This window comes from Cygnus olor, chromosome Z (genome assembly GCF_009769625.2).
Source record: "Cygnus olor isolate bCygOlo1 chromosome Z, bCygOlo1.pri.v2, whole genome shotgun sequence".
NCBI lineage: Eukaryota > Metazoa > Chordata > Aves > Anseriformes > Anatidae > Cygnus > Cygnus olor.
The window spans coordinates 38,555,842-38,700,020 of record NC_049198.1 but is presented as its reverse complement, the minus strand read 5'-3'; the positions used below and the strand labels follow the sequence as shown (position 1 = coordinate 38,700,020).

Below are 144,179 nucleotides of genomic sequence, written 5' to 3'. Positions count from 1 at the left end.
AGTGCTAACAATCACTGCAAGCAAGTGGGCTGCTGTGCCCACAATACAGGGAATGATCCATCTGGAAGTGATTCAGGAAGGCATGCACCCATTTAAATTCCATGAATGGAAAGTGTTGTGATGTCTAATTCACACATGTTTTTGGCCTGACTGCACTGAAAACATGCTCCTGGAGGTACCATGCTGGGTACTTTCCTGAAGCAGGCCCTCCAACGCCTCATGCAATCTGATGAGCCTGGAACAAGAATGTGGGTGGAGGGAACCAAAGGGACCAGACTCTAAGAGACAAAAGTTCTTCATTCGGGCAGAGGAAATTTATTTCAGATACAAAAGATGCTGAAAGCCCTACATTTTCTTGTTCTTCGGAGGTAATCTGAGCAAGCTTTTATGAAAACTGCCCTGGGAAACTTACTCCCCCTAGCCAACCTCCACTCTTCAGATTCTTGGAGAAGAGATATCATACAACAACAGGAGTCTTTAAAATTCATTCTCAACAACTAAGAATACAGTTACAATACCATCAAGAGGACTTTTTCCAAAATGTACACTTCAAACAACAATATTAGTAGTTTTCAGTAAGTTTTAGTGTGTATGGATGAAGACCAGGCTGCTATTGTTCAGACTAATGTTGTACTTTATGGTTCTTCAAAAATACAGCAGTACAGGTAGTGACTACATCTTGTCTTTCTACAGTAAAGAAATTTCATATGGGGAGCATGTCATTATACAACTGAACTGTTACTTTTAATGTCTAGTAGCAAAACATGCAATCCTTTAATTTTCATCTTTGTTATAAATGAAATATTCTAAATTAAATTTCTAGCACTTTTGAAATGTACCAAGGCTTTTCTGAAAGAAACCTCACCCTTTAGAGGAATTCCTAGTAACGGACAACATTGTTTTTTAATTTTCTCCTCCTTTTTTAATATTATTTTGTTCTCATGTGAACTTATGTTTATTGTTCTGGTGGTACCCTCCTGTCGATTACTGTGCACTTCACCATTTGTGACATAACAGTATTGTTATGGAGAACAATTTGCTACTGAGATCACCAGAAATAGGACATTAAAAATCACCACATACCTTGGTTTTGCACATTTCTTTGAATTAAAAATACATAAAACATATCAGAAGATCTCTACAAAACAATTTTATGAAGAACCAGCAACTTTTGAAAGGTAATTTTATGTTTATAATTTCTTGAAAGGAGTGGGCTTAGAAAAATAACTCTTTAATCATTGGATTATAAAAAGTAAGATCCATAAAATAAGTTTTATATATAATATTTAGGCTACAGTAGAGATTTCTTTTGGATTCAGAGACTGTGGGCCATTTCAAAGTCTTATAGCAGGATAGCAAACAATGTAACTAACATATGTTTTTAAGAACCTTTCAGAAGCAGCAGTTAAGGTCTCAGAGCAATTAAGAATTACTATACTTTTCTCTCACTAGGGAAATACTCCTGAAAGTCTTCAGCTCCCCTGATATGCTTTACAATGTGACAGCATCTACACCTCTGCCTTTGATGCCATACTGAAACAAGACAGACTTTGTACTACCTCTGCTTGCATCCCAAAATATTAGGGTTTAAAATCTGAGATAAATTTGAAAAGACGCGGATAATACATTTTACATTTCATCTCCAAAATAATAATTTTATCATTTTAAATCATTGATAGATGACTTAAATAGGTAAGTAGACATATTTTATCAGTGTCAATAAAACAACTTGAATGGTTTCATCAAGCCACAAATCTAGAATTGAGGTCCTCACTCTGCTGCACCAGACAACTGTCACAACATTTTCATAACATAACACTTTCTTGTCCAGCCCCTACTCTGTCCTAATACAGCTCCTTTTGCCCCCACCCATAACTGTCAGGCAGTATCTTTCAGCACTTACCTCACTTAGCAGTGCCTCTAAACAAAAAATGCTGATAAAGTCATAGTATGGAAAGCAAGGGAAATCACGGTGCAATTTATCTTTTAAAGAGTAGTATGATCACTTACCGTAATCCTTTCCAAATTAGCCTTAAGTGGCAAAATTCTTTTTATTTGTATGGTTTTAGTCATACCTGAATATGTTCCATTTAAAATAAATTTCACAGTGCAAGAAAAGCGTTATGATTTTATTACCTAGATTGCATCAATGTAAATATTGCACATAAAGCAAAATGGCCATTATAGACTATTAAATGTTAAGGTACAAAGCAATAACAAAACAAAATTCCAGATAAAACATCATGGTCATATCCAACAATGACATCTTTTTTCAAAGTTCTCAACAGAGTAATCAAAGCATCAACTTTCCAAAGGCAGTCACATATCACTTACAGAATAGGATGCGGAGCAAGATGTCATTTTATCCAGCAGATATTTCCTATCCCATGCAAAAAAATGTTATTGAAGAAGTAGAAACACTCTGCACATGGAACAAAACCCAACAAGGCATGCACTCTGTGTATATTATCTGTTCACACAAAATTTTCAACAAACAAAATACAGAAGGCAAGACACTAAATAATACTGCTTCATAGCTTCAGGAATATAGCTTTTGCTTATTTATTTATTATTTTTTTTTTAAGAATTAGGAACTAATTAACTAAGTTATATTACTTGAAGCTCTGTGGTAGTTTTGAATCTTGTCTGTTCAATTCTACAGACAATATCAATTCTCTTTAGAGATTTGAATCCTGTCTGTATTGATTATTTTGCTTGCCTTTCCCTGGAACAACAAATCTCAAAACAGCTTATCACACTACAGTACAGCTCCAGTGCCCTGACATTGCATCAGCCAGAAAGATTGATATTTTCAGGCATCTGTGGCTTCATATTCATTCTACTCTACAGTGCACCTGAACTATAGAAGGGAACTATAGAAAGAAATTTTATTTTCAGAATTCCCTAGCTATGACTGTCTCTAGAGACTTACAAAGGAGCAATCCTAATATCTGAAATTAACTTAATAAATGAATAAATAAATAACAACCATAAAACTCTTACTTCTTTTCAATACAATTAAGTAAAAGGGGAAACTCACCAGATTCACTTGTTTATTCTTCATTTGGGCAGCCAAATCTCAGCAGAACTGCTATGAACCCAGCTGCCTTTCCCTCATTCTGGGAGATGTAGGAGGTGAGACAGGTTCAACTCTATCAGCAGAGTGCAACACTGGTGCATTTCTACAGCTGGGAGGCGGAAAAAGCAGGGGTGGAGGGAGAATAGTCAACCTTCACAGCAGTTTAAGAGTTCTTGGATGTTGTTATTGCTGTAGGTTTCCGTGATTGGCTTTAGCTGATCTTCTCTCCTCTGACATTGCTGCCTGTTGAGCTGGAGACCACAAAGGAAGACTAATCACTGTATGTCTTCAGCTGTCTCGTGCAGTAAGCCCTGCTGTTTTATCAACTGTGGAGACAATCGATACCTGGGGAGGGAGAAGTTTTGCCACCTGTCACCTGAGATAAAATGATCCATTTCCTAATTCTAGTACTAACACCAGCTTCAAAGCCAAGCGATAATTATCCCAGCTGGTTTTTAAAAGGATCTATGAATGACACTGATCATGATTATTAAAACTGGTGTGAAAGGCATTGTGGCACATGAGTTCATTTGGTCTATTTATAGATTAATTTTTCTCTGTTTATTGAGTCATGTTGAATTCAGGAGGGGATAAGAGTTTTCCCTTGTGAGAAGAGCTTCCCCTTTTCCTAGTAGGTATCATTACTTGCTGGATGCATAAATTGGCAAACCTTTCACACTAATGGCAAACTACAATAAAACAGTTGGTGGTTACTTAACAATTCACTTTATTTATTTATGGCTGAATAAACAGAGACTGTAGTGAATCAGCTTTGTCAGAGTCACATGGGGGCTGAGAAGATGCTGTTTTCTAACATCCTGAGGGTCACAGGCTACCAGACAAAGCACCCCTACAGACTGAGCTCTGCTTTCAAGAATTGCTTATTGCTCTCAAAAGCAACATGCTCATCAGATCGTTTCACTTCTTTGTAAGCAGAGCAAGGGGCTTTAAGAAAATTTAAGTCACCTTTAGCAGAAGGAAAAGAAAATCACATTGTGTTACTGAAGCTTGACTCAATGCAACTTCGCACAAGCCTCAGACATTTGAACAACTTATTAGAGAAGTAAAAAACAATACCATGACCAGAAACAAACATAAGGAGGAGATATTTTTACCTTAATCATATGTGATTTGATTTAATTTTAGTTTATCAAATATGGAAAAGTTTATTTGGCCTGAAAGTCTTCTAGACAGTGGGAAGCTACAAGAACCTCAGGTTTTGTTCATAGGCCTGACTGTGATATTCAACTAGAAGCTCTTCTGTTTCAGTTTCCTTAGCAGTTGCCTCTGTTACAAAAATTATATGGCAGATGATATATAGACACATTTTTGCAAGATCTTTGTCTGTTCAGAACATGCTGGTGAATGCTGTTTTCTTTTCTAACAGTAGTTGAGATCTAGCAAGGAGAAGGATAACGCTATCAGTTATCAGGGTCACCTGCTACATGACAAAGCCAAATTCAGGTGCTTTCTCTGTTCCAGAGGACCTAAAATTTCTCTCCCATCTTAAAGCAGAGCTTCCTAGCAGCTTGAGTCAGGAGTCATGTTGGACTTCTGAAAGAGAAAGGCAACCCATTACTGCAGGGAGCCTGGGTGTCCTAGAGAGCATCCACATATTAAGGGTTGTTATATATATATATGTATTTGTTGTCCAGTGACTACTTAAGCACCAAAGACATTAGAAATCCCAGAACCATGGATCTTGGACAAAGGACCAGAATTCTCTCTTTGCAGGAGAAAGCCCCATTGCCCACTCACAGGGTAAGACTTGTTCTTGCAAACTTCCCTGGTCCCATTGGACCTGAGACATTTTCTGAGGCCAGTCCAAGTAGAGATGTAAGGCTCTCAGCAACTTTCAGACATCCTTTGCAGGTAGGTGCGCACACACACCTACCACTGATCTGCACCAGAATGGACATTGGCGGTGTCCATTCATAGACGTGGATTTCCAAGTGCAGATCTCCACAGCAAATAAAGGATTTAAACCAGTCCTTTCAATTTCCAAGGAAATTCTAGCCACTATTACACAAAGTGAGACCCAAGTACAACTTTCTGCACCTGTAAGTTAACCTTAGTTGTTGTTGGTGGTGGTGGTGCTGTTTTGTTTTGTTTTTCCTTTCATAAACCATGATATCCACACTAGGTCCATTCAAGAGTTTCTTCCAGAGCATGTGCACCTCGCTGCAGCCTTGGTTACAATATTTGAACATTTGGAGGCTGTAATGCCTGTTTCTTTTAATGTTTAAGAAAGTTGAATTCATTATTTGTTTATTTGCAGAAACTTCTTACAGTAAAAAGTATAAAATTCTAAATCATATTGGACAGGAAAAGGAAAAAAGGAAAGAAAGACGTTATCTTTCTTTCTATAAGTCTTGATTCTCCTCATCTCCCTCATCTTATTTGCTTCCAATGAAGGTTTTGACAGCTAAGATAACATGTGGATAAAACAGCAGGTGTGAGTCAGACCTTTCTCCAGATTTCATCCTGGAGAGAACAACTGCTATCTAGTTTATTTTAAAACAAAAGACAGGAGGATTGGTAAGAAAAACTGAATAATTTTTCATTAAAATGTAAAGCTACAGTACAAACTTAAAAGCTTAGAATACCCCTACCACTTTAAATATATTTAAAATCAATGAATAGTAAGAATTTAATTCTTTGGTCAAAACGTATGTTCTTTATAACTTATAGTCTTCTACATTTTGGCAATAAAAGATAAATAATTTTATTATTTCTTCCTGTTATACAGAAATATCTGATGTTTCAACATTTTGGGAACATTCTACTATTTATAGTAATAGTTTTCACTTGTGTGCAATATGTACTACAGCGAAAATATTGAAAGCATTTCAAGGTTTTTAAATGGTTGGGACTGCCCTTCATTTTTACTATTATTATTATTATTACCACTATTATTGTGGGATGACTTTTAAATTGCTTGTTTTGTACCATAAAGGATGTTTTGTACCAGAAAGGATGTAATAATAATGAGCAGCCAAACTGCATTTGAAATTTAATGTGAAAGAAAGTGACATGGTACCTCCAGAAACAAAGAAGCATAGATCTCTATTAGCTGCTCTCTGTATCTAAATTACAACATCATAATGGAATAAATACTTACTCTTGTGTAGAATTCAAAATGATTTTTGTTTTCTGAGTGGGTGGCTCCTTCCTTGCAAGCAACAGGACAACCCCACCAGAACTTCAGAAACCATGCTAAAATCTTTTGCTGATGCTGTCTTAATAGTGACATGCAATGGCAGAATAACATAACAGAGGTAACACATAATGATATGTAAAATGTCTCCCTCCATACTTTTTTTTTTTTTTTAATAACAGTAAAATTCATGATACTTTTCTCTGTGAAGACTTTGCTATTATTTTCATGCTTGCTGAGATGAGCACAGACAGCTTGGACTGAGCAAGACAAGAGACATACAGAAATATATTACAAGCTTCTTTGCACTATCGTCTTTATAAACCTATGTTGTACTTGTGTTGTACAATATAGTTCTCTTAAAACTCTGTTTGATATGTAAATGGCACACATGCATTCAAGTCTACTACACTTTCTCTTGAGAACTTCACCAGCTAAAAACCTTTAAGTCACCACTGTAAAGAGTGCAAAAGCTTGAAACAATCTTATTAGATACTCAACTACAGTCAGAAGCTTTTGATTGACTGAGAAACAGCCACAGACAGGTTGAGAGCTTATGATGTAAAAATAAGGACTAGACCAATTAAGGAAAACTTATGAAGGGTTCTGCTACAGGACTACTAATCAGGAGGCCTGTTGATGAGGCCTTCCTCCTTCAGTTACAAGAAACATCACACTCGCATGTTCTTATCCTGATGGGGGATTTCAACCACCTCCCAGATGTCTGCTGGAAAAGCTACACAGCAGGCTGTAAGCAATACAGGAGACTTTTGGACTGCATCAAGGATAAGCTCCTGGTCTGGGTATTAGACAAATCAACCCGAGGTGTAACAGTACTGTACCTGGTTTTCACCAATGCAGATGAACTCATTAAAGAGGTGAAGGTTGGAGGGAGTCTTAGCTGGCAACTCTTTAAGGACACTTATCTCAGAACGCAAGAGCTCTCTATCCCCATGTACAAGAAAGCAAGCAGGGCTGGCTGGAAACTGGGATGGCTGAGCAAAGACTTGTTCGTCAAACTGAGGTACCAGAAGGAAATGCACAGGCAGTGGAAGCAGGGACGTGTGGCCTGGGAAGAGTACAGGGATGCTGTTCAGATGTGCAGGGATGGCATCAGGAACACCAAGGCACAGATGGAACTGAGCTTGGCAAGGGATTCAAAGAAAAACAAGAAGGGATTATATAGGTACATTGGCCAGAAAAGACAGGCCAGAGAGAGAGTACCCCCTCTGATAAACAAGAAGGGAGAACTAGTAACAACAGACATGGAGAAGGCTGAGGTACTCTGTAACATCTTTGGCTCAGTCTTCACTGTCAGTCAGGCTTCCCGTGTCTCTCATTTGCCTGAACCTGTAGTTGAGGGCTGGGGGAGCAAAGTCCCTCGCACTGTAAGTAAAGAGAAGGTTCATTACCACCTGATGAAACTGAACAGACACACATCTATGGGCCCTGATGACATGCATCCCAGGGTCCTGAGGGAATTGTCTGGTTTAGTTTCCCAGACAGTCTCCATCATATTTGAAAAGTCCTGGCAGTCAGGTGACATCCCTTGTGACTAGAAAGAGGGAAATAACACTCCCATTTTTAAAAAGGGTAGAAAGCAGGACCCAGGGAACTACAGACCAGTGAGCCTCGACTCCGTGCCTGGAAAGATCATGGAAAAGATCTTCCTGGAAGCAATGTCAAGGCACATGCAAGACAAGGAGGTGATCCAAGACAGTGAGCACAGTTTCATCAAGGACAAATCATGCCAGACCAATCTGGTGACCTTCTATGATGGAGTGACTGCATCACTTGACAAGGGAAGACCAACTGATGTCATCTATCTGGACTTCTGTAAGGCCTTTGATATGGTCCCACATGATATCCTGGTCTTTAAGTTGGAGAGGTATAGATTTGAAAAGCGGACCATTCAGTGGATAAGGAATTGGCTTGAAGGTTACACCCCGACAGGGGTGGTCAATGGCTGTATGTCCAGGTGGAGGCCAGTGATGAGTGGTATCCCTCAAGGGTCTGTACAAGGGACCCGTACTGTTTAATGTTTTTATCAGTGGCATAAACAGTGGAATTGAGTGCACCCTCAGCAAGGTTGCAGATGACACCAAGATAATTGGTACCATTGATACAACAGAAGGAAGGGACACCATCCAAAGGGACCTGGACAAGCCTAAAAAGTGGGACATATGAACCTAATACAGCTCAGCAAGTCCAAGTGCAAGGTGCTGCACCTGGGACAGGGAAATCCCAGACAGGAGTACAGACTGGGAGAAGAACTCATTAAGAGCAGCACTGCAGAGAAGGACTTGGACATAAAAAGCGGTGGACAAAAAGCTTGACACGAGCCAGCAGGACATGCTTGCAGTCCAGAAAGTCAACTGCATTCAGGGCTGCATCAACAAAAGAGTGGCCAGCAGGTCAAGGGAGGAGATTGTCCCCCTCTGTTCTGTCCCTGTGATGCCCCAGCTGGAGTGCTGCGTCCAGTTCTGGGGCCCCCAGCACAGGAAGGATGTGGGGCTGTTAGAGCAGGTCCAGAGGAGAGCCACAAAGATGATCAGAGGGCCAAAGCACCTCTCCTATGAAGAAAGGCTGAGAGAGCTGGGGCTGTTCAGCCTGGAGAAAAGAAGGCTCCGAGGAGACCTCATTGTGGCCTTTCAGTACTTAAAGGGGACTTATAAAAAAGATGGAGAGCAACTTGAGCAGATATTATTTGAGTAGATAATGATACAACAAGGGGGAATGGTTTTAAGATATTAGGTGGAAATCCTTTACTATGAGGGTGGTGTGGCACTGGAACATGTTATCCAGAGAGGATGGGGATACAGCATCCCTAGACATGTTCAAGGCCAGGTTGGATAGGTTTTTGAGCAATGTGATCTAGTGGTAGGTGTCCTGTCCATAGCAGGGGGGTTGGAACTAGATGATCTTTAAGGTTCCTTCCAACCCAAACCGTTCTATGACTCTATGATTTAAAGTAAACACTTTTAGACTTGTTCAGTTTTACATTTCCAAAATCACATATTAGTCTTGGATCTACAAACATATGTTTTTGCTTAATCCCCATGTTCTCAAAGAATTCTAATTACATAACTAATATATGTGAGACTAGGATGAGTAACTGACTTTCATAGACTCCAAAAGAACAAGTTTGTCTTCCTTGTCATAGCTTGTACAATTACTGTCAATAACAAGTAGCTTTGAAGATGGTTTGCTAGATTTTTTAAATTTTTTTGATTTTTAACATTGTGGAAATTGAAATGGATCATCTCACCTGAAGTAAGAGTTTGAAAGTAAAATACTAATTATTTTTGTTGTTTAGTTACCAGCCACCCAGTGACTTTTATTGATTCCATAATAGTGATTTATTTTTTTTTTTCCACAGAAGCAAAAGAAAGCAGTAAGGTCAAACAGAAAAGTTTAGTGCGACCAGCTGAAAGTCTTTTACATTACATGAAATCCTTTTCTTAAAACAATAGATTTAAGAGACATCTGAGACCAGTTGCTATAGTAATATAGTTTGAGAAAGCCCTGTGTTGATGTTGTGCATACGGGGTAGAAATGCAGAGAGGAAATGAGCCTGTTTGTTTTTCCATGCGCAGCAGGGCCAGCCTGCACAACTGTAATAAATGAGCAAAAAATGTCACAGATTGGTAGCCAGTTGGATGTGGGTGGAGGGGGAGGTGAGTACAGAAGAAACAGGTCAGATCTGCACAACAAAGTTGGGGGAGGGTGTAAATAATGTCTATATATATTGTAATTATCTCATCACCTAACAGGGAAAATATCAGTAAGATAAGTGGTGGTTCACATCTGTAATTGGGCCAAGCCTCTTGCTTTCTCCTCTCACCTCCTCAGCCCAGCTGACAGTAACCTGACAATCCAATTCAAAGCCTCCACAGCCAAACTTCACTAGCTGCAGAGAGTGTTTTGGTTTGTTGGTTTGTTTGAGACAAGAAGCTGGCAAGCAGGAAAATTTTTTCTTAGTTCCTGTGAATATATATATTTTTTTTCCTTCTGTCCATTTCCCCCACTCAGAGTTTTAATACCTTCAAAGGTATTTGTTGCCCTTACTGGCCAACAAATATTGCCACTGGCAGCTTTCTTACTATGAGGGAAAGAAAAAAAAAAAGTGAAAAGTATGCAATGACATTAAAGGTCTCTTCCTGTACTGCTAAGGACTTCTGTTTGATGCAGTAGGTCCTCAAATTTGCTTTGGTCAGACTGTAAACTTCTCACCTTTAACTGCTCCCACACAATATCATTCATGCAAGCTGTGACTATGCAGACTCACACTTTTTAAAAGCTCCTACTGAAGTGAAGCTCAGGAAAACAGGACAGGTGGAGCTGCAAGAAAAATTGGTGCTCAAAACAATGAATTCTTTTAAATGATATTAGATATTAGTATTGGTCTTATAACCTAAGAAGACATAATAAATTGAGGAAGAAAAATAGTTTCCTAATACAATCTCTTGTTTAATTGCAAGGCTGTTTGTAAAAGAAAACTCATTGAAAAGTGCAGGGGGAAAAAAGGAGAGAAACTAAGACTCTGCACCATGGAGAAGAAATCGCATGTAGGAATGGGGAGCATAGACTCCATAGAGAATTCAGACCCATGTTCAAGTGTGTTGGAGAAACTCAGATAAGCAAAATATTTGTAGGAGCCTATATGGTTTTCCAAAATATTTGAATCTATTTTAAGTTAATAAGTGCATTTGATGTTTGTGTTTCAGCCTGAAGATGCATACCCCATGCATCTTCATGTGCCTGAAGAATTAACTTTAAACCAACAACATTAGCAAGATTTGGGTTTACAAAAGGAGTTCTAATATATGGAGTTCCTATGGTATCAGTATTGGCCCTATGGATTGAACTCTTGGGAAATTACTCCTGATCTGCTGTAGTTCATGGTATGGTAGATAAAAGCAGTCAACTTGGGCTGAGAGGTGTACTAGAAGTAAAACCCTGGACGGGGAAGAAGACGATAGTTTTTGCTGTTCTAGTTTCTAGCCATGGATGGGAGATCACTACTTAGTTTTATTCATCTAGTTAGCTCCATTGAAGACTCAGCTGCCTGCTGGCTAAGACTATTTTCCTCTCTCTCTTTCCTTCTCTTGTTCCACACTTTTTAGCAATAGTTGGCTGCCTAAATGATGTTAGTCTGGGCTCTTGTGTCATGGAGACACTTTCATGTTCACCCATTAGAAAAGAGGCTGACAGGAAGACCACATATCTGTGACCTTGCTTCATCAGTTCAGAGGCACCACTGTGGATTGTCATAAGAGGCAGCTCTGAAGTGGGCTGCAACATTCAGCATGTAAAAGGAAAAAAGATCAAATAGGTAAAACAGCTTTATGGATTAGCTTTTAAAAAGCTTAAAAGCAATAGTTTGTTTGGTTTTAGGTCTGGTTTTGAATCACTGTTTCAAGTTACATCACAGTTTAACAAAAGTGCCTTGATTGAGCTTCCTGCTACAAACTGCACAGATAAACAAGTCAGTAAGAAGAGGGAAATCAATTATGTATATCCTTGTTCAAGGCTGAAGCTGCTACATATAATGTCTTTAGCTGCTTGTCTGTGTGTGTAACATTGTTTTAGTAATACAAATAACTGTAACTGAGAATTATTTTAATCCAATTTTATTGTCTGTTCCTTAGACCAGTGCTACTAAACTCAAGTCTGTTTCCATCAGATAATGCCAATGATAAGAAACACATAGAGCATGAAGAATTAATTGCCAGGGCTTCTCAGAGTCAGTTATGTAAAGATTACCAAATGATAATGAAATGGAGATAATCTTTTTATGCAAAATTATGGACACTCATTTTTTTGGCAAAGAATCATTCAAGAGAGAATGAGATACAGGCCAAACTTACACAGGCTACAGGGGAACAGATCTAGCACTAGACCCAGGCTTCCCATATTGAAGATGCTACACAAATGAGTCTAGATGTGTTTGGTATCTAGCAGTCACCAAGCTGATTCTAAACTTATTTGTATTTCTGCACACCCCAGCTTTAGGATAATTTAAAGAAGTAACATCATTTTAGAGGAATTTGTGAGCTCAGTATATAGAAAATAAGGAAAGTTGTGAGTGGATTTATCTAAACAATTTTTGGACTGTTCATTTTTTGTCCAGTACCAACTCCTGAGGCACAAATAGGGTGAGATTTGAAAGCAGCACTTTCTGTAAAGTAACCCATACATCCCAATAGCTCTAAATAGATACAAAAATATGTAGTCACCACTTCACTCACATAATGTATCTAAATTAGCAATCAGTTATAATAATGGAGAAAATAGTTTAGCATCTCACATCCCACCAGAAGTTCATCTAATTCAGCATTTTAACTCTCTGAGGGAAAAGATGTATTAAAAAAAAAAAAAAAAAAAAAAAAAAAAAAAAAAAAAAAAAAGGACCAATGAAATAACTAGGAAGTTCTTACCAGCAAGACTTCTCCCCAACCCCCCCCCTCCCCACCCCCCCAGTGAATACAAATGAATGCTACTTAAGTGTTATAAGTAGGCCGGAAACAATCTTCCTGCCTGTTGTGAACTTTCAAGACTTTCAGAAAATTCTGTCCTGCATTCATACAAGATGTTGGTTTCTGGTTGTTATCAGAATGGTTAAACAATTGCCCTGAATGTTTTGTCTAGATTTCAGGTAATTTTATATAATTAGTTGATATATTCAAGATGAAATATTTTCTTAGTTCTTGTCAATAGGGTTGTACCAGCCTCAGAACTCTTTATTTGAAGGATTCTCTCAATGCCAAGGAATTTCTTTAAGCCAACATATTCAGAAATATTTCAGCTTTGACCACTAATATTTCCTAACAAACTGTTGATAAACTCTCATACATCTCCAAATCACAGCCTGAAGAGCACAAGCTGTGAATTTTATTTGTAAGTATTCCAAGAATATAAGGGTATGAAATAAACATTGAAAAACAGATCAAGAAAACCTTTGAGTATTTCACAGCATTAGTGATTCACTAGGACAATGTAGGAGGTCTGGATCATCATCACGTCTTTAAGGGGTATCAGCACTGTTAACCAATCTGATTTCTCTGCCTACAGATAATGAAGTAAGCAGTGCAAGTAGATCTGTAGTAACAATGAAATGTTTCAGTTGGCAACTGTTTCTGTAGTACTTTCTTTTACTTTCTTTCATTGGTCTAGTTGTCTTGATTAGGAAGAAAAAAAAAGAGAGAGAGAAAAAAAAAAAACACCACCACCAACAAAAAAACCTTCCTTTAGGTTTCTTTGCAGATCCCTGATCTCCTTCCTTCTTTATTTACCCAAAATAAACCCAGTAACTTTTTTATGATGTTGGAAGGATTCCTGGTCCCTGTAACTCCCAGCTTCACTTGTTGTTTGCCAGGTATCTTTTTGTTCAACTTAGTCTGGGGTTTGTGCCTTTGGATATGGACTGGAAATCTCCTTCTGATGGTAGAGAACTTTAATTCTGTGCCATACGTCTTGTTTCTAATGCACTTTGCAGTCTGTCTGTCTCATTTCACGTGCCCACACACAAGCACAGAGCCTCAGCCATCTCTGGTGGGAGGGTGACAGCCACACAAGCCAACTGGTAGCTTGCCAATGTGCTGCACAGCAGAGGGAAAACAGAATATTGGCCAAGGACGCCACATCAAACCTTCCTCTTCCACAGTGTGCTGTGGGATTTTCAATATCCACAAGAAGCAGATGTCTTTAGTTTTTGATTATTAAAGACTAGGACCATGCCAAGAATATGAGTTAGCTGAGAGAGGGGCAATGTCAGCTCATCAAGGGTCTGGACTAGCTGTCTTCTGAAAGAGCAACAAGGCAAATACATGGAGCATAAAAACCTTCACTTTTGGCCTTGAATCTCAATCTAAGAGGAACAAAGATACAATGAAGCCACCACCAAAATGTACAGTGGGAGACAGGCAGCTTTACAGTCTATCTGAGGGTGCTTAAGCTGCAGGTTCCACATGCCCCACAATTCAAAATCTGCCTCAAAAACCTAACTTTGAATCAACCACAGAAAGGACCAATATATGCAACCAACACTAACGTGCCTCAGGACTGGATTTCATGCTTCTGCACAGCTGACATTAAGCAGCTGGCCTATACTGTATGCTAGCATGCTGTGAGTGTTCCCAGCAGAGGGTCTGGTCCTCCATGGTAACACTCCTCAGGGAGCTCTGGAAATGTTTTAATTATTAAAATGAATAATTCCTACCAACACATTTAATTGGAAAATATTACATGTTTAAATGTGCACTAATGGAAGAGCTCTGAAAATCTAACAATATAATTGAGTATGCTGTTTGAAGTGAATTCTAGCAATATTTTTTCAGCCAATAACACCATGCATTATTTATCCTATCTCCTTTTAAACCTATCTGATAGTTTGTATGAAGAAGGAATCACTGGAACCTCAGAGATAAAATGCAAATATGTGAATCACCCCCTGCAAGCTTTAACTGCCACCCTTACCTCATCTGCCTTCCTTGCTTCCTGATCCCTAGTTTCCAAGGAAATGGCTCAATGAATTTATTGTTGTGGTATAAACTAATCCCCTTGTTTCTTTCTCAGCACCAGGAAGACTGCAGGCTGACCAATTACAGGAACACTTGTTACCCAGATGTGTTACCACAGTCGGACAGAGTCTGGACACATCTGGAGGCAAGAAAAGGCCAGTGAGGGAGCCACAGGCTAGTGGCAGTCACAGAGTGAGAGAGCAGAAAATAAGGCTTCGTGACACAAACATAACCCAGCCAGAGAAAGCAAGTATAGGTGTGAACAGAGATACCCAAAGGGGTCAGAAAACCCACCAGGGAGGAAGCATAGGTGCTCACCACACACTGAAGTAGTGTTATAGAAAATCCTATTTTAAGCTGACATGTTTATTTTAGATTAAGTGGCAAATAAAGAGTTTTGCAATTGGAGGTGTCTAAACTAGTGAAGTTACGTACAGTCTTGGGGAAGGGGAGCAGGTGAAGGATTTATGCCTCCAGATTAAGTTCTGCCAAGGTTAAAGCACACAGTGAGCATTTTCAATGGGAGAGAATAACTGGACAAGTAACAGCCTTGTGAAGTGATTGTGCTGGCAGGGTTTTATTTAATCTAGTCTAAACAGATTATACTAATACCATGCTTTCTATTGCTTTGTACATTTTCTTCATCCCCAGAGGAAAAATGTGTTACCTTCTGGATATCTGGGCAGTGGAAAAATCAAGAAACCGCCTTCTTCTGAAAACTATAACCTTTCCCACAAAGTCTAGTAGAAACATGAAGAGAAGTAGGAAAGGAGCATTCAAGAGAGTTTTTGTAAGAAACAAGGTCAACAGAAGAGGAAAAGTCAAAGGATATTTTGAAAAATAATATTTTTGCATTGAAAATGACATTTATTATTTTAACTAATGCTGAGCAGGACATGTAGTTAACAGTGTAAACCCATTTTTTTCTGACTGCTTTCTGAAATAAGTGACCACAATCCTTTTTGAGCACTTTCTCCTCATCTCAAAATGGACCATTAGTTTGTTACATAGTTCTGCATTAATGCAACCATGTTGTCGAGATTTTCTTATTTACACCAAACATAATGCTTGTCAGCTCTGACTTTTCTGTCACTTTTTTTCTCTCCATACATATTTATTTGCTGCAGGAACAACTTGAGAGTAACAAGTTTTCCCATAAAAATTTCACACTTCTGGATTTTAAAAAGAGAATTTTTGTAGCTTTCTTCTCTGCCCAAAAGATCAGAGTATAGTGTAGCAAGCCTGGGATGGGAGCCAGCAAACCTTTATGTGCCCCAGACATGTTGTGCCTATTTGGGAGTTTAATATTCCTTGGTATCACACTGTTCACAATGATTACCCCACTATACTACACAGATGAAATTCAAGTATGCCCAGAGCTCTGGTATTAGCACAAGCACATATGTTCCCACAAAACTCATTCTGCTGTTAGTAGAGTATCTTGTCCGCAACAATAATTCCTATTAAGAGTTTGCTTTGATTATGTATTTTCTGCCTAACTTCTTTATATAACATTTAGCATGTTGCATTTATTTCAGTAAATTGCTTGTGTTTCAGAACCTCTGGTGACCATTTGTGTTTAGTCAAACATCAAAATTCATCTCTCTGTAAGCAGTCTATGATATTTACACAAGAATGTATTTAACATTTCTGACCCATAGGTGTGATTTACAGCTCTGAGTAATTTAAAAATTATAACCAATTATAAGCCTACTCTCAACACTTTAAAAAAATAAAAAGGGAAGAAGAAGAAGAAGAAGAAGAAGAAGAAGAAGAAGAAGAAGAAGAAGAAGGAGAAAAGGAAAAGGAAAAGGAAAAGGAAAAGAGAAAGAAAGAGAAAGAGAAAGAGAAAGAGAAAGAGAAAGAGAAAGAGAAAGAGAAAGAGAAAGAGAAAGAGAAAGAGAAAGAGAAAGAGAAAGAGAAAGAGAAAGAGAAAGAGAAAGAGAAAGAGAAAGAAAGAGAAAGAGAAAGAGAAAGAGAAAGAGAAAGAAAGAGAAAAAGAAAAAGAAAAAGAAAAAGAAAAAGAAAAAGAAAAAGAAAAAGAAAAAGAAAAAGAAAAAGAAAAAGAAAAAGAAAAAGAAAAAGAAAAAGAAAAAGAAAAAAAGGAAAAGGAAAAGAAAAAGAAAAAGAAAAAGAAAAAGAAAAAGAAAAAGAAAAAGAAAAAGAAAAAGAAAAAGAAAAAGAAAAAGAAAAAGAAAAAGAAAAAGAAAAAGAAAAAGAAAAAGAAAAGAAAAAGAGAAAAAAAAGAACTAAAGCAAGGATATTTGCCAGCTAAGGAATATAAACAGCATTTTAAAAAATTGGCTCCTGTTTGAAAAGAGCAAATTGTCTACAGATAGTTCATGTTTGCAGGCTCCTGCACAGAACAGAAGCTCGAGACACAGTCAAAAACCACAATGACTTCAGGACCCTTTTGCTTGCTGGAAGACAGCACATAGGTTAAGAGAAGTAACTAAAAGAAGTTTGTTGCTTGTTCACATCATAGTTTCCTGTCCACATGGTGAACTGTCTTGATTATTCTGGAAAATCAGATTTTCCTTCAGACATACAGAAATATAACAGACAAGGGTTTGGGGCTATGCTTGTTAGTCTTGGAATTCTTTAAGACATGTTTCACTTATTCCAGCATACTGAAGGGTCCTGAGGTTCATCTGATGTAGCATAAGACTGAGAGTCATGCATTGCAGCCCTGTCACAACTGAATTAGGTCAAACTTTCTTTAGGAAGCTTGAAATCCAGAAATACTTTTCACATGAATGTGACTGGTCTAGGAACACTCACAAGTCACATTCATGGTCACTTTTAAAAGAGAAAAAAGAAATGTAAGATTAGACTAATGCAGTCATTTGATGCTGCATAAAGTGTTATTTTACATACAAAGTGTTTCTTACAAGTTAAATGTTAAAGAAATGTTTGATAATTTCAACTATTACTGAAAATAATGAAGACCAGTTTTAATGTTATAGGTTAAACAAATAACTACCTTTCATTTAAGACAGTTTTCAGATGTGGACTAGGCCCTTTTATGGAGCCAGAAAGCTGAAACATATCTGATTTCTACCGAGAAGTACCTGCTTTAATATTAAATCTCTGTTTCTAACGGACAAACATAGCTAAAACTTTAAAACTGGTATGTTGCTCATATATATAATAAAAAACAAATAGCAAAACCACTGTCACATGAGACAACAACAAATAAATTATCCATCTACAAAGCAGAAATTAATTTAGTTGTGATGAACACCTTCCTCTCTTATCTTTGTTCTGAAAGCCATTAAGTCTTGCAGGAGAGGCCTGGCTGGACTCTGAGATGAAAGGTACCATCTGTTGACATCAACAGCCTGATGGAAAAGGTAACTGTCAAATAATCAAGTTGAAATCCATTTTATTTCCAAATATAAAATTATAACATTAATTCCAGCTGTGCAGCCGAGGTAACCACAGTAACAAATGGAGCTCAGTGTCCACAGGAGAAGCTCAGTTGCACACTGTACATATCGGGGGGAAAATAAATAAATAAATAAAAGGCTTCCCCAGACTCTTAAAAGAGGAAAAAGAGGGAAGTGACAGCAGAACAAGCTTTTACAGGGAAAAAAAAAAAAAAAAAGCTGAGCAGAGCCCTGAGTTGTAACTGAGTTTTGGAGAGGTTCAAAATCAAACATGAGTTATCCTCGCTTTTAATATTGCATGAATACAGGCAGCAGATTGGTTGGTTTTTTTTTCTTTCTTTGTTTGCTCAAATTTTATTTATTTAAAGTAACAGAGTTTCATAAAAAGTATAACCCACTAGTTTTCCTGGTTGCAATGGTGTTGGTGATGTTGACAGAAGTGTGAGAAGAATTTATGAGTTTTTTTCTTACACTAAGTTTGCATTCCAGCTTAGTGGTTTAATTTCTCAAGCTCAAAGGAAATCATATCACTATTCACATCTGCATTTCCCCTTCCCTGAATCTTTGGCTTCAAGTTGCCAGGCCACTTCAGCATGCCATCTCACAATCTCTGCCTAGGATTCACTCTTCACTGGGAGGGAAATGTCTCTCTATCTTACCCTGAACACCTTGAGATGAGAAGAAGAGAAACTCAGAGAATCATAGTGTATAACAGATATTCTGAAATATCAGGGCTTTATTACAGTTTTAAAAACCAGCATCATTTTCTCGACATTTAGCTGTTTTGCCTGCCCTGCTAGCGGAAATCTGGGGAATGCTGGTAATTTTGAGTCAGCTTTAAACTTTGCCAATTTTCTTATCTACCCGACAAAATCTTAGCATTTGCATTAAACTGCAAGTTCTCCTTGTGAATAAATAAATAAATAAATAAACAATGTATACAGGCATAAGGCAAAAAGAAAAACATTTTTTGTGCTTTTTTTTTTTTTTCTGTCGTCCACAGGAGAAACCGATAAATTGCATAAATGTAGAGTGCTTCTTTCACACACAGCCTTACACTTACTTTTCCTCAACACTGGCTTGCACCTGTGTTAGATTCAGTGAAAACTCCAGGCTGCTACCCTGCCCCTCCCTTTCCTTAAGGCTAGTGAAAATATTCCAGCTGAGATTTACTTTAAAGGTGTGTCCTTTTTCATAAAAAGTTGCAGAAATCTTAGGCAAACAGAAGAACAGCAGGCAGGAGGAATTCTTCAGCTAGCCAATGTTCCATATTCTATTTTCCAACAGAGTATCTTAACAATCACCCATTGCGTTGGAAAGCCACATGATGATAATATAAATTCACTGATGCAAGCCAAAGAACTACAAACCTTTCTAAATCAACATAAACATATCCCCAAATCTGTGTATAGACCCGCCAACATGCATTTCCTCTGTTTTCCTAGGAGCCCTGCCCAAGGCTGGTTGTGCTCAGATCCACGGGGGAGTGTGAAAGATCACGGAAGAGCTGGGTTTCATGGCTGCACAGCACTAACCACCCTCTGCAGCCAGAGTCTTCTTATCTAATGTCAACCGAACCATTTCTCCAAAGGTACTTTCATACTGGCATATGGAAAGGGAACGTCATCTGTACGTGTTGTGTGGATACACAACACAGAGTTTATGGTGGATTCCTCAGAACTGCTAATCCTGTTCTCAGAGTTATTCCGGTCTGTGAATTTCTATTATTGCAGAAGGACTTGTCTGGAGACACAAGACAGTGTGTGCTGCTGACAAGCACCCCAGGGTTTGGGATTCAGAAGTCCAGCCTTGGGTCTGTGATAAACCTAAATTCATGCTGTACTGAGAAAGTCATTGTATGCTTCTCTGCTTCCACATCTTGATCAGTTAAGTGGAGGGGTTAACAAAAGTGGATTAATAATTAGTTATTCAGGCACAGAAGATTAAATATGGGATGCGATTTGTACATCCTCAAGATTGTTCTGTTTGGTATATTTGTAAACATGCAGCACAGAGTACCCATATTATAGAAACTAAACCACTCAATGCAGTTCAACTTCATTTCATGTGCTTAAGTATTTTTATGAAAGTGCTCTTACAACACATCCTGTTCCCTATGGAAATAAGAGAGCTAAACCAATTATCTATATAACATGCATAGCCATCATTTGCATTCTGTATCCCACTTTCTTCTTTAAACTCTACTTGCCTATCACAAGAGGTTGTCTGAACAATAGCTGGTCTGATATTATCAGAGAAAGTAAACAAATAAGCAATCAAATTAGGTCATTAAAAGGATCAACACGGTAGTTTTGTGGATGACCCATAACACAACATATTTTTCAGAAAGAAGAGACTGAAAATATTTGGTGTCTTGAGCTGGACTCATAAAAAAATGGTTGATTCGTTTTATATTGGGTATTACATCTTGTATGAAGGGAATCAGGGAATGATAATTTTAATTCATTTTTAAAAATGCAGGATTTTCTTGAGGCAGGTCTGAATTTCACTAAAGCTAATACTTTTCTAAAGACAGAACTTTCTTAAATTCTCTGTGCTTTCAGATGGAGATGTACAAAACCTAGATTACACTAAGAACTCTATTGCTGTCGCCTTGTGTTACTACAGGAGCATTTTTTTTTTTTTCCAGAGCTAACATGGGAGTACCGTTTCTTCATAAAATCATTTTGAATCCTCCAAACAAAATGTGCATATTAAAAGATTAAAAACAAAATTTCTAGTGTCAGCCAAGAAAACCTATCTGGGTTGCTCTCTCATTTGACCCTGGAGAGTTAAATTCTGTCATCACTTGTGAACCGAGCCAGACCTTTGAATCAAACACTTTTTTTTTTTCCCATAACCAGAATGAAATTCAGTACCTTAGATAGGCAGCATGAGCCACCCTCAATATTTCATTTTTATTCCTTAATTTTAAAATCAGAAATTAATTTACAAGACACTTCTCATCTCATTTGGATAACACATACAAAATTTATCCTTCATGTAACTCAGCTGACCACAATGGAATGAAAGCAGAGAGAAGCCTGGACGAAGATTTAAGATAGATAAGCAATGTCAGGTGAAATATTGTGTTTTATTGGCACTCACTTAGAGACTTCAGTATCCAGACCTCCATGAAGTAGCACTTTCTACACATTGTTGTTCAGTAGCAAGAGAAAGCTGCTGTACATGGCTGAGACAAGCAGGGACACTGTCCCAACCCACCACCACCATGCAGAATGGCTGACACTAGGCAGGGGGCATCCCTCAGGAAATGCCAGAATGAAGATACCTTATTGCTTCTCTCTTCTCAAGACAAGGGTCTGAGAGGACGTTTTACAGCCATAATATTAATGGATTTTTTTTTCATTTACACTTCAAATTAATATGTGGTGACAGAACACCCTAATGCAATAATTAACAAATTAAGCTGCTGCTCAATCTAAGCAAGCATTTAATAAGAGAATGAGTCCTATATTTATTAACATCTGAAAAATAATTCTGTATACTAACTACGGGTACTTACTTGTTCCTGTATAAAGTAAACTGCTTTTGTATGTTTTTAAGAACCTTCCCTTACATTGCAGAAATATTTTGTGGCCATGGATGACACGGAAAAGACAAGTTTGTGATCGAGCAAAAGGCATCTGATTCACTCTGCATATGTGGTAATAAAGGTTATTGAGATTGTTTTTATGTACTTAATAGTGTGTCAGAATTTGTGGCCTCAATGAGTTCCATGTTATATTTCTGTTTCATCTTTAATAATCAAAATCTTAGAGTAAAATATCATTATGAGAGAGCAACTGTGTAATGTCCATGTTAGGCATAGAAATATTTACACCATTTCTTTTACATTTGTGGATTCTTCTGATTAAATGATTAAAGAGGAATGAGGTATAATTACAGTTTGAAAATGGTTTAGTCTTCAGCTTCAGCGGAGCCTAGTCACAGCCTTGAGGATGCTTTTGGCACTGTAGTTAATGTTGAATGAAACCCCAAAAGAGAAAAATAGATGGTGCTGATGAAAATACAGGTGTTCTGCATCAAAAATCATTTGACAGAAGAGGACAAACAGCTGTATTGGCAACAGGGATCCACCACAGAATATTCTGTGTAAAAATACTGTAAATCTGGAAGTGTTTTATTGCACAAAGAAATACATCCAATATTTCTCCTAAGATGTTTCTATTTTGTCCACAATTTATTTTCAAACTGCCCCCTCCCCCCATTTTTTTTCCACAGCAATCCTAGATCCTTTCCCATGCCATTCCTAAAATGACTTAGGATGGCTAATGAAACATCAAAAGAGAGCTAAAAATGTTGGATTAACGAAAGTTGCTAGGTGTACCAGATGGAAAGGCCAGACCAGTAAGCTCAAATAAACATCTCAAGCCACGCAGAAAACTAGCCGTCACTAGAAGGTGTGAGCAAAGTGACAGGAGGCAAGTGGTGCAATGTGAAGAGAAGGATTTTGTGTGAGCAGACTGTGCCAGGGGGGTCTCCACTTCTCCAGAGCAGACATACTGTAGACATGGAGGGTCTTGGGTTTTGTCCTCATGCACGGGCAGGGCAGGACAGGAGCAGGGTCCAGCTCAGCTGGGACACAGACCAGGAGTGATGGCCAGGGAGACCACTGAGGGTTCCTCCTCTAGCTAGGAGAAAGACTGCAGGAGCTGAGCCAAATGGAGCAATAAGAAAATGAAGTATCAGGTGGGGACAGAGAGGTGAGCAGATAGAAAAGTCCCCCATGAAGGTGCCAAATAGGTAAGATTACCTGCTTCAGACCTAAAATGAGCTACCTCATAGCTTGAGACAAAGGAAGAGTATACTGGCTAACAATAAAAGTAAAATCAAATTACAGTAAAATAATAATAATAATAATAATAATAATAATAATAATAATAATAATAATAATAATAATAACAAACACAATGAAATTAAAAACAAACAAACAAACAAACAAACAAAATGAAACAAAACACAGACTTAGACGTACGCTCTATTTAAAACTATTGTAGCCTGGACAGAATTTACCACATAGCAAAACACAGGGGACGCTGTTTGTCAAAGTACAAATGAAACTACATGCTTTCTTGTTAAAAGAGCACCTCTGGAAGAAGGGACCTTTCATTCCATGGGTAATCAGAGGTTTTCTAGAGGAGGGCAAGCATCTTTTCACTCTCACATTGTCTCAGATAGGGTTGTGCTCTACCTCCTCCCAAAAGTATACATCAATATCTACAAGATTTGCCTTACTCATTGACTTAGACTACCATGGCTACACCATTTTTGCTGTTTACTTTCTTTGATATTTTCAGGAAACATAAATTTTTTGTGCATGAGGAAGCTATTACCAGTGCATTACACTGAAATAAAAATAAGAGAGTGGATGCTAATTGTGAAATAATGCATGCAGCTTTCTGAATTTAATGAAATTTCTTCCAGGGATAGAAAAATGAGCCAAACTACATGAATAAAATTTATTGATTGAGGAACAGACTGCTAATACAACACTGATTTCATGTTTAAACTTCAACTCTATACTATGCACTTAAGGTTTGGGTCCACTTAAGAGTTAGTTATACCTACAAACTCCACTTTATGATTTTCATTCAGAGAAATGTTCTAAAAGTCTTGTGAGAGGTAGCAATTCTTGCTATTTACAACCTGTTTAAAAATAATTTGTAAAATTTTGAATTCCATCCTTGCATATGTGTTCATACTCTTTATGCTGAGGCAAAGTTTTAAGCCCAGTTTAATGTTAGGCCAATGGGGACTCTACCATGAATATGCTGCATTACTGTCTTCACACATCCCAAATTATATTATGAAATCTTTTTAAATTAGTATGAGACTGAGCCAGAAGACTGAGTTAAGCTGTATAGTTTAAGTGTTCTGTAATATAAACATGTTCATATTATCCACAATAAAAGCTCAATAATTTCAGTAGAAGGAGCCAAGTTCTCAAAGGGTTTCTATAGCTGCACCTGCAATACTTTAAGACATATGTTTGTACTTCGGGGAAAAAGCCTGAATAGTCAGACATATATGTGTCTGTGTGTGTATGTGAGTATATTTTCATTTACATAAAAACAGCAGGTTGTTATACTCCCACAAAGAAAATTAACATGAACATTTCAAAATTCAAACCAGAATTATTCCTTTTGTTATTAAATAGCAGAGGGTTTTACTAGTACGAATAAGAGCAGTGTAGAGTTTGCGTACTGACATCTGTGTGGTACTGGGACATCCATAATTACAGAAACTGGGAGGCTGGGGGCTGGGGGTGGGGGGAGGTCGGGGGGGGACGGGAGCAGAGAGGTCTCTGGTCCAACCCTCTACTCAGCCAGACCTGTTCCCTGCAGCTTCGCAGGTGGAGATACCATAAACTGCCTACGCAGCTTGTCCCCAGACCACCATCATGGAAAGAAGGATTTCCGTAACATATGACAATAATTTCTCCAACTGGGCCATTAAGTGATTGTGGACAGCTGTAACATTTCTCCTTATCCTTTGCTTCTTAAAGCTGAGAAGACTTCAGTGGGATCTAGCAGCATAAAAAAAGGACTGGAGATCTGTCTTATTCTAATTTTTTCTGTCTTTCTAACATGGTAATATGACCTTGGAAAAAGCTAAAAGCCCCAAAGTCAGGTATGAACTTCTCCCGTGGAAACCTTCTGTATCAGTTGCCATCTGCATGGCAAATGTGGTAGGTGATATATCACAACCACACATGCAACTTTTTAGTGGGCATATGTGAGCATGACCTTTATCAACCAAAAGATAATTTATTTTTTCATAACTAAGATGGTGATGAAAGACACACATCTCTACTAATATTTTTGCACTTAATATCAATTTTTTTTTCTTAGAAGAGTCTGGCATGCACCATTACAGAACATCTTGAAGTCCATTAGCTTGTGGTTTTTTTTTGTTTGTTTGTTTGTTTGTTTTTAAGTCTGATTTACAAATGTGTGATATGCCAACTTACAGGAAAAAGATAATGCCAAAACAGACTTCAGAATGGAGGAAAAGGTTTACAGAGAGTACAGTTTTCTTTATTGAATGTAATGAGGAGACAGAAGAGCAGAATATGATCAGAGAAAACCATAGTGAAAGGCAGAAAGAAAAATCTCTATTTTTTTCACTTAGTGAAAAGTCATATAATCTCCTTGCTCCTTCATCACTAAAGCACTATAAGAGGTAGACAGGAGCACAAAGAAGGGAATAAGATAGCTGTACTTGTGGTCCCTGGTGGGACAGAGAGCAGAAGCATTACTATAAGACTGACCTGTTAAATCTAGCCATGGGTAGCAACAGTCCAGAATGTCAGAATGTTTAATTAGATAACATATGAATCTGACAGCCTTCTGATAGGTGCGGTTTCCTTTGTCTTAAAAACCTTGATTCTTTTCCCAGGTTCAGGACTGCTAAGCATGTTGCACAAATACAGAACGTATGTTAATTCTTACTAATTTTAAGTGAACCTTCTCACAATAACACTCCTCACAGCAATTCTCAGCAGTGGGAGAAATCTGCTGTGCAAAAGGTGTTGAGACATATTCACATCTATGAAGATGTGCTGGCAGGGTCTGTAGCTGATGGCATGCATCAGCTGTAATGGCCAGAGCTTCTTACAGGCAAAAACTAAACAAAAATGCACAGACAAACATAAACAAAAATGATGGGGGTGTCCTCAGAATAACGTCCCCCAGGGTACAGTTGTCCTCTCCGATGCAGCAGATGATCCCCCTCAAAGCACATGCCTATATTAACACCACAGTTTTCCATCAGGACCTGTGTGAAGTCCCTGTGAGTTGTGTCACCCTAGGCCGCTGTTACTGGTGACAGAAGCACACACTGCTGGGGCCAGGTACTGCACACCTGGCCAGCTGTGCAGCTCTGTGCGGGCACAGTACTGAGTCTCCAAACGAACATCAGATCTGCGACCGCAGGGCTGGCAAAGGGCGGGGGGGGGGAGGGTGGAAGGGCGAATCTCATGTCAGCAGCAGTCACTTCCCATGAGAACCTGCCTTGACAACAGCACAGGGGTGGGCACATGCAAAGCCATGCGATCAGCAGCACAGGCACAGCAGTGTGGGAACAAGAAAGGAAAAATACCCTGGCAGAGGCCCTGGGAAACACTGTCCCACAGCCTGGGTGAAAGGGGCTGGAGCTGTGAGGGGAAAGCAGCCATGAGCTGGCAGGTAAGCAGCCCTTAGCATTACAAAGCCCATGGCAGTGTGCAGCAAAGCAGCACCAGTGTCAGAGGGGAGAGGAGATGGTTATGCCATAAAAACTCACATCTGCCTCTCTCCGGCACACAGGGAATTCCGTGAGGAGCGAAGGGTCCTGAGCCTATAAACTGCTTCTGGCTTGAGCCTTATCATTTCTCTGCTTTAATTCAAATATCATAGCAGTGGTTTCCATTGTTCCATCCGATTAGATTAGCTGATTAGCAGAATGTCAGTACATGGGGACTACTGATACCACCCCACAGCAATGGTAAGCTATCACAAATACTTGCACAGCCTGCGATCCCAGACTCTTGTTTGTAGGCTGTCTTTTAGGCATATAATGCACCTTGCTGTACAAGTCTGTTCTGGGTCTAGGTCATTTCTGGAAAAAAAAAGGAGAAAGGAACAACAACAAAACAAAAGATAAATACTGTGGACACAACAATCAAAACAAAGGAGAAAAGAAGGAAAAATGAACCATGAAAAGAAAAATTCAATTAATTCCATAATCTAACATAAACAGGGGAAGCTGAATAGTGACATGCATGGCTAACCTGAATAGCCGGAAGCTTTTTGATGAGAAAATAAATCTTACTTCAAAACATTTTCCCCCTGAATCTCCCCTGTATTTACTTGAAGCCAATGTATGTGTGACAGAAAAAGAAAAAATCAAGAAAGGCAGTTAATCAATATAAATGATACATGACGAATGAGAGTTGAACTGAACAGAGAGAAGTTTCCTGCACCAACAAAGAGATTAAATCAGGGATGCCAAAGGTTTCGTGTTTGGCAGATAGTTTCATGAATCTGATGATACTCCAATCTGAGCAAATGAGTCCCCAAAAGAGCAGGTGTAGTTCGTGCTGCATGCAAGCACTGAGAGCCAAAGTTACTTCCAGTATCCTGCAGCCTTGAAAGGAAAGCAGAGAGACTGAGATAAAGATAAGGGGTGCTAGATCCTGCCAGGAGTGGGTCTGGTCAGTACTTATCAGACTAAAGGGGATGAGGTTAAAAAAAAAGGTAGTCCCAAAAGTAAAAAAGTTAAAATGTACTGGGGGCTTTCAGGGATCAGATTTATGACTGCTAAGCAAAGGTGTAGGAGGGCCAAAAGTATTCTTAGAATAGAATTTGTATCACAAGACACACAGGCATATGACGGACTAAGTATTTGTGTCTTTGGAAATCTACCAAACTGCATCAATTTTTGCTCTGTCTTGTGGGCAGTATGTTAGTATTTGAATAGTACCTCTTGTCTGCAGAAAAGAACACATTTTAAAATGTTTATATGGTAATGACTACGTGTCTGACAGTTCTCTCCTAGTTAAAGCAACCATCAAAATTGCTGCTGCAACAAATAGAAAACCAGTAATTGAAAAGCAAAAATGTATAATTTACAAATTGAGAAGTTACAAGGCAACACATGCCAAAAAAATGTCCTTCTCATAGGAACCATCACTTGATCAGGTCCTGGTAGCACTAAACATGTGAATTTGCCTGGAGATCTCCAGGCCACCAGCATTGCAGGGCAGCAAAGCTAGGTCTTGAGGTAAACACGGTCTGCTGCTCTTGGCTCTGGACTGTGTTTGAGAGCATTTATAATACAGTGTTGCCTGCTGGGTTAAACATGTGCTTAGATTGTGAAGTAATGGGTTTGAAGGACGTACTTTTGTAAGCAGCTGCTGTCAGGCTGATTCAAGATTTTTCTCTCCTTACTGTGCCACTCTTTTCAGGTCAAACTTTCCAGGCCTCAGCACGGAGAAGTCTCTTCTTTTTAAACAGAATCCATGTTCAACAAATTTTCATATAGCTTTGACTGTCTTGTGTCCTACTAAGAGAGGCAAGCCTCTGCTCAGAGCACTGTCACAATAAATTGCAATGTCCAGGGTCTGTAAATATTTGCTAGTGCCTCAGCATTAAGAAAACAGGTATGCAATCTTCAGCTGTCTCCTTTTATATTACACAATGCGATGTATGTGTTGTCATCCAGAGGTTTTCTTATAGCCAGACTCAGTGTGTACACACAGCAGCAGATGCTACAATAATCTGTTATGGAAAATACCGCTGAGTGGGCTAACCAAAAATCTGCAAATCTGTATTAAAGACAGGGGGAAGGAGAAGAGAGATATGAGAAAGAAATCAGCAAGAATTGGTAGATTTGTTCACAGATTACAAAGAGGAACTGCAGGCAGTGTAAGTGCTGGGGGAATCACTTTCACAGCTATCAAACCTGAATTATGCACAAGTGATTACAAAATAAATAATCACAACAACCCAACAACATCCTTGTGCCATTTTTTAAAGCAACATCCAGCCACGATCTCAGAGTGTGCAATCTTTGCAAAGGGAAGCTCATCAAGCCCCGAAGGACTCACTTAACAAGGACTGACGGCTTAAATGAATTAGCGTATCCAGAGGCAGCCAAGTAATTAGCGCAATTGATAGGGACACTGCTGCTGCGGGAGGAGCAGCCCAGCGGCCAGGTGTGAAGGCTGGTTTTGGAAAGACCTTAGTGCCCATGAGCCCAGGGCAGTAGGAAGTCTCCCTCCGGGGAAGGTGCCCAGATGTTGAGCCGCCCCGTTGTGAGCCGCCTGCTGCCACCGCCAGCCCTCCTTGCCTCCGTGGGGGCCCCCTGGGACCCCGACACCACCTCCTGGACCCCGACACTGCCCCCAGGACCCTGGCACTTCCCCCAGGACCCCGCCACTTCCCCCAGGACCCCGACACCACCTCGCCCTTGGCTCCGCTCCCACAGCTGTGATTTGTGACTCGCCCGCAAAAGTGCAAGGCGATGATCTTTTACATGGCCAAAATGCTGTCTGCACTGGCAGAATGAAATGCCAAGCTGTTTAAATCTTTCTTAAGAAGTTAAACATCTAACCTTATTTTGCACGCTTCCCTTTTTATAAAGACATGCGGGTGGCAAATAAGCCAGAATCCAATAGGTATGATTTCTTTGCATTTTTTCACAGGGCAAAAGCAATTAAAAGACTAAGTGTGAGCTATACTGAATATGTTGATTGTACAGAGTTGAGACTTAGGAACCAGCACAGATCACAGACTCACAACAGGACATGGAAGAGGCTTTCAAGTGTCACTGAGAGCCAAGAAGCAATGCTGGGATCGAGATGGTTATGAATTTGATTTTGCCATCCTGGCCCTGCTGACCACAGAAGTTATTGGTGGGGGCAAGGGAGGGCTCTGCCAGGCCAGTGAAGCCACATGGTAAAACCTGTCAATCTTCTGAAAGCAACAAGGATGAAAGCAAAAACAGAATTGAAAAAAGATGATGTTCTCATGCCATCACAGAGCATCCATCCCTGTTTGCATCAGCTGTTGTGTTCATCAAAATCAAAGGCATAGAAAAGGTCAGGGAAACAGAACTATTGCAACTCTTCCTGTGGGTATGGTGGGTGGCACAGTAACAATAATTATCTAGAGGTCACTGCTGTGTGGCTCATGGTTTTTATGTGCAGGTAGGCCTGCTATTTAAGGCATCATGAAAAAAATACTTGCCTGTTTAGAGGGATCCTATTGACAGCAGCTAGTAGGACAGCCTGTCAGCCAGGTGGTGGGTAATCTTGCCATAAATTTTTGACTATAAACAGTACATAGCTATTGTTATTGTTAGGTATTTTACATGCCCATGGGGCTGGAAATAACTCTTGTATTAGCTGTTTCCAGCACTGGCATCAGATGTCTGTAAACCACACCAAGCCTCACACTCCCAGAAGCCTTTTGGTGTAAGCATCACAACCAACATCAGCTGGTTAAATATATGGAACAGGTCTCAGGTACTGCAAATTGCAAATAATAGGCATAGAGCATTATAGCACCCCTTGGTACCCATGTTTATGGTCCTGTGGCCTAATGCACACATAACTGGTGCCCGTGTTGCTGCTTTGTAACAACAGGGTATTTAATCCCAGAGAGGAAGGGAAAGGAGAGGGTCATTCTTGGAAGACAAACTGGTTTTCTTCAGAGATACCTGCAGCTATCAAAAACAAAAGGAGATATCTTAAATAAGCTTTCCTAACTGCGGAGCTCCAAGTAACCATTTTACTGGCTTCTGAGATACGCATGATCCATGAGGAATACAAATACCTCATGATCCATGAGGAATACAAATACCTCCTTTGGATAAAGTGGCAGCTGAGAGGTTTGAAAGTAATCCACTCAGTGCAGAAAAAAGGGTGGCATTAGTAGCCTACATTATTATATTTTCTGTATCCTTACCTCATATTTTTTCATTATTAATAGCTACCTCTACACACAGACACACCTGGGAGAATGAACAATTTATCCTTTAGGGAATAATGCCAGCAATTTAAGCTGCTTCACATGCAATGTCTCTTTCTACCCTTTGACTGTCACGTTCCAAGTAGCAGCCAAATGAGTGGAATTAACACAGGCAGCTAGCGGCAGCAGCTCTGCTTCCCACTGTGGCAGGAGGTGCTCATCTCACATCAGCTGGCAGAGGGGCCTGGCCTGGCCACTGGCCCCACAATGCCAAACATGTGCTGGTTGGTGTACCTTCAGGGCTAGGGACACTTCCACCAGCTGTCCTGCCAGCACTATAGATGCCCCCTTTTCTCAAATGGAAGCCAAAAGGAAGCCGAGCCTGGCTGAGGCTCACTGCATGGGCTTGGCTCCTGGTGGACAGTGAGGATGGGACACCTGTCTGTCCGGGCCTTCCTCAGGTTTAATTGCAGTAGAAATGGGTTCGATGCTTTTGCCCTGTGTGGGTGTCAAGGTACAGAGCAGCAGGTTGTGTTTTCAGTGGTTTGCATGCATTGCTGAGGTCTGGGAGTTTTGAAGAGGGTTTTGTGTTATCTTCTGACAGAACAGCTGCTGTAAAGTCTTTGTTAAAATGCCTGCACCAGGGATTGTACTGCAGAAAATTACATTACCCACAGAAAAAGAGCCTGAGCCTCTATTTAGCTAATTTTCCCCTATTAAAAAAGGAAGGAGATGTTACTTTTTGTATATATATATTTTTTTTTTAGAATTATTAATTCTATGAAGTGTTTTTTCTCACTGGCATCCAGCCACTTAGCCATGATGATGAGGTAGTGATTAAAATGGAGAATAAGTAATTCCTGTATATATAAACCTGTGGCTTATGGACAGATGCTCAGGGAAATTGCTATACTTTTTTTCCATCCTCAAATGGCCCAATTAGCAAATAGAGTTCTCAGTAAGGTCACAGTGCCCTCTACTGAAATATAAAGTCCCAAGTGAAAAAAAGAAAAAACTTCAGAAGAAAAAAAAAAAGTGTAACAATAATATTTAATATATATATATATGTATGTATATATATATATTGTTAAATGTCATTTGGGGTCTTAGGCCTTCCCTTTACAGTAATTTAGTTGGGAACCATTTTGATGCCAACCTTGTTGCTCTGCTATGTAAATTGTGCATCATTGCTCTCAATAAAAACCTCAGAAAGCTTTGCTCACATTACTGATGCAGAAATAAATGGTGGAAATGAGGAAATGTGGTTTTCTTTTACAGATAGAGCAAAGAAACTGTAAAGTGGTGGCAGTCTTTCAAAATAGGCAATAGAATTTATGAACACTTGATTTTTATCTGTTTTCTGTATATCTGTGGTGAGTTAAGGTTTAATTTTGTCTGCATTGGCAGAAGAATGGTTAATAATAAGAATCATTTTGCTGACTGCCTTTTTTCTTAATGGGTGTGGGAAACCACAATGACTAAGAAGAGGAGAGAGAAGAACATCTAATGGATGTTTAAGGCTGAACTACTGTTGACTAATGAACTTTAGATATTTGACATCTGGAGAAAAACTGGTCTGGGAGGAAGAACTCGAGCAGGCGAGGAAGAAAGAGCTCACGTGACAAAGATGGGAACACTTCCTTCTGATGTGCCGTGCCAGGAAATGAATGGGGCCTTAGCCCCTGTGCAGAATTTAGAGACATTACATAGGCATTGGTTTAGGAATAAACCACCCTGCAGGCAGAGGCCAAGGGTCAGCTACAGCTCAATTACTATTGCAATTATCATCTGGCACAAAATATCCCAGTGCAGTTACTGTCCTCTGTTTCTATCTGTACTTTTCAGGCTGGCACTGAGAGACTGAAACTGTCTCCATTACCACGCAGATATGTTGTTTAGAGTCCACAGACTAATAGCTGCTGCTATGGTGGAAGCATAACTTAAATATATATATACATAATAATAATAAAAAAAATGGAGTTCTGCCTGCTAACCAAGTTCAGTCTCTCCTAGTCTCCAATGCATTGTTGCCATAGCTTATCTAAGAGGCAGCAGCTTCTGAGGTTTTGCTGCTGTGTTTTTAATTACTGTGTAAAATGGCAGGAGGGAGATGGCAGAGCTATCTGAAAATGCCTTTGCTGGTTGATTAAATGACAGTTCTCAGTAGTTCTGAGAAACACTATGGCTTAGCCTCAGATTTTACTCCATAGCTAAGCTCCAGGTTTTTGTTTGAAGATGGACATCTGTTGGAGATTTTCAGGGGGGAACATCTGGAACAATACTCAAGACAGAGTAGGAGCTAAGAGACAAGTAAAATCTCTTCTTCTTAAATTCCAGTTTTGTCTTTTAATCCTTCCTTCATTTCTCCAGTGCTTCCACACAAGATACTCTTTTCATCTGTGCTCACAACAACCCACGCTTTACATTTCTTCATGCGAAGCTTGGCAGATAGCTCCAACTAAGTTCACCCAGAGGTTATTCTAATTCCCTCCAACAGGATTTCAATTTAGAGGCTCATATTAACCCATTAATTAAAGTGACCCCCTTTTTATTATAGCAGCTTCACCTTAATCAGTTATAGTGATGGCAAAATGTTCTTTGTTGCCTTGCCTGGCAGGGAGACCTTTTCAAGAGGCTGCAGTATCTGCTGGAGAGGTGCCAAGCAGTAAAGCAATACGAGATCCCTGCCTCTCTGGGTCCCAGCACACCTGAGTTGCAAACACCCTGTCAGTGCCAGCTCCTCCCAGGCTGGATTCTTTCACTCTCTGCTGCAGGCTCTACCCCAGACTCACAAAAAACACCTTTTGCAAATGAGCACAAACCTAACATACCATGTGGAAATTAATGTTCCAAAAGGGCTCAAGAAAAGTTATGCTTCAGGAAGCTGAACTCCAAAATGTTCCACTTCAAAAAGATTTGGCTACAGACTCTCTTATTTCTGAGCTGTTCAGCCACATCCTTTCTATCACTGACTCCTGGCTTGCAGGTGTGACACCTCTGCTTTGCCTGTGGGTGCTAGTGAATGTTCCGCCTCCGTGTGATATGAGCTTGCAGGCTTTTTCTACATCTGTTGACAGGGCTTGCAAAATCAGTAGGGGTAGGTTTTGGTTTTGCACATCATAGTACTTCTTGCTTCATGAACATTAGCTAACTGGAGGCACAAAAATGTAACTTCCTTCAATTGAAACACTCTATAGCCGCATGCTAATCTTTTCTTGAACAATTTCCTTAATAAGATAACTTCCCTTTTCTGATAATATCTGAGGGAAATTTATTTTGATAACAAATATATTCAGCTGCGTGCATTTGTTTTTCCATAGCTGGTACCTTTTGATCTGAGTATCTGTTAGGATGAGAACGTGCATTGCTCTCTCTTTGAATCAGAGGTGACAACCATATTGAAAGCTGGAGTAATTGCTTCTCTCCAGCTCTGCAATAAATTATGCTGTGGCACGACAGAGGAAGGAAATCAGTAGCCTCTGTACTCATTTTGTTTGCTCTGCCACTGCCTTGGCCTAATACACTCTGTTCCCTGTCTCCTTTTACGGAAGAGCTGTTTCCTGCATGGGAACCCACTCTTGTTTGTGACATACATTGTCTGAAAAAGAAAAATCACACCAGCACTTATAGACATTTCTTTCTTAAATCTGTCCTCTTTCATGATGAGTCAGCTCTCTTTCTGCACGGTCTGTGATTCCTGCACGTACTTTGGTACAGCCTCTATATATCATAGGATCTGGGTACCTCATTCCTAATACGTGATGTATGCACATGTGGACTACATTTTCATGGTACCAGAAAAGGCTTTTCTCCTGAAAAAAAAAAAAAAAAAAAAAAAAAAAAAATGCTGTACAATTTCATCCATACCAGTTTATCCAGCAAATGAATAAGCCATACTACTGCAAATATATAAAAGATAGGAAAGATAAAACCCACACTCCTCATTATCCCCTGTTACACTGGGAGAGAGAGGGTGTTTTTTTTGTTTGGTTTGTTGGTTTTTTTCGGTTTTTTTTTTTTTGTCTGGAAAATCTTGATGGTTCTTTTGCATGTAGTTTGGTTCATTACTTTTACAAAGGGAATGACGAACTACAATAATTTGGTTTGCCAGAAGTAGAAGTTAAAGCCAAAGTTAACAGACCACAAAGAGAAAAGCAGAATTAAACACTCACTGTAGGTACATATTGCTAAATTAATTCTGCAAGAAGTCTCAAGAAAAACAAAACGAAAAAAAAACACCTAGTACACATATTCAAACACTACTTAAATTCATGTAGGTGATTAAGGTTAAATATTTATGGAATTATAAGTCTAAAAAAATGTGGATATGTCAATCTTGTAGTGACTTTCTTCAGAGCCCAAGGATTTGCCTGTACCTATGTTATTGTGTCTCTGAATAATGAGAAATATCATCTCATTTCATATTTTTAGTTTGCAGGTATATTCTAGCAAACAGCAGGCCACCGATCTGACCAAATTCAGCGTTTCTTGACAGCATTTCTGAGCTTTCTTAATGTTTATAATCAACACTCAAAATGTTTGAGTGTCTTTTAGGTGTCTGGTTGGAATTTGGTTAACGATAGATGCAGATTCACCTCTTGTTTTTAGTGATTATAGGTTCCACCTGTGAGAGGGAATACATGATTTTGACTCAAGTTTACAGGACACTGCAGTCTATAACAGAGCATCTGCTTCCCTATTAAGCTCTGTGCTGAGACTTCTGTCCTGGGACCCTCCAACAACAACATTCCTTAACAACTTCGGTATAGATTCCTGACAATTTGCGATGTCATTTACTTTTTCATAGATCCTGAACATCAGGCATTCACAGGCAAACAAAGGAACCATTTGCACACACACACACACAAAATATTTTTGCAGTTCTAAGATCTATTTTTGGAAATGTATTTAATAGTTATTTACACACCCACATGTTATGCTAATATAGAAACTTTGCATTTGACTTAAGACCCTATTTTCCTCCTTGCATAAGCAGTAACTGCTAGGTATATGCTTATTAGTGTGAACCTAATTTAACTTCATTTTAGAAACTGGCTTGTATGCCACTATTAACAATGATGTCATGGAGTCTGTGTAGAACTGTCCTAGGGGAAAAAATAAGAGTACACAATGACTTAAGTGTGAAAGTAATGAAACTGAAGTATAATTAAAATTTAAAAATATACACCAAAAAACCAGATCATTATTCCTATAAAGAGTGGACATGAACATTTCTAAGTTTCGTATTGGTACTTGTTGTAATTGTACATGCTGAACCACAAAGCATTTAATCAGGCTTATTCTATAGAAGAACCTAAGCCCACCCTGACTTCCATTTCTGTTTGATACTAAGCAAGCAGCACCATACACAAAAATAGCAGTGGAGATCAACATTTTTACAGAAGGCTATGCCTTTAATTCCTTCAGTTTGACATGAGGAGTGTCCCCACACCTGAATCTTGTTTGCAAAAGCAATTTCCATGCATCTGTCCAATGTCAAACATGTTGCTAAACAGCAACATTTAAAGAAAAGTTTATTTTGGATAATGGTTTTGTTAAAAGAATAAGATTTCACTTTGAAACTCAAGTGAGGCTGGATAGACTAAAAGGGTGGGAAAACAGGGCAGGTATGAACTGCTGCCCAAGATGCTTTGGAAACAGAACTATTGGAGAAAAATAATGGATGATTACTTAGAAAAATCCACAGATGGAAAAATATTGGGAATATAAAAAATGGAATTTTTTAAAGGAATAAGATAATTAACCAGAGCAGCATCCCAAGCATAATGGCCTGAAAGGAAAGGAATAAGGAGAACCCTGTAGAAGATTTACAGTAGACTATTAAAAAGGACATTAAAAACAGAAATTTGCAGTGTGTACTACTCAGTGATGCTCCTCATAGAATAATTTCTCAGAAATAGAAATAATGAGACCACAGTTAAGCGTGGTGTTGTCTGCTATTACCGAAAACATGTGCCACAGTCATCATTTGCATCAGAGATGGAAGAACACTATTAGGTCATAGTTCACACCCTGCAGATGGAGTACAACTATCTTCTGCTGAAGGACCTCATAGATACTAAAAAGATGACATCACTGTCTGAGACCCATCTCTGAAAACTACTGATATCATAAAACATACCCTGAGCTGATCCTAGCGTATCCATTGAAAATGTTACTGGAAATATGGCACAAGAGAGAGTTATATTTCTGTTTCTGGCTCAGCATTATTACTTGTAAACTTCCACACACAAAAATAATCCTGAAATATCACTACAGTTTTACGTTCCGTTTAGAATAAATCATATATGAAGACAGGCCATTGTGTATTCTAAGAACAGTTCATCAGGAAAAAAAACAGAAAAAAAAAAAAAAGGATATTCAGCTGCCCCCGCCCCCCCCGCCCATTCAACTTGGACAAAGATGAAACGAAGAATTCATCTCCCAGGCTTGACAGTTCAGCCTGCTTTATATTTTTAAATACAATAGAACTCAGAAAAGTGAAAGAGTCAGCCTTTAAGGACAAAGATTAAACAGAACAGTTACCTTGAGATTTCTCCATGATCTGACTAAGCTAACTTCTCACTAGTACGCCACACATGACAACCATGAACATTTCAAGAAAAGTGCAAGCCTCTCTCTGAATCTTTTGAGCGTGGGCTGAGTGAAGGACACAAGAGCAGACAAGATATCATATCAAAAAAGGCTAGGCAGATCTTGGGAGATTCCCAGATTATCTTTATTGTATTCGAAGAGTGACTTTTTCAGAATTTCTTCAGAAAATCTTCACAATAGAAAAAAAAATAATAATATTAAATACACAGGAGAGGGACTTCTATGACTTTTCAGTCTCACCATTCCCAGTCACGTAAGTCAACTTCCAGACAACCTTTTTTTTTTTTCTTTTTTTTTTTTTCATGAAGTTATAATTACTATAGAAAATTGTAGTACTCCCAGGCCAGATAATTAAAACCCTTTTAATTTTTCTCAAACCTAAGGTAGCCTTATATACTTCAACACTGTGTACTATTTTATAAGTTTAACCAACAAAAGACACGAGAGAGAAAAACAAAACAAAACAAAAAAACACCAGACAACAGAAAAGAAAAATACTCTTGTGAACTGTAAGAAGCACCAGAACCTTCCCAATGCGTATGACCAGAGGAGGTGAAAAAGTAATTACCAGAAAATGCTCATATGTATGCAATTTTGAAGTTAGGCAATTACTGCTTTTCTTTGTGCTTGGTACATGTTTGGACACTGGGATACATATGTTAAAGCTTCACATCAAACAAATATAGCCATGACACACGTTTTATCACCGTCACTGACCAATGTGATATGATACAGTCATCATCAAACTTGGTGGACTGGGTTCTTCAGCCAGAGCTGTATGACTGTCCTCAGATGTACACCTATCCTACATAATGTGAAAAGTTGAGTGGAAGTGGAAGAAATCACCTCATAAGGTTTGCTCCAAACAGGAAAACTTATTTCTATGTCCTGACTCAGAAGTTATTTGGAGCCACAGCTGCCACTGCACTCCTACAACATGCAGAACTAAGTTGACCTTTTCCTAAAGCATGTCCTTGACATCATCCCAATGCTTTAGGATCTACAGCCCCTCATGCGGTGGCCAGTGGGAGTGTTTTACTGATAGCATACTTACTCTGATCCCTGCTCCAAGTTTATTTTTATTGTTGATGGTGTTTTCTGTTTGTTTTCAAAACCTTAGAAGAATTACAAGATAAAATGCAGAAACTAGCCTGCAGAGCAAGAACATAGATGTGTTCTTATCTAGATGTGCCTTAAGATTTAACACATTATGTTTGAGCTTTAAACTACCCTTTCTTTCCTAGACTGGTGAATTTTGATTTTTTTTTTTTAATTTTTTATCTTTTTTTTATTTTACTGCAAAAAGACACCATTTTAGTAAGGAATAGCAACATTGTCCATTCCTCGAAGAATTCAATTCCTATACAAATCCTTATCCTGGAGAAGCAATTCCAATGCCTTTAGACCAAGTCTGAGGCACAGGTGCCGCATTGTTAAGATCTCTACGACTTTCAGGCATGGGGTGAAAATGGTGCAGCTCAGTCCTTGCAGGTTGTGGTAACTGGTACATTGGGAAAATAGAAGACAGGTGCATTGGTAATTTTGACTGTATAAAGCTTCAGCACTGCCCAGCCAGCCACTTCTGGAGCCATGGCTCAAAGTAAGGTCAGCCACAGCTGTTCTTCTACAGATGAAGACTCCGCAGCATCTCTGGCAATTCATATCAGTGGTTGACCATCCTTCAAAATACATGTTTTTTCTTCTGTTTATATGGAATTTCCTGTACATCTGTATTTGCCCATTGCCTCTTCTTGTCACTGGGCATCATGAGAAGAACCTGAGCCTGGCTCCATCTTTTCTCCCCTACCAGCTATTTATACACATGGTGAAGATGCCCCTCAGCCTTCCCACCTGTAGGCTAGCATGGGTAACAACACTGTAGTGTATTATTGAGTTCAAAACATCCACGCTGAAAAGACTAAGCAAAGCAGATAAGACAGACTTCAAGCCCACAAACTTTGGAGACAGGCAAATAGCTTCAGTCACCACTAGCAGCTCCTTTTTGAGTATTTCCAACTCCTCGCTAAATGAAGGGTAGAACAGACACAAACCACACAGGTCCGTCAGTGTTTGCCATAAAACAGTTCACAGTGCTCAGACAATGCACATTATATAAAGTTACTTGATACAAGAACAGAAGAGACCCAAGATTTTAAAGTCTTGTCAGATGTAAAAATTTATTTATGCTACTTATCAAATGTTTTAAATTACACAAAAGCTGACACTTCAACTTCAGGTCCAATTGTCCATCAGTATGCTTTACATTGGAATAGCCTTGACATTTCCAAGTATAATTTTTACAAGATGGTTTAGAACAGCAGAATCTCATAAATAATGGCCAACTTCACAAGCCTGAAGGTCACTGTCTGATCAGTATTTCTTTGCCGAGCATTATCCACAGATCAGAAGAGTGGAAGTCTTAAGACTATTGTAATCCCCAAACACTACCGCTACTGCACTCAGAGCACATAAAACACGTTGTCCTGCATTAGTAATACCAAACATTATAGCTAGTCTTAAAAATTTACCACATATATCCCTAACATTTTTTTTAAAACTTTTTTTTAAAAAAAACATTATGACAGAACCGTGCATCAAAACAACTGTGAAATACATAATCATCCATTTGGCTTGGTTTTACAATAAAAAAATCAGTCATCTGTTTGTTAACTTCATCTCTTGTGTTGTGCTCCTTTCCCCTCCACTCTTACTTAGAAAAAAAAAAAAATGATTAGACCAGGCAGTTTAATTGTACTGAGGTAGCATATTTTAATTGAACAGAATAATAGGTGTGTTACTGTGCCTCCTCTCCATTAAAGCACACAACGCACACACACAAAAAGAAAATCCCCAGTTTTTCAATGTCTTTGGAGAAGACAAGTGAAGGGTTCATTTCCAACATCCACTCCATTTTAAATTCAAAGCACAAAGCATCTCTGGATGGTACATACATTATACCAGCTAGAATGAATGAGAACACATATGATGAGAAAGAATTATGTCAGTTTTATTAGAACTATAGTAACATTTCAGCTCCATGGCACACATTATTCCCTATTACGAAATGCATCTTTTTGAAATTAAATTTCAAAGACTAGGATCCTGAAAATGGTCATCTGTGTCTCAGTTCTTCTAAATGATTTTCACACTCTCTGCAGAAAGGGTCCGATAATTGCAACAAAACCAAAAGAGATCAAACAGACCTAATACAAAATCAATAGAATTTATCAAAATGATTATATTAAAAAAATCAAAGTTAAGGCAAAACATATTGCATGACTGAATGAACTGAGAACACTTTCCACTCACTCAAAATTTAGAGCTGGGATAGCCTTAGAAATCATGTCAGGAGTAGAAGCTTAGCTTCATAACAAACCACGAGTAACAAATTTCTCAGCTTTGTCATTCTGGTTAAAAGCTTTAAAAGAAAAATCTGAAATCATGCTGTACCCAGCCTTAATAGACAGATGAACTGATGAAGTAACTCTTAACAGACTCCTGTACATGTCATGTTGGGGTGAATAGTTAGCAGTGATCCCAAAGAATGGCGGTCATTTTCTGCTCTCTGTCATGCTGCTACATACACACAGCCTTGTTAAACTCTGTTGCACAGTACACAATCCCCAACCAGCCCCAGGCTGGATCTCCGAATCCCCCCTCTCCACCGTTTGGACAGCAAATCAAAAATTTTTACTGCAGTTAAGACTCCTCGAGTCCAGCTGCATGAATAAGAGGAATTGCTGTTGTTTTTTTTTTTTTTAAACATCTTGGAACGCTATTTGAGAATGTAGCTGAGCTTACTGCTAAATAAACTCTCACGAAAACATGTATACAGCAGAGGGAAAATGCAAATAAACTAAGTTATAATGATCAATTCAAGCTGCTTAGGGAGACAAACATTAATCTTTCAAGTAATCCAAGATGCACTACCAACACCTGCTATCAAAAGTTTAAGGCTTTTATGAACACCCTCTTAAATACAAAAGGAGTATTAAACATAAGAAACCTGTTTACAGTAAATACAAACATCTGAAAAATCTCTGAAACCTGTTTATACAAATACTAATAAATTCTTTCATATTTTGTACAACTAGAAGGTGCACAGACTGGCATTCAAGCGGTCAATGCTGGCAAATGTCTGACAGACAATAACATGATTTACTTGGATAACAATATAGTTTAAAATGCCATAAATTAAAAATAAGTTAGTTCACATTTTCTTCCTCAGTTTTTATGTACATCTTAGTCTTTAATGAGCTCTTGTAGCCTTCTTCAGCAGCTCGAGGTCTTTCCGTCGGCTCTTGATTGCTCTGGCACAGCCGTACTCTTCCAGTTGCAAAGGGATATACTTTTCTATCTGAACTAGCCCATGCCCAGCAGGACCAGTAAACAGCTTAATCCAGGATGGCTTAAAGGTGCCTCTGAAACCCAGAAAGGCCAAGATTCCTGTGACAAAAACAGCTCAGTGTTACAAAAACAGCTCAACTGCAATACACATCTGGGCAGGAGGGGAGCAGCACGCTCCTCCAAAATCCTCCCCCTGCCAATTACTCAGTATATTAAACCTGCCTCAGCATCACATGCACCTAACAGGGAAATAATAAAACTTTTTTAATTGTTATTCAGTATTAAAGACTCTCACATTTATAAAACCTGCTCTCTCACAGAGGACTTGTCACAGCTCTGAAGGGATGAGAGCTGCCCCATGGCATCCGTAGAAAGTATCATCCCTCAAAATACCAACAGCTTCTCATCTTTACCTTCACATTTTGTTACAACAGAAAATACTAGACTAGCACAAGGGATTGTTTAAAAATAGAATGCAATTTCCCCAGATTTGCTGTGTGAGACAAAATAAAGGCTTTGGAAAAAAAACCCTGCAGCTTTCTCTGTAATCCAGGTACACAGAACTGCTAGTCACTTCCCTGCTTGCAATAAACTTTGCACAGTGCCCTCTGGGCAACGGGAAGTGACTTCTGCCCACATGAGAAACCCATCATGCAAACAAACATAGACCAAGGAGGTGCTAGGTAGCGTCAAAGAAACATGCAAAAAATTTCACCAACCGTTGCTCTGAAGATAAGGTGGTTTGGCTGTCCCCAGGGACATTAAGATTTCTGATAAGTTATTAGGAATTTCTACGTCGCCTCTTGTGCTCAGTAGAACTATAGATCTGCATCAGAAACAGTACAGAGACAGCAGTGGTTATAACCGTGAAGTTTTTCCACATACTTTACAGCTAGCTGGCCTTACAGTCCACTTGCTTGAGAGTTCTCATGGTAAGGTTGTACATAGAGATAGACAAAATTCTCTGGAAAGTAGTACCTAGAAAAGCATCCACTAGAATATATTTATATATATATATATATATATATATATATATATATATATATATAAAAAAAACTTGTATATTTAACTCAAAATCCTTTAAATAACATTTCCAATTATTTTTGTATGAAAAAAGTCAAGTGAAACTATTAAACTATTGACCCAAAACTGAAATATTAGAAACTAGACTCTCTTTCCTAACACTATCTTTCTATAATTTTTTAAAATGCCAAATAATTTTCACCTGGATAGGGAGAAAAGTCATTCCCAACTAGTTTGATATCTTGTCATACAGTTCATGTCAGTAGTGCTAAGCAACCTTATTAAAACAGAAGTTCTTCCTGTTTTAAGTGAAGAGGTGTTACAACATGATGTTTTGTTTCTTTTTGAACTGGAAGACAGGCAGTGTTGGGAAATCTAAAGAGCTTCTTTGTTTTCTCAAATGAATTTGTCTCTTAAATTGCTCCTATATTTCTCCTTTTTCCTTACCTTTGATACATGTTTTGTTCACTTTCAGCGTTACTATATAACTATCATTAGTTAAATCCTTGCTAGAGAGGAGAACTACATCTTGCAGAACATATCAGAAATAAATGCTCATCACACGTACCTTTGTGGAATTCCAGATTTTAAATATCCACCTACACGCTTAATGTCCTCTCCAGAAAATAATTTATTTCCTGACACTGTGCCAACACAAGCATCAACTACAACAATAAGTATACCATTATCCTTGAAGGAAAACGTAGTGTCATTAACCTGAATGGGAGGAGAGACAGGAGAGAAAAAACGTTTTTCTTAAATTTACTATGAATTCATCAGCTGTTATACTGCAGTGTTAACCTACATCAGGTTTAGCCACAACAGTGTTCTAAATAGAAATGCTCTCCTCTCACTAGCAGTTCTCCACTTTTCCCCCCACAAGCGGAAACTTTCAGTGGGACTTCTGAAATTGTATGGAAACCAGCTTTTACACGGAGACCAGTCAAATTTCAAGTGATTTACTACCTGCTTCAGAAAGCTACCATTCAAATACCAAATCCACACTTGTTGGCAGTAGTGCAGTTAACTAGTCTCTGTGGCTGCATGGTTTTAGTGCTCTGTCCTCCTATGCTGCATTCTTACTGCTCTGGATACAGCGAACACATTCCTGTACAAGTCTGCAGCTGATAAGATTATACTAGTCATGACATTCAGCTGTCTAAAGAATTCAAGAGTTTCACTGTTTCGACCAAGCTAGTGCACTGATGTTGCAGAACTTAAGTCACAAATGAACTTAAAGCTTTGTGGTGTAAGCCTATCTACAAATACTATCTTCAATCACATGCAAGTCTCCTTCAGCATATGAACAGAAAAATCAAAGCGGATATTTTATACAATTCTACATTACTAGATTTACCAGGACTATATCAGAACAAATACCAAAATCTTCAAAATGTCAATTACTAAAGAATTCATAGAAGTTTAGCAAAACTACTTAGGGACTTGAATGTCTCATCCTATTAAACCACTAATCTGTTAAGAATAAATTTGACAATGTGGATTTAACTAACAAGTGTTTTTGTGTTTGTTTGTTTTTTTCCTAAAACTGCCAACAATAAATGCATAGCCATCCAGGTTTCTACATGAATCTGAGCATTTAAAGTTTTTTCCTACCAGTACAATTTCTCTCCAGCTGCAAAGGATTTGAATACACAAAGGAGGACTTTGTAGCTTCCTTTTCTGAGGTTAAAACACAAGTTTTCTGATTGTTTTCCAGACCATGAACCAACACTTTTTATTCAGGTGAAGAAAAGTGAGCTCAGCATTATGCAAGGCTGAACAACTGTTGTAATAAAAGCTGCTACAGAGAAAGAAAGAAAGAAAGAAAAAAAGAATACTTACAAAAATAAATGCTTGCTGACCTCTGCTTAAGTCTTTTTTACCAGATGAATTAATCTGCACAAGGAGGTAGTTTTTGTGAGGATCACTGGTGAATACCATCTAGATATCAAACAAAACACTTTAATTACTCATATGCATATGTCATCAACACTTTACCATGACATAAATTTTGCAAGACAGCTTATGCTCCAAAACAGTGTGACAGTATTTGTGTTACTGGTAATGCTAACAAATACAGTGTTATACAAATAGTGTAATTTATTTTATTCTTTACTTTCAGTATTTTTCTCAGCTTGCATAGAGAAAATATAATTTCAGGTTTTTGCTAATAAGCAAAATCCCCCGCAAAAGAGAAGGCTGGCCAATAGTATGCCTTGAACTACAGGTCTCCACAGCAAAGCTTTCCTACATGGGAGCACAGATGATACAGAAGCTCAAGACGTCAGATCTGCCCATGCCATGGAGACCCATGGAGACCCTTCTCCAAAGCACACAGAGCAAAACACAAATAAGTAGCAGCATTTTTCAAAGAGCAAAAATTGAAAACTCCATGCTACAGAGCCTCCCTGCCTTCTAGTGTACAGGACATAAAAAATGTGACCCTTGCAAATTCTGTGCTGAAAAACTGAAACTCTGCCTTAACATGAGTAGAACGTAACACCAACTATATAGATGATGCAAGTTTTTGCCTATTTTATTTTACCTGAGTTGTGCCACACTTTGTACACGGTACAGTAGTTTTTACTGGCATCTGCTTTATGACAGTTGGTCCTTGGTAGTACTTTGGGTAAGCTTTTGCCATGCAGTTACTGACCCCTTTTGCTGGATCTTTGGTCACAATCTTGATCCTTTCACATCCCTGAGATGAGCAATAACTGTGACCATCCCTATTGTATTTGGCTTGAAGAAATAAAAACAGTAATCTACACAAAAAAGGTAGGGGGGAGGGAAGAATATAGAAAAATTACTAGAAAGATACGTATTTATGTTAAACCTCAGCAGCTATATTTCATGATTTTGAGAAGCAGAAAAACTACAGTATTTACTTCTGAACCATTGTTCAAACTTCTTCAAAATATTTACAGCTTACTAGAGTTAAGAAGTCCCCACAGACATATCTGAAATCCCCAGCAATTAAAAGAGATATCACTATGGATGCATATGTTCAGAAAAGAACAGCCATTCCTCAAAATAGAGGCTTTCAGGAAAAAAAAGACAAACAAACAAACTATAGAGCATAAATGTTTTCCTTGATCATAGATATTTACAGATACCACTGGTAATTGTTTGGATATTCATCTTTATCTACCAGCAATGGATAATATAATTAGACTGTTGCATGCTAAGTGAATGCCTGGAAATGCAATTTAGTGTAGTGGTCATAAATGCTACCACTGCAAAGAAACTGATAGTAATTCTTTTATATATTTAATTGTTATCACTGTAGCTGTTTCCAGCTACAGGTTTCCATACATGTCTTTCAAAAAGCTACATTCATCTGCCCATTTACCACAGATAACGGAACAAAGTATTTTATTAATCATTTCTTATACATTAAGAATCAAAAATTTCAAACACACAACTGATGTATGTAGGACTTATTTTGGAAAACGTTGACCATATTGTTAAACCTGTCAAAAGGATCTCAGTAGGTTCCCGACAGAAATAATTTTGAAAGAGACTAGGAATTTTAAATACTATTCACATGGCTGAAAAAAGATTTCCAGAAATACATATTTTTCAAAACATTCTTGTAACAGAAAACTTCTCAGAAGTTGAACAAGAACGTATGAATTTTCTTTAAAGACTTAGAAGGTACTTCCTGCAAGATACTTTTCTGCAGCCCCATTGATACCATGTTTTCTCCTGATGTGGGATAGGAAATATCTGTGGAACTGTGGTGCGCTTGGGAAAGTACTCCAGTGACAGCCATCTCTATTTTGAAGATTCAAAGTCACAAAGTATTCTTTCAAAGCAGCTTTGGGCTCCTTTCTAACAGCTTTCCTCTAATACAGGTGTCTTAACTAGTTGCTATTACTGATGTCAAACTGACCACTTTTAACATTAAACATCTTCCATTAGGGTCAAGTTATAAGGTGTTACCCAGTACTGTTGTCAAAATAAAACTTCTTGTCTGATCGATTCTTTTCGAGCTCCAGAATTGAAGATACAGGCACATAGCGCTCAATCTTGCTTGACAAAGCAGATGACTTCCTTTGAAAGGTTTCCAATACTATAACAAAATCTGTATTTGGTTGATAACAAAGACCAACACGAATCCAGTCATTCCTGAAACAAAATAAATGTATAATTCACCACAGGAGCAGTTCACATGACGATGTGCAGCATGCAGATCACTCAAAAAAACAAGTAACAAGAACACAAAAAGCTCCTACACCCCCAACCAGAACATCTTTCTTCCCTCCTCTACTTAAAATGTTTCATTAAAATATTATAGTAACTTGGACACCCATAGGAAATATTTGATTTTATTCTTTAGATATTTAATTACTTTCTCTGACATCAAGACCAAGTATCCCTAACTATTCAACTTCAGTTCTGCTGAACTTCACCATTTGATGTATTTTCTCCTCCAAAGCATTTTCCTTAAAGACACCACATTGGATGTATTTTTAACTTTAGGTACAGGTCTTTTGCTTAATCTTCTGCTTTTCATACTTTAATATTTGCAATTAAAAAAAATAATAATTTCAAGATCCAGTCTGACTGATAATTACAAACTCTCAACATGCTAATTCTACAGGACATTACTTAATTATTGCCGTATGGTTCAATGATATTAAAGAATGGAAACATACTTGTTGAAGTTGATGAGATACAGGTAAGTGACATTTGGAGCTTTTCCATTCCAATGTATTGTGTAGCCCTTTTGGAGCATCACTACCGGCTGGTATTGCTGAAAGACAGCTCTTTGATTAATACCTCTAAGAACCATGGGATTGGATGGGTACTCATCTCGTACAATAGTCATGGAAAGATTCTGTCCATTCCACGTTTGGACATAGACCTATGTAATATTAAAGAGGAGGAAAAGAAAGAGGGAAGGTTTGGATGCAGTGTTTTAATCAGTACAAGAAGAAATTAAAGGAAATAGCGAAATCCGTATATTATTGCAGCAGAACTCCTGCACTGTGAGGTTTTGAGCTATGCAATATGCAAATATTTCTCAGAAGAAATATTTCTTTTCCCCCAGAAGAGCCCTATTTGAAAAAAATAATGGGTATTTTTACAGACTTTAAAAAAAAAAAAAAGGAGGGAACAACAACAGCAGCAACAAAAATAAATTGTGTTTTTGTAATACTACAGTACTTGGTCAAACTCATATAGAACAGGAACCAGAACTATATGAGATTTATATTCAAGAGGTGGTGTTTAACATCTTCATTAAAAAAGAAATAATAAAAAAGAAACACCTCAAAAAACAGTCCACCAACAAAACACAGAAATCTCCAGCAGAAGAAAACACCTCCAATACAAAAATATTTTAATAGATAGGACTTCAACAAGGAACTCTTGGCATGCATACTCACAACATATGCATTTATTTTTACCCTGCAGCATCTAATATTGTACTCCCAGTTTGCATGCCGAAGGGAAGGTGGTATACAAAACTAGCCAAAAATTGTACTGTGCATTTTTTTTTTTTAACTTAAAAGAATGTTAAAGATTTTTCTTTTCTTTAAATCCAAAGATGAAGAATTTGCACTTCTTTCACCTCACTTCTCCCTGACAACTTGTGCATAGTGTAGATTTGTCTCAAACAGAAGCCAGAGTAATACTAGCCTGTGCATAGGTCCCGCTGCAAATCACTCCATTCCATTCTGTATTATTAATGCACTTGGGGTGTTGAATCAGGTAGTTATCCATTCTGCCCACATAGGTATCCTTGTAACCAGTCACTGAACCATCTACATCATGGAATATTGAGTTCTTGTCACCATCCAAATCTCCTTCTTCAAACCAGGGACCAGGTTTTCCAAAGAAGGCTTTTAGAGAAACCTGGTAACAAGAATTAAGATATATTTTTCCTTTTTCCCAGGTGAAGCACAGATTAACACCTACATACTTGCAGAAACACAGGAATTTGACAAAGTTGATTAAAAGTCTTCAGGCAAGAGCAATGCAATTTTAGTAGGCTCAGGCCATCTCTTACTTCTGAACTGTGTTAGTAGTTACAACTGAAAATTCATTACTAAGCATACACTAGACCTTACAAAACTTATTTTCAGCTTCATCATTAGCTACAAAAGAGATCATTAATGCAACCCATCCTACATATTCCTTGGTATTAGTTTTTTTGTCTGGGAGACAAAGGACACCTCGGGTGACCTCCAGTCAAGAGATACTCTGGAGTAGGGATATAAGGAAGAGTTGGACATTTTTTCCACAGGGCCTTAGATGATTATTTTAAACACAGCAAGAAGAAAATCTAAGCCACCTAAAAAAGTAAAAGAAAATTTGTAATAAACTTACATTTGGACCAAACTTCACATGAGATATGTTGTTTTTTGGTGTCATCTGCCAAGGGTTTTTCATCAAGAAACCAACTGCACTGGTAAATCTGTCTGGAGTTGGCACAAAGTTTTTGAATGTGCACTTGGTAAGGTGAATAGGTCCATCATAAATTTGAAATCCTCTAATTGGAAATGTCCTGTTAATAAAAATAAATATTTACAGCATCCTCTAACAAAAACCGTGACAAGCCTAAGTCAGTATCAGAAATACATTTTCACTCATTCACAAGAATCAAGAATGCAACATTAATACAATGACCTGCAGGTTATATCCTGGTAAAGGAAATCTTCTTTCTGCATTTATCTAATGAGCCTAGAATTCCCATGCCCTTTTGAATTTTTCTGTTAGATGAGAACAGCTATTGTTGTCCATTTGCAAATGCGCTCCTTCTCCAGTGTGGGAAACAAAGCAGAATAATATCATTCTCTCTTTGATCAGTCATGGTAATTGGAAGTGCCTGAATACTGGAGGAAAGAAAATATCGCTCCTGTCTTTAAGCAGGGCAAAGAAGAAGATCCAGGGAACTACAAACTGGTCAGCCTCACCTCCATCCCTGGGAAAGTGATGGAGGAATTAATCCTAGATACCATTTCCAGGCATATGAAGAACAAAGTGACCATGAGTGGTCACAATGCATTAACCAAGGGAAAGGCATGTTTGACCAACTTGAAAGCCTTCTACAATGAAGTGACAGGTTTGGTAGATGGGGGGGTGTGGTGGGGTGGAAGGCAGTTGGGTAGTGGATACTGTCTACCCACATTTCAGAAAGGCTGTTAACACTTCCATAAAATCACCACGGAGAAGGTGATGAAGTATTGGCTGGATGTGCAGACAGTAAGGAGAACTGAAAACCACCTGAACAGCTGGACCCAGAGGGTGGCGGTAAGTGGAACCGAGTCTAGCTGGAGACCAGTAACCAGTGGTGTACCCCAGGGATCAATATTGGGTCCAGTCCTGTTTTACATTTTCATTAATGATCTAGATGACAGGGGTAGAGTGCCTCAGCTAGTCTGCAGGCTGGGAGACTGTTGCTCATACTCTGGAGGATTATGTTGCCATTCAAAGAGACCTCAGCAGGCTGAAGAAATGGCTTGACAGGAACCTCATGAAGTTCAACAATAGGAAGCGTGAAGTACTGGACCTGGAGAGGAACAACCCATGCACCACTGTACTCTGCTTTGATGAAGAGGCCCAGTGGGTTCTAATGGACACCAGGTTGAACACGAGCCACAAATGTGCCATTGCAGCAAAGGTTAATGGTGCGTTACGCAAAATGTTGCCAGAACACTGAGGCAGGCAATTCTTCCCTTCTATTCAGCATTGGTAAGGCCACACCTGGAATACTGGGTCCAGGTCTGGGCTCTCCAGTACCAGGAAGACATCTCAGAGGTACTGGACAAGGAAGGAAGGGCCAAAAAGATGACGAAGGGACTGGAGCACCTCCCCTGTAAGGAAAGACTGAGAGGGCTCTGATTGTTCAGTTTAGAGAAGAATCATGGCAGGACCTCACTCATGTCTATAAATAACTGAAAGGAGGGTAAAAGAAGATGGAGCTAGGTTCTTTTCATTGGTGCCTAGTGACAAGACAAGAGACAGTGGGAACAAACTGAAACACAGGAGATTCCTTCTGAACATCAGGAAGCATTCCTTTACTGTGTGGGTGACTGAGCACTGGCACAGGTTGTCCAGAGAGGCTGTAGAGTCTGCCTTTCTGGAGATCTTCAAAAGCTGCCTAGACATTGTCCTGGACAACCTGCTGTAGGTGGCATTACTTGAGCAGGGTGGTTGAACCAGATGACCTCCAAATCTCCATCATTCTGTAAGCCTGCCCAGCTCAACTATCTCTAGTATCACTACCTTTATCTCAAATTATCTCAAGTATCACTACCACATTCAGTTGTTTGCTCTAAATGGCTAAGTGACACAAAACCAGGATGGCTGAGATCTAGTTCTCATGTCTTTCATGTTCTGCAGTAAGGGCAGGGCCTGGCACCATTTTTAACAAGCATTCCAGCAATCCACAGGGAGAAGGAAAGGATCACTGTCACACATTTGTATTTGTTACAGATAGACTGCAGTCGGTAGTTCCAAATTGACCCTAGAATTCCCTTTACCTGAAAACTTTTTCTTTCTCTCTTCCAGGCCCAAATATTTACACATTAATGATAATAAACTAAGGTTTCATTAAAGCAGGATAACTTAAATTGCTAAGGAAAATTAACCTGCAGCAGCAGAAAATGAAAACTGCCTCAGAAAAAAAGGTAAGACAACTGTCATGCAAAGTATTCAAAACAAAAGGGGAGTATCGCCTTCAATAGTATCTTCATGCCCCCTGCATTTCAAGTAAGAAAGGTGTTTATAACTGATACAAACAACACTTCTGACATATTAGTTCCTTCACTCGTGACATACTTACCGATTTCGAGGCAGAGTGCGTCCCTTATTGTCTATTCCTCCTGACCCTGTATATTTATTTTGACCACCATGAAACCCATAGTTCTTGCTCTCCCCTATGAACAGAGACTCAGATACCTCTTGGCTGGCACCTTCATCATTTGGGAAGCTCCCATCACTATCAAAGCAACATCAGAGATAAGAGATAGTCTTTTAGCCAAGACTTTACAGCAGATGAAAACACAAAGGCATGGTCCTACTCCTACTTTTGTAGTAGTCTTCATAAAGCAAAGCAGTCTATACCTTATTTGTAATACATAGAGCAATACATTTAACCGTTAACAGTATTACAGTCTACTACAGTTTGAAAGGCTAAGAACACCTGCACAGAGCTGAGCATTACATTTTCTGTCTCTCCCTGTAGTGCAGCACTCTTTCTGTTACAGCCCATTCCCACAACTCTAGAAACAGCTTGTCACAACCTAAATGGCAGCAGTTTCGGCTTTCTACCCAAGGTACTTGATTCCCTTTCATTAAAATGAGACTCTGCTCACTCTAACACTCATTGCTTCTTTTCCTTTACTCACCTTGAATTGTTTAGGAGGAAAAAAATCAAAACTGTCTAGGGCATCATACCATACCAAAAAGACCTGAATAAACATAACCCTCTTGATAAAGAGTGGTGTAAAGCACACAGGTTGAATGAAGTGCAAGATTTGGCAGCTATGTCAATTAACAGCTTTAATAACATCTTCCGTACCACTGGAAACGGGCAGCAAACTGAAACTGTATCCTTATGAAAGTATACCCATTACCTTTAATTGACTTATCTATGCTACTTTTCTCAACTTTTAAGCAAGAAAACACAGAAGAGATGAAGCTTAAGTACTCACCTAGCAAATGTCAAACCAATTCCATTGTCCGCAAACCTAAAAGAAAGTTCATCAAATCAAGCTTCAGTTACATCTTCTGGACTATCCTAAAACAAAATGCTGTAAGAACACATCCTGCTATGTGCTGAAGAAAGCCTGAGTTTTTGCATTAATGGAATTTAGAGAACACCAATACTTACAACTAATTCTTATAACAATGCTGATTAAAAACAAAACAAAACAAATTTCTACATATTTTAAGTAGAAACCTGAAAGCCTCAAAGAAACCACAGACATCTCAGTATAAATGTATGGTTTCAACTGACTTTTAGACTTCTGTTATAGATATAGTTTAATTTTTCCATTAAGACAGGTTCTCATCTAATCACGTAAAACCTTGCTTCTTTTAAAGCAGTGGATTGTTGTGAAAGCACTGGAAGATATCAAGCAGTTCCCAGATAAAAGCTTCAATCTTCTATCATAACCCTGTAAGACGATTTCATAAAAACAGCTTCAGGGGAAACTTCTTAACAACATGCAGCTGTTTGCTTCTGGATACCTACCCAGAGTTTTGAATAAGGATATCTCCTCCCCTGACCCAGGCCCCATGATCATTGTTTTTGAAAGAGATTAATCTGTCAATCAGGGCAGCAACTCGGGGTTTTTCAGGGTCTGCATCTTGATGAGGTCGAAACCTGTGACAGATAAAAACCCAAACATTTAATATAAAAATACTGTTTGTTTTATATGGGTCAAATATGTTGAGCTGAGAAACCTTGAAAGACAAACACCCACTTTTATCTGACAGGTAAAATCAACTCTGCTTCATGCTAGGACTGACAGAAGCCAAAACCATGTGCACCTGTAGCTATCCATTCCCAGAAAAGCCTCTTTGGTGTGCCATGAAGAGGGAACATAAAACTTTTTTTAGATCCAGTCTGAATGTCCCCTGGTGCAGCTTTCTACCATTCCCAGGCATCCTGTCATCAGTGGCCAGGAGCAAAGACCATCACCTTTCTCTCCGCTTCCCCTCCTCAGAAGCTGCAGAGAGCAATGAGGTCACCTCTTGATCTCTTCTCCAGACTGGACAGCTCAAGTGTCCTCACAAGACATACCTTCCAGCCCTCTTACCAGCTGTGTTGCCCTCCTCTGACTCTTTCAAGGACCTTAACATCCTTTTTATACTGTGGAGCCCAGAAGAGCACGCAATACTCAAGGTAAGGCTGCACCGATACTAAATATAGTGGGAGAATCATCCTTTTTGGATGATGGCTATGCTGTGTTTAACACACCCCCCACTGCAGTTTGCCCTTCTGACTGCCAGGGCACACTGCTGACTCATGTTGAGTCCACTGTCAAGCAGCACTCCAGATGTTCTGCTGAGCTGCTCTCCTGCCACTCATGTCCTTATCTAGTTTGAGCACACATGAGATAATTTTTCTATTTTAACCCGGATACTCTGTATTGCAGTCAAGATGGCCTCATATGGTAATTTATAGCTAGTATCAATTTTAGCTAATAGAAAGTAACAGCCTGATTAAAGACTGGTGGAAGTTGTCAGAAAATAAGCCCAGAATCCCACATAAGATGTAACACGTTAAAATATATATATATATATATATAAGAATGCAGTTTGAGCAAATATATGCCCTTTACCATAGTCACCTTCTACCCTAGTTTGGATCTGTGGTATCACAATCTAGGCTTCTGGAAGTTTTGGTGTAGGGGTTTTTTTTGGTGTTTTTCTTTTTGGAGGGCAAGGGAGAAAGGGAGAAGGGGTGAATTTTTTGTTTGTTTGTTTGTTTGTTTTCTGACAGCATAAGGCTGCTAAATTAACATTTTAACTATTCCAGTTTGTTTACATGATTAGTGGTCAAATGTAGCTACAGGGAGCCTCAAATTCTTTGGCTATTGTGAATGATGAACCACATCTCAAACTCAATTTTTTGCATCCCCTCTTGATGACCTGTCAACACACTACAGGCTCTGACATGGCTTGTTGCTTCCCTTAAATGCTTCTTGACTACCTGTTAAGACCAATGGTAATCCAAAGGAATTATATGGGATTTCACTTAAAATTTAACGATTAAACCTAACCATCTCTTAGTTTCCAAGGCATGAAGCATAAAGTATCACCAAACTGTGGAACTTTCCTCTTTGAAACTGCAATTATCACTTAACTATCCCCGTCCTAAACAAAGCTCCGTCAGAAATACAGATAATCTTATGAACTACATTTTCAGTCTTAATGCTTGTTTATCATAATAAAATGTTGATGGGTACAGTTATCCAATATTTTCCTTGTCATTTGATATATGACCACTAACCCAGGCTATTTCATTTGAAGCACAGGACAAGACCAAACATAGGATAACCTAAATTTTTCCTAGACTCTCCACTATTTTCTCTTATTTAGTACAATCAACCACATAATCTTTAGTTTACAATCTCAACAAATAGCCTTCAGTAAAACTATACCACTGAACGACAATCTCTAAGTCTAGAAGGCATGGCAGGAAGCATTCAGCAGTAGGAAAGACAAACGGATGTATTACACTTACTGCTAGTATGTCTTTTCCTAAAAATTATTTAGAACTGAGCCATAAATCTGAAGCAGATTTTAAAATAAGGTTTTACTTTTAATAGCAATTCCAGAACATACGTTAAGCACGACAGCAGAGCGTGGTTAAACCTACGAGTTCTAAGGGGCTAAAAACTACCTTGGCCAAGGTCTTAGAAGGAAAAGCCAACTCTTTAAGGTACAACATGCTTTGTTGCTCCCAAACAGACACACAGATGAGGAAAAAAAAATATATGAACTTATTGCTCATTTATTATTTATAGTGTGTTAAAAATGCTTTTCCTCATATGAATGTACAAACAACTCAGAACTTTACCATTTTTCACTCAGTTGTAAGACAGCATCCTTTACCTTGCATTGTTGTCCAAACAAAGATATTCTCTGGGATCATCAGCGCTAGCATTAGTTGTTTTAACACCCTTATCAATGAACAAACCAGCCTTAAAAAAAAAAAAAAAAGGGGGGGAAATTTCATACTGGACAACACTAAAGAGACAGTAAACATTAGAGTTCTAAAATTTAAAAGTTACATTTCATTCAGTACACTTTACTACAGACTCTTAGATCTTTCAGCTTGGACTTAACTGGCATATTGTCTAAGGAAAAAAGCACTATCTATCTATGCAAATTTTGAAAAGTAATAGAAAAATCCCAGGAAAAGAACTGCCTGGGGTTTAAAAAAAAAAAAAAAGATGGAAAATCGTTAAAGTTCATTTCAGATTTTTTTCACATCTGACTATTTGAAGTTTTACACTTACTTCCAGATGCTGTTCTGGAAAATTTGGAAGCCAATCTTGTGGTGAATACAAAATATCCTCAAAAATGCTACTAATGAAAAAAAAATGCTGCTGTGCAAAAATGCTTTGTATTTTAGTTTAAAACTCAACTATCTTCACCACTAAAGCTGTTTTTTGCCCAGGCATCATCAACTTGAAACTCAATAATCCAGTATGAAATAATGTACTTGAGAAAGTAAAAAAGCAAAAGGAAACATTTGTGTTGTTTAACCTGAATTACATATACAAGTAGCAGCAGCCACCTTGATCTGTGATCCAAATTATCATTAGAATTAAGTTCTACATGAGTAGATTTGATCTACACGAGTAGATCCTCAGATCTGCTCCTAGAGTCAGCTCTGTTGACATGTAATTTCAGCACACAAACTGCTATCCATGTTTAAAGATAATGAACTATATAGCTGAAACACTTTACTTTACAATGCATTTTTGTACTCAGTATTTTTCAATTCCAATCTGAACAAGAGCCCTAAAGTTCCAGACACACTCTTAACATAACTGCTATGAAGCAATGCATCACTTCTTACTATTCCAGATATACACTTATCAAGCAAAATCAGTTTCATTAGGTTAAATCAATCAATCAAACAAATTAACCTATATTGATACTTCTTCCCCAGCCCTTACCCTCAGGTAAACTCCAGGCTTACAAACACAGATATGTAGAGAGCTTAGAAAACATCATGTATATTTTTATACGGACAGCAACTAGATTCCAAACAAAAGTATCAGTTTAAGGATTTCAGTTAACTTCACTTAACAGAATGTAGAAGAGACAACCAAGTCCCATTAGTAAATAAATACTGAATGACTGTATCTGGACTGAGAACTCTATAACAAAGGGCTGCTGCTGGGCTCCTGGTGGCAACAGGAAGCTTAACCTCTGTTCAGAGACTGCAGACATCTGACTTACTGTTCATTAGAGACTCAGGAAAGCAAGTCACAGCCTTTCTACGAATTGATGAGATGAATCACAGCTGTAATAAGCCTCAGTACTTCAAGGATCAGCTTTCTCCACAGCAAGGCCATCAATAACAGAGTAGCATATGAAATGCTACTTTTGAGAAAAAAATATATATTTCTCTCACACTATTAATTGATTTTAGCTGTATGTACCTCAAGAGGATATTAAACACAGTAAATATTTCAGACAAGTCAAGAAACTATGGATATGCTGGTTACACACTCTTCTGCAATACCTACATAGAACCATGTGGTTCAAACACAGCATGAATCCATCACCACTTAGCCACCTCAAAATTTAAGCAAACAACTCCCGGTATAAAATATGTACAAATTAAGAACTGTTTTTGGTTTGTTTTTTGTGAGACAGTACATTACCTTAAAATTAGAATGAACCCTGTTGTTATAGAAGATTCCTAGTGGTGTGAGCTCTGACTTGGTTTCAATGGCTAAACTATGAGAGTCTCCTGTAGCAATCCTGTGGAACAAATACCATATTCCAGCATCCTGCAAATAAGGAGAGAATGGCATAAGTTATAAGAGTCTGATACTACTAAATGCAAACAAATCAGAACTTACAAATCACAAAATAAGTGAATGTTAAGAAGAACTTGGATTTTTAATGAAGCAAATAAGAACATACTCCGAACTGCGCACAGGGTAACATACTTATCAAAATAAAGTCTCCAAACTACTGTCCAGTGAAAAAGTAGAAGTTTGCAAATAAGGGTATATTCTAGTGAATAACACGCATTAAAAGTGTTTGCTTCACAGTGAAATCATTTAATACCACACCTTTAAGGTTCTGTAATATTTCAAGCCACATTGTGTCTCTTTCCCCTCTTCCCCATCTCCTCTGTTCTTCAATTTAATTCTACAGATACTTGATTTGTTAGTAAATCATACTATTTACTGTAAAATACTCAAAAGCACTCTACTCCGCCTTACTGATGCAGTCTGACTAAGGTTTGTTCATCTCTGCGCACATCAGAATTTAATGACAGCCAAAAAAACCACAAGAGATTTCAGGAAAAGGGAATAAAGCACTTCAAGAAGCCTGGCCAATTCAGAGCACTGTGCCAATAACATGCAGTAATAATTTCAGCATCTGTTCATTTTCTCCACTTCTTCAACATCCCAGCTCTTAAAGAACCTGGATTTATCTTCTAAAGGAAATTCTGTGGGCCTCCTTTCCTAACCACATCTGAATCCACAAGGGGTGGCATAACAAAAGCACCTGCACATCAGATACAAACATATGAAAATTTTTGCTTACTTGCTCTGTGCCTTTATTAATAGAAAAAAATAATTTCATAAGGAGCATTAAAGGGTTAAACAGCAGTAAAAGAAATACTGCATACTATGTGCTCTGTATCATGAAAAATAGTCTTTACTCTCCTGTTCAGGAAATATGGATAAAGCCAATTCATTCTGGCTAAAAAGATTTCATACATTTCACTTTGAGAATATACTCATTTTCCAAACAGCCCTGGAAATTCTGCTTCTGAGTAACATATTCCCATCCGTAATGACGACACATTTTGACATTTCTGGTGATTAACAATTCCAAAGCAAATGTGGATGTTCCATTAATAAAATACCAAAATCTTACTTCACATATAATTAAATACAGTTCTGCACTTGGCAGAATCAAACAAGTTTCATCCAAAACACATCTTGATGCTTCAAAAAAAAAAGTTTAATAAACTTAAAAGCTTCTTAAGCACTTACAAGTATTCAGAAAGAAATAAAAGTTGTTTTTTCCCCTCTCATAGCTCAAACAAAAGAACCATTACTGCTGATATACCCTTACAGTAGACTTCATTGTATATCAACAGAGTTGGAGAAGGCAATGGAATTATTTATTTGTTCATGAATTGTTAGTTTACACTAGAAAAAGCTCTACAGTGCGGTGTTTATATCAACACAGTTGAAGTAATCTGTTTCTGAAACATAATAAGCTATAGTCCTCTTATACCAATATGATTGTATACATGCAAAAGAATATATATTAAAATAGCAAAACTTCATAACCTATAAAAATGCTGAGGATGCACAGTATAACAGAAGAAAGTAAAATTCACTGGGATACAGAGGCAGAAAAAGACCTTGGAAGGTTTAAGTATAGGTCAAGAAATATGTTTCCTTTAACTCAGCCTGCAATATTAAAAACAGGCATAGGAATGTTATCTAAAGTAGACAAAATGGAAAGACATTGTGCTAAGAAAAGAAAAACTGGTTTGGTTCAGTTAAGTATGGCCAGGTCCTTCCTAGTGGTAGGCAGTCAACAACAACAACAAAAAAGGTTTGCCCAAAAATGATGATTAAAAAAAAAACTAGCATAATAATTTTATATTTTTCTATATTACAGATATTTCAACTTATTTAAAGATTTTGAATTTTTCCTTATAAACAATTTGTTACATATTCTATACCTAAGAATACACTAACATACTCATATTCTACTTCCACCACCAGTCTTTCTTTTTTCTATTGCTACTGATCTATTCGGAAAAATCCACTCAGAACCACTGTCTCAGCATCTCATCTGATTTAAAAGCAGAATAGATCCCAGCCCCTACTCCACAGCCTGCACCAAGTAGTTCAGCTTCACTTCGCAAGTGGCTGAACTGAAAAAGGTCTGCAAACGTCTAAGGTTCACAATAAGTAAAAACATACCAGCAATCACTGCTCAGAAAAAAGTAATTAAACACAGAGCCAATGAAAGTTTGGGGTTTTTTTGCACTTCCTTATACAATCAACTATTTTTCGTTCCAATGACTAAAGGTATAAAAACATTATTTTTCAGAGCAGTCAAACAGTAAACTCATGATAGAAATTACACAAAATACAAAAGCCTTAATATTAATATCTAATTCTTTGAAAAGAAAGCTGTTTATTTTTACATTTACATACTGGCACCACTGACAGATCTATTAAATTACAAAGAGGAATAGATCTAATCCACACTTTGACAAAACCTACACTTGTAATGACAATATGCTGCCAAACATATATAAACATATTCACAGAATCACAGAATCACAGAATCGTCTAGGTTGGAAGAGACCTCCAAGATCACCTAGTCCAACCTCTGTCCTAACACTAACAAGACCTCCACTAAACCATATCACTAAGGACTAAACGTCTTTTAAAGACCTCCAGGGATGGCGACTCAACCACTTCGCTGGGCAGCCCATTCCAATGCCTAACAACCCTTTCAGTAAAGAAGTTCTTCCTAATATCCAACCTAAACCTCCCCTGGAGCAACTTTAGCCCACTCCCCCTCATCCTGCCTCCAGGCACGTGGGAGAATAGACCAACCCCCACCTCTCTACAGCCCCCTTTAAGGTACCTATAGAGAGCGATGAGGTCTCCCCTGAGCCTCCTCTTCTCCAGGCTAAACAACGCCAGTTCCCTCAGCTGCTCCTCCTAAGACTTGTCCTCCAGACCCCTCACCAGCTTCGTTGCCCTTCTCTGGACTCGCTCGAGCACCTCCATGTCCTTCTTGTAGTGAGGGGCCCAAAACTGAACACAGTACTCGAGGTGCGGCCTCACCAGAGCCGAGTACAGGGGGACAATCACCTCCCTAGACCTGCTGGCCACGCTGCTTCTTATACAAGCCAGGATGCTGTTGGCCTTCTTGGCCACCTGAGCACACTGCTGGCTCATATTCAGCCAACTATCAACCAGTATTCCCAGGTCCTTCTCGGCCAGGCAGTTTTCTAACCACTCATCTCCCAGCCTGTAGCGCTGCTTTGGGTTCTTTCGCCCCAGGTGCAGGACCCGGCACTTGGCCTTGTTGAACTTCATCCAGTTGACCTCAGCCCATCGGTCCAGCCTATCCAGATCCTCCTGCAGAGCCTTCCTGCCCTCGAGCAGATCGACACACGCACCTAACTTGGTGTCATCTGCAAACTTACTGAGGGTGCACTCGATCCCCTCGTCCAGGTCATCGATAAAGATATTAAAGAGGACCGGCCCCAGCACTGAGCCCTGGGGGACTCCACTGGTAACCGGCCTCCAACTGGATTTGACTCCATTCACCACAACTCTTTGGGCCCAGCTATCCAGCCAGTTTTTAACCCAACAAAGCGTACACCAGTCCAAGCCACAAGCAGCCAGTTTCTTGAGGAGAATGTTGTGGGAAACGGTGTCAAAAGCCTTACTGAAGTCAAGGTAGATCACATCCACAGCCTTCCCCTCATCCACCAAGCGCGTCACTTGGTCATAGAAGGAGATCAGGTTCGTCAAGCAGGACCTACCTTTCACAAACCCATGCTGACTGGGCCTGATCGCCTGGTTGCCCTTCAAGGGCCGCGTGACGACAAATATATAAATATATATATAAATATACATATAAAAAAAATTATGCATTTAAACATTGTAAATATTACGTGTTTTGTGAGTAAGTGGCACAAATAGTTTGTGTTGAACTACATCCATATGCCTCACCTGTGAACCTGCTGCTGCATTACTTATAAGATGATTGTTGGGATGAGAAATCCAGAATGTTGAAACTGCCCTGAAATATTATTCAGAAACAAGTTAGAATGGAAAAAATCTCTAGTCCCTACAGAAATATCTCTGATGTAATCGCTACAAGGGTGAGAAAGGACTAAACTGATTTCTGAAGTCACATACACAAAACACACACACAAAAAAACACACATCCTCAAAAATTCTTTTTTTTGTTTTACTTAAATGCAAAATATTTTAAGATAGTTCAGACACTCAGTGCAGTTATAAACTGTTTTAATAAGCTTCTTCAAAAGATTATTGCTACGCAGAAAAAACTTGGTGACAACTTAAGAATGTCGGTGCCTTACCACAGAAATAAAGATGCAGCCTTAAAATCTATTGAACAAGTATTTCAAGGAACGACAAATCTCTTTACAAAGCAACTTGTGTTTTCTCTTTAATAAAGACTTTCTTTTTTAACAGCATGGTCATGTGGATTACTTTTAAGGTGTCTGTATTCATTAGATGATGCATAACAATTGTTTTATCTGTATATTGTCAAGAGATCATCAGTTTAACTACTGCAGCTGGTTTGGTTTTACTTTTTCACCATGAAATACTCACATGCAGTCTGTGGCTGGTACTGGGACATAGCTTCCATACACTTTATCCCTGATACCAATACACATGCTGCTGTTTCTGTCCGTCGGAAGAATAGTGCCTGGTTTCGTGACTAGCCCAAGGTTGTGAAAGAGAGTATTCCTCTGCTCAATGCCATCCTCTATGAAGAAACAGTGACCCAGTGTGTCATAGCCAATGGTGTCCTTTATCTGCAGAAACACAAGTTCATTATGTCAGAAGCAATAGCATTTACTGAGATTTATTTGACAAGTGCCATTTAGTTTTTACTATCTTGGCACAGCTGCAGAGTGAAGCTTCAGTATCAGTGGTTCAGATGATTCAAACATGGAGTTTTATTTATCCCTTACAAACATATTACTATGTTTGGAGAGTTTAGCTGCCTGCAAGAATCTGAAAAAAAAATAGAAGGGCAAGCTCTGTTAAAGTAAGTTACTTAAAAATAAGCACTTGTTTATTTATTCATTGTCATAAACACATTGCTGAGAATTAAACTTGAAGGGATGGGACTACTTTTGCTCTAAATGTTCTTTTTAATATTTATTTCAACACAGCCTATTTTATTCTCCTGGCACCTACCAGCAAGCCATTAGTTGCATGGATAGTGACACATCTGGAGAAACAGTGATGAATGGAAAGACCTTCAAGGTAAGTCTTAAAACTATAACCTCCTTTTTCATCCACATCCCCACAAAGGTGAAAGTGAACAGGGTAACTTCCTATCTGCTGCTGTCCCATTTGCTTCAATTCCACATAGGAGAGATGAACAGATGTAAAATTCTTCAAAATCTAGAAAGATGAGAAGTCCAGAATGAGTAACCAACTACTTGGTTTCTAACCATTAAAGTTAATAAATCATCTATATCAGATGTACAGAAGTCAGATGTACAGTCATCGTAAGCCAACACTATGAAGGCTAGGACAGTCATTACTACCCTGTTCTATATCATATATCATTTGTAATGACAATATAATTTGTAAACAAGAATAAAAGCTATATCTCCATGTGGCTAAGACAGAGCAAATTTCACCAGACACTATATTGTCACACTTCCCTTTTTGTTCTTTAGCAGTAGGCATGTTAAATATTCTTTCTGTACAACCACATACCGTCCAAGTAAAGAGAAGTCATGCTGTCCTGCCTATGCTGAAGCTGTACCTGTGTCATCCATCTGGGACAGAGTTTAGTAAAATTACATAATAATAAAGGGTCAAAGGAACCTCTTAAGAAACCTGCTCCAACTGCCAGCTCAGCACAGGGCCAGCTTAAACATGGCTGCTTAGCACATTGCCCGAAGAATATCTCCAGCTACAGAGATGCTCATACGACAGCAACTGTTTCCCCCTTTTTATTTACCTGGTATCTATCTAGCGTTTGCCCTGTTGCAGCTTGGTCCCCATGCCTCTTGCCCTACCATTGCACACCTCCAAGAAGTCTTCCGGCACATTCTCTGAGCCCTCCCTGGGTCCCTGAAAACCACATCCAGATCCCTCCTCTACTCCTTCACCACACTGTACAAGCCCTCTTCTCTCAGCTCTTCCTCAGGCACACCACCTTCAATAGACACACTCCAGTGAGGAATCAGCATCTTTGCAATGAGGAACCCAAAACAGGTTAAAGCTATGCAACTTCACCATAACAGTATGTCACATACAGTACAGAATTATTAAACACCAGAGACATAATGGGGCTGTACAAGTCACACGGAAAAGCAAAAGTATTTTCTTCCACCGACCCTGACCTGAAAATAGAAACCAAGGGCAACAGATGAACTACAAAGTGCTAAGACGCAAAGAGCTAAATGGGAATGAGGGAGCTTTTTTTGTTATTCTATTAACTTACCCTTACTGGCTATTTAACAAAAATAATATAGTTTTCATGTGCACAATTTTGTCCTCAAGGGAAATAAGTAAAACACTGATAGACCATTCAGTGTGTGTTTATCTTCTGTTTTCTTCAATTACACCGCTAAGGTTTGTGTGCTTAAAATACTAAGGGATGGTCGAAAACAGGCATTCCTGAGTTCTCACTCTCAGCACTTAAAAACACTAACGCAGAGGAAAAACTACAAGCGAGTGCCTCTCCTTGCTGCCACTGAGCCTCCTTCGTGCCACTGTCCAGGCAACCAGCCGAATTCTCAGGCTGATCACACTCCCTGAGGCAATTAACATTTGCTAATGCCCAGGCTCCCTCCTCTTGAGCATGTATGACTAACATAAAGCAAAAATGTTTTTAGTGCTGAAGTCTAGGTTTGGCAACAGACACTCAACTCCTCCTGAACAGTCTCCTGAGAACAGTTTAACAACTTTGATGACTCAAAATGTTTGTTTTCAGCTCTATCTGTGAGAGGCATCTGAGGGGCCTTGCTGTACTTGCTCATTTGTGGTAATCAAGGTCATGCTTTGCAAGATTCATAGCTTGTCATTTATCTTCTTTCCTTACATTATCTCAAACACAAAAGAACACTTTGAGCCCATCAATTTCTCTTCCACCAAACAAAAGCTGACACACAGTAGGGAATGGGTGCGTTTTCTTTCCCACCATTATGTCCACAACTATAAAACTAAAGTCTGCATCCAAATATTTTGGAAAAGGAGGTTTATACCGTGACCAACACATAATAAGTTTGTATTTAGAATGCAAGGCCTCAAACTTCTCCAGCATCACTGAAGAGCTGACATATTGCTGCTCAATCTTTTCACTAAAAACCTCAGTGAATACGAGTTTCATTATTAGTTTCTGTAATACTGCTTTCACTCCGCTTTCTTTAGGTTTATGGCGATATAAGAAATTAGCATCAGTTTGCTTTATATAACCTTAGTACATTCAGTTAAAATGAATAAATAAAAATCCACCATGGTCCAACTCAGTCTCTTTCCTCTCCGTGACTCTCTACTGTCTGATTTTGGACACTTCAGGAGATGAGGCAGATCTTTATAATGTGCTCATCACTTGGGGAGGAAGAAAGGCAGGGAAAGAAGGGAAGACAAAGAAAAGGAAGATCAAGCTTTATAATGTTACAGACTGAACATGCAGGTACACCACTTTTAAGGTTTAATCACTGTCACACAAGGGTGCAATATATGGTGGATTCTTCCACAACATTTCATGCATCGATATAATTTGCTCCAATGCCGTGGACAAAGTCTTGATGAGCTAATTTGGGGAAAGTAGAGAACAAAGTCTTTTCTACACCAAGCTGGTGTATGAATTTATGTTGATTTTCAAAGCCCGCCAAGTTTAACATTAATCCTTTTGTCTTCAATATACCTTTAGATGACAGAAAGCTACTTAAAAATGTTTTCAAACCTTGATATGTCCACCAAATGTATCATAATTGAAAAACTGACACTCTTTTTCACGATAGCAGGTTTTTTCAGTCTCTCCCTTGATTAAGATGTTCCTCGTGAGAACTCCAACTTCTGCCCTCATGTCCACTCCATCAATAACTTCTCCCACATGGGGAAACTGAGTTTTTTCTGTAAAAAAAAAAAAAAGGAGTAAGTGCTGTCATTGATTAAACACAAAGCTAATTTGTAAGTAAACTAGTTGTACCCCTAAAAAACATGCACTCTGACATCTTAAACTTATTGTTCTACTATCCTTCTTAGGCTAATGTGCACAAAAAAGCATTTAATTGACAGATGACAAACATTAACCTAGCAAACATCAAAATCCCCTGTCCAGACCATGCTCAACTCATTGATAACTGAGCATCTTGCAGAACAGGGTATCAAATATGCTTTTGTATGTTTAATGCCAAAACAAGTTGTCTTAAATATTTTTCACATTAGTAAAATAACTAAACCTAAAACAAACCCCACATTTTATTTGTAGGTGCATCTTAAGTTTAATCTAATAGTTTTTGAACAGAATGGATTAAAATGGAAAAGAATTTTTTTAAAAAGTTTGAGTACAATGCATTAAAAAAGCTTTAATGAAACAAACACAAATGCAGATTTGCTTTAAAAGAAAAAACAGTAGCTGCCTAATCTGCTCAAATAAATATATATATACATATACACACAATACAGTATATATATATATATATATATAAATAAACACACACATACTGTATTCATCCTCTTCAAAAACAAATACCATTTTGTTTCCCAGCTAGGTTTGCTTTTCCCCAAAATAGCTATTCTGAGGACAAACTAAAATTAAGAAAAAGAAAATGTGTATTTTTACAGTATGCTTCCAAAGAAACAATCAGTTTATTTTCCTATACACACTGCAAAAATGATCTGGAAACTTAATTATATATTTTTTTCCCTAATTTTTCACTATTCCTCCTCAAAACTTACAGAAGGATATAAACTAAACTGGTAATGACCAGTATGTGAAGCAGACCTACACCAGTATTACTTTTGTTCCTGCTGTTTAAAGACAACAGAGGTCTGTAAATGGGATTACATTCTTATAACTTGAAGACTGCCTGTTGTTTGTTGTATTCCCTTATGTTTAACTATCACGTATATATCAAGTGAGGACGGAGCATCTGGGCATCCTATAAAACAATACTTTTCTTTCTACTACAAAAGGGGCAATACAAGAAAATTTCAGATGATGAATTCTTCAGCATGTCAAATTTGCTGTTCCACTGAAAATTAATATTCTGCAGAATAAATGTATAGGGTGTTGTGGGTGTTGTTTGTTAAAAACAAAACAACAACAACAAAAACCAGTATCCTTTACTGTGACAAAGGACATTTGATATTGGGTGAGGGGAAAAAAAAATCCAGATTGGACATTTCATCTCCTTTAGCATCTTTTAAAGATCTATATACAGATCTGATAGCATTTATTTGCAAAAAGGAAAAAAAAAAAAAAAGATTGTATTTTATGCCATACTGCAAATCCTGTAAATCTGGGTTTGTCTGCTTGTTTTTTAAAAAAAAAGATATATACATTTTTTAAAGAGATGCTTTCTCATAGTGCATGACTTCAAAGAGGAAAGAGTTTGTACGTACTCTATTCAGTGGCAACAAAAAACTTTAAACTTCATACTACAGCCTTCAAGTAGCTTGAACCTTAAAACACTGAGTTAAATAATGCATATGGAGCAAGAAACTTAAGAACAAAAGCCAGGAAGTGTCACATACAATGGCACTAACTCAGTTCTGCAGCTCCACGCACCCTGGTATTCTCTGATGTATAATAAGGAAAAAGCTTAGATATCAAAGTTCACCTTATCTGGGACTTCACAATGCAGGAAAACGTATCATAGCCAAACCAGTGAATGCTGTGGGATCCAAACAATACTGCAAAGCCAACATACAAATTTGGCTTTCCCAGAAGACATAGGGGAACAGGAAAGTTTGAGGGCGTACAAAGAAAACTTCTGAGAAACAAGAAAGGAGATAAGAGTTGTTTGAAGAAGAGGAAGTCACACAGTACAGAGGTGAATGGGACAAAACGAGATCTTGAAGAGCACCAATCAGCTGCTACAAAAGGCAAGAGCTGAGCTGCAAACCAATCCTACAGCCCACCAGAAAACGAGAAGAGAAAAACTCGAGACTGAGGGACTGTCAGAGGAGGAGGGCGTTGGCGCAGAGGGGGCACAGAGTGGCAGAAGAAAAACACAGATGTCTGCAGAGTGAAGGAGTCAACCCCATGGGAGGCTCTCATGAAGTCAGAGTGAGTCAGATAATAAAATAGGAAGCAGTCAACAACATGTATGACCATTCTGAGCGCATCACACCCAAAGGAAAAACAGATTGCAACTAGTTAGGGATATCCTGTGTAAGCAGATGCTTGGAAGTGCCATTTGTTTCATAACCATTTTACTGGTGGGGGCTGGAGGGGGAACTGAGGGAAAAAAAAAAAGATTGAAAAAGGAAAAAGAATAAAATGGCAATCTTTGAATAACAGAAAAAAAAATAATAAAACTTCAGAAGATGGGAAGGGCAGTAAAGACAACAGCAATGGTAACAACTACAGCAGCCATTTTCTAGAGAGAACTAGTGGAAAAAACAGAAAGGAGTTGAGAAAGAAGAACAAGCATAAGCCAATCCTGGAAGAAAACTATAGCATTCGATGAGCCTGGGAAGAAAGTGAAAAAAAACTTAGTATGGGGTAAGCTTTAGAAGTCAGAGGCAGATCTGACATTTGACAGAGCAATTTTACAGTAAGGGCAAGTATACACTCCTGTACGTAGCAAACAAGCAACACTGAGAGACAATAGGGTGCTGTTTACTGTTCCCACTGAAAGGTCTCATCTAGGGTGTACTACTATTAACAGCTATTTCAAACAAGATTCTTCAGATGGTGACCATTTGCGTACCTTTGACTTTGACCTGATGCTTGGTACACTCTGGGCAAGGAAGGAGGGTGAACTCCTCTGTCTGATACATTGAATAGTCTGTGCTTGCTACCACAATCCGGTCTCCAGGCTCCCAACTACTAACATCATCCAGAAGATTCAGTATCACTCCATCTACAGGTTCTACCTGGAAGCCGGAAATCGGGACACCTAGTATTTAAAAAACATAAAATAAAATAAATATTATAAAGATTATATTCACCTTTATACGAAAATATCCCCAAAAAGATAAGAAGTGCATGAGATTTCACAAACTTCTATGTCCTCAAAGTGCAATTCTGTTCTGAAACATGTTAGTGAGATGTGCTATTACAGCCTGCTTGTTTGATGGATCTCAAATAAAACAAAGGGTAGAGATGGAAATAACAGCAACAGTAATAACCTATGAAATTAAAAAACACTAATATATCAAATATATCATATAGCAAAAATGTGTAGGTCCAGCTAGTTCTACTTGTCCCAAGTGATATTTTTCTGCTGTTTAAAACTCAATACATATAATCAAAGACTTGGCAACAGAAATCTTTTCTTTCTAAGCACAGCTAATAAAACAGTTTGGCAGGCTAAACTACACAAGCATTTCATTGCCTTTAAATTCAGCAACTCACTGTATTTAACATCCTCCCATTTTATTTAATGTTCTATTTAATGAATAGGAAGAATGGAATCGGTGTCTGGTTTACTCATTGACTCCAAGCCTACAGTACCAGCAAGTCAAAGGTACATTTTTGTGGAGATTTTTTTCTTTAATTATTATGAGTCAAGAGAGTTTCATAGGGCCATAATGAACAGTGAAGGGGTAACATCAAATAGCTCAATTACTTAACAAATCAGTATCTGTCTACCTTGAAAAAATTCTTCTGAGGCAAATATAATATTGCTAGTAATTCTACAAGCAGAAAAAGACTGCCCATAAAAGCAGAAGTCATGATATAGATCTCTCAAATAAAAATAAATAAATAAATAAATAAAAAGGATAAAAGCATGAGTGGTAGATCTTCCAGGGTTTTTACACCAGAAAGAACTTTGCAGGAAAAAAAAAAAGTCGCCTAATTGATGAGAGAACCAAAGTTCAGCATCTAATAACAACCTAAGACTGTAACAGGAATAAAAGATTTCTTTTGGCTCCTACTCAGTTTTCTTTTTAGCCTCATAGCCAATGTCTCAGGAAGCTTAGATTAAAAATTTGCATGACTGAAAGGAGAAAAGATGACCGAACAACAACAACTCTGTTTCAGCATATTGATAAGAACACTTATGTTGTTCACATAATCATAATTTTGATCTAAATATATAGAGTGAGAAAATAGGTCGGACTGAAAAAGAACTGCATCCTTGTACTTCATCCAATAGTCTGGCCACATGGATAGCAAAATGCAAAACTTACAGCAGCATTCAGAGATTTAAACTGCAACAAACACTTCTAGAAAAAAAAAAAGTATACACAGTATCTTTTTCCCTACCCACAGGGTTTCACAAAATACTTTCCTACCATCGTTCCATTCACTGTAAGCTCTCACAACAAACTTCTGACCATCCACTGTGAAAAATTCTTTCTGAGCAAGAGCTTTCCCACCAGTGCTGTGATTTTCATAGTCTCGCACTGATTCGTTACAGGAAGAATTCCCACCGCCTATCACACCAACAAAAGCCCAGGCTTGCCTGCAAAAAATAAAATTATGTATTTAAATATAATTGCCCTTAAATTCTTCACAAACAGGCACAGGATAAGACAAGGAGCATACAGGTTACCCTTTTGCCTGATCTACCATTTTCATTTTAGAATGTAATTTCAAAATACAGAAGAGAATAGGCATATATCACTGGAAAGGTGCATAGTTCAAAATGACAATGTTCTATAAATGAATTGGCAAATATGACAGCTCTTAATTGAGAAGACATTCTGATACATTTTTGGTGCAACATCTAACAACATACGCTTTTTTTTTTTTTTTTAATTTAAAAAGAAAACCGCTAGCAACGAGTGCCAGAAATGATGCACTATTCTGCTCACAAGCATGCTTACGGGAGCACAGGAAGACGACGAGCCGGTGCTGACGCTTGTGCTGCGGCACGCTCCCAGCATGGGGATGCGGTCAGCATGCAGCGTCTGTGCAGAGAAGGCGAGGAGCCCCAGGAGACGGAGCTTGCATCAGGATGGACACTGCCAGCAGCGGCTGCTGATGATCACTGCTCCTGACAGGCAGTACTTCTTGAGTCTTTCAAGACACTCAGACACAAAAAATAGAAGTACTGGATTCTATTGCACAACCTTCACACAAGGAATCACTGATGCTTCCGAAGGCCAAGTACAAGAGCTTTGGCCTCTTCCCCCTGACTAGTCCTTCCCTCAGCTGGACACTTATCTTGGCTGAGTGCCTGTGGGGAGCAGGAAACTGTACTGGATGTATTTCCACTTCCTATAGCTCTGCTCAATGAATCCAAGTTTTTGGAAATGAAAAACAAACCATGCACCACAGAAAGCTGCCACCAAGTTCAAAAAACAAGAATATTTGTTGTCCTTTACTGCTCTGTAGTGGTGTAATTATGTGCTGAGGAAGTAATTATCTATTAAAAGGCCGAACAAAATTGCATCATTAAGGTTGAATCATTCACCCAAAATGAAAACAGTAACAGCCAGCTGGACTGTAGTCCAGTGCTAGTGATTGATTCAAAGGCAGATATTAAAACCACCTTCAATCCAGTTGTTTTTGTTTCAGTCTCTTCTTAATGATTGTGTTTAAAAAGCCAAATCAAACTGTTCAGTGTTAATCTGCTCACAGCAATAGTATATACCCGGTCAGCTTTTCAGGAGCACCAACAAACAAGCTGAATGTTTCCCACATCAACATTTAAGCTAAATATCAAGGTATTTTAAAACATATTAATCTGCATGGGGAGACAGAAGCAGACAAGGATGCAATGGACTGTTGACCTCCATACTGAAATCCCTTCCACCAGTTTTAACAAACCAACCCTGCTTTTAACCTCAGTGAGGACTCAGAAGTGAACTTCTCGCCCGTCTTCCACAGCAGATGGGACAGGACAAGTTTATGTGCTTACAGAGTCTCTTATCGACCAGTGAAAATAGACAGGAACCAGCTCAGCAGGGAAGGAAGAAAAAGTGCTTCCTACACCCGGCTGCGGGTTAAAGAATGTCCTCACTTCAGGCCTACTGGTGTGGAGGCCATCGGTAGCTATGAACACGAGAAACCACCAGCTCCTCATCAGATGGAGGCTGGCTGCCCAGGGCCCTCACCAACCGCCGCGTGGCCTTCACCTCACAAGACGACAGTAGTTACTACAGGACATATAGGTCTCAGCACGTCTGATGAAACTGCTTCAGCTGCAGACTCACAAGAACTCTCCAGAGGACCCCATAACTAGACGCTTACACAGGGGCTGCCACAAACATGCCCCTGGAGGGAAGCAAGGTCAGAACATGCCATCCTGACTCACGCCCCAGCCCAGCTCTGCCAAAGCGGAGGGTGGGGAGCAACCGGAGCCCAGATGTCAGGGAATAGAGAGGGTAAGAACAGAACAGAAAAAACTAAGCTACTGCTTTCCTGGAAAACACCAAAAAAAAAATAAAACCAGGTTATATGAAACCATTTTAACAGTATCTGAAGAACTGCCTGACTGTTAGTGCATTTGGTGTCCCTTAAACACTTACTGTTAACCCTGCACAATACAAAGGTAGGGTCAGAACATGCAGGAGGTCATTTGCAACAACTAAATGAACAGTGCAGAAGCTTAATCTCTGCTTTACAGTAACATTTACTATATCTCTTCTACCGTCCCACCATTTCATCCCCAAACAACTGAAAAGAACATTCAAAAGATACAAACACACCTGACAAGTATGCTTCAGTAATAAAATATTTTTACAAATCAGTTCCCCTGAAGCATCAGCAAAAGGCTAATGTGCCTTCATTTCACCAATCTGCTGGGACGAGTAAAATGATGTTTGAAATAGATGATTAACACCCCTTCTCTGTATTCAGTTTTTAGTTTGGCATTCCTTCCTCCCCCGAACAGAAAACAATTTCTATGTTGTTATAACTGCGTGCTTGAATGGGTAAAAAAAAAAAAATCCTTTGCTGTACCCACTTTTAGTTTCTGTAGAGAACAGTGAAAGTGTAATTGAATAAGTAATGAAATTTATCACAGATACCTGTAACTAAACGTCTCTACAATATTAAAACATCACATACCAAATAGCACTACTGCTGTACTACCTAAAATCTACAAAGAATTGTCAGTATTGTAAGAGCAGACGTTGTCCAAGTTTAACAAAACCACCCAAAGAAGGCAAATTCTGTATCTCATATTTACTCAATACAAAAGGAAAAATGAATTATTTACCTGTAACTCAATCCTCTGACAAACTTACTTCCCAGAAGATTTTGAATAGTTACTCTAGTTTCCTCCAGTAGGTTTTTAGCAGCTGAATCTCCTACAGCAATAGCAATAATGCGACCAGGACTTCTATTTTTCAGTAAGTTCTGGAGCTTCAAGCTTTCTTCTGAAAAATCATGAGTATCAAATTTCAACACTTCCAAAACACTCGCTGTATCCTGATCGATCACTCTCACATTTAGTCCTCGGGAAAAATTCTTTTTAAATGAATAATGACCACAGGCCAGCCCTGAGAAATTCACAGACTTTGACAGAAGAGTCCATGATAACTTCTGGTGCCCATGCAATTCCAACGTTCCTTCAGGACCCACACCAATAAATTTTTTGCCAAATTCTGGCACATCAGCATCTTCGTTGGACTTCCCATACAAAATAATAGTTGCTTTGGATTTATAGCGGCATTTCTCTGCTCCAACATGAAGCATTCCACCATCCTTTATCAGGATAAAACGAGTTCTCAAAGTAATATTTTTAGAACCTTCCTTATCATCACCAAAAACCAGTAACCCTAAAGGGAAAAAAGAAATCTGTAAGTCAAAGCAATATTAAGATAGACTCGAAGAATCAAGATCACAATAAGAGCAACAGAAAGATTAAGAAAGATTTGTTTTCCACACCCAGAAAACAAACTATTAAGTTTTTTAATAAGGTTAAGAATATTTAGGAAAGTAACTTCTACTGGTTGTGAATTACCTTTCTAAGCATCTGGTCAGCTTATCCCTATTTTTTTTCTACCATCTTGGTCAAATTGCTAACACACTATGTTCACCATCAGAAGACAATCAGATCCCATACCTAGAAAGCTAATAGACAAGTCTTTTTTTACTGTTTTACAGAAAACCATGTCACTGCTCCAATGACAGACTTTATAGTGTTCATTTATCATTTTAACGTTTGGTATGTCTGGCCTGACAGCAGGCAGAAAAGTAAAAGCAAAGGAACTGGTCAATACCAAAATTCCAATGTAATTTTCCACTAATCACAAAAGTAAAAGCCATGCATAAAGACAGGCTGACAGAGTTGGGATTGTTCAACCTGGGGAAGAAAAGACTCTGGGGAGACCTTCCAACACCTAAAGGGGGCCTACAGGAAAGCTGGGGTGCATGCTTCTATGTCAGCGGGTGTAGTAACAGGAGAAGGGGGAACGGCTTTAAACTAAAAGGGGAGATTTAGGTTAGATAGAAGGAAGAAACTCTTTATTCTGAGGGTGGTGAGGCACTGGCACATGTTACCCAGAGAAGCTGTGGTTGCCCCATCCATGGAGGTGTTCAAGGTCAGGTTGGATGGGGCTTTGGGCAACAAAGTATAGCAGAAGGTGTCCCTGCCCGTTGAAAGAGGGTTAGAATTAGATGATCTTTAAGGTCCCTTCCAACTCAAAGCATTTTATGATTCTATGAATTGAAGCATGTTTTTCATCTTTCCATTTCATACCTCCATCTTGTATGACTATAGAGTGTACTGTAGCATCTGAGTTCAGACGAAACAAATCCCCCTTTTTGATAATAACTCTCTTTTCAGGATCTTTTCCGGGGCTCCAGTTTGTAAGACGAGGATTCTGATCAGGACAATTTTCTGCAATATAAAGTGAAATATATTATTTATTTATTTTTAAATAAGCATCACCAACAGGACCACAGCAATCAGGGCAGCATGAAGATGCATACTAAATAAGGCAGTCAGTCACCCACAAAGGATTCCCACCTCCTTCTGTGTTCACAGTACTGCAGCTACTAGTTCTACTGTTTAAATTCATGCAGCCAGAAAGATACCTGAATCAGGGCTAAGCTTCCAAGGATGGAAAGTCATTATGTACCAAAATTAAAACACTGAAGACCACAAGTAGACTGAACTGCCAACATATACTGTACTTTCAAGCCCCCCAATAGGCATCTAGTTTTTGGTATTATTTGTTTGAGGGTTGGTTTGGTTTTTTGAGATTTTCTAGATCATCTACAGTAGATGAGAAGAGCTCAGCGGCAAGGACTCCAATTCACAGCAGTTGCCCTGAGCGCAGGATATCCTAGGCCACCTACATGAAATACTAACATGGTGGTAAGGTATCTAAATATCTCACCTCCCTCAAGGTCACAGGAACCTGTGTGAGAAAGTCTAATCCATCCCCTCTTGCTTTTGAGCATCCCAATCACTTCTTCCAGTATAGGTTTGCAGATACGGGAGAAAGGGGGACAGGATGACCTTAATATATTTAGTGTTAAGCTTCTATGGGTAGAGCAGTGTCCTGGGAAGCAAAGCATTTGGATCCAAACTCATGGTTTGTGCTCCTAAGATACTTTAAACACCAGTCTCTGAACCACGCTATAGAAGTGATACACACGATCCTCCTCAAAACTCCGTTGAAGATTTGGCACTACCCAGGCAGCAACGCCATATTTTAAGGCCAGAGAAGGAGAAGCAGCAGACAGAAGTGACAGGGTTGTGTGATTTCAGATGAACTTACAGCAATATGGTACTTACAACATACCCATTTTTAGAATATTAAGCAGCTGATTAATGCAGGAGCACAGAAGTACTATGAAAACAGAAACTGAAAGCATGTCCTGAATTTTTGATTTTCTTATTAAAAACACAGACTACAAACATTTTTATTGAGAAAAAAACACAACCTAAAAGATGTCAAAATAAACACGTTAGAAGCCCAACTGAAATTAACAGTCATAACTGCCTTTTCACATCTTCTGGAAAAAAACGCCCTATGCATCTGAAATGCTGGGGGCAAAAAGCTACTTGCAATAATAGCTCATTTTTCCATAAGACAAAGAAAGAGAAGCCTACCCACAGATTTAACATAAGCCATCCTTAGTTCTGCTGACAAAATTGTTTTCCTTCACTGTTATTCTCCACATCTCAAATCCTTTCCAACCCAGGAAACCCACAGAAACCAAGATTTGCCTGCCAGTGGGAAAAAATTAGCAGAACTGCATGAAGCCAAAAGGCATCTAAGTAGCAATATAAAAATAAAAACGAAAGAAATTTTTTGGGGGATCCTAAGAAAACAGCATTTAAAAAAATGAAATTCAACACATGAGGGGAAGCCAAAAAGCAAGAAACACTCATATCTGCAAGACTGCTGAGCAGTCACTGACAAAATGCAGTTCTATTGCCTGACTCATGCACAGTCACTGAGCCCCTTTCCTCAGACACTACACACACAGTCTCTGTGAAGAAACACACATTTCCTGGCTGGTAGCAAAGGGCAGTGTGAGGAAACCATGAGTCAGCAACCTGGTAATTTCTACTTAGCGTGATTCATGGAGGAAAAAGATCTAATAACTGCACAAGTTTTCCTGTTGAGTTTTAGAGAATAGGTACAGCACAACAACTACAAAACCAAACCAAACAACACACAACAACCACCCCACTGAATCTACTGTACATTATGTTTGAGGAAGGAAGCCAGTGGAATCAAAAATAGGCACTCCTGTAACATGATCATGCTTCTGAAGCACGGTGGATCAACTTTTGGCAGGCAAATCAGATGTGCTCAGCAAAAGTATTTTGAAATTCTTCCTTAGTAATTGCAGAAGGGTGCAGGGAAACATCAAATATTTAGTACCTCACCATATGTTACCTTCAAAATTACTGATTGGATTTTACAGACCACAGTCATTGCCTCGACAGTTAAGGTTAAATGGAAACAGAAGCATAAACCAGAAAACGTTAAGGTAGTTATAGCCCTGCCAAATTTAACCACTCATGCTGAAATTTTTTCAAGTCAGGCCTTTGCTTCAGTGCATTTTTGTAAAAATGGGTCAGCTGTCTATAAGGTTTAGTTGCTTCTAGTAAGGTGATGGTGGTGGGGAAATAATATTTTTGCATGTGGTGGAAAAAAAAAACACATACACACAACACCCTGCCAAAAAAATAAAATTCTAGAACCTTCCATGTGTTGGAGAAAGGATATGAATTTTGGCAGGAGAAAAGGCAGGAAACAGTTCTCAAAATGTAGTTAAATAGTCGCTTTCTACCTGCTTAGCCACCAAGTCTGGAGTTTTTAAGGCCTCTGGGAAAAAATTATCAGTGTTATATTATGCTCAGCAGAAGTTTATCACAGTTTGGCAGCTAAATTTTCTGAGGATCCTGTTTACCCTGGGCAAGCTCCAGCAGAGAACTGCAAAGGCCAAAGAGAACTTTTCCCTGACAACCTCCCCTGCTTGTCTTCCTGACCCTGTAGCAAAAGCCCCTGGAAATGGGGAAGGAAATTGCATTTCCAGCACTCTACATGATCTCCAGTGCTAAGGACTCCTTAGAAAAAAAGATGATGACAGGAAGATAAAAGTAAGGAGGAAAAAAGAAACCAGCTGACAGGCAGGAACAGAAATGCAGACAAGTATCATTTTCCCTGTGGGGAAGGTATGCCGGAGGTTTAGGATTTACACACAATTACTACTAAGTCTCACATTCCCTTCACTGCCTTTTAAACAGCCATTAAAAGCACTGACAATATGGATTTCCAATTAGCCCTCAGCAAGAGCACACCTAGCTGGAACTGCAGTGGTTGGCTTTAGTACCGCATGTGTGAGGATGAAGCTGAGGGTATTAACATTTCAACCTGTCAAGAATCCTTGGGGAGCTGCTGCAGCAACACTGTCACAAAATTAAAATTTCAGTCAGTCAGATTTTCCTTTGTGCCCTCATGGAGTTTCTCTTGTGTGAGGGCTTCCAATAGATCTTACGTGTGCGTGTTTTTTCTTTTAAAAGGTAATGGAGGGAAACTTCTGAAATACACAGTTCAACAGCCAATACTGAAAGCTGGCTGGACTTCCATAGAGGAGCAACGGGACATTAAAGGAAAGCGGTTACATCCTTTGATTATTCCAGAACTTCCATGTAAGTTACTACAGCAGACAAAGATAAAAAGGTCTACTGCAGCATCCTCAGTATCTTTGGTGATCCATAAACTAACTACATGTTGACCACATATGCAGTGTAAGAAAATCTACAAAATTCAGTGCCTTGGGAATGAACTACTGCAGAGGAAAAAATAATAATACTTATTAAAATTTTAATACTCCAAAAACATTTTCATTTTAAAAGTGGCAAACCCATCTCCTTCATGTTACCAGCTTTTAAAGCATGAGAAGTCTATTATTTTACATTGTCCATGCAGTACAGCCTCACCTCTACTAAAACAACCATTAAAACCTACAGCTTTTAATTAAATGTTTTAAAGTCTTGGTATCAAAGTGGAAAGGCTTTCCTTGTTTGTTTTGGAGTGTGTTTTTACTATTGTTGTTGTTGTTGCTGTTGTTTTTCCCCTCAAGTACTTCTTAGAATCAACGTGTTAGATTACCTGTCAGCTTTGTCTTCAACTTGTTTGTAACTAGAGTCCTTACTGCGTGTCGATATGCCCATATTACTAGTGATTTAGTTTACAATATAGCAGTCATCTTCCATTTACTACTTCTTCAGTGTTTGTTCTATGTTGTTTTCCTTCCTAATTATTAGGAAAACTCAGTAACTTCACCCAAGAGATCTCTGCAACCCACCATGAACTGTGTCCCAGTTAAGATGAACGCATCCATTTTATACTGTCACCTAAAATCTTCAGTTGATTATTTAATTTGTTCAGCATGTGCTGCATTGACTCTAGAAACTTCTGAACTACTGCTCCAAAAGCCACCATGGAGTCTAAGCTTGTAATGTTACAACAGGCACCAGTTTCTATTCCAAAAATCATTTTGAAAACTTTTAGAAACCCGATTTCTTCCTTAGGTAAACAAAACAGAACCCATGCTCCAAAAGATACTACAAACCCTTACCAACTGGGTCTCATAGTAAGTGTTTGGCCAGAGGGCTCTCTATTTAATGACTAGCAGTTAATCACTCCGCCTCTTTGTGCTTTATAGACAGTCACATTTTAGAGGTTTTCCAAATTCCATTAAAGTTGCCCAGTTTTCTAAGACAAATTGAAAAAAAATTAGGGCTAAGTGGTCAAAGAACTCCCTGCTCAACTTGTTTACAAACAAAGCAAATAAATTGCTGGTATAAATTCCTAGACTTTTAAATGTTTTACCTGAATGCTCCTTACTACCTTCCCTAGTTACTGCTTACACAGACAGTATTTCATTTTGCCTGTATTTTGTGAACAGGCAACTTCTACGTACACGTGATAATTACACATGTAATACAGATACAATATTCTCACTTCTTTCCCCCTCACCAGTCATCTTTATTTACTGCTATGCTTTTATTCTTCATGTAAATAAATAGTTCACAGTAAAAACACAGAAAGTGACACTGATAACAGCAAAAGGAACCAAACCTCCGAACACAGCTTCCTTCCAAATTAAAATTACAGTAAGCATCCTATTTTTACCCTGAACTTTTAACACTGCTTCCGATGCAGAATTATTGCACTATGTTCACAGGGACCTTAACGTCTAGTACGATTTTGTTCATGCAAGAACTTACCATCTGGAGCGTATTTTGAAGCTATTCCCAAAAAAATTCCCAGTGCAAGAAAAAGTGACAAGCTAGAAATGGCAAAGCAAATGAGAGTATTTTTATGTCTGTTGGCTTCTGCCTGACGGCGGTTCTGTCCAGATGGTAAGGATGTGAACGTCGCCCGGGCTTCTTGTCTTGCAGAGGTAAATTCGGCTGAAGCGTGGCTCTGTGAAGGTGGTGGGGGTCGAAGAGGGGCAATTCTCCCTGGGACATACCCAGCAGACCTGTGACTGCTCCCATTCTGAGGCCGAAGGAAAGCAGGGGAACTCCCCCTGGCATCAGTGTCTTGCATGTTACAAAGTCACTGCAAAAGGCACACACAGACACAGAGAAATAAAAATAAAAATAAGAGACAGGCTTTCAGAATACAGAGCACAGTACATTAAAGAAAAACAACAACAACAACACAGCAATTCTAAGACACATGCCTCCTCCTTAATGTAGCTATTTCTATAGTATCAGTCACACTGTGGATATCAGTGCTTTGCCACAGTGTAACAGTTTGCAACAATAGCAAATACCTCCAATACAAACTGGAAAGAATCTGGTATGGGAACACTACAGCACAAACCACTTCTGTTAGGTATTTTCACAGAGGGTTTTCACAGTTGACTTGTACTGTGTGATTAAGAAACAAGTTGAACAATGAGAAAGCTAGCAACCCCTTCTTCCCCACAGTTATGCGAAGAATGCCTAAATGTATTTCTTCTGCATGCAGAAACCCAACAAGCTCCTCATTGTTTTCCTTTGTGGAAAAGAAGCTGAAGGAGACATGCCTTCATTCCACACTGGAAGCAGCAAGAAGCATTTAAATTGAATACATAAAAACAATTTTATTTATATTCACGCTGATGCAACTTAGTCAACACTTTTTTTTTTATTTGAGGAATGTGGATCCTGCAAACTCTTAACCCGCTCGCAGCAGGATTCGGTTGCTAATAAAGGTACATCAGGAACGATCCTGTAAGGAAAGTCTTGTTCCACAAACCTCAGGATTTGTCTCATTGCTGAGATATTTGGGTTTGGACACAAATCCTGGAAACAACACGACTGCTCCAGATTTCTGTACCTACCACCGAGAACTGAGCACTACTTTTATTTCAGTTACTCATGTTATTTCTATCTTTTCCTGAAGCAGCCAGAGAGAAAAGCCACTAAAAATATTTGTCCCTGACCCACTCTAGCCAATGGTTCTAAACCACTGCACTTTTCTGTGCCTTAAGAGATCCCAAACTGCATTCAACTGCTTTCTTAAGCTTTCTGTTTAACTGTGCTGTATGGTAGGGAGTATTCACAAAGCTGGCATTATTATTATTTTTTATTATTAACATTTCTAAGGGATAAGGGATTTTTTGAGAAGGCTGCTCAAGTTTCAGTTAACTGAAACCTAACCTTCTAAACCAAATCCTGAAGGGGATTAAGCATAAACCACATGTATTAAATCACAAAATGAATTATGAAAATAAAAACTACCAATAACGAAAACAAAAACTACCAAATGCATAAAGATCCTCTTTCTCTTCCATTAACAAAGGGAAGTCTAAGCTATGCTCTGAAGTGCCAGGCACGCTGGTGAAGAAGAAATACGACAACTGTAATCTTGTTCTGAGACATAGCAAAGGAGTCTTTTGTCTGACATGCTGCAAAATCTGATACTTCACTGTTTCAAGGCAAGAGAGTTGGTATTATTGAGCAGACTGGATTACCCTTTCATGGGAGACAATGCACCTCCAGATGTATGCAAAATGACAATAAAGGCACTGAAACATTAACTGGAGTAGCCATCCCAGAGTGCAAAACTTACACCAAATCCTCCAGCAGTGTTTCTTGCACCTGTTTGCTGCAGTAAATTGATTTTCACCATTCTCTTCTTTGAGAAACTGTTTCCCATACCTAATTCTCTGCTCTCAAAATTCATTGCCCACTGCTTTATGACCATTATGAAACAGCCTTCCTTCACCACATGCTTTTGAACTCAATTAGACATCTTTCAACAGTAAAATCTCAATCATTTCTGTCTTACAAGTAGTGTTAAAAGCTTACTATAGAACAAGATTTTCAACTAATTCAAAGGCAGTATTTATGTCTAACCAAAACAAATACCTAACCATCTTTCTGTTAAAAATAAAGAAGATTCTGATCCAGAGATGAAATTTTTTCATGGTTTGGATCCTAAACTCCATAAACTTGGTTAAAGTTTTCAGAAATGGTGTTTATCTACCTCACTGACAAACTGGCTATATAGTGTTCATTATAATGTCAAACACATAGAGTTAACAGGTCTTTTAACTACTCAGATATGCTGACTAAATCCAGAATGCTTATGCAAAGCTTTACTTTTACAACATAATTTTACCACAATGCTGTCTACTAAGGCCTATTTAGACTGCTACCACTCTAAAGAAAAAGTCACTCATTGCAACACACTGAAAACATTTGTGTTATATTTCAAACATATTTTGTCTTATATGTTACAAAGCATTCAGCCCTATTTGCAACCCCCATTTTCCAAACTGTAAAAATTTTCTAACTACCCCATTCAAGTGGTAACACTGGTCACCCCCAAGGATGGGTGGAAAATAGACTGCAGAGGCACATTTTCCCCATTACAAAATAAAAATAACGAAAACAGCCATAATGAGATACTTAGCACAATCAAAAATTTTACCATATAATTTTCCATTACAAGAGGAGTAACCATTTCAACACTTCCTTCCCTCTTTCTGTGTCATTTGAAGTTCTCTAGATGAATTTTATCCTGCAGAGCAGCTACTGACTTTTCTTTTAAATTAAGACACACTGATAATCTGATTCAAATTGTTGACTTATTTCCACTGTGGAAGTTTTCAGATAGCATCAAACAAATGCAAGTGAAGTAGATAGCTATATAGTCAGTAGTGCCCTAGAGAGTGAGGCTATTTGGTTGTACATAAACAGTTTAACCAAAATGCAGGGGCTGGGGGAAAGAAAAAAAAAAAAAACTGTTTTAACCATTTAAAAACACATTTTCTTTCAAGTTCCCAATCACCTGACTTTTTCTACATAGCACTTCTTCTTTCTCCACCTACAACTAAGGTTTTCCATTTCCCTTTGACCTGTGCCTATGTTATGCTCCTTTAAAAAAGAAGGCAAAAAAGGGTTTGAATCAAAGGAGCCCCCATGCAATCAAAGCCACCAGAGCAGACTGGCCTATCTCCAGGACCTCCTAGCCCCACAGAAAAACAAGTCCTCACAAGGAGCTCCACGATTTAGGTATCTCCCCTCGGTAGCACAGCCCTGGACAAGAAAACCGCCACTTTTACAATCCGATGTGGTGAGTTGTGTCACTGCCATGACACGGAATTTTGTTTTGCAGTTTGCTGCAGTGATTTCACTAAAAGTTAAGTTTTTACACAATACACAGCTAGTTGTAGAGAATTCCGTCTGCACAAACCTGATATCCATTTTTCACCACAGCTTTTACTCAGGGACATGTAAGTATGTGCTTCCAGCTAACTAATACCAGTGAAACTTCAAATACGCTGATTCAGCTAGAAGATGACAGCTGCTCAGCCCACCATGTTCTCATTACTACCTCTGTGCTGGGAAGCTACATACATTTGCATGCCATCCTTCTGCAAGACCAGCACTACTCCACACAACCCAGGCTTCTGCTCATGCACCCCTTAACACCACATCAGCAAGCAGGTAAGTACTTCTCGTATTCATCAGGCCAGACAATCTAGCTTAAACCACTCTAAAAGAATACAAAACAAAACCAGTTTATTGCTCAACAGGAGCAGCAATTACCTGCAAGCTTGTTTCTGTCAACAGAGCACCTGAGCTGTGCTGATAGCAAACCCCAAAGTGCCACCGAGCAGGCTGCAACATCTCCGCTCTCCTCACATGTTCCTTCACCCCTTCCAACTTGTACCACTACCATACACCTCAATGAACCTACATTGTCCCATACTGGCAAAAAATAGAAATGTATTCACGGTACAAAGCACAGGATAACATCTGACTCTCCTGAAGCCAGAAGAGAGTGGCATGCTTATCTGTTACTCAGGAGGGGGCTGGTTTCCTGAACAGGAACTGGATTATTCTACACTCTTCACGAGGCAGTTCAAAACATCATCTGAAACTACCCAAAAAGTGAGAATTGATTCTGTGATTCTGTGAAATACACCTAGACATTTCACACATCTGTTGTGCAACGCATAGCACAGCAACACATCAGATGTGCTGTAAAACTCCTTCACCATTGCATCTTCTCAAAACTTTGTAAGTAAGTAAGCTTACTTCTACATAGTGGAAATAAATTAATGCTTCCTTTTAAGTATATTTTAAGGATGCATAGTTCACAGGTCTTAAGTATTCTTAAACAGAAAGGAAGCTAGAAAAAAAAACAAACTTTTGTTGCTGTTGGCTATCAAACACTAGCAGTTGCATGCTGACCTATTAATACAGCACTCAATCTCAGAGTATGTAATTGTCATTAAGAAAAGGACCAGGAAAGGGTAGGAGAAATCCACACACATCAAGAATATTATTTCCCTTTCTAACACAGTGCCACGTTGGTCACCGCTGCTTTCTTGGCAAAGGGACTTGTCTGGTGTGAGGTGCTCAAGAGGGGTAAGAAGTCTGTATTAAAGTTCCTGAGTAGCTATAATTCCTGAACAGAACGTGGTATAAACTACTGAAGTACAATGAGCACGGCCTTTACAAGCCTCCACGTTGGCCATTAACTGCTAGGGATACCAATTTCAGGAAAATGTTTCGAATGCCTCAGAAGTCCCCAGTTCAACAAATCTTAAGCCTTCCCTTAAGAAAAAAGATAGTCCCTAATAGGCACATGGGGGTGTCCACATGCTCTGCCCTGTTGTTTCACATTTTATTCCACTGCCTTGTTTTGAAATTATGCCTATTCATTGTTATAACAGGCAGCATGTTTATAGGAAACTACTTTTCCATCACGAAGTGCAAAAGCTGGAAGGAATATTTGCATGGTAAAACTAACAGAGTTAGGTAGGTGTGGGAAATCACAATGTTTACAAAATCCCAACTAAATAAACTGCAAAAGCAGTAGATGACTTCTATCACATATACTACTTGCCGCACACCACCACTGAGTCTTCTCCCTTGCCCAGCAGTTTCAGAAGTTCAGAGGAATAACAGCAATGGCCAGTGAGAAAAGGTTACAAATACATTACAAGGTATAATTATAAAACTTTGTCCAAAATTAATCACATTGACCCAGCTTTTCTGAATTTGCTGTGTAGTGACTTAATTGTACTGGTTTGGGTTTTTGTTTTGGTTTGTTTTTTGACACACAGAAAATGCACAAGATCAGATTGATACACAAGCACTAATCAAACTGAGGAACACATTTTCAAAAATAAAGTCTTTCCAAAGTACCATGGATCAAGACACAGAAGTACAAGCACGAATAATATCTATAGTGTAAGACAAGGTCCATAGATAAAAGCCATCTTTACCACTTGCTCTAGTAAAATCTTTTAAGCATACAAGTCCTTCTCTGGTTCAGAAGCAGAAGAGAATTCCAAAGCTGTATACAAGTAGGAGACAGTTACGTATGTTTCTGGTGATATGCAAAACAACTCAATTACTATCCATGGATTAGAAAGGATGTTGGGACATGGGAAGGGGATGGTAGAAAAGCTTGGTTCCCAAGGGAAGGAGACAGGTAATTTGTAGTCTGTGGAATATGCGTTTGACTGTGGGAATGAATATGAAATTATAGCATGTCAGCTGAAACCACTCATGTTTATGGCTTACGACATAGAGGAGAGCCATGAATTTAGTTCCTGGCTTCTTCTGAAGGTGTTTGGTAGACCACTCTTAAGGTTGAGGGCTGAAAAATCAGAGGTGAAGTGTCTTTTTTTTTTTTCCTCTACAAGTGTTTCCACTCTCCAATGATAACTGGGCATGCTTTTGTCTCTTATCAGCAGTTTTTGTGAATGAGCTCTGCAATAGTCACTTGGTTTCACTCACATAATTGCCAGGAGAGCACTTGACACAGCAGATGAAATACCTAACTTTTCAGAAAGCTGATGTACAAAGTTCAGGGATCCTCGCAGTTTTGAGACTGCAGGGATACGTCTGTCTTCTCTGATTCCTGGACACCAAACACTCTCCCGTAAGCACTCACCTGTTCCTAACAGATGTCAAGAGACAGCTATTTTTGGTTTGCTATAATACACTTGTAACATCTTTAGATCTTGCCCTCTGAAATAAGGAAACAATAGCCAGAAGCCATGGCATTGAAATGGTGGTCCATATATTTAAAATCACGCCATAACACTTCCAGCAACTTCAATTTTGTTCCCTTCGTCTCTGTTTGACATGGTTAATCTTTATAAATCATTTACAGATTGGGGAACTCAGTTCTGTTTTCCATTCATTGTTTAAACAATAGAATGTTTGGGTGGAGGAAATTTTTCAGAAACCTTTTTTTTAAATTTGTATCCAAGTGAATCTACCAATGTCTCTATTACAGAGGATCCCGCTCGGTGCACCAGGAAAGACTTCACGCCTGCTGAAACAGATGACACGAAGGGAATCATTTTTACTGTGTTTCTCATTCTCAGAAAGGAAAGCTTTAATAATTTGCACAAGAGATCAAAAGTGGAGATTCGCATTTTAATCACGCATCTGTCATTAGCTTGCTGCGTGAGTCACAGCTCATTTAGGCCCCAAGCCTGTAACATGAGGAAAAACAGTCACAGGGACATTGTGAGGCTTAGTTTACAGAACACTTCGGTCTCCCACATCTCAGCAATGCATCCCAGTACAAGCCTAATTTTAAGCAAAGAAATAGCTTTGTTTAAGTCAACAGCATCTATGTGAAAGTAACTGATTCGCATCATTCACCTGAAGAAGATGGTAGGGGAAAAAAAAAAAGGAAAAAAAACTACTACTTATCGTATTGATGATAAGAAGTTGTCTTTGCAGATATTTGCAGTATCTGGAAGAACACAAATCCAATCATAAACCACTACATCTTAGGGCTTTACAAAAAAAAAATCTCTATAATAGTAATACACTTTCAGAGAAGTAAGGTCCTGCTCTGGCACTACTGCGAATGACTGATGAAATAGATTTTTGGCCTTCCAGAGAAGGAGGGTAAGATTAAATATCTAATTCCTTCTAATCCAGTATTATGGCTGAAAAGCCCTTATTAAAAACAAAACAAAACAAAACAAAAAAAACATTATAAATGGTATAAACAAATATGACAGCACAGAATGTAGAAGGCAGTGAGGAAGGTCAAATGCCACGTTTAGCTTGGTCAGTAGCCACAAACATACATGCTCCAGGAAATTCCTCACTGTATTGCTAGAATCACTTAATAATCAGCGGCCTATCACATTTAAATTATATCTAACGCACTGATCAGTATCATAACATGTTCTCTTCCACAACAGTATACACATTTCTTTCTTCCTCCTCCTGGTTCTTTGTACTTGTGCTGGTTTCCCTTTTTGCTAAAGCTCCAAAGTCTTTTTTTTTTTCCCCAAACTAACTCACATTTCAGTAACTTATGTCATCCCTTGTTTTGATTACTCAAAGGATTCTCTCTGCAATTTTTTTTAATTGTGCATCAGCTACAAAGTAGACAATACTGCAGTGCTGGTTGAGAAGTTGCCATCCATCAGCTGCATTGGTGTAGCTGCACAGCCACATTCTTTCAGAGTTGCCTTGCATTTCTATGAGCCAAGGAGTTTGCATTAAGAGATGATTAAGCTAAGAATTCCAAATCACATCCACTGACCAAGCAAATGTGACATCAGCACCTCTTAGCTGTTAGATCCCACAAAGGATTCTTCATCCTGTAAAAAGATCACTAAGAGGGTATATGACAGAGGTCCATGCAGTCAGCAGCAGCACAGAGAATACAAATGATTCTTCTAATGGAAAAAAAAAAAAAAGAAAAAAGCAGATGGGAAGTTTTTGAACCTGAATCAGTACTGGATGAAGAATTTATATAGGTTCAGAAAGCAACAGAATTAAGGTTTGAGAAATGAGAATCCAGTCAAGGATTGTTACACAAAGAATAGCTTAGGAAGTCCTTGAGCTTCACGTTGTTGGAGGCTGGAAGCAGTAGTATCATTATATAATATCTTTACCAGACATCTATTACTCATCACTGTCAGACAACAGGTAATTGTCTGGACACTTTTTCTGCCATGATAGGGCCATTCTTCTACTAAGCTTTAAAATCTCATTTAACCATCTTGTGCCCCTACTTTTCCAAAAATCACCTCCTGCTCTAAGGGCAAAAAAAGCCCTTAGCTCAGTCATTGTAATTGTCTGTTGATATCACAAGCATAAAATATAACTACCTGATGTCCTAAATTAACATGTCAGACTGGTACATGGTAGCTGAAGCATGGGAACAGCTTCAATACTGCTACAGGACTGGTGGCCTCCAGCAGAAGGGTGGGGCAAATACCAGCTAAATCTGTGACATCCCAAAGCTTTACAGCTAACAGTCTTGCTACTGGTACAGGCTGAAAGGAGTTTCCAGAGCCAAGCTAATGCATAGTAACCTGAATATGTCTGGATGCCAGCTTTTTAAGGTATCACAGGAGTCACAGAAATACATGAGCTGGGAGCCTGGTGAATAACATACAGTAATTTAAATTACCTGACATAAAATTTTTCCAAGGGACAATTTTAGAAAAGAAAAACATTCTCTATCACTTCCCATCTGTAAGAATCACAAGCAGAAATGGGATGTCAAATGGGATGTGTAAAAACAGAAGCAAGTCTCCAAAATGCAAAACAAAGACTTCTACACCACCATTAAGTATGCACTCTGCTGAGCTCCGCTCATATTTGGGATTACTGTGGTAAATTCCTTTCTAGAGAACTCCAAGAACTTTGCACCCAGCAGCCAAGCTTTGCAGTGTGCTGCTAGGTAGAGCTAGTCATTTCACATGACTACTCTACCTTTTTTTTTTTTCAGTCCCACGTGCCAAAAGAGATAGAAGAGCTACTAGTATGTTCCTTTTTGTTAATGGATTTCACAACAAAGGAAGAAAATCAGATACAGGTCTTAAAGCATGCATTCTCTAACGTCTTCAGTATTTCCTCTCCATATTGGCACATTCAGCACTTTTTCTCCCTCACATCTTTCTTCAAGGTATATAGTTTTCTACTCCGTCCCCATTTCCTTTCCCAGTATTGCTGTTCCAGGAGAATACTTCTGTGGATTTCTGAATCCACATTTACAAACAATTCATTCCCATTTGTCTTGCCAAAAACACCTCCACTAAATCAACACCGAAATCCTTTTTTTGTAAAAATAAGCTCAGAATGGCTTAGAATCAGAATGACTTAGAATCAAGTCTAAGCATGACTTGATTCGAAACAAAAAACTGTAATGTAAACGTTACAGATTTTAATCTTGTTTTGATGTACACTTTAGACAATTCCAAAGAACTGCCTTGCTAACGCAAAGGATGAGCTTTGCCGTTGTGCTCCTGTCACACAACTTCTGGCTATGCAGACACGGAGACTGGCCAGGTGATTAGGCTCCCACTGACTGCTGCCAACAGCTTTCGGGTCACAGAGGGGGGCAGGCAGGAGCTGAGGAGCAGGAGACCCCCAGCCAAGCTCCGCGTCTTCATGCCCACCACCTCCCGTGAGAGGCCGAACAACGCAGAGGCCTGGTGCCTGCCCACGGAGCGGTGGCAAGGCGAGGCCTGGGGCTTCCCCATCTCCCACAGGTACAGCTGGCAGCGCTGCGCCACTGAACAACATCCCCGACATTCCCAGTGCCCGTCCTTCTTGCTTCACGTGGAAGAAAAACGACACTGCTTCAACACCAAGGAGAGGTACTGAATTCTTTTAGTTTGTATTTTCTTGGGTATGTGGGCATCTATCTGCACCTTTCATGGTAAGGATGTCATGATCAAGAGTCTAAATCAGACTGGCCCCATGGTTTGTTCTTCAAGCTGCTAGGATTAGCAGATCTCATTCTGCCATATCTATTTTTATAGTCATGCCTTAAAGGAAAAAATAACCTTCTGCCCCATGACCTGGTTTGTCAACTTGGAAGAAGTGTGATTTGTGCCACCAAATGGCAACTGTTCCAGTCATGGGACCAGTTATAGCTGGGAAACCTCTGGAGGATATAACAGGACTTGATTAAAAAAAAAAGAAAAAGACATTTTTCCTACACTGGGGTCATCAACATCTCCTGCTTAGTGTGTCCACCCTCCAACAATTAGCAGTAAGTCTGATGAACAGGTTAAGAGCTCCCCATCAACCCTAGCCACTGTTAGAGTAATGACATTCCTAATTAAAATAAACCTTATAGTCTGCCACCTACCAAATACCTACCTCTAGCAGCACTCACCACAGCTAACCTTCAGATCAAACGCTAAGTTTCAGAAGGCACTTTGGCAACCGCGCTTTATCAAGGACCTCACAACAACCTTCCGTTTTCTGTTTTGTTGTAGTTGCTTCCCTCTTTCTCACTCTCCCCTTTCTTTTTTTTCCTCCTCCTCCTTTTTCCTTCACAAATCCCATTCATAGCTGGGGGTATTGCCTGTGCTTTACACAAAACTTACTCTTCTGGGCACTTTGCCCACAACAAGCTCTCTGCTGGATGCTGAACTAGCAGGGAGAGGGCAAGAAAAACAAGCTAAATATTGCTCCCAACAAGCTCGACCTGGCAGAAGACTTCACGTTGCCAGAGGCAGCGCGCAGGATCCCTGCAGACAAAGCAGCCACACGCTCTGTAAGAACAAAGATGATCCTCTCCTGCTCCTCCCTACTGCTATCCACGGGCCGTTTCACATCAGTAACGCAGGCACCACACTCCTACAAATCTTTTGCCATGCTGCATCAAAACCGGGCTGATGCTACCCCAAAATTTCAAGTGCTGTTTTACCCACCTCAATTAATTAGCTTTGCAGCTCGGGACGCTATTTCACTGTTATAATTACTAAGGGATATAAAGTCCCTTCGGTTTTAAAGAGACTCCACACCACTGATTCAACCTTTAAAACATAAGTGAGGATGGCATCTCCGACACACAGCCCTGACTGAGCCCTGATGTAGCACAATTGTCACCGCACGCTCGCTTTCATTAGGAGGGCTGAGAAATACAGCCCCCACTATTGTTGCGGGGTGGCTTTTTTGTTTTTTCTTCCCCTCTACCCCCCACGGCCGTTGGGCAAGTAAAGCGAGCCACGAGCCGGGAGGGCAGCCCGTAACCCAAACACTGGGGGGACACACGACCCTTGCCCTGCCGCTAGCCGGAGGGGGAGCAGCGCGGGTCCCCGCACCACCTGCCGCCCTGCCCACACCTGCCGCTGGCCGCACGGACCCGGCACGGGGTCACCGGGGCCGGGCCGGGCCGGGCCGGGCCGTGCCGCTCCCTTCCCCTCCCCTTCCTTTCCCTTTCCTTTCCCTTCCCTTCCCTTCCCTCCCCGCTGCCGGGAACAAAAGAGGCCGGTGGGGGGCGGCCGCCCGGCAGCGCGGCCCGCTCCCCCCGCTCCCTCTCTCCCCCCCCCAGGTCCCGGTGCCGGTGCCTCCCTCCCGCTCTCACCTGGGCCCGTCGCGTCGCGGCGGCGCGCTCAGGGCGGCGGCATGGCGCTCCCCACCCCGGACACGGCGGGCGAGCGGCCGCACGGCTGCTCGACACCCCCCGCGGCTCCCCGCCCCGGCTGCCGCCCTTACGCAACTGGCAGCGGCCGCCGACGGCTCAACCCCCCCGGGGGCGACGCTTCCCAGCCCCGAAAGGAGGCGGCTGCGCCCCTCCACCGCCTCCTCGTCCTCCTCCTCCTCCGTCCCGTCCCGTCCCGCCCCCGGCACGGGGAGGAGCGGGGCCGAGCCGCCCGCCCCTCGCCCCGCCCGGCGCCGCGGGGGTACCCTCGGGTGTGGGGGGGGGGGGGGGCGGCTCGGCACCGCGACCCCCGGACCGGTAGCTAGGCGGAGGGGAGGGAGAGAGGTGCCGCGGGGTGCCCGAGCCCCTAAAATGCGGTGCAAAGGCGCAGGTGCTGGGGGGGGGGTGGTCGTAGTGGTGGTGGGGGTCCCTGCCGGGTGTGAGCAGCGGCAGCGAGGGGAGGCACAAACCCGCAGCAAGGGAAGGCGGCGAGAAGCAGGCGGGTACCAGCTGGTTTTCGTTCCGTTCAGGCTTAGGGAAAAATAGAGAATAAAGTTACTCACGCGTTTGGGCTTAAAGAAAATAAAGGTACTTACGTGAGCCGGTGCCCAGACAGCCTCTGACCTGGGAAAAGAGCTGGCTGGAAAATCTGATTCTGGTTTCTGCATATATACATATGCCTATATAAATATATGGTCTGATTTGGACTACTATCAAACCAAACCCCAAAATATTCTCGATTTTAAGGAACCGGTGCCCTCAGCTGTTCCCCAGCAAAGCACATCATCGGTCTGATGTAAAAACTCGGAGGGACTGAGGAGCTCCAGCACTTACCTTCGCTGGAGACCCGGAGCTTCAGGGCAGCCGCCCAGGTTGCTGGCTTTGATGTAGATCTGACAACGGGCTGCTCTTAAGTTTGGGACCTCCCACCGTTTCCAGTGCACTGAGGTTGGGCCAAACTCTCTACAAATCGGAAAGAAAAAAAAAAAAAAAAAAAAAAAAAAAAAGGAAGAAGGGAAAAAAAAAAAAAAAAACTGATCAGATTCAAAATGCTTCGAATGAAATGGTTCCGGAAATACAGCCAACATTTTCCAACTTAATTATTTCCTTGGGAAAATTCCAGACAGCTGGGAACCAAGTGATAACTCATGCATATTCCTATAAACGCTGCCCCATAACTTCAGTTCTAGCCATTTCTTCTTTGTTTACCGCTGAGCGCAGCCGGCCCGTGTTCGCGTGCAGCCCGAGGAGACATCTAGTGCCTGAACCTCAAACTGCAAACCCAACCAGCCCGAAACCTTGGAGGTCGCCCTCGTTTCGGGGGCGAAGGATCCAGGCCACCAGCCACCGTCCAGTGGCCACCATCCATCGAGGAGGCCGATTTCAGGCCGCCCCCTTCGTGACCGAGGTCTGGAGCAGCGCGGTGCTGAACAGATTTGTCTGCAGAGAAGCGCGACAGGCTGGGGCAATTCCTAACTTGCAGTAAACCACGGCGAAGGAAGCCCTTGGGTATATGAATAAGGCGTTTTCATCTCCCTTTGATCGCGCCTTTGTCTTCTTTAGCTTAACTTTTTTTTAATGCCCGGGAGCGCAATCCTTTTAACACGTGCGACTGTAAATCTTTGCCTCATTTCAACAAATGCACACGCAAACTGAGCATTCACATTTGCCAGTGACTTTAGTTTTGAAGACCAAGCCAAACTGACGGCAGCTAATCTTTGTTTAATGTGAAGTTCAAATATTTCAGCTGGAAAGCAAATGTCCATTTTAAAATAAAACAAAACAAAATCTGCACTGCACTGGACATCCATTTTACACATGTACTACCGTGCTTGCCCATGAAACGCACATGCTCAATTATTAATTCAGTTGTCTATTTGGATGGGCAATTGTGTTCACACACAGTGAAACTGTAGCAAATTAATACTTGGTGTACTCTTTTTACTGAATGGACTTTTTTTTTTTATTTTTTTTTTTGGCATGTGTCTGACGTCCTGAAAACCACTTTTACATCAAAACACTCATTCAGTTATCTTTCTTCATATATTCCTGAACTATTCCTTGAGAATGCCAAATGAAACAGAACTGCTTATCCATTGGAAACTGCTTATCCATTATCAGAACAGCACTGCTTATCCATTGGAAAGATATGGGTCCAAGACCAGAAAGAACCATTTACTTCTTATACGCTTCTTCAGACTGCTGATTAACATTCCCAGTCTTGGGTGTGCAAAGATCTCGTTTCAGTGATATATGGGTAGATGTTTGTTGGTACTCACTGTATGGGGGCAAAAAGTAGAAACACTTCTACATACATGAGGTAATCCGAAGCTAAATGCATTGTGTTATATATACATATATTTTAAATGACACACACACATGCTTCTCGTTAACCTGACTCAAATCACAAATATCTGTCAACTGTAAAAACAGTAGATCAATTACAGAATGGAATTATCACCCAACAGCTACAGTTTCCAAAACTGATGGTTACATGTGGATGTAACAGTAACCTAAACCCCTAAATTTGTGAAAGATTGGACTTGCAAGATTACCTGGCTGTTTGAAATCTCGGTATCAAACCCAAATGGTGCACTGAAGCATTGCATCTACATCTGGCATGACTTCTTCCCTCACACTGCTTTGGGTTTAAGCAGACAAATCCTTGTGTCAAAAGTATATCACAAACCTTAAAAATACCAAAAGGCAGATTTGAAAGAGGCCATTGATGTGGTGACCATGGTCTGATGATTTCAAAATAAATAAGGAAGCCACCTTTTGTATTTCTAAGCAAAAATAAATTCTAGTGGACTGGGGGGACAGTGGTAAGTGTGTCCAGTTACTATTCAAAATCAGGGCCTAACTCTGAATTCCTATGCGGATCCTTGTGATTCAGAAAATTTTGCTTTTGTTGGTGTATTGCAGATAAGAGAACAAACATACATATTTCTTTCCTTGTTAAGCCTTTCTGGCACTCATCCCAGGTACTCTGTGGTAATACCTTTTCCATATAGTAGCTGTGTTTTAAATTATCATACTAAACACATGTATTTTTAATTACCTCTCTGGGAGTTTAACATATTGTGTGGCAAAGAAAAGTGAGATTCCTGAAATAAAACAAAGGCTGCCTAGGCTGAAGAGGTTTGCTGTTGGTAAACTCCTGCTCCTACATTGAAATGCTGTGCTTCAACCAAAGCTAGCAGCAGTTAACAAGATGTAATGACAGCTTAAAATAGGAGATGAAAGCGTTTAAATTGCACACTAGAGGAATGCTTAGATCTGTAACCAGGTTTTAGGAGGGAGTAGTTTCAGTGTGTCTTCTTGTGTCATAGTGTATTACAATTCCCCTCTGACATTTCCACCTTGTAGTCTTCCCCTGCCCACTGAAGGACCATGCCATTTTGTTAATTCATGTCAGAACAAAGCCACTTAGCACTCAGCTCTCTTTTTGCAGGTCTGTGAGAAAATGTGGAAGTGTTACTAGAGACTTCATTTATTACTACTGAAATTAATAGAACTAAAAACAGACAGCAAAAATCTGTGTTATGTGGCGAACATAACAAGGCTTCAGACTCTGCTCTGTGTGCTTCAAGGATTTCACAGACCTCCCTAAAGCTTCCCCTAATCGATCCACTGAGTTGAGTTTTATCAAAACCCTACCTTTCATTCTGCCTCTTCACTTCAGATGTTACCAACAATTTTACAGCAGAGAAACACATTGGAATTTCAAGATTCTGGGTCATACAGAGGTTAGGAAGTGTTGAAAGCCAACAAGAAAAAATGAGATTTTTTTTTTCTTTTGTCTTTTAAATGTTATACTCTGTAAGCAGACACTGACAGTGAACCAGCAAAATCATTTCAAAACTCCTGTTAATGATGGGAGCATAGGCTGCAGTGAAGGTTGAAAGGAGGATTTGTGAACTGGGATTTTAAAGAAAGGTTGGAGATAACTATGAGGACCAAATGAGAATAGGCTGAGTAGCCAGACATATATAGCAGAAAAACATAGAGGGGAGGGGAGGGGAGGGGAGGGAAGGGAGATATGGCTGTATTTTGTCTTCCATAATTCTGTAAATTACAGTTTGGAAAATACAAAATGCAAACTCATATTGCATTAATTTTTAATATCATCTCAGTAAAAGTCACAATTCTTACCAAAGCTATCCATATGCTGAGTAGTCTCACACCAAGAAATAATTACAATGATTTTTTTCCACTGTGTTTGGATTTTGGTTCAATGTGACTTAAAAGATTTAATCTGATTGTCTTCTGTATTTAGATACTTTTCCATGGGAAGGCTTTTCTTTGAAGGTGTCCACCTTCCAAGTCACTTCAATATTTATTTCAATGTGATTGGGGTTGATATATAATGCCAAAAATACTAGGCAACTGCAGTAGTAAATTTGGCTTACATTTACTGGAAACTGATTGTTAAATGAGCTACCGGTAACCCTAAGGGCTATTTGTTCCTATCTGGCTGTTTGATCAAGAAATGGAAACAAAATGTAACCAGAAAAACTACTAGTCTAGTCAATCCAAGGAGAGTCCAGTCTGGAGTGCTGTGCTCTTAAACCAAAAGCTGCAGTCTACAGATCCTTACGTATGTATTATATTTTTTTGATAATTATGGATTATGAGCTCTTATATCATGGATTATTATTATGGATTATTTCATAATCCATAAAGCAGACTAAAAATCATTAAATGCATTATCTCTTACTAGTTGCCTGCCAGAATTTAGTGAGACTATTTGGAATATCTATGACTGTGTTTCATCTCATGCACTTAACATTATCACCTTATTGCATTTCTACATGCATAATTAATATCAATAATGCAGAACATGCATAATATTTCTGTGCCATAAATATATGTCCTGAGTTTTTTGGGGGTCTAATTTTGTGTTTAATAGACAACAATTTTAGTTAACGTACTGAGAAATTTACATAAGGAAGAGCAGAACACGAAACATAGATTTCTGATCCTCACTCACATTGGCAGATATATACAATACAGCAGATACACAAACACACACACACACACACAAATGTGTTGTCTTAATCTTGGAGAAAGAAGGAAAGTCTGGCTTCCACTGTTGAGAAATGTATCATAAATGTTTTGCATTTATATTTAAGAATTACATATCTGATTGAAGGCACAGTATAAATATTTACAAGTAGAAACTCGGGAACATCAGATTACTAAAAAGCAGTGATAAATACTTCGGAAAAAGAAAAAAAAGCTATAACACTTCTAAAGCATTCCCAAACACAAGTGTAAAAGCTGTATTTGCAGGTAATCCATTTCATCCAAGAAGAGACATATGCAGGTAAGATACTTTTTGTACCTTTGAAAAACTAACAATTAAATTGCAACCTTAGGACACCAAGGGAAGGTACACTCCCATGGCATAAAACAGAGGTTTAAAACAAAGCTTCCATCACGCAGAACAGAACTGATCTCTTGTACAATATAATTTACTATTGCAAATCTTTATGCACAGCTTTGGGCTCTAAACTCCAATATGCATTCAGACCATAGTCCTCAAAATTATACTCTTTTTATTAAAAAACTTCTCTAAAACTGCATGAAAACACATTTGACGCACTTTTTAGTAACACTGTAGAATAATGCTTACCTTGTATTGTATCAAAGCAATCATATGCCTACGTAAAACCGGAGGGGTTTGTTTCCAGTAAATTTTCAGTTTTCTGTCAACACAGTATGTCACCAAATGGCTGACTGAATCTTTTTTCCTTTTGGGAAAGAACAAATACAAAGGCTAATTATTGTTACAGGAAAAGTTATCTGTTGGGTTCCCTGCATGGGATATCATCCTGACCTTTTGGTTTTTTTTTACAAAAACAGGAATTGAAGTGTCTCATATGAATGACAGCCAAATGTGAAAACAAGAAGTATTTGACCATCAGAAATGAGTCCTTTGATTCTCTGAGGTGCATTTGCAGTACTGCAAAACACAGTTCATTTAAAACAACAGAGAATTCAGGTTGACATACTCAGTAATTCTAAAACACATGCCACTTATTTAAAGTCAGCCTCTAAAACAAGACATTGTGGTGAAATGCAATGACCATTACTGACTTCAGTGAGGTTTATTCAAATAAATAAATAAATAAATTTGGACTATCTGTCTGTTTGGTGAGCAGAGATTTGTCTAGCACAGTAGCTTGTACTAACAGTAGCTGGTGACAAGGGATGATAAGAATATAAGAAATAGTTAACTAAACATACACCAACACTTGGTTGTCTAGTCACCCATCTCCCAGTGATTGGAGGCTCTAGATCACCTCTGATACACTTTCATTTTCCAGCCATTAAAAGAGCCTGTTGCTTTCTGAATTCACATAATTTCCTAGAATCCATAATGCCTCATGACAAGTTATTCTACAGCCTAACTGCTTCTTGTGAGAAACACCTCTTCTTGCTAGGTTTGGAGCTTCCACGTACTTGTTTCATTTGATACTCCATAGTTCTTACACTGAAAAATACAGTCATTCCTTCTCTGTGCCACTCATACATGTTCTTCCCTACTCATTTATTTTCCACTCTAAATACATAGAGTATGTTTCCTTGTTCCTTACATGGAAACTGTTTAATATCTCATCATCCTTAGCGTGCTTTATCATTCTTTTTCCAATTTGATACATCATTTATTTTTAAGGTAATAGAACCAGAATTGCAGTAGGCTCCAGAATACGGGCACCCTGGATATAAAAATCTAATTTTTTATTCTCCTCTTCTACACAAATGAACTCTTAAGTCTTTTTTCTTCTTCTAGTCACCACTGATATCTGCTTAGTAATATTCATTGTAATGCCAAGAGCTTACATTCCTGAACAGCAGCTTTCTAGAGCCTGTAACTGTGCACATAAATTTTACTTAGGACATCCCAACAAGTGGTAAATACCACAACCAGATCTGTAAGTTTTTAAGAAGTAACTGCTCGTCAGATTAATTGCATGTTCCTGTTCTGAGTCATGTAGAAAATGAAGCCAGTTAACTTAAACCTTGGTTTTATTTTGCAGCTGCAAAGCAGCATGGGCAGCAGCAGCAGCTGAAGAACTCTGCCATTTCATGATCACCTTTTATTTCCTGTGATCATATGTACTTCAGAGGACTAGGAATTATACTGAGGCTCAAACATTTTCAGTGCCACCTAACTTTTAGAAATGTTTTTCAATACGGTTTATGAGTGCTGAAAGGGAAAGCTGAAAGGTCACTTACAAACTCATCCTCTAGAGAGCTCCAAAAACTCATATTACTGAGATATACACATTCATGAACAGCTTCGTATAAAGGAACAATGAAAAAATGGTGAGCTTCACAACACACCAGAAAAAAAAAGAAAAAAAAAAGATGTAAGAAAACAGAACTTCACTTCCCTGTTGTCTTCTCAATTTCTGTCATTTAATGTTAAGACAAATAATTAGGGGAAGAAAGTAAGGGAAAAATGCCTGATAAAGTATAAAATATGCACAAGGCAAGACATAGTTCTTAGTGTAAGCATGCCATTCTTTGTACTCCGAAGGTTAGACAACACTAAATCAGGGAAGTTCTCTTCTACTGACCCCTTTAATTTTCCATCGAGTTCTTTTGCTACCAACCTACTATTTCTCTCTTGCTTTTTGGTTCCATTCCCTTCCCCCACTGCTTGTTGTACTGCCACAGAAGTACATTTGCTAAGCAAGCCAGATGTACATGTTGGACTGATACCAACATTTTATATTTAACTTCTACCTCCACAAAATTTAATGGAGTAAGCTGCATGGAGTAAGCAAGAGGACAAAAATGGACAAACAAACAAATAAAACAACAAAAACCCCACACCCAACAGCTGTGAACATACTACATGTTTATACACAATGCATCCCAAACTCAGACAGCAAAGAGTTTTTAGAAAATGACTTCTCAATTGAAACTTCATGCTGAACATACAGATAACAGCATGTATCTGTCATGGCAATTTTCTTTCTGTCTGAATTAGACAGACCGGAGACATTATGAAGATGAAAAAGGTAGTCATGACTTAAGCCAAGCACAGGGAAAAGAATGCTAATTGGGGTCAAAAAAAAAAAAAAAAAAAAAAAAAAAAAAAAAAGGAAACTAAACTAAACTAAACGAACAAACAAACAAAAAACCAGCACCACACACAACCAAGTCTTTAAATGATCTGAGGTAATGTCTGCACAGCAACAGATACCGAGAGCAGAAAGGGTCCTGCTGGCTTCACATATCACACAGACTGTCTGCTGGACCAGTTTGCCCGCTGTTTTCCAGCACACGTAGTGTTTTGTAGCATACATTTATATTGATTATATGTGTAAGGACTCACAGATGGTGAACCTTACTCCATGCTGAGCAACAAAATGATCAGACCTTCCCATGGATTCAGACTAACTCTCCAGTGAGGCCTGAGCAACATATCAGCTTCCTGCTGGCCCCTGCTGCAGAGACGGTTTCATGCAGGTGTTGGACTAACCTTCCTCCTGGATATGAACCAGAGCCGTGCTTTAATCCTAGAGAATGAAAAACAAAGGAGTCAATAAATGAGCTTGTTAAACAAAATAAACATGTAAATCGGTGTGATGAGAGCTACTTTCTAAAAAGGGAGTGTTCTTCAGCAGGCTTGATCAGAAGAAGCTGTCTGAGACTGGGTAAAATTTGGGTCCTCTCCTTGAAGTGCACCATGGCCGGAACGTAAACCCTTAGAGATTCACAGTCCAGCCAACAGAAAAGGGCAAAGAGTGAAATACTATTGTTTCACAATGCTGTGGATGCTTTTAGGTCAAATGTCTTCCTATGCACAAATAATTGCTTATTCCACAACTACAGAGATCATCAGCAAGTTTGTTCTTTTAGTTCATCCCCACTTATTTAAAGCTTAACACTCTTGACATTGCTGTTTCAACTCATATGCTTTTCAGGGCATAACCCCCCTCCACCACCCAAATCCTACATGTACATTGTTTAGCAACTTCATCTTTGTGGTGTGATTGATTAAGTATGAAAATCATAAAAACAAAACAGGACAAACAGTGTTGGGAATATTTTTAATTAAAAATAGATATATATAAGTAAACTCTTCTTTGGTTTTTTTTTTTTTTTTTTTTTTTTTTTTAAGCTAATTTTATTTTGGGTACTCTCCAAGGTCATTTTAATTGAAAGAATGTAGAGTAGAAGCATTTTCTGTGTTTATTTTGCATTTTTGGTATTAGATTATGACCACTGAGCTTCACAATTTTTATTGTATGTCACAAGTAACCACGGAGAGACAACACTTCTTCAGAGTCAGAGAAATGTATCTATAAATCATAGATTGACTGAAGGACAGGCAGTATAGAAATCACTTTCAATTTAGAAACATCCTCCTCAAAGCAAGGTAACAAATTAAAATGATATAATGGACACAAATGTTTTTGCATGCTGTTATTTCAGAATGTCACTAAAATTTAAGCAGTACTATCTGATCTATTTGTCCTGTAGAGTAAATACTCAGTAACATGTTGCTACATGCAAAAAGCCTAAAAGACTGTTCAGTAATAACGACTTTTTTTTTTTTTGAAAATGTATGCCTCATTAGGACTTCCAAATTTAAGCTTTTATTTATTACCTTCTCCCTTCCAACCCTTCTCTGTCCTGTGTCCCTCCCTCCCCCGCTCCCCCCAAACTTTCCCCAGTCCCCAAAGGGATCCTATTTTATTTGATGTATTTACAATGTCTTGTGAAGCACTATACAAATATATCCAGGCTGTCTTAATATCTGCCTTGGAAGGCCTGCAGATCTACAATTAAGTTTCTCAATACAGACTGCATATCAACTTAATGACAGAGATTGCTGACTGGTGAAACAAAAGGTCTGAGATGTGAATGGCTCCTGTATGTCTCATTGGTGCTAATCCTGGAGATCATTAATCATATCTTAAAGGGAAATATTAGTGATTACTCCTAATTGGTTCCAGCAGAGAGGGGAAAATAAATCAATAAATAAATTAATTAATATGCCTGATATCTAGCCATCACTGTTTGAAAGTACCATATTCCAACCCAGAACTGGAGTGGAGCAGTGCCTTGTGATCTGGAATTGCTTCCCTGGAGAATGTGGCTGCTTCCTCCCTTCGACAGGATTTCAATTCCACCTTGATATACGTGATGTCCCTTGCACTCACCAAATTTTTCAGTGTTTCCTCAATGAGAAAGAAAGCTACCTGAAACTTCATAGGATGCCCATTTCTTTCTTTGGACTACTCTTGAGTTAGAAACTGAATTAGAGATGTATTTAAGATCTGAACAGTACTGTCAGGTGAAGGCCATTATTGTTTCAGGGCCAAGTAATGAAAGGACCCTGGAAGAAAAAAAAAAAAAAAAAAAAGGACATTGAAGTGGGTTTGCACAGCAATTGTAAGGAACAGCAGCTTAGGAGAAAGTTCTTCACGGCTTAAGGCTCTTCTTCATATTTAGATAATGCTAGAATAGAAAAACATCTCAGTATGGACCTGGTAAATTTAAAGCATGAGAGGGCTACATTTAATGTCTGATTAACACTTAGTGATATGTTTGATACTTCAGCTGTATTACAGAAATCTTCTAGATTACAAATATCCTAAAGTCAGAGAAGTCCTGGGATCACTGAGGCCAAAGCTGTGATCTTCCCTGCCATGTAACCTAATGCAACCCATCAGTTACGACCTCAGGCACCCGTCCTTGACCTCCAAGCCCCCAGAATGCAGAATCTCAGAAATGGTTGTGCAAATATGAGCACATAAGAGAAGTGCAAACTCAAGTGCATCTAGTATTTGGTGGAGTCAACTCCCATGCCTCTTTCATCAGCTTGAAGTTTCAGCGTTTGCCTTGAAGACTCTAGACTCTCTATTCTCTCTAGAACACTATAGTTACAGCAGAATCTATTCTTTAGTTTTTCAAATAAGTATTTTTAGTGTGTGTTGCAGCTGGTGTTTAACAATATAATTTGAACATCCTTTGAAAGTTCAAAACCCAAGAGGTAAATCAGAAGTACTAGATTTGGAATAGTTCGTCTTGAGGGAGAGGGATAAACTCAGGACTTTTTGTGGTTCAACATATGTTTTTGATATACCGGATAGGGTTGGGCTTGAATTCACTAGCTCTTCCTTGTTGAAAAGGCCCATAAACATCCTCAGGGAAACAGATCTCTTATAAAACTTTACAGAATGCATTCTATTTGGAACTAAATTCCAGACGCTATCTACACTCAGCTCTATAGAAAACATTTTTAAAAAACAAGTCTAATTGATAGTATCATTTCTATTTCACAATACAGCATTGTCTTCCTATCAATCTGCTTGTATCCTCTCACAAACAGTATAATCATTAGACTACTTAAAGGGTAGCAGATAGCTAACAGGATACAGACACTTTTATCTTTGAGTTGACTTCAACTGCTTCTCCAGCATTTGAAAAGAATGATGGATTTGTGTTTATAAAGTGAGTTAAAAACAAAGTGCAGAGGAATTGCTTGATGCCAGCATGGGGAAGCATACTGAAGATTGGCAGTTTTCTTGGTCCAATACTATGATAACCAGTGTCTGTCTTGTAACAGTTACTGAGTTCATATTCTCAGCAGAAGGGTCAAGCTCAGGAAGATTTAATACAAATTTTGGGATTTACCAGTTCTGGTCCTTGAGTCATTAACAAGGACATCAGCAATATTGCTGATGAACGTTGTCCAGAAAACCTGTAAAATGAAAAGGAAGTCAGGAAAAAAAAAAAAAAAAAGCCACACTGACCTCGGAGTACATACTTGAAACATAAGTATAAATTCATCTAAAGAGAGTAATATCATTTGCCAATTTTCCTGCTAGCATAGATAGATGTTTATGTATTCCTACAGCATTCAAAGCCAGAGCCTTCCCATTGAACAGTATCAGCTAGACTGTCTATAATAAAGTTTTTTCATCCTAGCATGTTTAATGTATTAATATCTAGCAATTAGGGTATATGCAGTAAAGGGCGTAACCAAAATTAGAATGCTTTTAGCTGTATCTCATCTAAAAATAACTAATAAATTCATTGTTTTAGCATGTTTGTATCTCACTGTCAATGTTTGCTGTTCATTAGTGCACAGAATTGCTGCTTCTAGGCATAATAAAATGTATATCAGTAAAAAATAAATGTAAACATTATTAAACAGAAATGAAGAAGTATTATTTAAACAAAATTCTCTGTCTGCTTACAGCTGTTGCCTACCCATAACCTTTGTTATATGAATTTCCACAGGGAAGCACATGGAAAGATAACATAATGAAGGCAGGTGTTTTCAGGCATACACTTCTCAAGAAAACACAGTATGATTTATCATTGAAGGTTTGAATTTCCCATTAATATGTAACATTAAACACATTAGAAATTTAAAATACAACACATGTAAACAAAGTTACCCCTGAAGCAGTTAGTCTAATCTTATCTGGGGAACTGGAGCTTGATTGCAGGTCTACTTCAAAGGGCTTACAAAACCCTCTTTGATTTACAGCTCCTACTTTGGGAAAAATCTTCTAAGAATATAAAAGACCCAAAACAGATTAAAATTCTCAATGTCTTCAGCAAATACTTTCAGGTCTAATTAGTTGTAGCAAGACTGGAAACTTCAAAATCATGGCAACTGCCTTCAGAACGGCTTGTCTATGTTTTTGGAAAACTGTAATTTGGGTCCTTCTAGCTAGTACAAACAAAATAAGAACCTAGAAAATTCAAATATGGTCAGACTGAATGACCATACATTTGTTTTTCTATTGTACTAAATAGCTATATTAGGATCAGTTCCTCTGCAGGACTGCAAACACCCAGATTCCATTTCAATGAAGAGCCAAGACAGCTCTGTACCTTGTGATATCACCAAGGCCACCAGAAATGTCAACAATAACTTTGCAGAGACCTCATTATAGAGCTTAAAACATTTTGTTACAGTGCTCTCCAATGGTGTCCAAAGTAGTGGGGGAAGAGGTACGTGCACGCTAGGGGTTGTGCAAGACAGTCCACTGTGATATAGGAAGAATATATTTTTGTACCATTAATAAATAAATAAATTTAAAATAGTGCATACATCATCTTTATGTAATCTTTTACACTTGTGTATATTTTTTATAATGTACATAATATTCTAGTACAGCTGTGCATTTATGTAATTCATAAATTAATAGATACATGTATCAGGGGTGCCTGCTCAAAATAAAATGTTTTAGAGGTGCATGATCCAAAATGCTTGGAGACCAATGGTCTACTCATGGTACAGTAATGGTATCAATGAAAAAAAATGGAGGACTTGCTGTCATTAAAACTCTGTTTTGGTTGTTTGCTTGATTTTTAATCAGAATCAAGCACTCTCCCAAGGACATGTGACAATGCACAAGAACTGAGAAAAAAAATAAAAAAGTAAATCTGTAGTGTTTATTCCCCTCCTCTCTTTCCTGACTCTTTTTATTTTTCCATTTTCCTACTTCCTCTCTGTTTACAGTTATATTTGGCACTTTTCTGTCCTGTACATTTTCCCTCCCATTTAGACTAGTTCAATTACAAAACAAAAAAACACTTTACTTTATAAAGCCAGAGCTCATACTTCCTTTTGTCTTTGTATTTCCTTTTTCTTATTTTGTCTAGTACTGCCACAATCTCTCCATATTCCCAGTATCTCCCCTTTTCTCTGTCTCACTCTACCCTTTTTTCCCCTTCTTTACCTAACCACAAGCTCCCTTTATCTTACCTGCAGAGCCATCGTTGGGCCTTCCCATTGTCCATTTCCCTCAACTTTAACCTTTTTTCTTTTCCCCGCTGGGACCTTACATTTTCCACATCCTCTCTTTCCTGTTATTTTCTTTTCCCATGACAGGAGGGAAGAGAAATACTTGGGAGCAGAGACATGCCTTTGTGGTGTTCTGTTTCCTCTAGCCTTCCGGCTACCCTTTCTCTTGGCAGCAAACCTCACCCAGCCAGAGCAGCAATAGCTGACCACGCGCTGCAGCAAGTCCCTTCCTGCCTGAGGTCCTCTGCACCACCGAAATGTGCAATGCAGCGCGCCGCCAGTGAAGCCTTATCCACTCCTGGCAGCAGGTTGGGAGGTTTCTGGGAGGATGCCCTGAGTCATGAAGCACTGAAACCAGCACGGGGACAGGCAGACAGGGCACAATAGGCAAAAAGAGGGAGCAAGTAACAATACGTGGTGAGAAACCAGGTATGTGCCTGTGAGCTGCAGCTGAAGAACGAGACAATTCAAAGAAAGGCTTTCTATACTCACAGGTGGCAATTACATGCCAGGGCGTATTATTTCAATTATAGTGTTACAGCAGGAATTATTACAATTAGCAGTCTGGCAACATGCGACTTAGTAGTCAAAAGTCACAGCATCTTGAAATCTGAAGTTACTTATATAGTTGCTTCACCACTGCTGCCATTTTCAAAAAGTCATTACTCCAGGTGTTTCCACATACAAAATGTCATAAGAAATTATCAGCTACAATGCAATGTAAGCAATAAAATATTAATGTAGATACCGAGGGATGGATATATATATATATATATTTTTTTTCTTAGAATAAATCTTACAGTAAATAAAGTCAAAATAAAGGGTCACTGTAGAATTATATTTACACACACCTTTGGCTAAAAGATATCAAAATGTTACAGTATACACCAGATAACTTCACTGGTGAAGATGAATATTTAAATTCATCCTCAAAAGATATGCAGACACATGACTTTATTGCTTTAAAAAAGTGTTAAAAAAATCTAAGTGTTTTTTGAAGATAACCATTTCCTTTTTTGACATACTTCCTTCCTTTTTTCTGCATTATTATACTGTAGAAACAGTATCAGCATTGTGTTACTTCCTTTTCCTAATAACCTCTAAAAATAAGTAAAAATGTCTATAAAAGTATTGATCCATAATACGCAACAAGTACTAAACGCTATAAAGTTTGGCTCTTCTCTATCAGTTTATTTGAAAGTATGTGGCCATATATTCAGTAATGCAGTTTCTTTTTGCAGTTCCCCTTACTGCTTCTCATACAGAACATAGCAGAGAGCAACTACAGTGATTAAGGAGGCAGAGCACTTGTCTTACAACTAAAAATGGAGAGAGAGCTGTTGGCAGGCAGTAAGATGGCTAAGATGATGGAAGAATTGTTGTTTATTAAATCCTTCAAACTAGAAATGGAGGACACTGAAACTTGTAAGAGAGGGATTTAAACAGAGAAAAGAAAGTATTTTTTTATTTTTTATTTTATTTTACAGTGAGCATTGAAATTATTGGATTCATTGTCACAGAAAAACAGCATCAACAACTTTAAAAGGGGCATAAACATTCACAGACAAAACATAAGCAGATATTAAAAGGCGTAAGTTTGGATGTACCCTTTAACATTTCTTGTTCGGTAATTTAAGAAGGTCTGCATGGCCTGCCTTCCTAAATAACATCTCTGACTATCACTATTGGAGACAGAATACTGGGACAGATGGACAACCGATCTGACTCACTACCGCATTTCTTATATTTTTAGAGAACTTACTGCAAGGAAGCATTTACAGTGTATTAGCTGCTACTCTCCATTTTCTGACCCACATAGAAGTGTGATGCAATTAAAGGAAAGAAGGACAAGCAACCCTGCATTTATGGTAGGTAAGATCACAGGGTATTGCAGAACAACCAAAAAAAGAAATCCATGCATTTGCTTAAGTTAAAACATATTATGCACCCATATCCTGCCGCTCTACATGCAGTCTATATAGTGCAAGAAGTTGCAGTAATATAAAACTTTGACTTGCAGAGAGACCTCTGTGTTTCATGGAAGCCCAGGAAGGTGGATCAGCTCCCATCATGATAACTAAAATTGCTTCTTCAGTTAGATGTACATACTATGTAACAGGGAAAACAAAACAAAAACAACAACTCTTTGAAACATAAAAGAGAAAAGAAGTGCAGACTGTTAAATCATTTACTGTGAATAAGAATCAAATCCTTGGCTGCCATAAACATTCACGACTGACTCCAGTAGAACTATACATATATAACAGACATATTTCTAACTTAGATTCTTCTGTGAACTGACATTGATTTATGGAAACGTGTAATTTCCTTATATTTTATCAAACATACATACTGCACCTTGTACTCTGTGCAAACACTATACATTAAAGTGATTCCTGGTTGCTACTTATTCCAATTATTTAGCCTACAGTTGAATTACTGTTCAGTAATTGTGTTACCGTTCAAGTAGAAGAACAAAATTACTATTAAACACATACATTCTCATAGATGGCCATGTCCTCACAAACAACACATGGAAAAAAGAGAAAAACGACTCAGCCCAGAAGAGTTGTTGATCACTGATGAAGCAATAATCAGAAACAAGTCAATATTTGGTTCACTTATGAACTGCCTTGTTTGCACAACTAGATACTACAGCATAAAAGGAATTCATATGATTTTTTAAAATTGTATTCTTTATCTATCCTTCTGTTCTGATTCCAAGTTCTGTGTTACGTCAAAGTGGCCACAAAATCTCTGACAGGTAGCAGCTTTTATTCAAACTCATTGCTAACTAAATATGTTACCACAACACAAAAAGAAACCTGGTAAGTAAACCACGCAATACTCTGCCTTCCTCTGTAAAGCATGACACGAAAGAGTTGTCCAAACACCATATGAAGGAGTAAACCATATATTTAGCACTACCCACGTGCTGCCTTGTGTAGCAGAACGTTCTGAAAAACACAATGCCTCTTGTCAGCACTTAGGTTACATTGCTCAATTTTTTCCTGGAAGTGCTTCTAATAAATGAAAACATGACCATTAACAAAACATAATAGCATCATTTGGGAGGCCATTTCAGACCAGTGACCTCAGCAGACAGCAGCACAGATCCTGTTCTGAACAGCAGCATCTACCAAATGGGCCACAGGAACTCAATCAAGAACTGGGGCAAAATCACCGAGCACTGTATGTGCCTCCAAATCAGTAACCTGAAAAAGCTTCTGGTGGTGTGCATCTCTCTGGGATGGCTTACAACTCCTTCACATTTAAAGCCTACTTGGACTATATGATCTTCAAAAGCAGATGACTTGCCCAACCAAGAAAAATGCTTTAAAAAGAGAGCTGAGAAAGACTTGTACTACTGTTGCATGCCTTTGAGGTACCACAAGTTATTAATCAAATTATCTTCATATTTTTAATTTGTAATAAAATTTTAATATAAAATTTTAATAAAATTTTATAGCTTAAATTTTAATACTGTTTTAATACTGTTATAGCTTAAAACTCATTTGGATCACTGGTACAGCTCTTTCAGAACAATACAGTAAATCCACCATTTATCTGACTCCAGAGGAAAACTTCGGGCAAAAATGTTTGTGACTTCATGGTTTTGGAGGAAAAAAAGATTCAACGTTCCCAGTAGGAGAGTCTGATTCCACACTCATATGAATATGACCTATGCTCTAGTAGGACAAAGGGCACTGCAACCTACTTAACATAAGATGCACAGCTTCCATAGGAAGACAAATTGATGATGACATTATTAAGAATCTCTTCAGTATCTTCTCTTCTGTGCTGATGATTAAAAAACTATTTGCTTTCAGTAAGCTAGAAACATTTGGAAATGGGACACTGTAAAAATCACATAACCATTTGTATGATACTAATTAGGTATCATTCAAATACCAAATCATTAGGTATCATACAAATACCAACCACAAAACCTCTTCTAGTCAGCAATATCTTTTTGAGGTTTTCTAATTATTTTGAAATAGAATATTAGGTTAAAATACCTTACTAACGCCTCTAGAGCAAACTTGATGCTGAATACTTTTTAAGGTTGACCCCTTTCTCCCTAGCAAAGAAATAAATTTTTACACTACATGGATTTTTACACTATCCTGTTTTTAAAGCATTTTCATTGGCAATTTATCAAAATTATTTTAGAATTTTACATCCTTCAACAGAAAGAAAGAGCAAAAGATCTTACCTGAGAAGTGAAGAAAAAAATACAGTGGATAATTTATCATCATCATACAACGGTATTTCTTCAGAGGGAAACACGGCTTATTTACAATTAATATTGTCTCAATGCAAACCTGTTCTACGTGTCAAGAATTCTACAGCCATTTCATGCTGGAATTTCACTCTGATGCTACGTCAGGTCAATAGGTCTTCAGGATAATTTCTGAAGTGTCAAATATCCAAACTATTTAAATGAAGAGCAAGCCTGATTCAGCTGGTAGCTCAAAGTTGCGTGTGTATGTTTTTTCTCACCTCCAATGAGAACACAAACTTTTCACTTGCATTTTACAAACACTATTCAAGTGGATTAAACCAAGCTTTACTAACCAATTTTATTTAAAAAACACTATCCCTATTTGGGCTTATCAACTGCTTGCTAAACACAAAGGTCATAAGGTAACAGTTGTGACAGCAATATTCCCACCTGTGAGAAGGTCCAGGACCTCTTTCAAAGGCAAAGACATTTGCCTTTTCAGGATTGCCTGTTTATAATTTTCAACCTTCCTTTAGCAGTAGGGTAGCAATACGAGCTCTGATAACATTGTCTATAGTATAAATTCTGGTATTAGAATCAGTCCCAACAGCAGCATATCAACCACCAATAGTCTCAGGATTCAAAAATACAGGGACACTTCTTCCTGTAGCAGTCTTCGATGCTTTTCTGATGCTGAAAGTTGAAACATCATAAATGGAAGGCAGTCAATAAACATAATTCTTATCATCCTTATCATTCAAGTCTCCAATTCTGAGCTGGTGTACAATGATGTACAAATATGAATAGTGCCAACTATCTAAAAGATTTTCATACCATACTTCAGAAAATCACAGCACAACTGAGGCTGAAAGAGATCTCGAGATTACCTAATCCAACCCACATGGCTCAGAGAAGGGTCAACTGCAGCAGGTTGCCCAGAGCTGTGTTCCATAAACTGAGCTGAGTATCCATAAAGATGGAAACTCCACATCTTCTCTTTGCAGCACTCCAGATGTCTCACCCAATGCCAAGTAGAGAGGAAGGGTCACCTCTCTAAAACTGCTGACAAGTCTCCTCCTAATGCAGCCCAGAATGCCGTTGGCCTTCTTTGCTCTGAGAGTGCATCGCTGGCTCACAGTCAGCTTGTCCACCCCAAAGTCCTTCTCTGCAGAGCTGCTTTCAAGGAGATCAGCCCCCTAGTTATACAGGTTGCATTTTCCTCCTCCGATTCTCAAACACTATTTACCTTACTTCTTACTTAGTTTCTTCACTTTACCTTCCACTAGCAATGCATACCATACACTGAGAAAAAAAATGGAACATTCTGTAGTGAGGTACTGAGTAGCTAGCTCTGTAGCACAATAATGTCCAATTAAAAGAGCCCAGAAGTAAACACAATTTTTCATGTTCTTAAAAAAAGTAACGCAACTTGGAAATCCACCAATAAGAGTAGCTAACTGAACGTACACTTAGAGCACTTTACTGCCACATGAGAACAGCAAACAGAAGTGAGATCATGGCTTTATTTATTTTTTAAAATCTGTAGCTGGGAATGAGATAGCGTAGGCTCAAAACATGCCCCCAAAAGACCACACCTTTAGAGAGTAATCACACTTTATATAAATGAAGTTGTTTTTAAAAGGTGATTTGCCAGGTTTACAGAACTGAGAAGAATTTACTGTCAAATATCTGGCTAAACAAATAAAAAAAGAATAAGACCACGTGGTTCACAACGCTCTTTTCATTTTCTGTAAAATAAAGACATTGTGCTATTAATGAATGCTGAATCAACTCTTATGTATCATGAGACAATTGCATTTATAACAAAACAACAGCTTATTGTCAATCTCACCAAAATGATGGTTTAAAGACAAGACAACCGCCATGTCAAATGTTTTCCTCCAAGCCGCAATAGCTCAGAGTTGCTTTACATCAGTCACATGTTTGTTGTCATAGTATAACTCTCAATACAAGAGAGTTGTAGGCTGTGCATAAAAGCTATATTAATTCCTTCAGTAAACAACTCATCTGAAAAACCTAGGTGTAAAATACAAATTGGAACAAACTGGCAGTAATTAACAATGCATAAGTGGTCCCAAAGAGACCAGAATCTTTACTCACCACTGTAATCTGGCACAGCTGCATCTACTGAAGACAACACAGTGCTAGTCAGGCCTTTTGTTCTGCCTCAACAAAACAGAAACAAGAGCAACAAAGTGGCTATGCCACCTATTCTGTCCCTTCAATTACAGGGTGCCATAATATTCCCCAGCAGTCAGTTCTTGTGATGACACTTGATCATTTGCCTGCAATTTTTAGTACTACCAGCCAATCTGTATCACTTTTCACCAGAGTTCTACAATCTTTATTTGTGTATTTCTGAAAGAAGCTCTGGAAACACGCTTTAAAATGAAAGCACTCAAACACTTATGGGAAAGTATTTGCATCTAAATCAGAGATAGTGTCTGAAAGGCGGTAAGAAAATAAAATCAACTGTATATAAAGTATGATGTAATAGAGCTGATTTACATACCTATTTAAGTGCATTTCCAACTCAATATTGGATTGGGGTGAAAATCTACTGTAACATTATTGTATCTGAGTACTAGTTTGAAGTTCAGAACATACTGATTCCTATTTGATCAGAAAGGCAAACAAAAAACAGCTGAGAACAAACTTAAATTTGTTTATATTCAAGACAGCACAAGAGGAGACAGTGAAGATTTCAAAATTAACCTTAAATTCATTATAGAAGAATGTATATAAAGAAGTCCTGCAGCAAGAAAGCTGTATGTCTTATTTTCTGCTGTCAGCTGCTAAACAATGTATGGGAGTAGGAAGGTGATCAGAACAGTAGATGCAGATAAAAGAAATGTGCCAATATTATTAACAGTGGATTACTGTTTTAGTTCTCAGATTTCTTGGAGTAAATGTGGAGACACTTATTTTATCACCAGCAACTATTGCTATTTCTTTAAAAAAAAGAAATGAAGAACAGCAAGTGTGTGGAATATTGTTTACTGTTAATCAACATAACCGAACCAAAGTTTTCACAATACTTGATGCTACATTTAATTATACAATAGTCTCAATCACAAAACAAGTAGAACAATTAAACTACATAAGGCCTTAAAATTAGAAGCACAGTGTGTATTGTAAGAATATTACTTTGTTTACAAATATGCTACATGTCATTATTTTTTCATAGTTTTATTCAAGCAAAATGCATTCAAGGGAAAGGCAACTTACAAAGTTTATTTTACTATGAATTAATAGAAAAATGTCAACATTCTCTTTTTGTCCCACCTCCCATCCTGTCCAGGAGCAATTAGTAAGATTTCCATACAATACTCAAAGAAAAAAAATAACTTTACACTAAACATCCAAAAGTAAGTCTGAACGGACTATTGCAAACTTGCAAATTGTTTATTAAAAAGTTGGATAAACTTCCAGGTTCTTTCTATTGAAATATTGCATCTCTAACCAATCAATGTTTAAAACTACATTGCCCACAAAGCTTTCTAGGTTCTAAAAGCCTTAATGGTTTCAAAGTAGTACTTAGTGGCCTCAGTAGCAATCACGTGAATGATATTTATGTTGTTACAATGGTAACTTATGATATTATGTTGGCAAGATTAGGACTGCTGAGAAGATGCATGGGCAAATTTGTCCTTTTCAGGTTAAAAAAAAGCACACAAAGAAAACAGAACAACTAAAGTTTAACTAACCACAAAAGATATGAAATATATGCAAAGAGATCTATTTTGATCCCCTCCCTCTATAACAGGGCACAGGTTCTTTCCAGTGACTGTTTGTTCTTATTACATACATGAGTAATTGCTCAAATTTCATGGCTATTGCATTTTTACAGGACAACTGCTTAGAAGTCTGGTTTTTAATTTACACCTGTGCAATAGAATAAGTCACAGTACATTTTGAGATGTTTAAAAAATATTTATAAACTTATTTTTTATATGCTAAAGCATTCGGCAACACTTTTACAGCACTTGATTTTATATAATTAAAATTTCATACAGTACTCCTTGTGATTTTTTTGGACATCTAAAAAGAAAAACCTCACACAAAGTAGTATGAACTGCCAAGCTTGACTGCATGATCGTGTAATTCCAGTTTATAATACTGGCATTAAAACCTTCATTAATTATGTTGACAAATCATTACCTGTACATTTAATGAAGGCAACCAACATGATTTGAAAACACAACCTTCAGGTTTTATGTTATGTATGTATCAAGGCGTGCAGTTCTGCAGTGAAATTAAAAAGCATGTAAATATACAAAGAAAATTACAAGTTCACCAGTTCCTGTGACACAAACTGTTTTAATCTTTCAAGGTACTGTCCATAGAGTTCCACATCGTTATGGCCCGCTCCTTCTACCCACAGTGGTTCTACAGGTCTCTGGCAACGTTCAAATAATGCTAGGCCATGTGAAAAGTCAATTACTTCATCTTCAGTCCCATGGATAATTAACACAGGAGATGTTATTTTAGAAATTTTGTCAATGCTGTAAGAAAAAGATTTTATCTATGAACATAATCAGTTTTATTAAATCTTCTTCAAGGAGCAGAGATTCATATTCACTTTTTAATCACACATTGTAGTTTTGACTATTTAATTTTAAAGCTGTTTAGATTATCAGAAAATTAAAACTTATCAACACCCTGGAACATTTACATTAGCACACGTAAAACTACACAGAACGGAAAAATACTTGTGAAAACTATTAGGATTGAACAACAGAGCAATCCATCTAAAAGTGGTATTCGTTGATTTTTAACATCAATAAAGGTAGTTATTGAACTGATGAAAATACTACTTCAGAGTTTTTCAATAAAAAGTATGCTTGCCAGAACAGATAGAATTTTGGCTTCTGATGTTTAAATATGTGGGGAAAAAGTCTCAAGTTAAACGTTCAAAATTCAAGGTATTCTTTGAGCCAAGTGTACCAGTCCACAATGGTCCACTAGTGGCACAGTTCTGAAATAAATGACAGGAATTTTCTTCAGTTAAGGTCTACTGATTTTTTCCTGTCTTTACTACTTAGTGAAACACATGCAAAAGACTTTAGAGTCAGATTAACAACTCACTGGAAGAGAACTGCTTGTTAGTATTAGCGCTATTAGGGGTTACATACACAGAAAAACTAATCACTTCTTTTACAGATACCCACTGCAATGATTGGAGATGAGAAAAACCTAGAAGACATACGAAGTTCTGGAAACACCTTCAAATCAAACATTTCTCATTGTTGTTATTCACTCTGATTATTGATTTATTTTTTTAAGCCTTTGAAAGAAAATTCTGAGAATGTCATAATACCTGTTTTCCTAGTAAAAAACTTCTGTAATAGAAAAAAATGCATGCAGAAAAAAAAAAATCCCACGACTTACTTTGGGAATGCATCAAAGCAATATGTCTTCTTTGTATCAGGAAAAGCTACTCGCATTCCTGAGGTCAGTGGAGAATGAAGAATTACAGCAGCACTTTCATACCTAGCAGCAAGATCCACAGATGGTACTGTTCCTATACTTTGGCCATATATAATCACATTTTCAGGGCGGATTCCATACCTAAAAGACCAAAAGTATTAACAAAAATGGCATATAGAATGAAATAGCCAAAAACAATTACACAAATAAGCAAACAAACCATCGCTGTACATTAAAGTTTCCTAAAAAGGATGAAACAAGGCTGATACAAGAACAAGCAAATACATTTTCGAACATTTCTGACTTTAAAAGGAAGACTTACTTTGCATTTAAAGCACATTTTTTGCCTTAGGACTGAATGATGCTGAAAGACGTTTTTGTTTTTTTTAAATAAAGACTTGTGAATACAGTTGCAACTTGTGTGCTAGCTGAGTATCTTTATTGCTAGCTCCAGTCAAGCTACAACAGAAAACTGATTACAGCCATATTTGCTCTGTATCTTCAAGTAGATGACCGTCAAACCTGCAAAAATGTGTTTGGCTTTACTGTTCTGATATCTGCTAAAAACTGCAAGCTAGTAAGAGTACTCAGCAATTTCATGGGAAATACATGCCCATACAGACACTGGCCAAAATATTACACATTCTCTGTAACAGCTGAGATACTTTTCTCATCACAGTTTGACAGGCAGGTTAGCCAGAGGAAACACCTAAGCTAACTCACAATTAATACAATTCAACAAGCACTACAAAGTTGAAGTCAGCCTCCCCTCCTAGTAAGATGAAAACCTTTATTTCTTCTGTAACTGAGGTTGACCAAAGAGTTGTACAACATCTAGTTAGCACCCACTCAAGTCAGAACTAAAACATTTTTCTACACTAGGATATAAAGATGGTTTGATTGCCAAGTAAAACCATGGTACTGGAAAGGTCTATAAGCAGATGGTTGTGCTGGCAAGGACAGCACTCAAGGCAGAAACGAACTACTGATACATTGATACATACCAGCAAAGTCCTTTTAGTACAGATTCAGACCGGAGAAGTGTGTCTATCTAGATACCTTTGTTTAAATTTACTTAGGAAATGGTGTAATTTAGATAGAAAGAGATAGTGAACTGCATTCAAAAAAATATAAAATAATCAAACATTGTTCTCACATATTATCAGAAGCCTGTTCAGCTGATTTACACTAGACTAACAACATTATGGAATAGCATACAGTAAGTTTATATCTGCCAACTCACAAAATTCCTAAAAGGACTGACAACCAGTTGTTTTCAGTTAAAGTTAAGGAAGGTGCAACCATCACCTCTTCTACAATAAATGTATGCATCTTTTCTGCCAAAGCCAGGAGAGCTGTATCAGATGAGAAGACACATACCTACAGAATTCTCAAACTGGTTTCTTTGCATACACCCAGAAAAGACAGAAAAATTGAAGTAATGAAAAAATTTCCAATATTTTATAAATATGGACATCTGTATAGTAACTATACAGTACTACATTAAAAAAGGTCTAAAAGTCTCAAACCCAAGAATATTAGAGAAAAAGGATGTTTCTCACATGTACCAAAATATTCAAATTACCAAGAAAAAAAATTCTGCAAGTACTTCAAGTACTTCTGCAAGTACTAATTACATCTAAGCAACAATGTAAAAATCATTAGCACCCCAAAACTCATTAGGCACTCCACAAGCTTTCTAAGTTAAGGCTAAAAGCCTCTCTACTCACAACTTAAAATTTAAATAAATAAAAGAATAATTAGTGTTCCGCAAGAACGAAATATAAAACTTGTAAAAGTATCATCACAAACATCCATAGACTCCATCTATACCATGACTACTTAATTTGCTGATTACTCTAGGAACTCTTCCTAGGGAACACTGCTAATGATTAAGAGTTCTAAAACACTAAGACTCAATCATTAGCCTGACATTAACAGCAAACCATCTGTTCAAAACAGTTCTTGGAGCACACAAAAAATTCAAACATTGATTAACGAAAACTTTCTCAAAATTCCAACACACGCTACAAAACAATGAATTAATGCTTTGAAACCTAAACATGATGCAGCTCTCACTATTTCTTTATCTCTTCTGATACACCTGAGAACTGTTACAACAGCTCTAATTCATCACATTTGTGCATTCTGAAAACACAGTATTTCATAGTGTATTTCAGTTTATACAATCTGAACTCAAATACATCATTAGTATGAATGCAATCACGCATTGCATCGTTAGTATGACATTGAGTTTGTGCAGCACATTGTGACAACAGTTCTCAAAAAACCCTGCAAGTGATCACACATTTCCCTAAAGTATCAAATTTTAGAGCATGCAGACCACTGCACAGAATTTTAAAGCAGAACGTAACATTTTGGAGCATATATTCTCTAATGTCTTTATTCTTCATTTTTACCTAACCTTAGGCTGAAGCATATAGATCCTAATAGTAGCTACAAGAAGTAATCAAATCCATGAATAGGTTTACTTTAATGTAAATACAATAAATGCTTTCTCCACCACAGCCAGTCAGACTGCCTTCACAGCATCCCTCAGAAACTGTTTGTTTCACAATCTGGAAACAAAGCCAGTGAAACCTATCATGATAGAGGTGGTTCAAAGCTGTCAGACTTTTGAATATTCTGGCTTGGGGAAAAAAAAACAAACACCTTGGGATCCAAAGAACAGTGTCAGTAGTATCCGTGTCTTCAGCTTCCCCTTGTACCACCTTGCAAAGGCTTCTGAAAAGTTGAGGAAAAAGGGAGAGTCCAAGCATCCCTCAGCTACTCTCAGAAGTATCACTTTCCAGCCTAAAATTGAAGAATTCTCAGAAAAGAAAGCTGCTGGCAAATTCTTTATTCACAGAATTAATCTACTTCTCCCTTTGGCAGTCCTGTAGCAGGTAAATTCCAAGACATTTCAGAGAAAATTATTGATTGACCAAATCCTAAACTTCAGAGGCCAGGCAACTAATTTTTGATTAATAATTTAACTATTCCTAATTCAATAACTCTATTATTACTATGGATTATGAATTGAAAGTTTTGCCTGGTTTCCCAAATCAGGAAGTGTCAGATCAACAAAACGTGACAGTAATACTTCTCTCTTAAACAGTGCCTTACAATTACTGTCCATGCTTAGGAAGGGCAAAGTGATAGGGCTGTGTGCTGTTAACACATGTTCAGGTGCCAAGAGCTCGAAGACATGCTGTGAAAGCTGTTGGCATCTTTGGAAGATTATTATATTGATCAGATTAATAGTGACTCAAATCAGTAGCACTACTGACTGTTCAGGTAATCTTAGAAAAATTCTGCCAGAATAGTCAGACCTTCAGTGTTTTACTGTTGGCAGTAACATGGGCATTTTCAGCCATGATCACCTGAATGGTCCTTGGAACAAAAACCTGAAAGTAGCTGTGCACAGATGCACATTCTCAGAGAAAGCAGTATTCCTCAGGGACAACCTATTCTGGACTGAATCTGGCACAAAATTTAGACATTTTCAGCAGTTTGAAGGCTGTATACAACATTTTTCTCTTTCCCACAGTAACTAAGATTTCAATTCCTTTCAACATCTGATTCGTCCTTTCTTTATGTTTACGCACCTAAGGGTTACCTGCATAGAAAACATGTACTTACTGCTCTTCAAGTTAACGTAAAATGTAAAAGTAAACATACCTCTCCTGACAAAAGTTTGCTAGCATTCACACAGAGTCTACGTACTGAAACTTCTGTGCAATCACCACATTAGAAGTACAGGTTAACGTCACTACTAAACAAAGATACTGCCAAAGAGGACAGTACCATTTTCCTATTTGTGTCTTCATCCACGTGGTGTGCCCGCTGGGCTTTACCAGCTGGTTTAGGAAACAATCCCTTCTGTGAGTAGAAGGCAGCTACTTTTTGGCTCCTTTGTGCCAACTGTCTTTAGGGTCAGACAGGAAGTGATATGACACAGGAGGGGTAGAGGGAAGAGCAAGCCAAAACACCACCATAACTGTACCTACCATCACACCACTCCCAGGTATAAGCACCCAAGCTAAAACAGGGCCACTGATAAAGCTTGTGATCTCTCCTGGGAGCCTACATATGCTGATCAGATATTGATGGGGTCTTGTGATGGAGGCAACTCTGAACACTCCCTCCTGATCTTTTTTTTTCACCTTCTGGCAGGGAAAGAAGAACTAGTGTTCTTCTCTTGTACTAAACTGCACACAAATATTCCTCTTCCTCCTTTGTGACTACCTTCACAATGTGCTGTAGCAGAAACTCCTTTTCCATTTCCTTTACATTTTTGTCTCTGTAAATAAGACCTTTTCTACACCTGCCTTAGCAACAAACCATCTTTCACTTATTATTTTCCTTTTTATTGAATATAAATATTACCATTACATGTGAACTGCAAAAGGCATGTCTGGCTGTAGTGATTTTTTTTTTGGTGGTGTGTGTGTGTTTGTTTTGTTTTGTTTTTGTTATTAAGACTTTAGTTACCTTTAACAATCCAAACCCAGCTGAAATTACCATAGTATGGTTTGTGGGCCCTTAGAGTGCCTGCCATTTTGCCTTTGATACATCTGATGGAGACAGAAAGCAGTTTGTCTTACTACCTCAAACTATGTCTGTTGATCTAGAAGACTTGCTCCCTTTACATTATAAAATAAGGTGTCACTACAATCTACCTTAAAAGGGTACATCTTCGATAGTATCTCTCAGATTCATACTACTAAAGAGGTGCAATAGATGCTCTAAAGAAGCTACTGTTGTGAAGCTATTGCAACACACATTTAACCAACTAACAGCAGTGCTTGGGGCACAGGGAATAAAGAGGAACATCCTGAGGGAGTTTTAAATGCACATTTCAGAACCTTTTGTCATCATTCATATAACACATGAAATTACAGCTGCAAATTGTAGAACGTGAAGGACAAATGTCTTCCACACCTTTAACTATCGCATGAATTTCATTCATGGCCTGGAATGTTGCTTATAGTTCTTCCTCAACTCAGATGCACCCTTCTGTGTATACAACATGCAACGCTGTCAGAAAGGAAGAAGGAATGTTTTAAGAGGGGCACATCCATTAACCATGCATGTAGTAATCAACAAGCCACACATCCTTTGCCTCTTCCATGATGGTTTGGACTTTCTTAAACCTTACAGTGCTGCTGGTACATTTGTTTTATTGGCAAGATTTCTTTCCACAATAAATTGAGGCAACTTTTCCCTACCAATTTAAATAAAAATTCAATCTCTCTCCAAATACTGGAAGTTTAGGCACCAGAAAGCAATACCCCATCTCCTAGCATAAAAGAAAGTTACTTTTGAATGAAACATGTCATCTGTGAACTCTCAAAAGAACACTTTTCAGCCAACATCAACACAGACTCAAATTAGGTTCATACTGTAGATGTTCTGCCACTTTGACACATCAGCCTGACAGTGAGATCCTTCAGTTTTTCAAATATTGTGTAGCCCATGGTAAGCAACAACGGCAAGGCTGCTTGGCTTCTCAAAGTTAAATCTGGTCATGAGACTACTCTGGCAACTCCTCAGATTTCTGAATGAGCGCCACTTGCCCTGCATTTGCCTGAGGCTTGTTAAACCTTTCCACCCTTCCTAGGGTGTCATCAAAGGCCTTCAGAGTCCAGGGCAGCAGAAAATAGGCGTATCCCAGAATGACTACTGGAATTTCAACACTTTGTAGCTATGACAGTCAGAAAAAGAATGTCCTCACTTGCAGCTTTTACACAGTGCCATGTACATGAATATGTAACAGCATGCATCTTTCCCAAACACGATGCCAATGAATCACCTTGCCATCTTCCACAGTCAGCATTCACAGGTATAGCTACTGAGTCCTATTAAAATACTGAAAGCAGGTAAGGAATAAGGACAATTCAGAATCTGCATCTGCTGTTTCCCTCTTCAGATATGCTGCCAAAATAGCTCTCTGTATTCACCTACAAGAATGATAATGTTCACATTCCCTTACAGCAACCACTTTTAAGAAAACGATTTTGTAGTAATCTTAGTATCACCCTGAATATTACTTCACAGACTATTTCCAGCTTAAGTCCAATCACCACAGGAAAGTTGTGCCAATTTACAGGAAGGACAATCAGGATTGTTCTTCCAAAATATAACTTAACACTAACATGTCTCTACCACAAGCACCTACGTTAACTGTAGAAATGACAGCCAATAAGACCAGAAACACCTTTTAATGCTGGGTTCTGTGACCCCATTTCTCACAAAAGATAATGGAGGGAGCTGTGGCTGGCTGTGATCAACCTCCAGCAGACACAAATTCTTCATTCCCTTTTTTGTCACACCACATGATCTGTGAGACACTGTTTGTAAGTCCAGGATCCCTTCCTCTCTCTTCCTATCAACATGAATTTCAAAGGAATTACAGCTAAACTTACATCTATCCTATAAACAATCCATAGAGTAATTTGTTTTTAAAGAACACGAACTTTATAAAACATTAAAGACGGTGCCAGTGCAACGCTGACAAAACTGGCTACACTAGAAAAGTGAATCAATGCTGCAGCAAATGCTCAAAGGTCTCTGGTCCAGATATTCATCAAGTATTTTAGTGCAGCTGAGTACCATCTCAGGGCTTAAGAGAACACCATGGAAAGGTAACCATCCTCTATGAGACCGTACGTCCAGAGTCGTGTGCTGAACTTTGTCCTGCTCCATTCAAATACAAAAGGAAGACCAGGACTGCCAGTTGGAAAGTTGCTGAAAGCAGCACAGTGGAAACTAGTAATACCAACCAGTTTTTAAATGAATGGAAATTAGGCAGACCAATCCAAGCTTTAAACACCCTACATATTTCTACAGGGGGGTTAGTACAAGAAGTTTAGACATAGAAAAAAGAACAACACAGGCAGCAAATAAGCTTGAGGTGAGGTCATTCCCAAATAGAAGATGGAAAAGCAAATAGAATATGCATTTAGAGACATATACCCCCTCAATGGCTGTTCAGCAAAGGATGTATTCAGATGGGATATTATTATGAACCTTAATCTTATTTGATTAAAGAAGATATACTATGGGTTAAGGATGGAGGGGAGAATTCAACTTGCTATCACATTTCCTCTTCAGTTTTCATGCAGAAATTATTAGGGGACAAAGGGGTGAGAATGGAGATGGAGACAATCATTACCAATTAGAAAAAAAAAAGACCCTAGAAACTGTCAAAGCCAATGATTAAATTTCATCATCTAGGTCTCCATTTTTCCGATACGCTTGAACAATTCAGACCATCTTCAACATTGTCCACAGACCACATTATATTTTGGTCATTGCTACTGGGTATTTCATCAAGTGGCTATCTTCCAGATCACCCATCAACTACAGAACAGTCACCAGAGCACCTGTTGCAGCTCTTGGCTTACCAAACAGATGTCTAGTTAAGTCTCAACATTCCTCTGTAACAAAAAGAAATGCCAAAAACTAATATGATAACACAACACAGATGTTTTAGAATACAAGGCGGAATAGCCATCCTATCTGTTTGTATGAGGTTTATGGTAACTGTTCCTTCTACTTTAATCTATGAATGAAATACACTTCTTTAACAGGAAGAATTACATTAAAATTACCTTCCATAAAGGAATGAAAGAGAAAATAACTACTTAGAACTCTGAAAAGGGATAAAATCCTCCAAAATAATAGGGAAACAATTATTATTAAATTGAGCTTTAAATTCACCACGACAACTACCAATTCACAGGATTTACAGAAGCTACACTTGCCTAAGTTATATCCCTGATATTTTATTATTAAACAGTATAGTCAGATTGTGATGATTGAACTATAACAGGCTGCACTATATTGAATTCAGTTTTTCCACAGCTCTCTGGTGCTAAATACACAATATAATGGGATTCTTTTTGGTGAACATTACAAAGTATTTTCAAATATATTTTTGTCACTTGGGTACTCATAACACAGTAAGAGTTTTGCATTAAACTGAACAAACCACGGTTAGAAAATGCTCTCAAATTTAAGCAGCAGACATTCAGTGCTGCACTTACTTGATACCTGGGACTCCTAACTGTAATCAGAGAATACATCCACAGTATTTTGTCTTACTACGTTACCTCCCTAAAACCAGAGGCTTAAAACACAGAAACCTTGGAAACAACATCCTTCCAGCTCAGTTTTTTTTTTTCTTGAATTTATTTGAGCTAACAGCACTGATCAACTTCCTGTTTTTTTTGTTCCCACTGTCAGGTATTTATGCAGATCAATTACAAACTCTCTCAGACATCATATCTTGCTAGGGTAGCTTTATATCTTTTGGAAAAGCTGTAGCTGCTAGTCTGAATTCTGAAACAAATGGGGTCTGAACACCATAAAGACCTTTAAGTATCAGAAAAAGAAATTTGAGTCTTCTATCACCCATATCATACCAGTGGCTCTGTTATTGGGAAGATTATTATAAGTTTTATTTCTCTTCTGAGATTTCCAGCTAAGAAGATCCCAAGCTACAATAATAAATGCTATCTTCTAATAATTCAAGTAAGACTGAATGATATCTTTTTAAATTTCACCCCATTTCACTCTCTGTAGTATACCAGCACCATATACCAATCCTGCTCAATACTGGCAATGACTTTGGTATAAGATGCCACCAATCAGCTTTGGTATAAATCCATTAATTATACAATACAGCGTTTCTGTTTAAACTACCAAGGCAGATTAAGTACAACCATTTAGAAAGAGTGCTAGAAAATAAACATGGCAACTAATGTCTTACCTTGTCCTAAGAGCCACCCAAGCAGCATCAATGTCAGCATACAGATTCTTCTCCGTTGGCTTCCCAGAACTTGCACCATATCCAGAATAATCATATGAAAATATGTTGCAATTAATCCGTGAACCCAGTCCTATGTAAAAGCTGCTCATCTGACCTAAGTCAACGGCATTTCCATGCGAGAAGAGCAAAGTATACTTGGCGTTAGGCGAGCAACGCACAAACATGCAGGCAATCCTGTTACCCTTACTTGTTCTAGTCATGAAACACTCAATGGCATCTTTTTCTCTTGAAGAATATTGCCAGTCTGCTCGCTCTGAGAGATGCAAAGTCCAGCGACTACCACTTTCATCACACATCAGTGTGTACGTGGGATCAGGAGGTAAGAATGCCAGTTTGGAAGCGATTTTCCCTGGGCATGGCGGACAACAGAAGAGGCAACACAGTTCACTAAAGGAAAGATTATTCATCTTCTAGTCTGAAACAGGAAGAGAGAATTGTATCAGTTTCTAGTTATAATTCTGTATAAAAAGAAAAAAATCATGGAAAATGTAAACTTAACCTCTCATGAAAATAACACGTAATTTTAGTGGAAACATTTAAACACAGCACAGATTTAAATATGTAAGCAAATTTCTACACAATAGCTTATTTGATAATATTAGCTACTTTAGAATGAGCATATTGTTAAAGAAGAATGGTAACTCTAAACCCCAGCCAGATATTAAAGCTAAAATATGACTACCCAGGGCAAGAACATGCATGAGTTTTAGAGTTTCTTTTGAGGAAATGAAGTCCCTCACCTTCAGGCAATAACAGAAGAATTCATCCCCTTGACAAATATATGTGAGAAAGAGCAATTAAAATACGTTGCAGTGTTTGCAGGATACTAAGACCATGCAGGTCTCTATAGACAAGAATTGCTACCACATTGTCCGAATACTGAGAATACACTGTCATGATGAGTTATGGGCTCCTGCAGGTGGTATCAGCAGTAGAAAAGGTGTGTGAAGGCCAAAACTTTAGGAGGCAAAATTAGATGCTTCTACCTGCATAGTAAGCACTCAGACTTTCAGTCCACTAAAATTCAACCTACCTCTGCAGGCTTGCAATGTTTCCAACGTTTCCAAGCCGTTCAAAGAAATTACTGGCTAAGTTTTCCCTTTTTGTACATAGGAATTGGGATTATATTATCCATCTGAATGATACAACTGCTTTTATTCTATGCTTTAGCAAAAACATTCCAAACCAAATGCTCTAACACGGATACTTGGCAAATCTATGTAGCCTATACTAACAATTTAAAGCACTGATTAACTGAGTAGGGAGGGGAGGGAGGTTGAAAAAGAACAAAAAAGTAAACACACAGACCTGAAGCAAGGTAGTTAAAGACACAGCTGCCCTGAAAAACAACCACTGAATTTACAAAAGGGAGAAGGAAGAGGAAAAGAATCCTTGGTTGTGACAGTACTTTTTCCTCAGAGGTAAGAGGGGTGATGTAATCTGCCAACAACCATGCTGGACACCAGCACACCTACGATAAGTATTTACTTTCCTCGCGTGAAGGCATCTGATGTTTCATCTGAACTTAAAAAAAAAAAAAAAAAAAAAACTTTTCCATCCCAACTCTACCACACGTCTCATGTTCAGTTCCTACTAGGTCATGCAAACAGGAACACTCTTACAGTTTCATGTACCAGTTTCAACTGCTAGATCCAAACATAAAAACAGGAACAACAACAAAAGTTAGCTTCTGATGTCCACATTCCTATACAGTTTCAAAAATACTTGTGGAAACCAAAAATAAAATAAAATCTTTCTGCTAACTACAGTATCTGGCAATATTGAAATCACATTTCAAAGTTTGTTCTCTGACTTCTATACAAGCATAGTCTTCATGCCTGCATGTTTCTCTTTTGAAAAGCTTCATAGAGCACTACTGTAAGAACTTTTTGATACAGATTACTGAGCAATTAGCCTTATTTTGGATGTGTGAATGGTCTATTCCTTTTAGTATATTTTGACTGTATACTGCTGCGTAAATGCCACATAAAATATACTTTTAGAGTAGTAAACAAGCACAGCAATACAGTCTAATATGCAACACGAGCATTCTTGGAATGCTACTGCCCTTTGTAAGGCATGAAAAAGTTTATTTGCCAGAATTGGTACGGTCAATTGTTTTGATTCCGAGTCTCTAGTTTTCTGCAACACAGAAATCAGAGATTTAGACATGGGTGACCAACACTACCAATTTAGAGGAGACAGCAGAAAGGGGCCACTGCCTCCCATAAAAAGGTAGATTCTCTCTCAAGTAACAAATCCTGAGTAAATGACTTGCCAGTTAAAGAAACAACAGCCTCATGTATTTATGCAATCTGCAAAAGTAGTCACTCAAACTTGTAATAGCTCATCTGTTCCCTTTCAAGTGAGATTATCTGGACATTAATTTCAATCTGCAAGACAGGACAAGTGGAAGAGATCTACTGAAGAGGTCCAGGGATTCTCAAAAGGCTTAGACTGTCTTATGCAAAAGAGCAGCCTCAAAGTTTTTTCCTGCTTTATGTCTCTTACAGCTGTAAGCACCAAAGGAGACACTTTTTTCACCTCTAATAAGAAAGTTCATGTTCACAGCCTTGAGAAACTGCTGTAATACCTCAAAAGGATTTTTTTTCAAGTACCATCCATGATCCAGTATTTAATTACACTTCTACCAAAAACTATTAATTGAGTAAATTTTCCCATCTTTTCAGAGAAGCTGAAGGCCAAAGCTAGATAATACAATTTCTTAAGTGAAGAAAAAAAAAAAAAAAAAAAGGGCCTCTTGTGCCCAGGACAGTTGATCTTGGAGGTCTTTTCCAACCTAAAGGATTCTATGAATAGCTGACTGCATTCTATTCTAGCATAAAATAATAGATACAAAATTTCTTACTAGCTTCCCAATCGACTTGTCAGAAAGAATTAAAACAGGCGTTTACATTATTTATAACTATAAACAGCCCAGCAACACTACAAATATGATTTCACTCAGAAAATATTTGCTATTTGTCATAGTCATTTCAAGAGACTGGAAGCTGGCCTGTGGAATTCACATTACTGCAGTAACTGCAGTTAATAAGCTGAGGTGGTACTGTGCCCCAAGATAGCTTAAATGTGCTAAAAATGGGCTGTTGCCACACATGGCAAATGACTTATACTGAACAATATGGCTTAAGTATTACTTCTCTCCTGTACTAGACAGCAGTGTAGACTTTACGTAACATCCATTTAATCCAGTGGGAACTATCTTTATTGAAACTAGAGATTCTTATTCCCAAGTTATTTTCCACCCAAGTCATGGCTAGCAACAACCTTTTCTTTAAAAGAAATACTTTCTGTTTTCTCCACTTCGAAGACCTGAAAAAAAACAGGAGATCCCTAGCATCACTAACTGAACAAATCTGTCACAAAACACCTACTGAACTTCCTCAGGAGGATACCTACAGCTAAATGCAAACAACGTTTTCATTATACTGGAACTGGTTTGTCATTCATTGTATTCACATGAGTGTGTTCTTAACCTCCGGATCTGGAATGGAACCAGGATGTGAGAGAGTCCCCAGGGTGCATAGTGTAATTCTGATATCACTGTTTAAAAGTTCAACTTAATCAGCACTTCAGCCTAGTAGTTATGTACAAGATGTCATAATTTTACTTCAATTAAAACAGACACTGTCTTTCCTCAAAAGGTATACCGCTCAGACACTTCAGCGAAGGGATTAAGCTTAAAGTTTGGGGGTTTCTTTCTTTCTTTTTTTTTTTTTAATTGAAAGGCTGGGAAAACACATAACGATTTCCTAGTGACTTACCCAACCAGAAATTAAGATAAAATTTTAAGAAGTCAGAAGTTAATCTTCAATTAGCATTGCTGAGCCTTGGCAAAAGCAGTTCAAATTTCCCACTTGAAGATCAAGAATCTTATTAATAGACAAATAATTAAGTCTAAAATGTCTATTTTAAGTGTAAAATAAAATTTATGGAATGTGAACAAAGTATCATAGTTGATACCGATTAAAAATCAGTCTAATAACAAACAGGCATGACGTATGCTTTATCTGCACTGTTACTAAAACTGGGGCAAAAACAACGCCCACCACAAATTACCTCAAGCATACAGTTCCACAAGTACAGATGAGTAATTTTAATGGGGTTCTAAGATACGTAGTGAATAGCTAGGTTATAATCTAACACCTTTCAAGCTTGTATGATGTAAAACTCTGTCCTTATTACAGTAGAATCTCCAAAGCAAAGATCAACACATCCTAACAACATAACAATTTCACCTTCTGTTTGTTATTTCAGTAATAAGGATGTCAGCGCTGTTCTTCACATGCAGTCCCTTATAAGATTACTAACAACAAAAAGAATATAGTATGAGAAATGTATATATCCTTTAGAACTGTACAGAATTTTGTGTTTTGCTTTACATAAGTAGGAAAAAAAACTCTGGTAAAAAAAAAAAGTGTAATGCATTAACTTTTACTATTGCTTCAAGAAAGACAGAGAAACGAAGAAGACCCAAGTGGCATCAACCACCCTTCATGAGACAGCATTTAAAAGAAAGAAATTGTTTTATCAAATTTATCTAACTCTCTCATGAATAAAAAAGTAACATACAAAATGGCAAATTTAAAACTGCCTACAGGCAGTAGTTTTAATCCATTCTTCAGCAATTAACCTTATGATTAAGGCTGACAGAAGACGGGGGAAAATTCATCTAACGTGAAAGAACACCTCAAATACTTCCATTTATATTGTGATTCCTAGGATAACACAAACGTAGTTCTTTCATATAAGCAATTATTCCTGTCCTCCTCCCTCTGCAAATCATAACAACAGAGTGACTTCTATTATTCTCATCTCTAAGTACTTCACTACAAGCTTAGCCTTGAAAGCCCAACCCTTGCAAACACTTATCTAGAAATCTTGTATTTACATTAAATATAAATTATTCCAATCATGTATTTAAATTAAATTACCTATTTCATAAGAACTATTCAAAAGAACAAAGTCAAACTCGTAAATACTGTTGCCAGTTTGTAAATCTTAGTGTTGCTCTAACTGTCTAACAGACAAGATATTCATATTATGGTGTTTTGTTTTTTTAAATAATAATTTTTCATTATACATTGCTGAAATAAGAAATTTTAATGTAGTTTCCCCTCACACGTTCACTGAACACAACGCAATGAGATCTTGAGTTCAAACCGCTACTGAAACTTTACTATTTGTTTCAACATCTGCATTGTATTCATGGGACAGAAGGGCATGACTACTAGCTTATCTGCTGAAGGAACAAAATATTTAGTGTAAAATAAGTAAGTGTCCAAGTAAGTACTATATAAAACGATTAAACTAATAGAATTATTAAAAAGTACACATGGTGGGTCCAGAAAAGAACACAGAGGAAGTCTATTCAATAATAGTAAAAATAAAAATAAAAAAAAATACAGGGAAGTAATGCTTTAAGCTTTCATATACTTCTCAAGGGGCATTACAACCTACATAAAAATGGAGCAGCCTGACAAGACCAACACTTCACTTTGGAATAGTCTGGCTTTAAAGAAAGAAAAGATGAAAACCAAAAAGTTTTAGCATTCTCACAGGCTCAGGAAGACAGGCTTGTAGGGATGGCAGCGCAGAGACCTGCTGCTGCTGCCGGTCGCTCTGTGCACCTCAAAACCCAGCGGCAGGCTCGGAAAGAGAAGCGGGACACGGGAGGCGCTGCCTGCAAGACCCATCCATTCCTGCTCGCCGGCAGGAGAAACGGCGGCTCCGCAGACCGCAGGCGGACCCCACCGCGGGATGAGGGCGGGTTACATAACGCCACGACGCTGCCCTGCTACAACGGCTCCCGCACACAGCCCCGGAGAGAAGCCGGTGCCCGCCGGCGCCCCGCGGACGGGCGGCGGGGCGGAGCGGGGGGGAAGGGGGCGGGGGGGGGGGGGGGGGGGGGAAACCGCGGCGGCCGCACCTGCCGGGCAGCGCCAAGCCTCCCCCGCCCCGCCTCACCCCGACACCCCGGCACCCCTCGCCTACCTGCGGCGGGCCCTCAGCCCCCGTCCGGCGGCCCCCAACCGCCGCCGGGAGGAGGGGGGGGGGGGGAGGAGTCGTCGGTTGTGCTGAGTAACGGCTCGGCGGCTGGCTCAACCGTCGGTCGGTCGGTCGGTCGGTCGGTCTGTCCGTCCGTCCGTCCGTCCGTCTGTCAGCAGCCCCTGCCCCGGTGCCGTCGCGGCCTAAGGGAGCGGCGCCGCCGCCTCCCCGCCGAGCGGCTGCACCACTGAGGGGGCGGTGGGCGGGGGCGGGGCCAGCCGCGCGGAGAGCCAATGGGAACGCCGCCCGCCGCGCGGCCCCCGGCCGCCGAGGCTCCGCCTGAGCGGGGGTGGGCGGGAAGCGGGGGGCCGGGCGGCGAATCGCCGCGGGCGAGCGGACGTGACAGACAGGGGGTCTGACCAATGGGAGAGGCGGCGGGGCGGGAGGCCGGGAGGAGGAGCGGTTCCGGGTCGCGCGCGCGGCGGTTGCCGTGGGGATGAGCTCGGAGCGGGGCAACGTGGTGCGCAGGCGGCCGCAGCGCCACCAGAACGTGCGGGCCTTCAGCAACCAGCGGCACGATGCCAGCCGCCGCCGCAAGGTCGGGCACCGCGGGGGGACGGGCCGGGACGGGCCGGGACGGGCCGCGGGGGGACGGGCCGCGGTGAGAGGGCGCGACCAGGCCGCGGAGCTCCCTGGGGAGGCCCTGAGGTAGGCCCTGGGCCCGCGGTGCGTGAGGAGGCTCTGCGGCCTGCCGCCTCGGCCCGCCCTCGTCTGAGGTGTTCTTAGCGGTAGTTACGTGGCAAAGTGTCTTCTTGTTTTATCATCGCTTTCGTTACCGCGCTTCGGTTTGTTTCACGCCGTTGTTACAAAAGATCATTGTTACCTTTTTTTTTTTTTGTTTTGTTTTAAGGTAAGGAAGGAAACGGTTTACAATATGTTCTTGGAACGTGCTGTGTGCCTGCTTGTGGCTGTGGTAACACAATAGCAGTGGAGGAGAGGATGAAGACCAAGCAGTGTGCCTGAGCAGAAACACCGCGGAAGTAGGATGCTTTGTCTTAAGACGCGGTTAAAACAATACACAAGAAGAGTGTTCTGTAGGACCACTATCGCTGTTGTGTCAATATCTCTTTAAGTAACCTGACCAGGCTGGCAAGGAGGGGGAGAAACTAGTAAGTCAAAGTAGTGGCACCAGAGAGAGAGGTGTGTTGGTGTTTTTTTTGGCTTTTTTTTTTTTTTTTAGATGATTGTAGAACTGGTTCTGCAAGTTGAACAGGTTTCATTCCTGGTGCTCCAAGCAGCACCAGTATTATTTTTTGTTTGAGTCATTGTACGATCCCTGATAGTATAGATAAGTGTATTTTCCTGTCTGCAACACCCCCCATCCCCAAATATCCTAGAGAGCTGTTCTATCAGAAGAGTCCTTAAAGAAAAACTGAGTTCTGACATCAGTTCTGTAACTGAAATAATCAGTTTAATACACAGATTGGTGTTTTTTATTTTTATTTTTCTCAATATTTGATATCACATAGAAGTGACTGTACAGTACCATGCACTTAAAAAAACACATTAAAAAACACACACACACATCTTTTGAACATAGCTTTCCCTTCTGTACCTGCCACTTGGAGACTGCTAAATACAGGAAAGAAGATTCGTGAAGAAGGTGCTTCCTATTACAGTGTGCAGAATAATTTATTTTTCTTTTGGTGTACCCTAATGTATAAATTAAAATTTTTGGCCTCTACTGGTGAGGGATCAACAGAGACCATTACAGTGATGACTAGGCCTGATTCTGCTGTTTAAGAAATTTGAAGAGTGGGACTAACAAAGTTTAAGTGGTGATTGGTGTCATAGTATAGATACAGAATATGCTTAATGATGACACTGAGCATTGCTTCTCTGTCTTGTCACTTCTATGTATTTGTGTCGCCCGGAGGGATCAGGTGTACCACAGGCACTTGAGCTGTGATGATGCAAAGGAACAAATAGTGGAAGTTTGATCAGGAGGACTGATGTGAAACTGAGACATTCCTCCATTCTAGCTCTTACTGGCTGAATAAATTTGAATACTTAGGGTTGCTGAAAGAGGGTGGATCACCTGCAAATCACTAATTTTTTTTTGGAGGGGGGGGGGGGTCTGGTGTTGGCCTATCCTTGACTAGTGTTGTACACCGTTCGACTTAATAGCATCTTGAGAGGTTGTAGAATTTTTTTTTTGCTTAAAAATTTATATCCTTCTACATTTGTGTAGTGCTTTCACAATGTTGAGTATCAAGTACAGTAGCTTCAGGTTGTACTGTGGGTGGACTTGAGGAAGTTATTGGCAGTGTTATTGCTGCTCCTCAGTAAGGAAGCTGCTGCAGAGGAAATTAATCTATTAATCTTTTGACTTTTCCTTGCTGGTAGTCATTAGCCAGGTTATTGTTCTTGGTTTTGGTTGTTTGGTTGTGTTTTCTTTTTTAATGGTTTTGAGCTTTCTGTCTGACATTGACCTTGGCATCCATTTTCTGATCTTAAAGACTGTTGTTCAGATTATTTGCAGAACATACTGAAAGATCCGTTTATGTTTCCTCTCATGATCAGGCTCTACTACAGCATTACTCTGGGATAGCCCAGTTGAGGTGAAGCAACACACTCTGCCTCTCTACTACATTTCATTAGGTGCCTACAACAGCTCTGGGAAAGCTTGCTTGCTAGAATGAATTGAAAGGAAGAGACAGACAGAGTAAGACACACTGTGTTGTTAATTATTGAAACTGGGAATTTGTTTATGGGTGATTGCTTCATGTAGTATATTCTGGTACAGCTGTTTGTGACACTGAGCTGAGGAATATACATTATGTTATATGAATATACATTTTGTATAAAGTGTATTGCATAAATCAATATGGAAACTGGAAACGAAGGTAGTGCTAGAGATGAAAGCAAATAGCATTCAACAGGAACATTTAGAACTCCATTGTAATAAGACAGTAAACCACAAAGTGATTCATATTTACACCCAAATGACTGGTCTGTTTCTCCATTTCTTCCTCTCATTAAATACACCCCAGATGATAATCCAGATTTTCCTAAATTTCAGACGTTATTAACTATGAACCTCAGCTTTACCATAATGCTGATGCCAGCTACTTCTTCAGCTAGCTGCGCAGATAAATAATCTGTTTTAGTAGAGACACTGGTCAAGACTGTGGGAAGGCACAGGGAAGAGAACAGGCCTAAATGCTGGGTCAGTGATTGTGACTTAAAGCTCAGAAAATATAGGTAAACTGGTACCCAACTGGAATTGACAGGTAACTGTACTGGAGTTTGGTTAGTTTGAGTTCTTAACGCAAGGGCAATTTGAAGACTAAAGTGTACTCTCTAGTCATCCCTCCTATACTGAGTTTGAGAGTAAATTCACGACTAGCTTTTGCCTTTCAAGTAGGCAGACGAGGGGCTAACAGAACATATATTTTGGACTCTTAAGTCTTCAGTGAAAACATGCGCACATGTGCACGAACACATACATACATTCATTTCTTTATGGGGGTTGACTGTCAGTCCTTCCAAGTGTGCACACTCTTACACATCCCGAGATCCGTAGGAGAGTTGAGTTGTTGTGAAGCTATTCACTGATGTGGAAATAGCTAAAGGTCCATCTGGAGCTGGATTTAAAGAAAGATTTTGGTTTCCTGTGTTCTAAAGGCCATGATGCAATATGTGAGCAAGTGAAGTTCTCTGGAGTATTTGGTTTCGGTCTGTGAAGTGTGTAGTATAGCCTTGAGACACTGGCATTTTGTATCACAGAGTTTCAGGTTTGTTAGTTAGCATTGTTTTTTTCTAACTACTTTGTAGTCATACACTAGCGTTTGTATAGAGTTTTGTTTTTTTGAGAAGTGTAGTTATTCAGAAATGCTGCCTTCAGCCTTGTTGATTGAAGTACTATCATCTGTGCTTGCGACAAGGAAGTTTGTGGATAGCGTTGACTTTGTGTTCATTTGCAGTAGAATAAACCACTCGTGTGCTCAGTGGTAGAAGTCTGCTGTCAATACAGTAAATCAAAATACACATGCACGCACACATAATTAGTAACTTCCAAACAGACAGCGAGGCTTCTTTGAAACCTCATTATTACATCTTCCTTTTGATTGCTTTAATGCTGGCATAAGCTAGGGATTATTTTGTATGCCAAGTTAGTAGGTGTAGGTGCATGTATTTACTTTAATACATTCTGAACTGCTTTTGGCAGGTTGTTAAATGATTTAATATTGGGTTACTTAAGTGTACAGAGGATGCTGTTTTATTGATGCAGTTGACCTGACTGCGTGTATATAATATGCACATGGAATATTTTGTGACTATATACTTAAAAATGTTTATATAAGTCTGCATTGCATACTTGCCATTTCTTAGGAGAATATATAGCAATACTGTAAACATTGGATGAGTTGCCCTTGTTCCTGGAGGAAGTATGGCAAAGGGAAAAAGGAAAGAGGTATCGAATAAAACAGAGAAATGAGAGTAAAACATGTCGAGAAACTGCTGTATTAGAAAAAGAATTTAGTCTGTTAGAGTAGTTTTCACCCTAAGAAAAACATTCCAGGCCATAAGCATTACCATGTATTTGTGCATGATAGCTAAATATATGGGTGAATAATGAGGTTGGCAATCCTTGTTTGGGTCTTTGTGGGGGTTGTGTTGTGTTGTTGTTGTTGGTTTTTGTTTGTTTATTTGTTTTAAAGGAAAGCAAGCTATTAAATGGGTGAAAGGAAGGATAAATATGTGAAAGACTGTTCAAAATACATACTAAGGCAAATATTATTAGGAAACATAAGCAGCAGAGAAACTTATTTAACTGATAATTGCTCCATTCTGAGTGGGAAGTGAGATAGCAGGAAAGTTTCTCTTCCTGTTTTTGAGGAGAACTTATTCTTACATGTTTTTCAGTGAATTGGAAAAAAAAATTGAAAAACAAATCATCCAAATATTTAATTATGGACAACTCTTTGTTTCTTCAAGCCTGCTTTGCTTTTGAAAGTGAAATACCTTTTTTTTTTTTTTTTGTCAAAGGAAATGTTGAATTTAGCATAGAAAACCACAGTGAATTATAATTCAGATTGCTTTTGTGATATTGACATTTAGAAATTGGGTACTATTTCTGAGCAAGGTAAACTTAGAAGACAAACACAATCATAGAATATCCAAAGTTGGAAGGGACCCACAGGGATCATTGGTTCCAGCTCCTGGCTCCACACCGGACCACCCAAAAAACAGACCCGTGTGTCTTAGAGCGTAGCTCATAGGTTATGAACACTGCCCTGGGGAGCCTGTTCCAGTGCCCGACCACCCTCTCAGTGAAGAACCTTTTCCTAACATCCAGCTGAGGTTAAATCAAGGTAAAACCGGGTAAATCTGCCTTCTTGCCTGCTTTACATCAATCCATCCATCTCTATTAACTTTCTAAACTGGCCAACTGGTAGAAGGATGGAAGAGTCATAGTCTCATATTCAGATATGCTGAGCCACCCCATACCTGAAGTGCCAACTTCGAGCCAAAAAATATAGGAAATTGCTGAAGGGGGGGAGGAAGAGACTGTGCTGTATGCGTTCCTATTAGGAGGAGCTTAAAATTGAAAAGCTGTTATCTTCATTCCAGTTGTTCCCTTCTGAGCAGATACAATGTTGTTTCCTCAAGGTCCTTTGTAAGATTTGTGGTCCTACAGGTGACTGTTAAGTCCAGGTATCTTTATGCCTGAACCAGGACTTAAATTATACATAAATGTGATCTTTGGAACTACACTTTAATTTGTTGTCCTGTTCTTTTACTAGTAATACCATAGCATTTATGGCATGCTTCTATTACAAATGAACGTTTGAGATTTAATAAGGTATTTTATTAAACATGCTTAAGACTGTCAAAATTCCTTCTTCCTGGAAAATACTTTAAATAACTGGAATTACCTGTGTTGTATACTCAGGCATTCTATTTTATGCTCAGAAGAGCTGGCTTTTACTGCTGTGATATTTTTTCTTTCACTCTGTGTTTCCCAGACTCTGGATTTTAGGTAATATTCTTTGTATTTGTTACTTATTTTAAAAAAACTCTTTAAAATAATTCTTTTTATCTGCTACCCTTGTTAATTTTGAGGAAGGACTGCTAGCAATGTGACTGATAGTTCTAATACAAAGCAGTATGTATTTTCAAAATTAGTGGGGTAGGACAGTTTGGGAACTGCTGTTCCTTCTGTTAATGATCTGAAAATTTAACTGAATTTTGAGTTTCTTTTTTTTTTTTTCGATCTTATCTTTAGTCTCATTTCTGCTCTTTGACTAAATTTCTTCTTTGAGTCATGCACAAAACTGGTACATGAGATGGTGGCACAGCATCAAAAAGCAGGAGCAACCTTGCATACTTCCCGTAACAGTGTCTCTGTAATGGCTGATAAGCACCCCTATCTTTATATGTGGAATTAATTTGTCCTTTTAGCTCTCCTGGCTTTGTGTATTTATCATTTTACCATGACTCAAAAATCTGCCAGTGCACAAGCCACCTTCGTTCTTACAGCACTGCCCTCTTTACTTAAATTACATTTTTCTGCATTTCCTCTAGGGAGTCTCCAGTTTCATTGCCTCCCTCACTGAAGCTTTGTTTCGCCAAGCTAGCTTGATGTAAAAATGGCATCTATCACCTCAAAATATGATTGTCTTTAGTGACTTAGTGTGATACATAAAACTTAAGACTTGGTACCACTGAATTTCCTTCTCTTCCTGACTTTTGAGTCTAAACTGATAGCTGTCAGCATTTTGGATAATGTCCTTAATCCTTAGCTTTGCACTGAATATTGGAAGTGTGACTGATTGAACCAAAAAAATGGAACAGTTGAAACATGGCAGAGTAGAAACAACCTAACTGCACAGACCAGGTCTGATAGAGGTTGATTGACTTTATGTGGATAATATGCTTGTTGCTGTGAAATTTAGCTCTTTTAGACCTTCTTGTGTGTTACTGATGTTTTATTAAAGCCCTTTTTCAGTGGTGAAACAATGTGTTAAGGACTATAGAGCGAGAACTAATCTTCACTAATCTTCGGGATGAGGACATCAGATAAGACTTGGGACTTTGTTCTTCAAAGCAAAGGTGAAGATCCAGTCACATAAACCTCTGTGCACATGACTGGTCTCTTGGCCTTGCTGTAAGGTGCTATGTTCAAGCAAAGACCTATTCTATGAGTAATAGGAGAAGGCATTTTCAGAATTTGGCGTGACCTGAATTTTACCTTTATAAAAAATATAGTTAAAAATCAGTGACTGTAAGATTGTCGTATATTCAGGAGCCACATGATAAGTGTTCCTGGGAAAAAAGAAGCTCTGGTAATAATAGGTATACCTATTTTCCTGTTCCATAACAAACGTTCAGTAGAATTTGTAGTAGGCTGACAGTTTTACAAACTGAATTTCCTTCGAATGAGAGGTGAAAGTAATTCCTATCTTATTCTCCTACATTGTTTATGCCACAATCAGTTGGGAGTGTTGCCTCCGGAATTCCAAGCGCGTTACACATCACGGAGCCGATCCCTGCATCACGCAGTACCAGGGCTCCCGTCCCCAGCCCCAATGGCATGACAGATTATTGGAAACTACGTGGTTATCAGCAAGGAAGCTAACTCCCCTTTGAAAGACAGCATTTAGAAACAAACAGCTGTCTTCAGCGTGAGTGACTGTAGTCTTTTGAAGTTTTTTGGGCTCTGCCTTAAAAATACCAAAAATAGTTGATCACAGTAAAGCACACTTGTGAATACAAATTACAGTGTTTGTCTTTCTCCCCTCCAGCATTACTAATTAATGCAAATTAGGAGAGTTGGAGGGAGAAGTGGGAAGTTCAGGCAATTTGCAGGTTATTAGAAACTTACTGAAGCCATGCTACTTCGAATCTTTGAGGAGGTGAAGCACTGAAAACAAGGCTTACCTTCACATTGCCTGAATTTTTAAAGAATGAGCACAGTCAGTGCTGACAGCAGGTTGAACTGCCAGCATTTTAACAGGTGCCCACTGAGGATTTACCACTGATTTTCTTCTCTCAGAAAGTTACCATGTTAGCCAAATTATTGTGTTTCCCGACAAACTTCATTGATAATATATTGCTGACATCAGAGCTTTCCGTATTCAAGCATTTTGCAAAAACTGTGTTTTTTGTTGTTGTTGTTGTTTTTTGTTTGTTTGTTTTAAACATGCTAAATCAATATTGAATCATTTGGAAAAAAAAAACAAACTGTCTTTTACCTGAACCAGACAAGGAGTACCACAGCTTCAGGTAACTACAGCATGGGAAAACTCATACTTTATGTTGAAGTTTAGTGAAAATGGAAACATTGGAAAGCAAGTCCCATAGCAGAGTCTCACTCATAAGTAGTATTTCCTCCACCACATACCTTTTGGGGAACGGAGTAAGATACCGTGTGTTTAAAGCTAGGCTTATTCTTTCATTTAGTGTATTGAAGTAGACTTCTGTGGATTAGTGAGAAGCTCTTGTGGGTCATGAAAACAGGAAATTACTTTGGAAATTATTGTATGCATAGATGAACTTATAAACTTATTTCTAAAAGGATAATATAAAACCTGATCCCAGTCAGTGCAGGATCTGTCCCAATGAACTTTGGGGTATTTTAAGCAATAAAAATGTTTTAGACCATTGTTACCATCTTAGTTTTTTGTACAGCTATCATTTTTAAGCTCGCTTAAAATAGGCATTATATATATTTCTATTTGCAATGAAATTACTGTTTTTATAGTTCTGAATGTGCGCACAACCATAGAATAGTTATAATTACTGCTGACACTTTTGGTTAGAGAAGAATTAAAAGTGTGGTTTTCTACTGTTTCCAATCTCAAAATAACTTTTCTTGTGCAAATCATACTGGCCAGTTGACAGTTTGTATTCTCGAGCAAACTAAACACAAAAAGTTGCAGAAGACGTTAGAGTAAATTTGGCATTAGCTTGGAAATATACTGTAAATTAAGTGACTGTTTAGAGGATTTTTATCTTAGATACTTGTGAGCAAAAATCTAATACTTTATAAGGGAATTTTGTGACGAAAGAAACGTTGAGTGGTTTGACAGTAAATGATATGTAAATTCTATTTTATTGTGGTCTGAAAAAAAAATTTTTAGACTACTCTCTTCAAATGTGTAGTATAACAGTAGCTTGAGCAATAATAAGCTAAATGTTAAGTCTTCTGGGCTGTCTTCTCTAAATAAAGAGAGCATATTTCAGGGCTCAGGTTTACTCAAGTCTTGTTTAGTAGTAGCTCTAGAGATGGAATAATAACAAGAAAATAATAATAATATATTGTAAACAATATAAGAACATAAATAATGCTGTTAACTATGTTAATGTTAGTACAGTAATAACAGGCTGCCTTAAAGTAGAAGATGACCTCACCACTCTGTCTGCTGAAGAAAATTACTAGTAGTAAATTATTAAATGCTTATATTAATATCAAATAATTTTCTAAATATAGTATGAATCACACGATGGGTGGAAATGCTTTCTAAGCAAAATTATACTCATAAAAGTAGGAAACCTTCCCTTATTTTAATTTATTTTATTTTTTATTTATTTAGAGAATAAATGCTAAGCTTCATGATGGAGTATGTCAGCATTGTAAAGGTATTTTGGAGTGGCGGGTAAAATTCAACAAGTACAAACTACTATCAAAACCTAAAAAATGGTGAGTTAAGATTCTTTATGTTAATCATTGATAGTATAATTTGTGAACTTTTTGGAAAATAGTCTGTTTTTGGAAACCAATAGGTGGTAACTGCTATTATGTTACATTCTTCGGTCTGGAGTCCGCAACAGTAATAAAAATGCAGTGTTAATTTTCAATTTCATTTATCTTTTTATCTTAAACTTTATAAAAGAAAATACAGTAGAAGGATAACTGCTTCCCTCCTCTCTGTCAGAATATTTGAATAATCTAAACGGTTACTTTGGACCTGTAAATTTCCAATAATGTGTCAGTATGTCCTCCCAAAGGAAGAGTCAAACCAGAACCAGTTATAACTTGATTTTCTAAGGCCTTGTAGCAATTCAGTAAGTATTGGAGGAATCTGTACACCTCAGTTGTTGTTTTTTTTTGTGTGTGTGTGTGTTCACAAAGACTATCTGGCAGAGAAATTGTGAGAGAAGAAAGCTTTATTAATTTTGTGTCATATCAAACAAAACTGGCAGTACTGCTCTCAGTGTTACAAAACATAACATTCATACAAAATGTTTGCAGTATTTGCATTTCTTTACTTCTTAGTGTGTTCTCTTTTCATATGTGAAACTATAATCCTACATATTAAATGCTTAGCATTGTTTGCAAACAGAACTGTATTGAGTGGTTTTGGATAAGAACGTAACAAAGGTGTTAAGTACCTTAAAATAGTTTATAGGTTTATGATAGGCTAGTCTTCTGAGATGGGTACTCTGCTTCCTCGTACCTGCTCATCTGTAGATGTCTTTATGTCTGTGACTCCAGACACAGCCAATATCTCAACAATGAGACATGGAACTCAAGGAAAGTACAGCAGGGATGCAGTGCACAACATAAGCAGATTTGTCACACTTGTTCCTTCTGCATGTGTGTAGTATTGTGTTACATACTTTTGAAATACATGCTCCTGAACCACTTGAAGAGGTTCTGTAAGTACATGTGCAATTCCCTGAATGAATATGTACTTTATTTTGGTTTTCATGAGGTTGAAAAGGAAGGAAGGAATGTCTGTTCATACTATATCTCTCACTTGTGAGAAGTTTTACTTTTTAATATGAAAATATATGCAATAAATATTTTGGTTTTAGTAAATGATTTCACCCTTTCATGTTAACAAAAAAATTCTGATTAGGCAGCAGTCTCTCTAGTTCTCAAAGTAAGCATACTGGGTTGTATGCACCGTTGATGAAGTTGGGAGTTTCTGTAACTCTTTCTCAAATAACTACATACCCATTTAAAAGTAATGAGCTGGATCTGGTTGTTTTACCTCCTCTCTACTCACCCCGAAAGGAAAAAAAAAGTAGGCAAAAACATATGTAAATCAGGGAAACATGGGAAATTAAAAATAAAAAATGAAAAAGGTGGCATCATGGTACAGTTGCTTCTGACAAAATTTTTGATGTTTTCCATCATATTTTTGAACAAGTAAACTAGATTTCATATCAGTCCAACTCTACAGACAGTGATTTCTCTGCTTGCCTTCAGCAGTTGGATACTACGCTTTCTGAGTGGGCCAGTGTTCTGAAAGAATTTCAATGGGTGAAGCGTCTAAATAAAGTAAAACAGTACAGGCATAAGAAATTCATATTTCATGATGAGAAACTGAATTCTGTACATCACAGAGGATGGAAACAGAGGACTTCTGTGCACCTTAATTTATTTATATTTTAACTCTTTAAAATTAAGGTTTTTATTACAGCTACAACTTAGTCCAAGATCTACAAGTATTTAGGTAGCACAGATTAAATTGTTGTTTTTTTTTAAAAAAGTCTGTCCAGCTTGGATTGATAATGTCCCTGTTTGGGGAGACATGGCTGAGAAGAACTGTAGATATTAACACTATTGCAACTGAACATGGAAGAAGTTTAAAAAAAAATAATGAAACAACTAAGTAGGTATTTTCAGTGACGTCTGACTGAAGGTTTTTTCCTGGGGGAGAGGGAAGACCAGAAACTAGGCAGTTAAGACTCTGCTTTTGTCAAATGTGTCCTACAACAATTCTTGTGAATTTATAGTTTCTTAAGGAATTGTGTGTCTTAATAATGAAAGTTCAGCAAAACCTTGATGCAGATAGTAAGGAGAACTTGATCATGCTTAGGAATGGGATTTGAGAAAGGAAGTAAAAATCCTGTCTCACTGGATGCTAGCTAGTGCATCTTTCCTTATAAGGCATGCAAAAACACTTCATGTTTGTCTTCAGCCTGCTTTAGCCAAGTCTGCAAACACCCTGTTCAGAACTGTGTACTAAAGCTTTCCTGACAGCCTTTGAGTGCCTGAGGGACCAAGGAACGGTGGGTGACTTTTAGGACAGCTGTATAACAAGGGTTCTGTTCACCAAAAATACAAGCCTTTAGAAATGTCAGATGATTGTTAAGCCGTAGTGTTTCAGAAGTTAAGTTACAGAGTTTCACCGTATCTTAAAAAAGAGTGGCTAAAAACCTCCACAGAATTATGATGGTTTTGTTCAGAAGAGAGTTCCATGCAGACTAGTGTTTGTAGAAAGCAAAGTCCAGCACAGACTTTGTTTATGTTCTGAGAAGTTCAAGAGGAAGACTTATTGTTTGGATTGAAATGTTTTAATTGTAAAAGTCCACTCACCTTTTTACACTATATTCTTATTTATTTATTTTTTTATCAGTAAGCCAGGTGAATTAATTTATGCAGCTTTTAAAGCAAAACAACCCACTGAAATTAATGGAAAATTTCTTTTGTCATTTTAAATATAAAAATTCTTACTTTCATGTTTCTTCTTCTAGTTTTAGCAAAACTTTCTGAAAAAGTTAAAGGGGAGGGAAAAAGGCAATGATCTTGATAATGATGCTTCTTGAAAAAACAGCTGTTTCATATGAAACTGGCCTTCAACAATGCTTCTTTTGAAGACTGTGTCTTTGAACACAGAATGTTTAATAAGTGTACACAAATATTTTTTTAATCATGTTTTCTTTCTCTTCACAGTGTGAAGTGCCTCCAGAAGGCTGTAAAAGATCCTTACCATATTATTTGTCGACCATGTGCTTGTAAGCTGGAAATTTGTGCCAAATGTGGAAAGGAAGAAGAGATTGTAATTCCGTAAGTAGTTCATAGATTATACAGTTTCGGCACTGCGCTTCATTCTTCCTCTTTATTAAAAGCTTGTTTGGAAACTGCCAAGAAGCTGTTGTACTTTATGCCATATTCTGAATAATCATGACAGGAATCAGTAGGAGTCATCAGCTTCATTTTCTTCTGCTGAAACCAGAATGGAATGCCTATTGATGTTAGTAGGGCTGGGCCAAATAATTCTTACTTGGATAAGACACTTTATTTTAATACCAAAGGATAAATGACATCTCTTCTTTAGGAACAAAGTACTTCAAAATGGATTTAAGTATAGAGCACCATAAAATATGTGTGATACAATTTACTGTTTGCATTTTTTGTGTCATTTGATGATTCAGTTACCAGTGAACAGAAATAAACTAAAGAAGGACAGATACTGAGTACAGTTACTGCAACGTGTTTAGCGGGCTTTTATTATTATTATTATTCTTTTACTAGCACAGTCTCTTTTCTGAACATTTTATATTAACTTGCTAGCATGTGACAATTGGCCAGCAGTTGATTATTTAGTCAGACAATTTATATATGAATATATATCTATATACATGCTTTTTTTATTCATAGATTCCTTTCCTTTACTGTCTTTTCTATTCAACATGAAAGTAATTTGAGGTTATTGTCCCCCCTCCTCCCTTCTTCTCAATCTCCTTCCATCCCAGGTAGAATATTCAGTGCTCCATCCTCTTCTCGTTTAAGAGAGAAATTCCAAAAGTAGTTGGTGATAACTTAATCTTGATTTCTGCAGGATTGATAAAGGACAAGACAGAACTGAGAGTAAGACTACTGAAAATGGCCAGGAGAGTGGATCGGAGGATGAACCTGATTTTGACACAAACTTCAGTAGTACAGACAATGAAGAAGATGCTGATGTGCTTGAAGAAAGATTTAAAAATATGAATTTTAAAAGGACAAAGGTCTAAAAAGTTGAGTTTCTATAAGAGACTATATGCAATCAAATGTGATAGACTGTATTTGCCCTAAACTTCTGCTCTGACAACCTGATTTGACATGTAAGGTCTTCACATGTAAATGCTGGTGCAGTGTATTTTGACAGTTGTTGTGGGAGTTGTACCAGTAAATATTTTCTTATATTAAAGGCAGAATTTCTTGTGAAAAGACTCAGAATTTGAATATTTTAAGTACAGTTATTTTTTGCTTATATGTAACAACTTCTTCTCGTGAATAAATCCTCTGTGTAATTGTTCTGAATTCAGTATTACACGACTGTTGCATTGCCATTTAAAAAGCTACATGGATGTCTGTAGTCCAAATAAAGAGCACTGTCATAAAAAGGAAAAGCTAACCAATTTTAATAGATTCCTAAGGGAAGAAATTTCATTTTCTGTCAATAAGTTTCCAGACAGGGTCATTACCCTAGAACATACCAAGTGGCCATTACTTTTACACCTGCTACTTCTTTTCTGTGGAAAGAAAAGAGTGCCTAAGTGCCATCACTAGGTGTGCATTACATATTTGATCTTATTACCAATGTTTGGAAATGAAAAAAACTTAAGACTTTTAGAGTTTCTCATACAAGTTTCACACTTTCTCTTCTTTTGAACATAGATCTAAAGGGTTCGCTCTGATACAAAAACACTTGGGTGTCATGTAGTGATGCTGCTATAGAACTACATTTACCTCATTACTACTTCAGGTGTTTTAACGTTATGCAGCAAGATATGTTGTTACAGTCTTCCGGCTTTTCAGTTCTTTCTAGTGGTTATTTCAATGTAGACTAAGCTCTAAGGACTTAACTGAAATTAACATTTACTGGATTCAGGGTGGTTTAATTTCTTCTTTATCATCTGCTACATCTACAAATAAAGCAGAAGAAATACTTCCTGGTAATTAAATGGTTTGACCTATGAACAGATGACGATATTCTATGGAGTTTTTACTGACCACATAACAGCTATCCAGCTTATTTGGTGTTCGGTCTGCTTTGCAGTAGCAGGCATAGCAAAAATTTGATTCCCAAACTGGCTTCTTCAAATGAATTGTGACGGACTTGGGACTCTAGAGTGAGGGTTTTGTTTTGTTTTGTTTTCTTTTTCCATCAAATGATGGAAATCCTGAAACTTGTTTCTTTTGGGTGGAGATAGCCACCCTGTGGCTGCTGTAGTTGCACTTAACTGAGAAGAAAATCTACTTACCAAGATGTGGAGTTACCAAGACATACAACAGTCAGTATCCTAGAGTCTGTTCGGGTTGAAATGACAGTATTTAGTATTGGCATTGATACACAACAGCAAAATTCTTGTAACCAGTCGTGGCGCATAGAGCTCATACTGTTTATTCATAACTGCTTATATACTTGTTGCTACAGATAAGGTCTTAAGCATAAGCCTTTTCTTATCTTGTAGTTAGGTGTGTCTTTCATGTTTGTATTCTTTGATGAGACATTAAAACATCCCATTTACCTTTTCTATACTATTTGTAAGTTTGTATATTTATATCTAAAATATACTTTTAAAATGATCTCTAAGGTCTAGCAATCTTCATGTT

The 144,179-nt window shown here is 38.6% G+C and overlaps 4 protein-coding genes across 10 annotated transcripts in view; 1 reads left to right on the top strand and 3 right to left on the bottom strand.

Moving 5' to 3' along the window:
- TRPM3 (transient receptor potential cation channel subfamily M member 3) overlaps positions 1-3,324 on the bottom strand; it is a 485,203-nt gene extending 481,879 nt beyond the window's left edge. The window contains exon 1 of the mRNA XM_040540026.1: positions 3,041-3,324. Within this exon, the coding sequence (XP_040395960.1) occupies positions 3,041-3,064 (24 nt within the window). The 5' untranslated portion in view covers positions 3,065-3,324. The remainder of the gene's footprint in view (positions 1-3,040) is intronic.
- Positions 3,325-39,397: 36,073 nt separating this feature from the next.
- On the bottom strand, positions 39,398-96,280 carry CEMIP2 (cell migration inducing hyaluronidase 2). Of its 5 annotated transcripts, XM_040540019.1 has the most exons (25): positions 96,162-96,280; positions 91,358-91,486; positions 78,871-79,207; positions 73,870-74,010; positions 72,385-72,946; positions 69,512-69,681; positions 67,981-68,169; positions 65,004-65,173; positions 62,273-62,482; positions 61,679-61,884; positions 61,049-61,118; positions 56,972-57,100; positions 55,185-55,273; positions 52,816-52,947; positions 52,274-52,309; positions 51,403-51,558; positions 48,945-49,122; positions 48,255-48,470; positions 47,270-47,478; positions 46,554-46,739; positions 45,154-45,373; positions 44,451-44,549; positions 43,177-43,325; positions 42,305-42,411; positions 39,398-41,684 (listed from the first exon to the last, which is right to left on the bottom strand). In XM_040540019.1, exons 3-25 carry the CDS (start codon positions 79,193-79,195, stop codon positions 41,488-41,490), a joined length of 4,146 nt encoding a protein of 1,381 aa, XP_040395953.1. In that variant the 5' UTR covers positions 79,196-79,207; positions 91,358-91,486; positions 96,162-96,280; the 3' UTR covers positions 39,398-41,487. The 5 variants fall into 5 exon arrangements, with proteins under 5 accessions (XP_040395953.1, XP_040395954.1, XP_040395952.1 ...); XM_040540020.1 differs by lacking the exons at positions 91,358-91,486; positions 96,162-96,280 and adding an exon at positions 91,120-91,180; XM_040540018.1 differs by lacking the exons at positions 91,358-91,486; positions 96,162-96,280 and adding an exon at positions 90,467-90,701.
- A 15,262-nt stretch (positions 96,281-111,542) lies between these two features.
- ABHD17B (abhydrolase domain containing 17B, depalmitoylase) lies at positions 111,543-129,102 on the bottom strand. 3 transcript variants are annotated; one of them, XM_040540017.1, is made up of 5 exons: positions 128,843-129,102; positions 127,551-127,623; positions 122,768-123,242; positions 113,953-114,132; positions 111,543-113,066 (listed from the first exon to the last, which is right to left on the bottom strand). In XM_040540017.1, exons 3-5 carry the CDS (start codon positions 123,232-123,234, stop codon positions 112,847-112,849), a joined length of 867 nt encoding a protein of 288 aa, XP_040395951.1. In that variant the 5' UTR covers positions 123,235-123,242; positions 127,551-127,623; positions 128,843-129,102; the 3' UTR covers positions 111,543-112,846. The 3 variants fall into 3 exon arrangements, with proteins under 3 accessions (XP_040395951.1, XP_040395949.1, XP_040395950.1); XM_040540015.1 differs by lacking the exon at positions 127,551-127,623 and having other exon boundaries at positions 128,843-129,101; XM_040540016.1 differs by lacking the exons at positions 127,551-127,623; positions 128,843-129,102 and adding an exon at positions 128,408-128,696.
- Positions 129,103-129,277: 175 nt separating this feature from the next.
- Positions 129,278-142,966, top strand: CZH9orf85 (chromosome Z C9orf85 homolog). Its single transcript, XM_040540014.1, has 4 exons — positions 129,278-129,434; positions 138,439-138,545; positions 141,531-141,644; positions 142,420-142,966. The coding sequence occupies exons 1-4, from the start codon at positions 129,333-129,335 to the stop codon at positions 142,592-142,594; spliced, it is 498 nt and encodes a 165-aa protein (XP_040395948.1). The 5' UTR covers positions 129,278-129,332; the 3' UTR covers positions 142,595-142,966.
- The last annotated feature ends 1,213 nt before the right edge of the window (positions 142,967-144,179 follow it).

Bases quoted from the DNA above. Each gene is read 5' to 3' on its own strand.
- ABHD17B (XM_040540017.1), bottom strand. From the start codon at position 123,234: ATGAATAATCTTTCCTTTAGTGAACTGTGTTGCCTCTTCTGTTGTCCG. The intron at 114,133-122,767 runs GTAAGACATTAG...TTGGTCTTTTAG, and splicing joins TGGGTGGCTCTTAGGACAAG to GTATGGAATCCGCCCTGAAA. The intron at 113,067-113,952 runs GTAAGTCGTGGG...TTTTTCTTACAG, and splicing joins TGCTTTGATGCATTCCCAAA to CATTGACAAAATTTCTAAAA.
- CEMIP2 (XM_040540019.1), bottom strand. From the start codon at position 79,195: ATGCAAGACACTGATGCCAGGGGGAGTTCCCCTGCTTTCCTTCGGCCT. The intron at 57,101-61,048 runs GTGAGGCATATG...CCTTATTTGCAG, and splicing joins ATGCAGCAGCAGGTTCACAG to GATGCTGGAATATGGTATTT. The intron at 45,374-46,553 runs GTAACACCTTAT...TTTTTTGTGTAG, and splicing joins TATTTTGACAACAGTACTGG to ATTACTGTTTTTATTTCTTC.
- CZH9orf85 (XM_040540014.1), top strand. From the start codon at position 129,333: ATGAGCTCGGAGCGGGGCAACGTGGTGCGCAGGCGGCCGCAGCGCCAC. The intron at 138,546-141,530 runs GTGAGTTAAGAT...TTCTCTTCACAG, and splicing joins CTATCAAAACCTAAAAAATG to TGTGAAGTGCCTCCAGAAGG. The intron at 141,645-142,419 runs GTAAGTAGTTCA...TGATTTCTGCAG, and splicing joins GAAGAAGAGATTGTAATTCC to GATTGATAAAGGACAAGACA.